The sequence below is a fragment of the Argiope bruennichi genome, chromosome X1 (assembly GCF_947563725.1).
Source record: "Argiope bruennichi chromosome X1, qqArgBrue1.1, whole genome shotgun sequence".
In the NCBI taxonomy this organism is placed as follows: Eukaryota; Metazoa; Arthropoda; class Arachnida; order Araneae; family Araneidae; genus Argiope; species Argiope bruennichi.
This window is the reverse complement of record NC_079162.1, coordinates 106483043-106627221: the sequence shown is the minus strand read 5'-3', so window position 1 is coordinate 106627221 and position 144179 is coordinate 106483043. Positions and strand designations below refer to the sequence as shown.

General features: G+C 28.9%; 1 protein-coding gene across 1 annotated transcript; it reads right to left on the bottom strand.

The window, feature by feature from the left end:
* Positions 1–35614: 35614 nt before the first annotated feature.
* Positions 35615–124538, bottom strand: LOC129958868 (homeotic protein proboscipedia-like). The gene is made up of 2 exons (XM_056071590.1): positions 122715–124538; positions 35615–39481 (listed from the first exon to the last, which is right to left on the bottom strand). Exons 1-2 carry the CDS (start codon positions 123022–123024, stop codon positions 37410–37412), a joined length of 2382 nt encoding a protein of 793 aa, XP_055927565.1. The 5' UTR covers positions 123025–124538; the 3' UTR covers positions 35615–37409.
* Positions 124539–144179: the final 19641 nt, after the last annotated feature.

Here is a 144179-nt window from a genome sequence, read left to right as displayed (position 1 = left end):
TATCTAGCAGGCTGTCGGCCCAGGTGCAATCATCGTCGTTTGAATACTACTTGAAAATGTTGTATCTGTCCAGTTGATCTCGTGTCACTTCAAAATAGAATATTTATTCACTTAACAAAGATAGTAAAAAAACTAATTTAAAACTGGAATTTTATGATACCAACTACCCAAAGGATTTTTGATTAAAATATATAAAAAAATCATTTCACATTAAAGTGAGAAATACTTTGTCATGGCAACAATGTGACGAATTTTCTGTTTCATTTTATGCATCTCAGTCTTTTGACCGAACTGTAAACTACAGTCTATGTTAAAATATTAGAATATCCTGCTGACATAGAAAATATACCCCAAAAGTCAAACTAAAGTTCTTGTTTTGAAAAACCGCTTTGAAATACTAACCATTAAGTCTGTGTATATACATATTGTTTGACCGCAGTTCGTTTGAAAAGTTTGGAATCCTCGCGACAAATTTTTGATTCGCATCCCGGAATAATTACTAGTCCGAGTCAAATAAACAAGCATTCGGGCCCAAAACGATTGTTAAAATTCGGAAACAACAACTCCTCGCCCTGCTCCCATGTAATTAGAGAAATATCAATCGTTAACTTTGAGACTGGCTATAGCAATGTGACAGTTTGCATAATTATCAGCCGAGATAGCAGGGGATGCGATGTATATTTGTGTCTGTTGCGGATAGTTTACGTGTATGGTCGGAAGTTTCGATAATTGCAGAGTGTCAAGTTTCGAATAGCTGGAGTCAGATAAAGCCGATACGAACAGTCTTACGGAAAATGTTCGACCAAATCTTCCACTTCAAATCGTTGCGTAATTATGGGTTTCAGAGTTGTCCGGAGCGGTATCACAATTAGTTTGGAATTAACACGTCCCCGGCGCAATATTGACAGATCTCAACTCTCCGAAATGACTGGTTGCATTAGCACCCCTTTCTCAACTTTGTTCGCATTTTGCTTTGCTTGATGCCTATGCGTGCGGCTCCGCTAGATTTACGGAGGATTTAAAAGTTGCTTTTCCACTGCTCTTCTGCGTAGAGGGAGAGAAATAAAATACTGCAAACTTGCTGATCTATGCTAATCAACGATGAGACGCGGACCAGGTGGTGCAATGCGAATTTTATCCTGGCTAATTTATCTTTAATCGGTCCACGATCCACGATTTGCGACTACTCGGTCATATTTCAAACTGCGAAATCTCTACTTAGTCGACTTTTCCATACAGGATGATAAAAGTATCTCGGCTCGAGTTTTACACTTTCCATTCGCGCCAGCGATGTGTTTTAAATCGGGGAAACTCACCTTTTTAATGGTGTTACAAAGACCTGCAACAACAACGTTTAAAAAGGCATCAATGAAGGCTCACGCTGCCCGCTTTTTCTACTAGTTGCCTTTGAAATCGACGAATAAATGTTTTGGATTAATTTAGAACCTTTAATTTTGTGCTTCCGATTTTGACAACCACGCTTTGTTAGGATTAAAATATGACTGATCCTGATTTAGAGAAGGGTCTGTCTTTTTTTTACTGCCTCCCTCGTTCTCTTTCCATACGTACTGACAAGGTCTCAAGCAATTTCGCTAATGATTTATGGAAATTGAAATGAAAAGAGAATGATGCATCGAGTAATGAAGGTGCACGGGATAGAGTTTCTTAATTAAATTCGTGCTTCAAAAGAGAATTAAGTGAGTAAAGTAGTGGGTTCATTTTAATAGTTTTTCCTTTCACTTTGCAGTGGGTTACGCGGTGATAAATTTGTTTTTCCGGTGATTATTTTTCTTCCTCGAGTGTTTGCGTTTTTCTACCAACTTTAATTGACTTTCCAGTCTGGATTACGGTTTCGCGATCCAAGCTGTTAAAAAAAAGGATCTGTCGAAGACTAGAAACGTTTTATAAGTGTTGCTCTTTTTCTGGGATTTCGTTGCTGCTCTCTTCTAAGAGGCTGCGAGAGATTGCAATGAAACATTATTTTCTCTCCCTATGATAGAGGCATGAAACAGAACATTTTATGTCACTGACCATTATAATTTCCCAAATAAAAGCAAAATCATATTTCTCATTGCTTTCAAATCATCTAATCATAAATCTTTAAAATAAAAAAAGTTAATTCGGAAATAAAAACTTTATTTTTCGTTAGTGTTTCCATTCTGACTAGCAGCAATAATATAGCAAAAAAAAAAAAAAAAAAAAAACTAAGGGCTCAGATTTTTTTTTACCTTTTTGCTATATTTAACTTTAAAAGGGGAAATATATACAATGAGAGGGGTTCGAGGACACTACAAGACAATCGGGCATTATATCTCTTGACCCTGCAGTCTCTACAACATTGGTAAACAACTTATTAAAATCGTTGCTTTAAATACGTTTTTCAAGTCGAATTGCAAGATTTAAAAATTCAATCTGAAAGAAATTTATGATTTTCATCTATAGAACAGTCTAGTTTGTCGGTGTTAGCTCACATTATTTGTAAATGAAACTTGAGAAATTGAAATAATCATTACAATATATATTTAAAAAAATATGCATAAGTTTTCATATAATTCTCTTCATGCGAATTTGATAATTAACAAGATAGAAAATTTTCATTTTGATGTATGAGCATTCATTAAAATAAGATGATACTGTATGAAGATGTCAAACGTCAAGGTCAGTAGTCAACAAGTCAAACGTAAAGGGTTTTTTTCAGCAGACAAGATTATTGCAATTAAGAATTCTGTTTTCTCTTATCAGAAGAAAGAACCGGGGCTTTTAGGTATTTATCTACTGTGCCTGGTTAATAATCCGCCCCTGGACTGCTCACTGGATTTCGCCGATGTGCATGCGTTTAATGGAAAATTCAAATAATGCCACAACACTATTTATGAAACATTTGGTAAATCTAAACGTTAGAAAAGATTCGCCCATTTGGGATGAAAGGGCTTATTCCGAAATCCTTGGGGAGCATATTTATCATCAAATTGATTAATTTTTAGATAACCAAGGTGAAAGTTATTTTAGCACTTCTGATTAAAGTTGATTTGTCTTAATAATTTCAGAAACCTCAACAAATGTTAATGAATGCTTTGATTAAATAATATTGATTTATTGATGAAGCAAATTAATGATTATTATTTACTAGTAATTATTTTGATATAGTAATTTGCCAACACCTAACGTAAAAAAAATAAGACCGGTGTAAGTTCTTCCCAAATTTTCGGATGAATCAAAAGTTAAAAATTTTATGTCTCAAACTATAACGAGGTGTATCAATTAATTAATTAATTAATTATTAATTAACAAGTATGATTAATTTTTATCTGATAAGCTAAAAGAATTTACTTTCTTAAACCTATTTCAATTCCAAAAATATTTTAATATACCATTACTAGAAAAAATAATCTTTTAAAGATTTAAACGAGATATATGTCACATTTTGATGGTTTATGACTAACTTCTTCACTGTATAGTTTTCACTGCTATTTAATTTGATTACACCTTCATGTTCTGGAAAAATACTGTCGTATTGATTCAACAAAATCAATGGAAGAGTAGAGATCTTTGTGGATTCCGCATAATTTATATATTGAAATATAATGTCGGTGAATGATTTAATTTTAGCTTCTTAGTTGAAAAATATAGTTATACGAAACACGAAACATGACAGAGAACCCCAGTTAAGGGGTTAAAACTCTTTTAAGCGTTTTCTCATTTTGATTTAGAAAATGCTATCTCGCAGTAAGTATATCATATTTATTGGATTTAAAAACTTTAAAGATTGAATAATTTTTCATGATGCAAGCAAGCTGAAGTTTTCTTACAGCTCAAAACTTACTCTCTTATTATGAATTTAGCTAACCATTTTTTATTTCATCTCTTAATTATGATAACCCCTGTCATTTTAACTTATTAGATTGGCACATTTGAATCATACGATTAGATAATAAAAAAGTCCTTTTATCATCATTCGTATGATCACAGAACATTAAAATTTCTAAAATAGTTTTATTTAGATAAAAAAAAATTAAGAAAGGTATTCTCAAATTATTGTTGTCTAGTGACTAGCCCTCGTACCCGCGGCTCTATCCGTGTTTACTTGACCCTCCCCCTCTTTCTTTCTCTCTCTCTTTCTCTTTGTGTGGGGGTGGCCTGATGGTAAGGTCTCGGCTTCGGAACCGGAGGGTTTCAGATTCGAGACCCGATTCCACGGAAGAACCGTCGTGTAAGGGGGTCTGTTGCACGTTAAATCCGTCATGACCAAACGTCCTCCCGCTGGTGTGGTGTGGAGAGGGGGGTGCCAGCTCAGGTGTCGTCCTCGTCATCTGACCGCGGTTCAAAATTACAAGGTCCGTCCCAAAATAGCCCTAGTGTTGCTTCAAACGGGACGTTAATATCACCAAACCAAACCAAACCAAACTTCTCTTTGTGTGTGTGATTTATAAGAATCCTCAACTCTAATTTAAATAGTATCAATGCACAAATTAAAAAAAATAAATATTTAAAATGAGAAAAATTGTTTTAAAATTTTATATTAGTGTAAAAATAATTTTTGAGCTATGATACGTTCTAAAATTATGACAGAAAAACGTAAAATTATTCTACCATCGTTTCATCCATCTTAAGGGGCCGTAGATATTTTTAATTTTCTAGGCGCTGAGAAACATGTATGCCAGATTTGGTTCGATTGTGCAGTGACGTTGAATTGTATAGGGATAAAACAAACGAACATTCAGTTATATGTACATATAAACAAGAATTTTGTTAGGATCTAGAAAATCAATTCATAAGAATTAAATGCGTGTGATAATTGTTACCTTGGAAATTTACTATAAAATATTCATCTATCTCATGCAAGATCTATATCATACTACTGAAATCCAATTCTATGATCAGAAATCCAATTCTATGACCTTCGTGTAAAAGGTCAAATTATTGCTTCTATTACATTCATGCTCTAAATCGTTTGCATCTCCCATAAATTGCCATTAAATCAAGCAATACCTAAGTGATATCATCATTATTCTATCAAAATGTCATATATCAAATCTGTCGAAACATTTCATTGATGCAAAACATTTGTATAGGTTAGCTACATTTGCTCTGAAATTATTATATTTATTATTTGACTGTTGTATGTTCGCACAAAATGGCATTTGTCGCTTTTGGTTTCAGCTGTTACATCAAAGTTTTGGTTGTTTATTTGCTTTGTGTGGTTCTTGACTTTTGACGTTTCGATATAACAGCAATGATATATATCAGGTACCTAAGCGTAAGTTCAGATACCTTAGATACCTAATCTAATTGTAAATAGATCCTATTTCGTCGATAAATAATAACTATTTCCTATGATGGAGTGGATTTTTTTTTTTTTTTTTTTTTGAACATTCTAATATTTGATTTCAAAAACTGTTCATGCTTAGTAGCGATAAAAAAAAGAAAGAAAAGTAAGTGCAATATGAGTTCTAAATCACAGATCAGAATACAAGCATGTGTGAAAGGTATTCACTGAAGCGCTACTACCAAGATTTTTTTTTTGGCTGTACAAGTAGCGTAACTAGGAAGATGTATCGAATTCGCATTTCCGGTTGCTCAAAATGTAATTTTAGTGATCAAGAGGTTCACGCTTGTTTGATCATAATTCACTGATTCGAATCCGTTCAGACTGATTTGCAGTAGGAAGTTGAGGCATTCTAGCGTACCAGTCGAGCATCTCTTCTATAGACATCTGTTTGAAGCATAATAGTCTCTAAGTATACTATATGGCCTCTTATTTAGTATGATGTTCTTCCTTGAAAAATAAAATTTATTTTGATAAATATTTTTGCCAAGTAATATGATAGGATAAAGCAATAAACATAAATTTCTCACTTTCTTTGTATTTTAGTTCCGAGTCTAACTCAACCTTCTCATTGGTGCTTCATTTTAATATTTTTGATATTTATTGATATATTCAAAAATCATGAAATTGAAAAAGTCACATTAGTTCCTAAGCAGTAAATAAATCAAAAGTCATATTTTTTCAAACTTAGAGCAATACCACATGGAAAACGTTCACTTGACATTGGGATCATTTGAGGAATGTAAATGTAGATGTAACTTCCTTTTTCCTCCAGCAAGACTCCCATTTAATTCTAAGGTTAAAGCGGAATAATGCATATGATGTGCAAAAAGTCAGATCTTCAAATGGATTCATATCAGATGATTACGCATCTAATCAATGATCGAAGGGCAAAAAGTTGATATTTTGATTCTTCATAGTCGTATACAGTCATCTTAATTTCAATTGATGTATCAATCTGAATTACAGTTTTCTTTCTTTTTTTAAGTTTAAAATTTAAAATTCAAAAATTTCGAAAAGTGTTCACAAATTTATTTTCCAGTATATGCAAAAAAGGCCATATAAATTTGATCTAATGCTTTGCAAATTTAACAATCCAAAATAAGCAAATGATTATCAAATAATCAAGCTCAAAATCGTGTAATTAATAGAGCGAGTGATAAAAAAATTACTTTCAAAATGCCACTAACCCATTGTCCTAGGAATTTATATAACCTTCTAATTAAATGGCACATCCCAGCCATAACGTTTATTGCTATACCTTCCACATAAGAACGTAAAAGGCACTTGTGATATTTAAACGCATCCAAGTGGGGTTTTTTTTCACTAATTAATGACTTAAATTGTAAGATTTAAACACCAAAATTTCAGTAATTCAATGCACGGATCAGAAACACCATTGAATATGAAGGGTTTAGCAACTCGGGAATAGCAGAAAATGTAATTAACATTTTTCATTAATCGCATTTACATTACGTTTTCATAGGCTGCTAAATTATAATATCTACAATGTGAAATGCTTCGAGATATGAAAAACTTTTTTTTTTATTTTGATAATCGTTGGGTCATTAATATCTCAATTGCGATTGTCAAAAGACAGTAGTTCATAGCAGAAGTAATTTTATTTGACTGAAGACAGATTACATTTCAAAGCAAATAGAAAGCATTTAAATTTTAGAGGAGATATCAAAAGCAAATAAAAAAACATTTAAAATTTAGAGGAGATAGCAAAAGCAAATAGAAAGCATTTAAAATTTAGAGGATATAGCATTACTGATAAACATAAAAAGATAATTAAAAAAATTTCAAAAAATTTCTCGAAAGCCTCTTGATTTTTGTAATATCCTAAATCATAGCATGGTTTATTAAAATTTACTTTGAATTTGCAAGAAAAAATTTAGAAATGGGTAAGAATCATTTTGTAATTTCATTTTTTAAAAGATCTTTAGGTTTGCAACTATAAATCGCTGTAGTTGTGTAGCAGAATTCTAGAACCACATTAAACAACTTTATCTTGAATTCGTTAAAATTCATATAAACAAATTATTAACAAATGCCGGCATCCTGGCCTAAGGATAGCGCGTCTTCCCCATGACCTGCGCGTCCCGGTTCGAGTCCTGGTTTGGGCATGGTTGCTGTCCACCCTGTGTTCTATCTGTGATGTGTGTGAAAGAGCCCCCCGCCCCTATAAAAAGGGGTTGTGCAACCGAATGTGTGTGTCATCCTCTCTGGATGAGTGAATGAAATGCATGAATGAAGTCCGACCCATAAAAAGGGCTGTGACGTATGAGTAGCTAAGACGTACTCTTCGCCCTCGATGGCGCTACCGAAAGACAAGAGACGCTCTCTCGGCTTAAAATCGCTGACCTCGTCAGCAGGCTTGTCTGCGACAAGTGCTGTAAGAAACAACAACAATTGTTAGCAAAGCCATTTCAGAGTAAAATCATTTAATCTTTTTATTTGGTAAATATAATTAAATTTTTATTTATCTTTCATTTTTTTTTCCATTAGAGTATTTTATTTTTCACAGTTATTAAGATTTAATATGCGGGTACAGAAGAAATTCTGATATTAAACAGTCGGTCTCTACATTTTTTTAGAAATTATGAATAAAAAAATTCTGTTCTACCAATGAAATAATCAGAATTTCTTGATTTTCAACTTCATTAAATCATTATACTCTTAAGAGGAAAAGGACAGAATTATTAGACAGGGTATATGATGTTGCATGTAAAGCATGTAAAGTCAATGCATTATTTAAAATTAAATTGTTAGCAATTTATCTCGGCTGGAAATAGTAAAATGAATGCGTCACATATGTAGTTTAGAAATGAATTTAATTTTCAGTATTTTGATTCTTTGGAAGCTTATAAAATAAATGCGTTACGTGTATAATTTTGCAAATTAATTAAATTGTAAGTATTTTCATTTGTTGATAAATGTTACACTTCTAGAACCAATGTTTCCTTATTTTTCACTCCAAAGAATATTTGTCTTTAAGCAATAAGAAAGTCGGTTCATTTGATGGAGGAGGGTACTGCCATTAATTATTTTAATTAATCATTGAAGATCTATATTATGGTTGGATAAATTTTGTTTAAAGTCAAAAATTGCATTGTAAATTGATCACAATCCTTTCATAATAAGGAAACATTTCTGTTAATTTTGAAATGTTTCTAGTAATCAATTTTATGAGGGCCAATCACTTCGTTAATGTATTGTTAAGTAATTGGCTTCATTTCTTTTGCATTTTTAGCTGCTATCTTTCTTATTAATCAGTGGAACTTCCTATAATTAATTACATTTCTTTATGAGTTACCGGTATAATTTATTAAAAAAATACGACAGTAATTAGTTAAAAATTGTTCTGTGATTGTTATTTACAATAACATACAAGAATCGCTAACTTTTTGTTGACCAGGTTTTCAAAATGCTTAAAATACATTAGAAAGTTTGAGGGACAAAATATTAATCACATAAATCATCGAATGAATCCCTTTTAAGACTAATTTTTATTTAAATCTAGAAAGGAAGGGTCATTGTTTAAAAATAAATAATAAATGAAAGAAGTATTTACAAGAGTACAATTGCTATGTAAAGCTTACATTATAAGATTACTCTATAAAGCTATGACTTTATGGGTAATTAATTGTAAAAATATGGCAATTTCAATTAATGCTAAAAATAAATGTTTTTTTTTTTTTTTACATTTGTAGGGAGTCTATTGGACGGAAGTATCATAATGAAAGCCTCATTGAAATTTTTCTGAAATTTGTTTCGTAAGATACGAATATTTGTTCAAAGATGGGGAGTGCATAGGCTCTTAGCATATTAGAAGGCCATAATGAAATATTTATAATTAATATTTTTTTTAGAAAAAACTGTTTGAAACTGTGGAAAAAATGTTTGTTAATAGTCCTTTGGGAAAAGCTTTTCATATCACCTTGCCCAATATTGAAAATTCTATTGATTTAATGTTCAAATATTGTTCAGGACAAATTATATTTGGCACGAAAAATTAACACAACGAAGACATTGAAAAAAGAACATTAAATTGCCTCACAAGCAACTACAGTACACCATTTACATAATTTCTTTCTAAATTCTATTTTCAATTTTTATATTTACATATATATATTTTTTGTGATTTTTATTAGTACACCAAAAGGATATTATTTAACCTACCTCATATCAGCAGGTCGGCACCCTGCAGGTTGAATATTAATAATAGTAATGATTTAATTTTTAAAATGTTGATTAATAATTCTAATAAAAATATTGCTCAGAATAAATTATCTTTGACGTGAAGAATTAACATAACAAAGACATTGAAGAAAACATGAAATTGTCTCAGAAATTAGTTTTTTAGACTATTGGCAATTTGTCCCGCATGCAAGTAATAAACTAAATTAGTCTCGGATTATCCTCTAATCTTAGAGAATAATCAACCATTCTAGATTTCGTAGAGAAAAGTAGGGAAAATTAACTTATATCTCATTCTGAATAAAAAATTTTATAACCTTTGTGCCTTACCAAAAGAAAAAGAAAAAAAAAAAATGTTTCTTTTTCATTTCACTGTTTCTTCTGAAACCAAACAATAACAGCTGTCCCGCTGGGAAAATATTTCCTTGAATGAGACATACGTAGAATTCCTCGTAATGCAGTGACGAAAATCTGCATATCAATTCCATCAAGATACGGAGGAAGAAAAGCATTCGTAATGATAAGATTCGTGTCTTGAAAATGCTGTCTAGTCGTATATGATATTTGAAAGAGCCCGTTGCGACAATATCACGACCTAGCATAGAATTTCGTCAATAAAAGTAGGGAAGGGTGTTTCCTAGATATTTTTCTTTTTTTTTCCTTTGAAAAGGCGATAAAAACGCAGTGGATAACAATAAAAAGAAAGCGTAAAAGAAAAAAAAATATTCCTCAGGAAAAAAAAAGCCTCACACATCTGTTTAGAGATTAGAGAAAAAATAAAGATGGTACGTACTACATACTTATTTTTCTTAGAACCAAATGTGAAAGGGATCTATGCGGCTATGATTGTATGTCTGCAGTCTGATCTGTTACTGATGTAATTACAGACTGTGGGCTCGCAACTTGCTTCATTATCAGCCACATTAAAGCTGATACAACTGTAGAATTGAGGGGTAGCCAAAATATTACAAAACTGTTGCTTGGTGGTTCATTTTTATCTTATTGACAAGTTCAGAATGGCCTAATTTCTATTATGGAACAATTATTTCTTTTTTAAAAAATTTCTTCAGCAGAGTTATTTTATCTGTTAAGTGACGTTAGACAACAGATGAACAAGAAAATAATTAAAATGATGGTACAAAATTCTGTGTTTAGTTGAAAAAAAAATTTATTCTCAATATTTTAGATTTTTAACGTTTCCTTCCTCTTTCTGTGGATTTTAAACGCTATTTATTATCTTGAAATAATTTTCTATCTTAAATTGTAAATTATTTTACTTCTAGCTTAAGCTTTTGTATTAACTAATTTGTTCCATTTAATACAGCAACACCACAGTGAAATAAAGATTGGTGCGTAATGGAGTCGATTCTTTGACGTCAGAGTTATAAGACAGATGTAATTGCGCATGTTATTTGACCTCTCACTGCACTTTGTCTTTCCCTATGCAGTGATGTAACGTCTTTTTTACTCATGCAATATGTGCAGTTGACGAGATGCATTTGACGCGTAACAAAAATGAGCTGACTCTATTGACGGTGAACTTAGAGAGGTCCTTGCTCGATAAAATTGGGATCAAAAGTAATTTATTCTTTTAAGTTCTAATATAACGATTCTATTCTCTTTTATAAAGTACTTTCTTGAATTTTAATTGAGAAATATCAAAAATTTGAGTAAGAACATCAATTATATGCTGTTCTTACTCAAATGCTTAGACTTGCTTACAATATGCTGATTAAATTTGTAAATACTATGCAATCCCCCCCCTCAAATATGAGAACTACTGAGGAAATGGTTTTATCAAACCTTAGTTGAATTAGCTTTACAAAATTTCTTGCACTATTTTCAAAATAAGTTGTTAATATGAAATATGCATGCTTTAGAATGTATAAATGAACACTGAAACCAATATATCCGACAATAAATTTCCTTGAGAAATCTAAACACAACATATTATCTACATCTACACTCATAATCTTAAATTCGAAAATTTCAGGGGGGGGGGGTGGACACATTTGAAGAAAATTTTTTGGTGGAATAAAAAAATTCATATCTTGTTGAACAATATTTTTTGGTTTCAAGCTGAAATAAGCTACCTGATTGCGCTGAAAACAGTTGGTGGAATGTATAAAAAGAAATGCTGCTATGGGCTAATGTGGGACAAAACAAGAGTGCAAACCTGAGACTGTCAGACTATTTGCTATGACTAAATTGAGCCACAAAGACGATATGAAAGAGAAAATCCCACATGGAAGAATGACTGAGCTATAGATTATTAGAATACATACAGCCAGACAAAGATGGAAGTATCCCAGGAACTAGGAATCACACTGAATGTCACGTTTAGGCAAGGATCAAGAGGATAGAAACGTTAGGAAGAAGCTTGAGTACAGGTCGTTTCTTGGCTAAAAAACTGCAAGGCATCAAGTATGTTGCAGTAATTGTAGAGAGAGAAAGTCAAAATCCTGCAGCAGACCTGTCCGACAGCAATCAGCATCCACGGGTAACACAACTTCGAGGCAAACATGAAGATTAGGAGAGTATGATCTATACAGCCGCTGAGTTGTTCTTTGTATTGTTTCATTCGCGTAGCTTAATGCTGAGGCCTTTGAATGAGGAAAAATGCCTTTATACTTAATTTATGGAAATGGGTGTAAATGATATTGGAATTAATGGTACATTGTTGCACTACAAATTTCTGGAAAAATTTCCTAACAAATTTGAAATTATTTCAGAAATGTAATTTTATTCTAAGATAATATGATGCAGAAGAAACTTTCTGGCATATTTTACGCCATTTATCCTATTATTGCTTGAAATAGCTGTCATTTAGAGGAGCATTCTGCTGAGATTTTTTTCTGATTTTTTTTTCCTTTCATAGCAATTGCGTATTATTTATGTGAAAACTTCATGACCATTCATTCTCATATACTGTTTAAGCAATGACTGAATCACTTAAAATATTACAACAGCGCATTTTTACTTCCTGGTAAAAGAAGTAGAGAAAATAATGTAATCGTCGAAGAAAAAAATTCAAGCAAAAGATTTTTAACGAATCTTTCGGCCTTCTCCGAATTTGAAAACACATTTTTTGGTATTATATTTGTCTGTCTGTTTGTCTATGAACACGATAACTCAAAAAATGTTTTAGTTAGACAGATGATGCTTAGTATGTGGACTTCAGCTCAAATTTAAAGATTTATATCAAATTTTGAATGAATCCATTCAGAGGAAGTCTATCCGTTTAGCCATTCCAGTAAAAGCAAATTTTGTATCGTCAAAACATAAAGAGTTAGACAGATAAAATTAGAACAGAAGTTTAGCATGTAAAATACAGATTTTTAGCAACTTATGGGCCATATCTGTCAATAAGGTTGACCATTTTTCAATTTGTATTCTCGCATGCATGAAATTCGGTATGTAATCTTGTGATTACATCAGTAGTTAAGTGTAAAATTTTGATTTCAATCGGAAGAAAAAGGATGTCTAAAACATATATTTACATAATAGATTCAATAAAAATGATGGATTCTAAATTTATTAACTATGGTTCACCAATGTTACCAAGTTCCAAATTACCCAAAGTTCAATGGTAATTTTTACTCTGGGGAAGGGGGATAACACTTTTATTAGAAAGAATGTGATGAAGTATTTGGAAACCATTCCGGCTGGTTATTAATATAGCTAAAATGTTAAAAAATGTATGGAGGAAATAAAAATAAAATTATATTAACGTAATTCACAAGATTAAACTGATATAAAGAAAAGATAGAAAAAAAATCTTATATTTGTTCAAATTAGTTCAGCCATTACAAAACCAAATCCACCAGTGCAAAATCGTTCTCAGAAACAAAAGAAATTAACACTACTTCTAATATGACATTGTACACAGAAAAAAGGCAAGAATTTTGATTTAGCTTGAATGCATATTTGTAAACAAACGCTTCATCAAAGGATATCACTGATCATAAAATTTGGATTATCTGAATCTCATTAGAATTATCTGAAGGAAAAAAAAATACGCTTATCCACTCAGAGAAAATCTAAAAATTTATAGACTGCCAGATATAAGAATATGTGAACTATATACTAAATCACATTAATGAAGAAATCAGCTAGCTTAAAATCAATGCTTTCCCCTTCTTATTTTAAATTTTCCATGCTTAACTTTCTGTTGTAGTGTGGAAATTTGGAGAGGGGGCAGCTCAGGTGTCGTCCTCATCATAATTACGAGATTCGTCATAAAATATTACTCATGTTGCTTTAAAAATAGATGTTAATATAACTAAACCAATAATTAACTCATTAGGATTCATTGGAGTTCCTCTGACTAGGGTATAAAGGCGTCTATAGTCAAATGGTGTTGTCATGAGAATTTAATAACAAATTCCAATTTAGCAGAAGTTTTGTAAAAAGCATAGATTAAAAGCTTCTTGGATAAGAATTAACTCTGAAATTGTTTTCCTTTAAATGATTCAAAATCTTTCCTGAAATTGTAAGTGCATTAATTAAGAGGACGACACCTTGTCGGAGAATTACTTTAAAACATAAAAAGTAATTACAAATGTTGTGCACTAATGCGAATGGCATGCGCACATGAAGTAGTTAATATTAGCTTCTCATCCTAAAATCTTAATTAAGTGAATCTTGATCAGCATTTAAGGCACGAAAATTTATTAACAACATTAGTTATTATTAATTTAAAAATAACTACTTTCATTTATAAAATGTTAACTTAATTATAAATAGTATTACTGAATAAGAGATAGTTTTTATTTGAAAAAATAACATAAATATCCTTGATTACCTGCAGTAGCATACAGTTACAAATGCAAGATTTTATAAATGCAGAAAAAAAATCTTACAACATTTTTCTAAATACAAACACATAAGCTTAAAATTTAAGTTGTCTTAGGATGCTGTGCGTAAAAACTTATTAATGTGAAAAAGAGAAGACAATATCATAATCAGCATTCTTGCACTTGGAAACAATATAAGAACATAACTATTTTCTGCCACCCCCTTGAATCTTATTCATCTCTCTCTCTCTCTCTTTTTTTATTGGCAAAAAGAAACACGAATCCAGTAATTTGTCGACGTCCCCACAAGTCAGATGCTCAATTGATTGACACCGTCCAGCTTGAAAGAGAAAAGCACTGCTTGCGAGTTCCTTTGGACCCTTTAGGAAAACCTTTGGTCTCTTAATGGCACTTGATTACTGCACTATTCCCACCCTTCGAGGAAAGAGCAAGAAATACTAATATGTTACCGAGGAAGGGTGATAGAAGGCGGGAATCTAGAAGAAAACCGCTGAAATTCTGTACAAAACAAACGCTTCTTTTTTGTATGCACAGATACATATGTGGTTGTGACGGTTAGATAGATATATGTGGCAAAAATGATACGTTCCCAAGCCGAAACTGACTATAGTTAATGGTTGCATTCGTACAAGTCTTTTCTTCATTTGGAGTAAAGAAATATTGAGCTTCCCTTGAAAGAAATGCGCGATGGGATCTTTGAATGTGTTTTGTGAGGTTTATTTCCATTTGTTTTCCTGAGCATTAGTCTTCCGTTCTTTTGTTGGGGAATTATGACACCTATGCAAAAGGAACGGTTTTCTGGATGCCGTTCGGAAGGATCATAAATGTGTTTTTGGATCAGCTGCTGTATAAACAGATAGCGAGAGAGAATTTTTCCCTTGTCATTTATTTCGCAGAATGAAGACAAAAGCGGGCATTTTATGCAAATGTAATGAATTTCGTTCCATCAAACATTCGGTGAGATAGAAATCAAGAATATGATTTTTTCTTTCTTTTCAGACAAATTGACCTTTTTTGACCTTTAAAACGAGAAAAGTGCAGTGAATGACAAATTTCTTTTAACAAAATCGTTGATTCTTTTTCAAAGAAAAATTGTGGTCACTTTTATTTCATCTCATTAAACTGAGAGAGGAGGGTAAAGAGGGGTAAATATTTTACTGCATCTTCTTTGCTTACCAATTAATTTCGAATCAACAGTGGAATGTTGATTTAACGGTAAAATTTTCTGCTTTATATTTCGATATCTAAATGACTTGCAAAATCAAAATATTTTTCTATGTGAAGCGAAATAACACATTTTAATAATTTAGTTACGAAGAGAAAAGATATCTTATAAGGCTGGGCAAAAATAAAAACTCTTTTAATTTGTAGTAAGGGCTTAATTTTTTAATCATCTTTGTTTCCGGAAAGAAAACTGAAGAAATTATGCAACAGCACCATTAACAAAAAAAATTAATAGCATTAATTTTAAAGTTTCACGAATTAATCAGCGTAACGAACTTTAAGAATAGAGTTTTTAAATTTTTAAATCGTTTGAAAATAAGAGTTCATTTATAAACAACATTATTTTAAATAATTTCACTTTGAAGCAAAACTTCGTACATTTTTTTTTCTATTCCAAACATTCTACTAGTTGATACATTTCTTCGATTCTGTTTTCGACTAAAAAAAAATTTATCGCGAACATAAAATTGAGGGGAAAGGATGAGACGAAACAGTTATTATAAATGAATAAGAATAAATTCATGGTTATATTATTGAAATATTTTGAATCAAGGTAATTCTTTTAATCGTTTTCGACATACATATTGAAATATTTGAAATAATCAGTCGTAATGAAATTTTGGGAGTCGAAACTGTAATTACTTCATTCGGCATCGTAGCTCATAAGTTGAAGGGCACTTCTTTAAAGAAATATAATTTTTTCCTTTTTAAGAAATTTATTATAATCATTCAAAAATTTCAAATTAAAGGATTAAAATTCTTTAAGATTTTAGATTAATGGATTAAAATGCAGCATTCATAAAATTTAAACCATATTTTCGTTTGGAAAATGTGAACATTACACCTTAAAAATCTTGCCGGATGAATTTATATCTAGGCTGGAAAGTTTCTTTAAATAAAATTGTGAACTTTTAAATGAATAATTATACAAAAAAAGAATAAAATTTTTGAAGAAGAAAATATGTACTATAATGATATAAATTTTTATACAAAGCAAAGAAAAAAAAACAACACTGCAATCAAGTTTTCTACATATTTCTCAGAATCAATTATTTCTCAAATGCTTATGAGGAATGATTTTAAAGCAAGAATTTTTGCATTGTACCCCTAAAATAGGCTAATTTGCTTGATTATTCTAATTAACAGATAAAGATATTCTGTGCTAAATTCTAGTTAAAGATTTAACTTGTAAATTGAAATACTTATTTCCAACATTTCGCAGTATATTTATACCTGCTTAAAAAATTTGAATTTGCCGCTTTTAAAATGTCCTAAGAATCTGTTTGAAATTTTAAGGGCATATTTATTCCAATATATCAATTTAGCATCGATAACATCCAATTTTCGCATTTTTTTCTTTTCTTTTTCATTGACATTCGACACGTTATCTCTGTACAGGAAATAACCGGGTCAGTTAAAAGAGAATCCTCTCATACATCGAAAGACAAAACATGAAAAGGACCTGTTTAATCTTGTCATGATTATTGACATCTTCATATTTTTGAATTTCCCCCCAATATTTATAATACAATGAAATTAACTGCCAGCATATTTGCTCAATATTTCTTCAATTAAATATGAAATGAAAAAGTTAATGAAATACTCTGGACTGTACGTTGCAGAAATAGAAACATTCTCAAATCCTTTCATCAAGAATTGTGTTTCTTTCTCAGATAACGAACTGTTATACTTGAAATTCGTTGCTTCCATTACTTGCTTCAGTCGTAGACTTTGTCTCAGAGATACGTTAAAAACAATCAGAGTGGCGACAGATTCTCAAGAAAAGCCTCAACAATACATGTGAAAGAGAGAGAACAGAAAGAAATTAAAAAGGAAACAATAGAAAAAGAAAGAAATAGAAAGCAGATGATAGAAAAGAAGGAAAATAGAAAGGAGAAGATAGAAAAGAAAGAAATAGAAAAGAGGGAATAGAAAAGAAGGAAATAGAAAAGAGGGATAAAAAAGAAGGAAATAGAAAAGAGCAGATAGAAAAGAAGGAAATAGAAAAGAGCAGATAGAAAAGAAGGAAATAGAAAAGAGGGGATAGAAAAGAAGGAAATAGAAAAGAGGGGATAGAAAAGAAGGAAATAGAAAAGAAGGAAATAGAAAAGAGGGGATAGAAAAGAAGGAAATAGAAAAGAGGGGATAGAAAAGAAGGAAATAGAAAAGAGGGGATAGAAAAGAAGGAAATAGAAAAGAGGGGATAGGAAAGAAGGAAATAGAAAAGAGGGGATAGGAAAGAAGGAAATAGAAAAGAAGGAAATAGAAAAGACGGGATAGAAAAGAAGGAAATAGAAAAGAGGGGATAGAAAAGAAGGAAATAGAAAAGAGGGGATAGGAAAGAAGGAAATAGAAAAGAGGGGATAGGAAAGAAGGAAATAGAAAAGAAGGAAATAGAAAAGAGGGGATAGAAAAGAAGGAAATAGAAAAGAGGGGATAAGATAGAAGGAAATAGAAAAGAGGGGATAGGAAAGAAGGAAATAGAAAAGAAGAGACAGAAAAGAAAGAAATAGAAAAGAAGAGACAGAAAAGAAAGAAATAGAAAAGAGGAGATAGAAAAGAAAAGATAGAAAAGAGGATATATAAAAGAAAAAAATAGAAAAGAGGATATAGAAAAGAAAAATTAGAAAAGAGAAGATATAAAGAAAAAATAGAAAAGAGAAGATATAAAAGAAAAAATAGAAAAGAGGAGATATAAAAGAAAAAATAGAAAAGAGGAGATATAAAAGAAAAAATAGAAAAGAGGAGATATAAAAGAAAAAATAGAAAATAGAAAAGAAAGAAATAGAAAGGAGAAACTAGAAAAAAAAATAGAAAGGAGAAGCTAGAAAAGAAAGAAAGAAATAGAAAGGATAAGATAGAAAAGAAAGGAAGAAATAGATCGGAGATGATAGAAAAGAAAGGAAGAAATAGATCGGAGATGATAGAAAAGAAAAAAAAGATAAGAGAAGACAGAAAAAAAAAGAAAACGGGAAAGAGAAAATAGAGAAGAAAGGAAACAGAAAGAATATAATGGAGAAGAAAGATATTACAAAGAAGACAAAGAAGAAAGAAAATAGAATGGAGGAAATAAAAAAAAAAGAGAATAAAAGGTAGATGACAGAAAAGAAAGAAAAACAGAATTTGGACCTGATCTACTGGGTATTTTGGGATCATGATGCGTGCTACACTTAAGTAAGATGCTTATGTGAGGGTGGTAAAAAAGTAGAAAGTTCATTCGCAGTAACTCTCATGTAATTTCATAAAATGTAATGTGCTTTTTAATTTAACGAAGCATTTAAATTGTATTAAAAGGGGCAGTATTTGTGAATAATATTTGTTAATTTACATCTTAAGCTTCAATAATTCATTTAGTATATTTCATAATACATTTATAAACGCAATTAAAAACATATTGCAATTCAACATTTATTTTCAGGAATGGGTGTTAGATGAACAAATAATAGTTACATTTGATGGATAAGGGCCATAATGTTGTGACGCACCTAGATGATATCCTAGAGCCTTAAAACTGATCTTGCAGATAGTTAGTAAAACACTTCATTCCACGACTTTTATAAGATTAATGATGATGATGATGTCGTGTCCGCGTTACCACGGAAAGGGGGTGCAGTAGCTTCTGAGGGTAAAGACTCCTGAGCACCCAAGGGCAGAAGTCTGACTTCTAGCTCATATGAAGATGAATCTCACGCATTCGCTTGCACAACCCCTTTTTACAGGGGGGCACATTCACACACCTCACAAATAGATGAAGAACAACCATGCCCGAACCGGGATTCGAACCCTGGACGCCCAGATCACGGGGAAGACGCGCTACCCCTATGCAAGGACGCCGGATATAAGATCAATAGTTTAAAAAAAAGTTTGATAAAATATTTATATATATATATAAATGAGAAAATTTTAAGATAAATTGCCTTGATATTCGGGAGAAATGGTTACTTTGGAATATAGGGTAAAATTCACAAATATAAGTTTTGTTTTCGTTGAAATTTTTCGTAAAGTATGATATCTTCCTACTGTTGAGTAAACTGTCTTAGGATTCTTATTTATTCACAGTTACGGGCCTTGTACTCTTCTGTTTCAAACATTTGTTTACAGCTCTAGTACGACTTCTTGTCGATACAATATTTTATGAGTCAATAAACCCAACATGAAAATGTTTGTCTGAGATACTGGTGTCACTTGTAGGAATGCCATTTTGAGAAAAGCTGAAAGTGTGAAGTAAAGTTGTATGAAATTTTTGTGTGTGTTAAGAATTTTATAAATGTTGACCTCTTCGTACATTTCTTACTCTACTGAAATCAAATGTTTTTTGAAGGAACACAGAAGCGTTAATTTCGTTGCTTCATAATCTTGTGTCTAGTTTGATTCTTTGGAATAGGAAACGGACTTGTATCACTTTGGAAACATCCTCTAAATGCTTGATGCGTATTCATCCTTTAGACGGTGTGCTCAAACATCTGCACTATTTGAGTGATAAGAAGAAAAAAATGATAATAAAAAATTAGTTCGTAACTACTGTATACATTTCAGTTTCCTCAAGCTGAAAACAGAGTTTCTTCTTACAGAAAAAGAATTCTCTTTGCAAACTTTAGATGAAAATAGAGTATTTCACTTCAGTCATCTTTAACACCTTAACAGCGAAAAAGCAGTTATCATAGATACTTCAAACCATATGATTGCCTGAATCCGACCTATTCGTCACTATGAACTTAAGGTAGAAAATGATTATCTGGGTTGTACTTCTTATCACGAGTCATTTCAAATTCTTCAAAGCCCATTCAATGCTTTACATTGAATCCATCAATGAAGCAAATCACATGCTGCATTATTTGTAATGGAAAGACTTCTCTAACCGGTCTATTATTTAACATTCATTCTGCCAAAGCATTCATAAAATTTCTACCTTTGTTGTACGCATCATGTTTGAACTCATTTTTCACAAAAAGATTCAGGAAAACGTGGAAATCCAAAAGTCAGCGACTTCCACTGATTTGTCTAAATTGGATGCTGATATCATTTGAATTACATCCCTGAGAGGAATTTCAAGAGAGCATTTTGAACAGAATAATAACCAAGTGTCTGGATGCAGCGGAAGCCCGAATCAGCGGATGTCGGAAATTAATTCGGGTAAGTATGTTTCACTTATAACTATGAAACAAAAGTTCATTGTTTTGGCAGTGTGGCAGGGCGAAATACGAACTTTAAAACCTTCATATAAATTTGTAAATAAAAGAATATTCCTAATTTTATTTATTCAACATATTTCTTAAAAATGGTTGTTTTAAGCTTTTTACTAAGAAATATTTATTTATTTGCATATTTTTTTAACATTGATCATGAACTATTTTAAGCAGAAGGAATTTCATTTCGGTTAATATTTGTGTGTAAATGAACTTGTTTTTAATTAAAAATCTTTAAGAACTGAAGCAAAAAAAAATGTTGATGTTTGTTCCTGTAGATTTTAGTAGACAATTGCATAAAGATTTTTAACAATCGATGTATATAATTCGAGCAATCTCTCCAAGCAAATAACCTTCAGAAGGAAGTAGGACACTTCATAGGTTATGAAACACCCAATACTACTATTAATGGCCATCATGGAAAATGAGAATCTGCGGGCCGAATCCGACAACTTCTCATCTTCGTTTTCGACGAGTTCTACCGGAAGGCGTTCTGCATATATGAAATCGATTTTATGTAATAAATTCACAGGATTCTTTTAATCTTTTCTGTAAAATTCTAGCCGCTCTTAAAAGTTATCTCCTCAATTAAAAAATTATCCATTCAATTTTTTTTAGGTTATATACTTGTTTGTAATTATAAGTTTGTTGTATTTACAAGTTTTTATCTTGAATTTTATTCATTCATTCATAATACATGACATAAAAAATGGCACGGCAGAAGGGAGCTATTTTAATATTGCGTATAAAATTAAATGGTAGTATTATTCTTTCCTATTTCAAATCAACCAAGTATATCTATAGACGATATAAATGATAAATAATTATTATTATAAATCCAAGGTCATAAAACCATTCTGAGCATTTTTTTTCCTGCTATCTGAAATTCTCAATACGAGAAAGATGGTTTTTACTTTACTATCCCATTGATCGTTTTATGTAATATAGCTTTTATTAGACTGTGTTAACCTAAAAAGTAACCAGATTTCATTACTTTAAGGAATAGAATTTCTTGATAGTTCCATATTTTGTTTTATAACAATATCACCTTAATGTAAGCGTATATTTTTACTATAATTTCTTCTTCCGGCGAAATGGAAAATTTTTTTTAACCTATCTCTGACAGTATATCAGAATCATTTCAAGAGTTTATAAGATTTTGCTCAATGCATCTCTCAGATAATAAGAATTACTTATTATATTATTTATTCGACTTGGTATGTTCTTGTTGCCAATCTTGGTATGTTATGATTAGTGAAATTTGATTTGAAGGTATATTGTGTTCATATTTTTTTTCTGATGTGTTGCAAATCCTTTTTTCAATATAAACTGAACACTAAAGATGTTGTCCATTAGAACTTATTCCCAAATTTAATAGAAAATTAGTTTTAAAAACCATAAATATGAAGCATGGTATGTAAAACATTGTAATATTTTTAACCCTTTGCACTCGAAAAAGTAATTCGATGTATAATTATTCACCTAATACAAAGACTTGTTTATTGCTCTGAAAAATAAATATACATAATTGTTTTAAGTCGAATTTCTTTGAAAAATTAATCTACATCTTTTTATTATTCTGTATTCGTTTTTAACAATGAAAAATAAACAAAACGTCCAAATGATGCACCGTCTTGAATGGTGAATGAGAAGCACCATCCGAGTGCAAAGGGTTAAAGTTAAGCCATCCTTTAAAATTTTCGTAACGCATTTCTGATGTATGACATATAATCGTTTGAAATCGATGAATTTTCGATTCACTAGTATCCGTCTATATTTGCATCCAAATTTCCTAGTAACTGGATTTTATGTGTGCGAATGTCTGATGCTGGATCGGTAACCTTCTATAAGTTACTCATCTCTTTTACTATAACTAAAAAACGAAAAATATCCTTAATCAGTTAAGTGCGCTCGACGTGTATATACGCCGATTCAAATATTTATTTTGGATCGGTCGTTATATAATTTTTTTATCTAATAAAAAGGAAATTTTATTCACTTTATTGATTTTTCGTATATTTCACTATGCAAACATTTGTATTACTTTTGACGTGTATATGCGTCATCGCTTGACTTTAAAAAGGGTGACTTGAGGGACTTCAAAAAAATAAATTCCGCAGTTGACTGGTTAAATGTTTCTCAGAGTAAGGTAACTGAAGCATTTGATGCATACTAAAACATTTTTAGTAACCTCTGATATTTGAAATCAATTCAAATTCGGCGCCATTTCCCATTTCGCGGCACCTACAAGCGACTAAGTGTTTCTGCTCTCCCTGTGTGGAGTAAAGAAAATTCTGGAAAAATATTAGTCTGGGACAGATTCTATTTCAGAGTGTGTGTTCAAACCATTTGTAACATCTTTGTTCTTTCTCGATTGAATATCCACTGTTCAATCTTGTTTTAAGAATACATTTTTATTCTCTCCTCACCCCAGTTTTTCATTAAGTTTGTACTTGGAGAAGAATTATAAACAATAACAGTTTCTGAAGAACTAGAATATGTGAATAGGTCTTTCTAATCAAGCATCCAACTGCGTCAGCATTCATAGTTTCAATCGGTAGCAATCGTCTAGTTTTCTTGTTTTGTTCATAAACAAGTTAAAAATTTTCCAGAAGTGGTGAATCGAGATGACGCTGAATCTAATTCTCTAAGCAATTTCTTTTCTTACATAAATTTACTACTTTAAAAAAAATGGATTACAAATTTTCTGTCTCTCAATTATTTTGAGTAGTAATTATCTTGTTTTTTTATTATTAGGTAAAACAAAAGATGGAATTTTAAAATATTCATGATGTAATCACATAATGCTTTTGAAAGATTATCGTACAACGTAATAAAATATTTGTATTCTTTTCTTAATAACCATTTAATTTACTTGCTGTATACTTGATATGAAAATAACCGTTCTAGAAAATATGTCTGTTCTTGAAATGTTTCTTGTACACTGAGATTTATCTGAAAAGAAATAGTCAAAGCAAGAAAATGAAAGGATTGCTTTCAGAAGTGGTTTTACAATCTCCTTCCTCTTAAAAAAAGTAGGGCTTTTTTCAATTAAATTATATGCTATAAATTAATTTTTAAATAAGTTCTTTTTTCCAGGCTTTTAAATACAATATTGAGTATAATTAAGGTGCTCAGCATAAGATTTTTAATGATTCTGAGATGAATTTCGAATCTTTAGTTGCATCTTAAGCAAACTTCAATTTATCCATGAAAGAGCTGAGAGCAAATGTAATTACTGCAGTGAAAAAAAAAAAAAAAAAAAAAAAAAAAAACTAAAATCCATTACTCTGAACATTCAGTGTTTTGAAATAGTACTGAGCAAATGTTAGTTCCTTAGTAAGGAAACTGTCTGAGGCCTAAAACATATCGAAATTAATAATGACTAATCATGGTAATCTTTAAGAGAATTTACATTCATCTGACATTTATCCATAGAAAAAAGTCTAAGATAAAATTTAATTTTAAACTCTTATTTAGTATATTTAAAAGAAAACTTTGTTGAAATATCATTAAAATTTCTTGATTGTTTTTGCCAGCTAGAAATGAAGAATTCCACGTAGTATTCGCTATTTTATCTTAATTCACCTCATATTTCGTCTATATTGTGAGAATATGCGTTGCTTAAAAAATGTTGTTCTAACAAATATAACAAGATTTGCATTCTATATTTTCGAATAATGGAATCAAATTTTCAATCCTTATATACCCTGAATTTTGTTTTTCACAAAATGTGATCTTATTGTTGAAAAACTTTTTCAATTTGAATTCTGATGCGATATGTGGTTAATATATGAATACAAAAATATAAAATACTTCGAAATAGTTTTGTTCTGTGAAAGACAAAAGTATGTTTTTTTTTTAATAAAACTTGTGTTCTAAAATTTAAAGGTTGGTAAATAAATAGTAATTTCTTGCATGACAAAATATTTAAATATTTAAAATATTTAAAAAATTTCCTTAACCATATTCTTTAAAGTTGTTGATAAAATCTGTCGTTTATTGCACAATTTATTAACATTCTAAAATTATTATTACTGCGAATGTGAATTTTGCCTATCTCGGTGGCTCATTTAGGAGAAATTTGTCATTATTGATTTTTGCTGAAATATGATCTTATGATAGTGCTTTTTACTGAATAGATACAATCCAAATATCAGCAAACCATCGATTTGTACTTCATTTATTAGTCGCTTATTGAGAAAATTCTTTATTATTATTATTATTATTATTATTTTCTGAACCTTGAATGCAATTCCACAGTGCTGTCTAAACAGGAAAAGTATGAAAAATCATATCCACTATCTGATATATAGAACAATACTTGTTTTAAGCACTAAATGCAAAGATCCTGCATGCCTGTTTTTCTTATTATATCAATGATATTCCTTTCCATAAAACATGAGATGTCTTTTGCAAGCTAATTCTTTTACAAATTACTAATTTCTGAAGATCACATAACAAAGGTTTTGCTTTCTTTATTGACTTTTATATTTCAATAATCTTATTCGTTGGGGATTTAGTTTTATGTAGCAATTGGCCATTTAGGAACAAACTTATCACAATTAACACCATTATTGTTTTCCTGAATGTGTTACTATGTCTTATCTATAAAGTCTATACTAAGTCTTTGTCTTATCTATAAAGCAAATTCCGTGTTTAATAGAATGACAGTTGGTCAATGAATCAAACATGATGTGCAAACCATAAATTAATTTTAATAAACAAGTGATAAACGGCTCTAGAATAACTAATAGCTAGACAAGCGAATAAAGGCTAAATTCAACATAAGATTTTATTTTTACAAATGAACACAGGTACATGAATTGATGATGAGTGATGGAGAATGAGTATGTACATCTACTGCCAAAATTTGATGAAAGGACTGCCCATTTGCCTGAGATATACTGTACACTTTTATACACTCCATCAATTAATAACATATTTACAAATTGAAAAATACATTCCTAAGATATTTCACTCTGCTCAACATATCCTACACCGAAAACACACTTTTCGGTTATTTTATTTGATAAATAGTTTTATTTTCAATATTGCTCTTGAATTGAATCTTTGAGGATGAATGTTGTTAATGAATGTTTTGTAGCATTTTAATATCCTAATGATATTTTATTTTCAATTTCATGAGGTTAACAGTCATAGTGTTATTAAAATGATATAAAACAGTAATTTTCACTAATATTGTTAAATTTTATTGCTTATTACACGCAAAATGAGAATGATTTTCAAAAAAAAAAAAACTTTTGATATTTATTTTGTATTTGAAACTACTTAGAAAAATACAAAATTTATTTTTCATTGAAAGACCAGTTCCCTTAATGAAATTTATATTGCAATGAATGATGCTTTAAGTTAAGCAGTTAATTCTTTGTGGTTATTTTAATACAATAAAGTGAAAATAATTAAAAAATAATTGAATAATAGTCTGAATATTACTAAGTTTTCAACCGATAAGAGAAATGAAATACTAGTTTGTAAATTAAAAATATAGAAAGCGATGAAGAATTTTATTGTTTTGAATTAATAGTATCAATGTAATCAGGTAATTCTTTCTACTAATCAATATTAGAGTAGATATTCTTGAAAATAATAGTAAATACTTACTTCGAAACGAAATCAGTCACAGAACAACATATATTTTTTAATATTATTTGCTTCACATAAACTTTTTCAGGAAAATTTATGAAATTATTGTCGATAATTTAGTTGTATTGCGATGGCATCACAGAAATCCTATAGTTAATAGTGAAAATTATTCATCCATCTTAGCGCCACTTTTTCAACTAGAAAGCCAGCTTTTACAGCAAGTTCTACGTTTAAAGCTTTTGAATATGGAATTATTTGTTGTTCAACTTATACAGAATTGCAATCTTTTATGATATTACTAAATTTAAGCTTGGAGACAGTTTTATGAAAATGAAAAGAAGGAAAAATTGAATTTATTAGCATCGTTGACGAAAAGAAAAATGTGAATTTTAAATTTAATTAAAAATTTCTTTCTTCTTACCTGTGCGAGCTACATTAATGAGATAAAAGAATATTCAGTCTAAAGCGGTTAAACTTTAACGGTTGAAAAATCTTACCATTTTTTTTTTTTTTTTTTAATGAAATCACATAACAGAATTCGATTTAGCGAAACTCGGAAACAACTTTTGAGCAAGAACTTCCTACAACTCAAGGTTATTATATTCTCTTAAAATAAAGTTTTTGTAGAAAATTATTTGTTGTAGATGGCAATAATTTGAGATTTTCAATCATCTTTTATAATTTTTTACTTTTTAAATAACGTTTACTTTCTTCATGGCACAAGGCTCTTTAAAAAACAGCTTTAATGAAATGTAATAAAATTAAATGTTAAGAAGGAAAAGTGTGTAATACTCAAGGTTTCAAAAATTTCCATGAATCTATTGAAAATTTAAATGTAAAAATTGAATAATGACCTTTTTGCATAATATTCTGAATTTTGTGTTTAATTAAGAATATTTTTATGCTAAAGATTTGGCACAATTCCTTTAATAATTTTAATTGAGGAAGGTACAAAATATTTTGCAATATAACCTCTTGAACAGTCCTGTTTTTTATACTCTTTTATTTAATTTTACTTATGTTTGTAATGATGGAATTTTGAAAACGATTTTTCACTTACTTCCTGATGTGATATAATTGTGAAGTTTTCTACACTTTGGCGTTTTCGATGACAATACATTATTTTAATATTTTGAGACTTGATCAGCAGCTGATAGACTGATTTAATTAAATTTGTTTCCATATATATTTGCATTTGAATTTGAAAATCAATGGTTTTTAAGATTCCATAATGTCTATAATAATGAATAATAAATTAAAGATTATGAAGTGGAATATAAAATAAATTTTGCATCCTGGTGCACTTATAAAAAGTGTTTTAAGACTGTTTTTAATAAATTTTATTTACAACACAGCAAAGTCCGTCTAATCTTTTAATTAGTAGCATAGGAAATGAAAATATCTGTCTGCCAAGTACGTGCTTGCATTGTTTCTGTTGTTTTTAGAAAGAAATGACACCCGTTTACAGATTATGCATTTTTCCCGATTAGTGTCATGTACAGCGCAATTTTTAATTATGAATAATTTGGAACAGTCTTTGTTAATTTATTAGATAGCCACATATCACAGAGTAATTATTCGAAATAAAATTTTAATCTTAATATTTCCTAATTTTTTTCCCCTTAGCTAATATTTCGTAACTTTTTTTCGAGAGAATTTTTAAAAAAAGGCATTAATTAATGATAAGTAAAAAGAGATATTGAATTTATAATAGTTGTTCACTTTATTTAAATTGATTAATATCAAAATGAATTTCTGAACTACATTTTCTTAGAATCCTTCAAAATTCTTGAAGATAGTGGTTTGATGAATCTCAAGTATTAGTAATTAATGCCATCTCATATAGAATGCATAGAAGCCTCATAGAAGTTCACGAGAACGATTTTAGAAACTGTGTGATAAACTATATTAATATTTATATGTTGCAACTCAAATTAACCTTAAATGTTTAAAATACTTAAATTCGACGAAAACTGAAAGATAATTTAATAAAGATTTGGTAGTAAACTTGATATAAGAGAAAGCTTAACATTTCAATCGCGACACCGTAAAGATCCGTTTGAAACACTACTGAATTACGAAAATTTTACCTATTCTATTTTTTTTTATTTTTCAATAAATAAAAGCAAAAGTTGTACAGAGAATAATTTTGACTCCAATTTTTTTTTTTAAGTTATTGAGTAAGTTTTTAATTGAATCCCTTTTAGGTTAATTAGCCTCTCATTTTTTTTTTTTTTAAATTCCTTACTTTTCAGATTAGAACAAAACATTTTGGAGGAAAGCAGAATTGAGAATAAAAAAGCGTTAATAGTCGTATTGTGAATTAATGTTAATCCTGAAGCATTTTGGTCTCCGTATATATAATTTCAATCACCTAACTTTTGTTTTTGTTCCCTAATAATTTCCTTTCCCTAAACTTGTAGAAAACTCTCTCGCCATTACTGCCTCCCTGGAAATTGAGTGGAAAGACATTTTTCTGCAGTCTGCATCGCAATTAATTATGGCACATGCAACTTCGCAAATATCTCATAATGAATGAGCTTCAACCACTCCTTTCGACGCTTGCCACTCGACGGTTATCTTCATCATGGACTCATCGAGTGCATCAACTTAATTCAAAGCTCGTGAGTTTTCTAATTTTTCCTTCCATTTCTAAGCGAGTGCTAATGATTTTATGTTGTTGGGCTTTGATGTCCTTATAGCTAAATCGCATGTCTTAATCCGTATCGAAAAGGGGAAGGTTTATAGTACAGGGGAAGTGATTGAAGACTTCTCTGAGGACACAGGGAACGGGTCCTCCCCGTTCGAGTCGCAAAAGGGCGGGTTAATTTTCATCTAGCGTTTTCCTTCAAATGGCACTTCTTATTCGGACCTTACTCATCAGCTTGCCCTTTGCATTTACCCTCTTTCTGCTTATTCCCTGCCAATTCGGAAGCACTAAGGGATTGTCGCTTAATTGCAGCAGCCGAAACTGGAAGGAAAGGTTTTCGATTTGGCGAAAATAAAAAGCCTTATGAAGCTAATGCTTTCTAATAAGACATTATTTTATATGCTGAGAAAAAATAAGCAAAGGACAATCATATTAAAATGTAAAATTTTATTCTGAAAAGTCACTGAAATTTTCTGGCTTCTTTTATTTGCTTATTTATCGCTGTTTTACATCAATATATATACTGAAGAAAAAAATTTGGATTTGTTGATGTGCTGTATTCTTAAGGGCCAAATAAAGACAACGGTCTAGACTGCACTAACTGGATGCTGATGGATTTCTTTCTAATTTTTTATGTGTTAAAATAACTTTTAACACTGTCTTTAGCTAAGATTTAACTATCAACGCATCATATGTTTTTTTATGAAAGCTAATCAAATGAGCGGTTAAAATTATGCATATACTAAAGAAATAATCTGTGGAGAGAAATTAAAATCAATGAATCAATGAATCAATTTAATCATACTTATATATGTTCTAAAAAAAATTCACGTCACTTGATTGTATTTAAAAATTTAAATGTTTGGGTATTTTTCCCACTTAAAAGTGCCAAGCAAATTCTTTAAGTAAAATAATGTAGTAAGTAAAGATTTTGCCCCCTCATTTTCCAACTTCTTAATTTCATCAATACTCGAGTCTTTAATTGGCGCACTTTAGAAAATACTCGCCCCCCTAACGGGCAGCGTGTTAGGAAAATGCAGCCAGGATTGAGTTGAGATTTTCAGACATTACGTAGGAGGAACTGAAAACTTGTGTCTAAGGTTCTTGATTGAAACAATTGGTCTCTTTAATGCGATTCCTAGCTTCAGAAATGAAACACCTTTGCTCTTAGCAATTTTCCTGTTCTTGCTGATTAAAATGTCTGCTTTCGGTTGGGTATAATCCATTTCGCTTAATGGTTTTGGTTGATGCCAAAACACTTAGCACATTAAATCTGTATATTTCAATGACCAAGAAGAATTTGAAATATATAAAATTGCATTGTTTGTCGGTTCAAAAGATATGAATCGTTGAAGTTAGAAAATTTATTTCGTATCAGTATCATGAAAACGGACGTCTTCATTTTTTTTTTTTTAACATGAAAGTGTTCATTAATACATCACTGATAAGAGCTCTTAGAATGATTGCATATAAAAATTAACTCTCAGCAGGTAGCAAAGAATAAAAGGTTGCAAAGAATAAAAGCAGGTAGCAACTGATGGAATAAAAGGTTCATTCGTATATAAATTCTTTGCGCTTTACTGAAATATTCCGAATAAGTGATTTACTTTGAAGACTTTTTAGATGTGTTATGTTTTAAGCTATATATTAATATAGAATTTTAAAAAATTGAAAAGTAAAATTCAGGAAAAATTAAGAGATAGTTAAAAAAAAAAATCTTTTTTTTTTTTTTTTTTTTTTTTAGCACGCAAAAAATAAAAAGTATTTACAAAATAGATCCGAAAAAAAAAAGTGAAGTATTTCTTGTGGAGCACTTGCCCTTCTAACAAATAAAGAAAATACTTGAATTTCTTAATTTCTTCCTCAGTTTCAGCTGCAGCATTGTTTTTTATTTAATCTTTGTTTTAATCAGCTTAAAAGTAATAGAAATATATCAAAAAAATGACCGAAGGGTAATTTTAAATATGCATCAAATAAATTTTTGTGTTCCGAGTTAATCATGGATTTTCAATAGAATATTTCTGCAGTTTAGAACTTCATTAAAATGAAGTTTCCCATTTCGCATAGTAGAAAAATAAAAGCTATTGCATTCATTATTTAGATGCTAACTTAACGACCGTATTGCATAAAATTATTAGAAATAAATTAAACAAATTTTATAGCATGTATATTACAACTTTAAAACAGTCATAATCTCTTGATCATGACTCCAAGCTGAATAGTTTACATGAATTTTGGAATTGTGAAAATATTCATAGTGCATATATGCCTCAGTAATTAAATCAAATATTTAAATTGAACTATCCGGAATTCAAACACTTTTTTAGATTTTTTAAAGAAGTATATTTTTTATGTTTGCTTATTATTAAATAATCCCCAATTCTATTTAAGTACATTACTTGGGTATAGAAAGCATTTTTGAGTTAAATTGTGATTGCGAAACTCCGCGATCAAAATAGGATCGTATATACAAAAGGTTTTAAAAACACTCATTTGGATTTACATGAAGCTTTTCTAAAACCGTTTTTAATCATTAAAGTATTACATATCTTTCGACGCATAAATTCCTATTAAAAAGGAAGGTTGAAAAATTTGAATGTTTCCTTGAAATTAACTTATATTCAAAATGTCAACAGTACTCTGTTTGAAACATACGTAAAATTGCAGCAGTAGAAAAATAACGTCTAGCAAATAAAATAAATAAATAAATAAATAAACCTCATTTTGATAATTATATTAACTACTATAGTTAATGAATTAGCTAACAGAGTTCATTGGTAATATTCGTAGCCTGTATCAAAATGCAAGGATGTTATTTTAATTATGCACGTCCATATGGTAATAATCAAACATTTGATCAAAGCATTATGAGGTATTTTTTCTTCATATGAAGATATTATTAAGCGACACTGTTTCCTTTGCTTGGCAATATTTATAACAATTTCATTAGTGTCACATTTTCATTATAATTAATGCCATTATAGTTATACGATACACACGGAAAATATCAATAACCTTTTTTTTTTATAATTTATATAAAATTCCATCATTCTTTCGTTTCTGAAATTCTCTTTTTTTTCTGAACAATTATGTAAATATCACAATTTACTTAATCTTTGATACGGATCAAATTATATTGCTATTTTTAAGCGCAAGAATATTAAAATAGGATTACAATATTATATAAGTTTATACGTTAACTTTTCAAAATAATAATTTTAAAAATAAATACTAGCAATTTTCTAAATCCAAAATATGGCTACGCTAAAATATTTTGAATTAACATTAATTTAATAAAGGGTTACTTTCGTATTTTACAAGAATAGAAAATAATATGGCATTTTTTGATATCTTTCGTGTCGAAATGGTTGCAACAATGTCCAATTTTGTACAGGATTATGAAAATTGAATATTTTTTTTCTATTCTCTTTGTGGGTTTAGCAGTAATTTTTTTCTACTCAATATATATCATTTTTTTTCATTTTTGCTGTGCTGCAACATATTTATAATTCAAATGTAAGTATGCTTTAATATCTAACAAATATGTATAGATATTTTCTTAATTACTTTTTACCGCTAAGTACTTAATATTTAAGAAGCATTCTAAAATGAAGACTACTTTTCGAGCACAACAGAGACTCTGTAGTAGAATATTTGATTATTTTCTGCACTCTGAAAAACCGCATAATTTCTGATGATTGAAACATTCATAATTTTGCTTTTAGAATTGGGTCAAAAGATTTATTTCGGAAGAAAATATCCTTAATAATAAAAATGAAGTCTTCATTAACTTCAAATTAAAATTAACCTACTATCGCGTTGTTTTATTGAGCTTCAAGAGCATAAGCTTTAGCCTCTTTATAAATATTCTTTCAACAAAGTGACTAATATGACTCAATATTAGGAAAGTTTTCCATATTTTTAATGTAATTCTAAAACTGAAAAACTTTAATCATTTTTAATATCGTAACCAGAGTAATCATTTTTTGATAGGAGAAAGAAATTTAATTTTTTGTTGAAAGGTATAATTTGTATGGTTACAGAAAGAGTAAATGCTGATTCAATGACAAAAAAGATAATTTTTTATATTTGTGAAGCTTTTGCATATCAGTATAATATATAATTATCCAAGCAATGAAAAATTGATTAAAATCTCTTTTTCTAATCATAGAAAATTTCAAAGTAAAAACTGAAGTTTGAAGGAATTGAATTCAAAATTTGCTATGAAAATGTTTCTCAATAGTTAAAAAAGTAACAATACACGGAACTTTTTTCCAAATAACGCAATTCATTTGCAGCATTAATAAAATTCGGTATTTTTATTTCCGGTGATACTTGAAATCCTATTCCAATTCGACAAGTATTTGAAAATTTTTGCTTTATATATAAAAATGGATGAAATTTATACAACGTGACATACCTTTACACACCTATATTTATTCTAAATGTAAACCCTCCCTGAAATTTGTCTGTACACTTTGCAGAATTAAAATTAATTAATATTTGATTTTATTGGTTTTGAAATAAGCTAGAAACTTTCATTTTTAAAATATGTAATCTTCTTTCATCTATTTATTTCCTTAATATGTGAGATTTCTTTAGGATTTGTTTCGTATTTTTTTAAATATATTTTTAAATTAGATTTTTGTGAAAGCTTACAGATTCCGACTACGACTTGAAGTCAAATAAAGTCCGTAACATGTTTGGAGTATATTTCTGTTTTTGTACATATTTATTTTACATCGGAGCTTCATTATGACATGAGGAATTTAGACTTTTACATATTTTACACTTTGTTCCTTTTGTGCACTGTTATTAACAGTGAAAACAAGGCATTTGCTTTAAATAAATTCAAATGCTGTCGTTTCGAGGAATAATTTCTTTTACACTAATTTCAAAACGAATTTAAAATATGTTCTTTATAAGACTTGACGCTAATTAAAAGCTGTATGAACAAATCCTCAAATTCATACAAGAACTTTAATTGGAAAAAAATTGAGTAATGTAGTTAGGATTAAACAAAATGAATTTGAATTGATAATGATTAGTTTGAAATGATAGAAATTTCAAAAACTTGAGTAAATAAAAATAAAAAATAAAAAAATTGAAAGTTCAGTTTTTAAAAAATCAAAGTTTTATGAGCTTTGAATTATTCTATAATATTAACATGGCAAAAACTTTTATTAAGTACAACGAAGCTCTAATTTTAGTATAAATTTAGTAAAACTTACTTCTTGCTGGAATCCACGAGAAGCTTAGTGAGGAACTTACCTTTCCATTGGAAAATACTTTTCTATTTTACTAACTTCATGATAAAAATATTTTGCGTGTTCGCAAACAGAAAGGAATTATAATTTTTTTTTTTTTTGCATTAATTAATTGTGAGTATTCCTGAAGTTGTGGATGATGAGAAGTGAAAGTTTAACGAATTTTAGTTCCCGAAATTAATATTTTAAGCTCGTTAATGTCCGAAAAAAGACCCAAATAGTTTATATACAGAGAATCACTGTCCAAACGATAATTTTTTAACCATTAGTAACAGGCATTTACTTTCAATTGGAAAAATACTTTAAATGATGTAAAGAATTATATTTTATTTGTTGTGTTATTAAATATACTACTGAAAAAAATTATAAAATTTAAATTTTTATAGAATTACTTGATCCTATTAGTCATTATATTTGTTAGACATTTTTGACACACTTTTAAAACAAAAAAGTTTCATTCACAAACAAAATTAGCCGAATTATGAAACTTTGAATATCAGTATTTAAAACTTATTCAGAGACTCTCTCGAGGAATATAAACCAATCAAAGGGGGCCTTTTGCTCTGGACCACCGTTGACTGGTTTATAATAATGAAATCCAAAGTTTCATAATTCAGTTGGTTTTAATTGTAGAAGAATTGAGCTATTTTGCTTAAAATTTTAGTTTCAAATATATTTTACTAAATATGACTGATGCTACCGAGGGGCTGTATCAAAATTCAGATTTCATAACATTTTTAGCAGCACGTTAATGAACCCAAGTAGTATATAATTCTTTATGTCATTTTAAGTACTTTTCACTTGGAAGTATAAGCCTATAACGAACGATTAAAAAAATTATCGTTCGTTATACGTCATTTTAAGTTGCATATTTAATATACGTCATCTTTACGTCATTTTAAGTTGCAGCTAACTGCTTGGCTGCAATTAAGGGGGACACTTTGTTTATAAGCATATTTAAGATGAACGTTTGGGCGATATTCTTAACATTTCTTTGAAAAATATTTAAATCGATTAAATATATTGAGGAACTGGAGAATATTTACTTTAAATTGAAATCTTGTTGATTGTTTTCTCATATGTATTTTTTAGCATTAAAATGATTTTTATGAAGTCCTGAGTAAATATTTAGAAAAAGAAAAAAAGAAAAGACATGTTTGCTTAATTTAAAATGTTTGATAAGTGCTTAAGGTGTAATTAGTTTCTTAAGAGAGGTCGACTATTTAGAAGCTTTAAATATAGAAATAATATTCTTTCTAATTGGTACTTGATTGTCGAAGGAATGGTTCTTAATTTCAAATCAGCATGTAAGAAAAGACTCATTTCTTGACACAGAAGCCTTTAATAGGTGTAATGACTACATATTTTCATTGAACTATAACTTCTGATAAACAGGGTATTTTTGAATATCTTACATAGTTGTATTCACATACACATGGAAAAATAACAAAACAAGAAAGCAAAGAGTAGTTAATTCTATTACACATAGACTTAAGCTTCTACGAAACATGCGGATTACCTTTTACCATAAACAAATATACATTATGCTGAATATCTGATTAAGGTTAATCTCAGATATTTAGACTAAAACACTATAAAACAAAAGTAAAATACCTATCTTTCACCAGGATATAAAATCACTCTTTGGATGGTTTCCTTTGTCCAGAAGAAGGAAGAAATCACTCATACTTACAAATAATTGAACTTTCTGTCGAGTGAATATCATGATCTGCGCATTCATCAGTTATGGGCTTAGAAAGAAAAAAAAAGTTCGTCCACACATTTTATAGACAAGTTTAATAATTTACATTTTTAAGGAAATAAATTCGTCACAAAGATGTCTGTGGACGAGGAAAATACATACAAGGGAACTGGTTTTGTTCAAAAAAATGTATTTGTGTTAATTATTCATTCTGGATAATATTTCGTTCAAAAATAGGAATTAATTATATTGCATTTCTTCCCTGATTAGAAATGAACATTACAGAACATTTGAACTCGTGTGCATTTCAATGTTCAAAGAAATTGTGTGTTATTCGTGCACGACTCATCTGACATTTCAATTTTTGCTGATAATTCTGAGGTATTTCGATCTATATGAGGTATTTACTATGGACTATTCAGAGAATAAGTCATTATATTCATAACTCATATCTGAAAACAAGAGGCATTTCTCAACTATCATAAGTAGTAAAGAAATGCTGGCTAATTTATTTTTTTCACACATCATTGTTAAAATGGGATGGTTATTGAGTTCAAATAAAAAATATTTATTTCGTGTAATCTATTATAGAGGTTCATAATAATGAACTATCAACAAATGAATAAATGTATGCATAAAATGTGTGTTGAATTTCCACAAATTAGTACAGATTAAATTATATCTCTCTATACAATTACACACACTATCTACACAACCATAGCATCGTAAACTTATTGCATTGCACAGTTAAAATTGTTTATAAAATATAATCAAATAGAACAAATGAAGAAATCGGTAACATTAAAACAGAGATTGCTCTATAACTTTTTCATCACCATTCAACCCTAAATCTCGCTCAGTTTATAAACAAATATCACATTTTGAAGAGTATTGCACATTTGTAATCCTTCCTTGTTTCAAAACGAAGCATCATTGTAAATAAGAAAAAAAAAATACTTTGAATTTTAAAATCTGGTATAAATTTTTCATCGTAATCAACATGAACAAATAACGAAATAAATAAAATATAATGATAAAAATTTATAATAAAATTATAGATCAAATTATTATCATTAGAACTGAGAACTAAATTGTTCTTTTCTTATGCTTTAATTAACAAAACTTGTAAACAGATCTGAGAATAATCATTTAAAACATAATTTATTCCCAGAATATTTTAGAGATATTGAGGTTGAATAGTGAGCAAAATTAATAAAATGTACAATTTTTTTCAGAATGCTTATTTATAGCTTTAAATCAAGAAGAGATAATTTTCTTTTTGTATGTGTAGTTCACTAAAATTACTCCGGTCGCTTTTCATTCGAGCAATCCAGTTTTATTGCCAGAGGCTGTTTTTTGCTGTTTGTTTTATAACATGGTGCCTCTTTGTTCTTTAGAACGCAGCACCTGCAAGTGTATTAGTGAAGTCAGCTTAACTGATAATATTCTGGTGAAGAAAATTCACTAGCTAGAGTAAGAAAATTGAAGTCGGTCGTACCACATGAATTGTTATTGGCTGCTCCATTATTGTTATTATTAGACGAGTAACTATCAGACGAGTCGTAATAATTGAAAGATAGATCACCTTCCGTTGGACACTGTCCCCTGTAATTTTCACCGGATTGATTATACGTGGGAATGCTGGCAGTGTCTCCAACGGTGTGACTAACTTCGTACAGGCTACTTGTTTGAGGGAAATTTTGTTTTGGAGCAGTAGCACTGTAATCTGGAACTCGGTTGTTGTTTCCTGTACTGTTGCTTAAGTCGTAGTAAATTGTTTGTGATCCATTCTCATCAAACGAATCAGATCGATATCCACTGTTAGCATTGTTGTGGTGAGGATAACAATAAGACACAGAGCCATCTGGATTAATACTGTTTGGTACATATTGTTCACTAGAGGATCCAACACTTGAATCATATCCATTATTTGAATGAAGATTGTTGTAGTTTCTGTTAAAACTGTAACCGGTATTAATGTCTCCCCGGTAATCGGACATATAGACATTATGGGAGTGAGGTTCGTGCGACTGATTTTGCGCAGGTAATGAATCCACCGAATATGGATATGGTGACCTGGAGACTGGTGGATTGTGGGAAGAGTTACGTTGGGAAGTTGCGTGAACAGAATGAGAACCAAGACTCACTCCTGTACCCATTGGAGTCGCTTGACTATGAGTTAATGACCCATGCTGCTGAGGGGGTTGGCAAGATCTCTCATTTGTATAGTATAATGGAGACTGAACCTGACTTCCATAAGAGTTTTGCTGCGTTATCCAGTCATTATCCATACGTTGCGGTGAAGGGTGCTGGTAAGACTGTTGTTGGGTTGGTGTTGATGGTGGTGTACGGTAACAGTAATTTCCTTGCCCTACGCTCGGCGAGAGACCTCTGTGATTATTTTGACCATACGTCATCATTCCGTTAGGATCCGTAGAATAAGGGACTGTTGATGAATATGTTCTCGATCTACTATGGTAGGATGAATTGGTAGACATATGATTTGGAGGGCAGTGCTGAGCGGTCAGTTGATACATACCACCACCTGGACTAGTGCAATGGGTTGTGCTAGCAACAGGGGCACAATTGAGATTGCACGGTGAATTGCAGAAGGGTATTGTAGAATCCATTGGACAGGATTGAGGAAGTTTCCTGTGACTGGTGCTCCTTCCACTGGTTGTGTTCATGTGTCCATTTGTCATTCCAGGACACATCGCGTTGCGACTGCTTTTAGCTTCACCCGCGGCCAAAACTTGAGATCTTTCAGATCCAAGACTACTCAGATTGTGCATGATGGGTTCAGTGGGTGGTGTCGACGAAAGAGAATTCGTATCCGGCGATTTTAAATCGCCTAGGACCACCGGGCTACCCTTACGCGATGTAGCTGATAGTGCATCATTTGGATTGATTTGTACAGAGCCGGGGGAATGGATACGATTCTTCTGCTGATGTGTGAAATCCGAATCTAGATTGAGAAGGCGTTCAGAGGAGGAGCACGGAGACAGAGCTTCACTGATGCCGTCGCTGGTCGCAACTCCGGCGGCGGAGGAAGGAGATCGGTCCGCAACGGTTCTGTCCGAAGAGATCTCCCGCTGTTTCTTAGTTACTCTCGGCGGTCTTTCCGGGCTTCCTACAGAAGATGAAGTTTCGGTAGCCGACCGGTCATCAGCAGAATCAGTTTTATTGGTGTCGGCCTCGTTTCCTGAGAGGGTAGAACCTGCTCCCGTTGGAGTAGAAGAAGATGTTGGCGTCTCGCCTCCTTCGAGATCGTTTTTTTCGTCACCATTTTTTGTCATCAAGCTTTGCCGCTTGTGCTTCATCCGTCGGTTCTGAAACCACACTTTGACTTGTCGCTCCGTGAGGTCCAAAGAAGCCGCTATTTCGATGCGCCTCGGCCGACACAGGTATTTGTTGAAGTGGAATTCCTTCTCCAGTTCCAACAGCTGCGTGTTTGTGTACGCGGTCCTCAGCCGACGAGGCATCCCGTTTTCATTGTTCTCTGAAAAAGGAAACACATCAGTTAGACAAACAACATCTCAAAGCAAATCCCAATAATATCAAGAAAACATAAATGAATATAATACGAATCATTCATATTCCATAAAAGATCATCTTTACACAGTATTTAAGTTTTTTCATACATTTCATACAAATAACATTCTTTGAACTGATTTACATAATAGTAAATAGTAATAGTTAAATTGCTGCTCTTTTTCCTTGAGAGAAAATACAATAATACAATAGTTCTATCGTATTAAATTATCTCTTTTTATTTTCATCTTTCGAAATGAAAATGAAAACTTGAACTCGTTCCTTTTAAAGAATAAAATAAATTCTCAACTTTATTCTTAATAACTGAAATTAGGCTGAACTGAAATAACTGAGTAACTGAAATAACTGAAGTTCTCATAAATAATTTTTGGCATGAAACAAAATTTCTTTTAAAAGATGGGCAAATAATTTGAACAACATTTTCAGATTACATGTTCAACTTAATCAAAAAAACTTAGTTAAATCTATAAAAGTTAATTCTATAAATATCAATTAAAAATTCGATTCAATATGCAAATTTGAAAACTCCTTTTTATTAAAGTAGTGAAATATTTTGTGAAGATAAGATCTTCGTTATAGATGTTCTGAAAAGCAATTCAGCTACTTCCATTACTATAATGTAAAGTACTTCTGTTTATCAGTCTTCATTAAATTTCATCAATTCATTCCATTTGATAGTCGAGTTACTTCTCTTCCCCCCCCCTATTATTTCATTGCTTGTTTCATAATTGTGTGACTTGAATTCAGACAAAAACATTAGTTAATTACCTTTTGTAGAGTTTTTTTAGTGTTTCTCTAAATAATAAAAATGTGAAATCGATTTAAGATAAAAACATGACTTTATTTAAAAATATAATATTAGGCATATTATTTTAAAAGAAAGACTATTTAAATACCGGTAATATTTTTAATCTGCCAATCCGAAATCTAAATATTTTAAGTGAAATCAATTAACGGGGAAGTAGATATTTTTTTAACATATAAGTTAACGTAATTATATTTTTATTTTCGAAACTGAGTTAATTATGGTTAATTCAAACAGTCATATAATTCTCAGAGAAAGCAAAACAAATTGGGCTTCTCATCAGCAGATTTCCTCTTTGAGATTTAAAAAGCACCTAAGCGTTAAATCAACAAGTAACCAAACAAAAATAAACTGTAAAGAGTGGGGGAAATTCCTTGTCATTTTTAATCCACAAGAAATATCCATTAATTAATCCTATTGGTAAAATGCCCCACACAGAGGTGTAATTAAATAACTGAGTAGTTGGATGGACAGCAAATCGCGGAAGTGGTTTTAACCCTCTTCCATCATCGCAACTAACGAGGTGTTCCTCCATAGGCAAAACGTAAAGCGTCAAACACACACTTCTAATGAAACAACGCCTTGTCTGACACGCTTTTGATTTATGAGATGTGATGGTGTGTCCTGGGAGTTGAAACCACGGGAACCACTATAGACTTTTCAGCAAAACTGTCACTCATTTTTATACTTTATCTCACTACTTAACAGCACTTATTTTCGGCAGATGGAATATGAAGGATTTTAGCAATCTTGCCTCCTGTAGTTTGTGGACACCAAGTGATGGAAGGAAGATGTAACCACGGAACGAAATTTGATGAGCTATTAATAGATTTTATTTCACTTTTACAAGTCCAATGAGGGTAAAAAGGGTTGATCCAAGTTTTATACACTATTTTTTAAATCTGATATTGTTGACTACTACAATTTTTGCAAAGGTTTTTTATCATTAATGATGTTTGAGAAAACTCCATAGTTTCTAAGTTTTCCTGCCTTTATAAGTAAAGCTTACTTTGCAACATATTTCATCAGATTCAGGCAAGGGATTGATATTCTTTCTTGAATTTTACCTGTACATTAAATTTTCAATATATTTCAAAGTATAAAAGTTATTGAAAATAAGAAACGAATAAAGCAATTATAAATAACAAAGATAATTCATGAAACACTTTTCAGAACTAATTGACATTCAGTATTAAATCAATAAGTCTACGTGTTACTAATTTTAATTTTTATGTATCTTTCATGTCTAGTCTTTTGAATTTAAATAATGTTTGATAAAAAGAATTTAAAATTTTGAAAAAATTGTTAAATGTATAATAAAGAACATCGTTAATGCTATTTAAAAAAAAAATGTCTTCCTTAAAGCCGAATTCATGGAATAAGAAAAAGTGGAATCCAAATATTCATTTCACTTTTATGAAACACGTATACATCCTCGAATCCTCCTTTTATATGAATACATCCTCTTTAGCTTTATATTGGTACTTAGGTTTTTACTCATAATTCGACAAAAGAACTCTAAAACTCTTTGAAAGATGTAACTTTTTGCCTGACAGTAAAGAAGCGAATTAAAGCTGTAATTTAAAAGACCTATATATTTGCGTATTTGGAAGTTTTTTCAAAGAATTCAATTTAATGAATACGCATGACTTTACTGGCAGTTGGCACTTGACTATGTATATCTAGCTATGTAAAATAGATACTACAAAATATGTACGATCTATCTTGCATCATGCAATTACGCAATATTTATTGTTACGAATATAAGAATAGCAATGGATTCGAAAATTCATTTGGCCCGAATTATCACGCAAGCGTGGTTTGATTCAATATTTTTAAGAATATATTTTTTTTAAAAAGTGATTTCAACTGACTTATGTCATTCAAACACATATTAATTATTTTTTAATACAAAGATAATGTAATAGTTAATAAAAAGTTAAAATATTAATCTTATTGAACTTAAAAGTCAGTTTATAATTCTTAACCAATAATATCACATAATCTCTCTTTGCATATTAATTGCTTCATGTCACAATAAATGAAATGGAATTTTTTTTATTTTCATTTAGCAATAATCATTTATTTTATTATATATTTCTAATATTATATATGAGGAAATAAATCAAAAGAGAAATAGGGAAGAAAAATAACATAATAATGATAATAAATGCAAAGAAAACTAAAGCATGGCATTATCTTCGCATTGGTTCAGATATCATACTGTAGTTGAGAGATTACTTACACCACTTTTTCTTCAAGGACAATAAAAGCCTTAACGACTTCATCTTCCTTGTTTCGAAACCGAAGGTCAAAGTAAATAAAAACAATATCGAAGTGTGGCGATGAGCATTTTTTACTCCGTACAAATGAGAATATTGCTCAAACAGAATGCTCACGTTTTCTAAATTAGAAAACAATTATTATAATCTTTTGATGGAGATAACTTTATATTCAAGGGGGAGGGGGGGGGGGGGTTAACTGATCTAGGTATTTTGAAACTTTGATAGAAAGAATCATGATATAAAGTCCTAAACAAAATTTTCCCTCAAAATATTAATTAATTGCAGTTAGTCTGAAAAAAAAATCACTTTTCTAATTTTGCACAAAAAGTAATTAAAAAGGCAGAAATCGAAAATGAAATCACTGAACATTTATCATGTAGATTAAATAACAGTAATTCAACTTAGTGACATAAAAATTTCGAAATTTTAATTCTTTAAACTTATTCATTACGCTCTTCCCTCCAAAAAAAAAAAATTGGGTGAAGTCGATTTTGAGTTTGCGAACTTAAAATACTTAACATTTAGCTATAAAATTTATACTATTTGAAAATAATTTTTATTAACAAAATCGTTTCCAAGAAATATTGAATTAGAAAAACTGCATGTTTCGATCTAAAATGATTGGCAAAATAGATAATAACATAAAAAGAAAAAGATTAAAATTTCTGTGTATTAAAATTTTTATTTGAATCGTAAAAACTAGTTTCAATTTTTCGAACCGATACTTTTTTCTTTTACAACGTAGAAAAGAAATTGAAAAGCAATGGCTACGATTTGCAGTTCATTGATTCGATTGCTCAAAAAAAAGGTATAAATAGAATATACAACACAGTATGGATGTTTCTCCTTTTTTTTACAATTACATTCCTTTCTTATTTCTTATCATAAACAAAATTTAAAATAATGAGTTTTTTTCTCTTCCTTAAAAACTTAATTTTTATAACAGTTAAATTTACGAGAACAGAACATATTTAGAGATATTTATGAAAACAGAACAGAACAGAACAAATTTTATTAGAAAACATAAGGTGAATGAAACGAACCACTTCTTCACTATTTCTTAAAAATGGTAAAAAGTAAGTAAAAAATTTTCTTAGTATTTCTTCTGATGCATAACTGAACATTGTCTAAAATACAACAATAGAAATACAAACAAACTAATCGTTGAATATTATTTAAAATGCGCTTTTAATCTATATTGAACAATTCTAATACCATCATTCTATCAAAATAATAAAATAAAATAAATTTTTAAAAAATGGTGGTTGTTTGCTTAGAAAGAATTGTTCGAAGCTTATATTCGATATTCAAATGCAATTTAATCATAACAAATGGAAATCCAATTTTGGGGGCAGATTTGATAAATTAGGAATCCCTCACGGGAGGACGAATTTCGTGTTTTTTGGATTTTGAAGTTATCGAAGACGTAATTCTTACTTTTTGTTCTCGTATTAAATTTTTCCTGCCTTATTAAATAGTATAGACATATACAAACAGGATGCTCGCCTGCCCACGAAAATAATTTCTCATTTTGTAAGTACAATTTTTAAATAGTACTTATAAAATAAGGCATCTTACATGATAAGACATATGCTACTGAATTTTGCACGAAACAAATACAATTTAGATGCTGTGTTAATTGTAAGGATTTGAATCAACTTGTTCACAAAATAAACCAATGTTCCTAACCGCATTCTTAAACGATATACTAAATTTTAAATTTTTTAAAAAAAGTTAATATAAATAAAATATTAACTTTTTTGAAAAATAAACTTTGATTCATATCACTGAGGAAAATTACAACGAGTATCGTTATTTTCATTCATTATATTTTCAATTGAAATATCACTTCATCGTCAAATAATGAAATAAAATGGGGTTAATCGTAAAAAAATTCCTGTTGATATTTCAACTCTAAAGATAAATTTTTGAAATAGTTTTTAAGAGATCATAGAAAAAATGAGTTTTTCCCTTAGATTTTTTACACACACACAGAGACTTTTTTTTTAAAGTCAGTCATCATTTAACCCCTTAACTCTTTTATTTTCTTTACTCTAATAAGGTGACACCTTCTATTTTGGGAATATTTTCTTATTTTGATTCAAATGAAAATCCACTGAATACTTGACTTATCTATGCATTCGAAGTAATTTTAATATTGAATTATAATCGTTTTGAATGGATTATTTTTTACATACAACTATCAAAATTCGATAAATCAATGGGCACTCCTGGCAAAACAGTTAAGCGGTTAATGAATAATTACTTAATGGATTTTATATATCAGTTTTCCTCTATATATTTGTTTTGATATCTTTATAAAAATAAACGCTCTTTTATAACTAAGATAATACTTAAAATTGATGACTTTTGATCTTTTCCAAAAGTGGCATTAAATACATAAATAAGTAAAGGTCAAGTATTTATCACGTCAGATTTTGGAAGTTCAAATACGCTTCTGAAAGACAGTGCATTTTTCCTTTTTTTTCAGTTTCGCTTTTATTTTACTTTCAAAAATTGTTTAGTTAGTAATAATGTGAGTAAAATATGCAGTTTTACGATTTGACTGCCGAAAAATTTTTATAACAATCTTGTATTCTCCATAGTTTTATCAGATTTGCCTTTCACAGTAAATATTTTATTTTTCATTTTAGCTCCATATTTCTCGTATATATTAAGTAAATTCTTTTTGATATAATATAGAAGTATATTATATCAAGTGAATACTTTGCATATTTTAATATACAAAGTTTTTCATTAAATTAGCCCAATTTGTAACAATGTGTTTGTTTATAATAATACACTCTATAAAATTCCTTGCTTTTAAAGTCTTATCCCAAATCTGTGTCAAATAGTGTTCTACTAATTTTTTATATAGAAATTTGAAAATATAATATTTAATTTATGAATATTAGCTATGTAGATAATTGTAATAATAAGAATCACGAGTGAAGCTTTAGATCGATTGCTTTCGTCAAATTTTTATATAGACTCTATTGAAGAGTCGTACAACTGTTTTATCGACGTTTATAAAATAAATTATAATATTCATTAATTTATATGATACTTAAGCATAGCTCTGAACATTCATCGAGACAGTTACAATAATGCAAAATATTCTGTATATTTAATTTGATAAAAAGGACCAAAATGTTTAGTCGATATCTAGTTAGTTTAGTTTGTGGAATCAACAAAATGACGAGAATTTTATTGCTTGAGTATAAAATTTGTTCAAAATAAAAAATAAAAAAAAACTTCATAAATTATTTTTATATCACGGGCTTTACAGCAAGTAAATCCTTACCAAAACTGTTTTTTGAGAGATTAACTAAGAATATGAATTTCGAATGGTTTAGCGAAATATAAATTGGAGGTTGAGAATTTTGACAGATTTTTTGGCAAAATTTGTAATTATTTATCATAAATTTATGAAAAACATTTTAATTAAAGCATTTCATTAAATTACACCTACCACTGCATTTTATTTATTTTTCGTTCATCATTAGCCTTTGCTGCATTACTCGTTTTTTCTCTAATGACAATTTATGCATATGATCGATAAGAATTTTTCATCTAAGAACGGAAGTGTTAAAATTATTCTTCAGAAGAGAGAAGTCACGAATAAAAAGTCTTGTTCTTCACTCAAAATTAGAGAAAATTTAATTTGTTAGATTTGTGAAAACGATTATAAAAAAAAGTATTTGTATATCATTTGGCAACATACATGAAAAACAATATTGTCTAGGGGCTTCATTTACTAAAATAATGAAATTCTTCAGTTACCGAGCAAGTTTAATTCTAATAAACAAAGATTGTTAGATAAACGGCATTATTTTTCTGCTTATTCCTTATTTTTAATCAATTTCTTTTTTTAAAGATTCAAATATAAAATATTTTTTACATTAAGACAAACATTTTTTTTTTTTTTTTTATCTCCTTGAGCGAAGAAATTCTTGACAGTAAAACCTCCAACATTTTAATACATCTCAATATTCTTGGCTTTGTGTTTCAAAAATCTACGCGGGTGGCCGCCGAAATGATTAAAACGAACCCATTTACAAGTCTTGTGTGTAGTTTTTTAATGTCATCTTGTCATTGGTAGCATTCAGCAGAAGCTTGCGTGACTACTGATGGGCGTCAAGTGATCACTTCCTCTTCAATTATTTTCAGCCTTCATCGCAATGAAAAATGAAACGTGAAAACATGAATAAAGTTACTCGTCTGAAGGATAAAAGAACGACGTAGAACCCTCCGCTTATTTTGATGGGTTCCAATTTGTTAGAATTCCAAAGATTCTTATTTTGCTATGGAAGTAAAAAAGAAAATGATTACTATTCCTCTTTATATATGAAACACGCGCATTCAGAAGTTGCTTCATTTAATCGAGATATATTTGAGAGTATTTTAACAATCATTTTTTAAAAATAAGGATTAGTTTTTCAGTATTTCTTGGTCTGATTTTCTATTTCAGTCTTAGGAATCTCGCATCCGTTTAGAATGCTAATGTATATACATTACGAGTTAAATTATGACTTTAAAAGAGATAAAATCAAAAACTGTATAAAGCGAATTTTATTTCCAAGTCAAAATTATTTCATTCAAAACAATATTATTAAATACAGTTATTATTCAAATTGCCCTTGCAAACAAACTTATATTTTAAATATTTTGTTAAACGTAATCCAAGGGAAATTTTATTTTTAAAAATGTGAAGGATCTTAGAGATAGTCTTATATTATAATTGTAAAGGAAAGAAAGAAGGTTATTTAGATCACTTTCTTTTGTAAAAAAGTTTCTAAATAAGTTAAAGCTATGCTTTAATTAAGTTAACACTGTACTTAATAAAAGGCCTAAAAACAAATCAATATCCTTTCTTTAAATTAATATAAATAAAATTATTTTTTAAAATATGGGAGAACCACGGCGGCTTTTTGTCACAATTTGAGCATGGAGAATGAAGATTCGACTAGTTGTGAATCTAGGGTCTTCCAGTCCGCCATGAGTCTGATATTTTTATGGTGTGGAGATTACCGATTAAGGGGTTTCCTTGTCACCTAAGTATAGTTAGGAATTCTACACACAAAAACTATGGCAGTTTCAAAACGAAACATTTATCAAATCAAACCAGATTTCAAAATTACATAATTTTATTCTAAGATGTGCAAATTCAGTGAACGAATACATGAACTTCGCTGTAAAACATAAATTAGTTAATTTACAGAATGATTGTAAATTGAAAACAATTAACGAATTCAGACGAAGCAATAAGCATTAAAATATAATTTAACATTATCTGAACTATATTTTTTAAATGTTTAATTAATTGAATTATTTTAGAATTGAAAAGGTATTAATTTTTGAAATTTAGATGCATTAATATGCTTCGCATATTGAAAAAGGGGCGTTTGTGTGGGAATAAACACATAATTTTAAATGAGAATGATTTTTGAATGAATATGTCATCTGAATATGAGATAATGATAATTATGGTAAATTCATTAGCACTTTTCTTTGAAGATCCTCAATAAAAATCTGACATAGAATTATAAATTGTTTATCCAAATTACATATTCGTTTTTCTAGTACTTGTATATTAGCACTTCCGTCGTCGAAGATTCTCACGCTTTTACAGTCTTCTTCACAACTTTCACTCTTCATCAACTAGCAGGCTGTTAATAATACACAAGTATCTGTTTTTTAGGAAGCACATAGCTCTAACATCTTTACTTTTTACGCCTGTGTGTTGGCGCTCTACAGGCCAAGCTGTTTAATCTAGAGCTACCTAGCACATAGAGGGTAGAAATATGCACCTCAGAGAATTTTTTAAAACTGATTAAAATTTAAATCAAAACTCAAACAAAACTTTTCCACGATAACTTCCAAAACTATAACAGTACGAAAATGATTTTTACAACTCAAAATTCAAAAAGATATCATTCCAATTTTATCAAATATTTTACCACATAATTTTCTTTCTATTTTTGATTATTTAAAAATATTTTAAGTGTATTTACAACAAGATATTTCATTTTTGAAGTGAAATTATAGCAATTCGCATTGTTGATAGTAATATTTCATCCTGCTTTTTTTTATTCAACTGTCGCGATTAAGATATGATAATTTGGATTATTTTTGCATGCTTTTAATAAATTTTTGATTTTTGTTGTACTTAAAATCAAGCTTTCTGTTCAGAATCAATCAATGGTTGGAAAAAAGGGCCTCAAGTTTAAAATACTGATGCTTTTTCCTGTGATATAACTGGATGCATAGGTTTATGGACAAAAAAATTAGGGAAATGCGAAGCACAATGAACTGAAATGTGCCAGGGTTCTTTAATAATATAAGTTATATGTCTATCAAATGTTAAAGTTTAAAAATATTTTGCTGAGGAAACAATTGAAATTTTCAGCAGTTATTAATCCCAGCGAACCAACTGGTCTCCAGAGGTGCTAGTTGAAAATAAAAATCTGAGCTCTGGGGCTTTCATAGACTTGCTAAATGCCCACAATTTTAAACAACATTGCGGAGAAGAATAAAATTTTTGTTAGGGAGACACGAGTTTCGGGTAGACCATAACGGCTGGTTTTTCAAAGCAAATATTTGCAAAAAGATATTCACTGCCGAAAAAACAAGATTTCTAGTCTGCTACCAGCTCAAAGATATATCAGGAAGAATTTCCACTTTTACTTTCGAGTGTAAGTGAATTTAATGGCAGCTGTACAAATGGTCGTCTGCATTTAATAGAGTCGGTTCGTCCTTGGTCACTTCCACTACGTGCATTGCCCTGCATTTAGTACTCCAGGCATAACGGAAACGGTGATTATACCGTTCTAGATAATTAGGCACCCCCACAGAGGAACGAGATCTGGATTGTGGAGGGAGGAGAAGCAGTAAATGCAAAGCACCGACAGTTGCAAAATAAATAGAATTACGGATTTTGAAAGTGGACCACTTTTTTTTTCACTTCTTTGTCACTGTTCTTGTTGGGCAATGATGCAAATGAAGTAAAAAAGATAAAATTGAATACACTTTTGTCTCCGTTGCTTTAGTATTAATACAGTTTTATTCTCGGAAAACTGTCCATCGTATTCATAAAACTGGTCATTTCTGGCACAGTTTTTTAATCTATCAACTTTAAAAAATTTATTGATTGAGTACGATATAACTGGATAAATTGTAATCTATGTCTTAAGGGAACTTAAGGAAACGAATAATTAAGAGAATTTAACTTTTTATCTGCGATTTTCGGAAACGTCTGCAGTTAGAGGATAAAAAAAGCAAAAATATAATGCTTGGAAGCACCATTCCTTCCTAGGAACTTAAATACATTGATATCTAGTCATTCGTTTAATAATAGGAAATCTTAGATGTTCTTTCAATATGTTATTTAGGGAGATTTAGAAAGTAAGCTATTTTTCAGAAACTCTCGAATGAACAAGCAAGTTCCATGTCTGATGTACGACGAACTGGTTCATACCATTTTAGTGCAAGTAATAAGCAGGATGTTGAATCTTCTATAATTATTCGATCATAATAAAAATGAAAGAAGCTTTTAATTTATATTAGACAGCTGTATATTAACTGTATTAGACTGCTGTATATGTATATATTCTACATATTCGACAGCTGGAACAACTTAGTTTTTTGTAAACAGAAACAAGTTATTTTTTTCAGTAATAATTTGATATTTTCTCGTAATTTCTTTTTATTCTTATATTTCTTTGATTTTATTTTTCACCACATTTTTAATACTTTAACTTTGAAGCATCCTCCAGTTAAAAAATGTTGTATATGCTTTGATGTCTTGTATAAATATCTAAGGTGTATGTTTATGGGTTTTTTCCCCTTTTTAACTACCATAATAAAATACTAAGAATTTTATCAAAATCAAATACAATATCTGTTTTTGATACCTAGTTTAATAATTTATTTGAATCCAAAAATTTAAACATTCATTAATATTTAAAAAAATACACCTTCACTTACTGAAGTTTATTCTGCAAATATTAATATATTTTGTGATTATTACATAAATGCTCATAATTATTTCACAAAGTTAAAGAAAAATACGAATAAGGCCGAAAAGTGATTTTTATTTATCGTAGAAGCAAAGCTCTGTAACAAAATTTATTCATATTTCCCTCGTTTATAACCCCCTCCCCTTTTTTAAATTCTTTTTATACTCAAGACAAAGACTCCTAGCATATAACACAAGGTTTATACATGTAAGAAAACACTCAAAGATGGAAATAAGTTTGCGAGAACAGATATATGCACGTATATAAATCATATAAAATGTACAAAACAAAATACAATAATTACTCGCATGCATATATACATATTCCGTAAGTGGAATTATACAATGTGGGAAGTGAATAAATATGATGAAAAAAAAATCATAAATTAAATATATAAAAGAGTATAAATTTTGAAAAAGAAACAAAATAAAAAAAAAAGGATTGAAATATATATAATCGTCAAACTCAAAATTTTAACAAGGAAGCTCACACAGATATTATCTTCTAAAAAGTCCTGTCAATGTAGATAATAGCGCAACAAAATAGCGCAAAGAGTTCTGTACAAAACTTTCAAAAGAACCAGTACTCCTGGACAAAAGTAAAAAGAGGAGGTGACCATGTTATATTGTTCTTTTGCAAACTATTAATGAGGAAAGTCTTTCATGAGAGAATTGACTGCATTTCGTATACTTGACATCCTGGACTTCGTCATTAGAATAGGAACACAAGTCAGTAAGTGACAAATTAAAACATTCCAGATAGTTAAACGGTTGAATATTATTATGGTAGGCATTTACACCATTATCGTGAATTATTGGCATTTTCACCCTTTATCTTGAATGAAATGGATAGAAAAGAGATTCGATAATACAGTAAAACTTATGGCAAAGTTTATCTTCCATTATCAGAATTAACTCAAATCTTTTGAAAATTTTTATAAATCTCTATCAAAATACTTAATAAATGGGCATTAGAAATATGTTTTTCTCTGCTATTCTCAAACATATTGATAACAGAAGATTATTAACGCATACTCAATAAAAAAAAAATTCTCCTTTACTTTCAATTCATTCTTAAATTCACCCTTTCCATTTTGGCATTATTCAAGCTGAAGAATCATTTTGTTTATTTATTTTTTTTATTTTTTGATTATTAAAAATACCTATAGAGTGAATTAATTTTTCGGAGAAATTCAATTTAAAACTATTATACATGTTTTTCGAATCAATGAACAAGCCCTTGTATTAGGTGAATAATTATGCATCGAATTACTTTTCCGAGTGCGAAGGGTTAATATTCTGTACAATGAGTCTAAAAATATACATACTCCTAACTGTAATATTTTACAATCATTTAATTAGTTGGCGAAATGGTATATATTTTCTTATTAAAATTTTAAATGCCCTCTTTGTAGTGAAAGTTCATTTTCTCGGTGCTTTTTCAGTTAAGAAAAGCAGCAAAGATCAAACAATAATTAAAATAACAAAACAATTTAAACGTTGTTATAAATGCACCATATTAACACGCATGGCTTTACTTTCATTCTATAAATCAATCAGAATGCTCAATCAGTAATGAACCTGTTGAAGAACACTGTGAAAAAAAATTAATTTCAGTTGCTAAAGCAGAAAGAAAAAAGAAAACCATGAATTAAGACCCATTAAACAAAATCTTAAAAATGTTTCTCTTAAATGGGTGCAATGGAATGAGTTTTTATCTTCTCCCAGTTACCATGCATTAGCGGTCTCGGATGCAATTATATAAATTTGCGGATGAAAGAGAAATAAACTTACTGCATTTATTTCAATCTTATAATAAGTTCACGTGCAGATTTAACTATTTCGATTGATTAAAACTAATCACTTTAAAATCAAGATATTAAATTTCGTTTTGGTGGGTTAAAATGGATTTGTTTGGTAAGCACTAAATCTACAAAAAATGGAATGGAGTAAGCAAATAATTTCTATTAAATTAGAACGGTTTGTTATAACATACTTTGTTGCATTGTAGTCTTCTTAAAAATGAAGTTCCGCCGAGATCAACGTTTATAAAGCAAGACCGACTGCAGTTCAACTTATTTGTGTAACCAGCAATGCTTTTAAAAAAAGTCATTGGTTTTCTTTTTCTTTCTTTTTTTCATTTAAACGTTGATTTTGGTGAAGTTCCAAAGCAAATCTTTTTTGTAACTCTTTATCGTAACAGTATTGTTCTTTTCATTGTAGACATTTCCCTGTTGACTGTCTCTTTCTTACAAGACAGCTTTTTGTTTGACAGAGAGAATACCTCTACTATGATAGGCTATTGTATCCTTTTGCCCCATGCTTCAACCGGTAGAGCAACTTTGACACAGAAAAAGTAGCAGTAAAATCTTCACCAGCATGACTGAGTAAATATTTGATATCATCTGCACTTTATAAATACCTTTAGTAATTTAGATTCGATGATTTTCATTTTCTGAAATGCGTTATATAGTCATCTCCATATAAGAAATTTTTGAATTCGTAAAAATCGTATTTGATACTGTATGTTTTCGCAATAAACAGGGCTGCGTTATTATTTTTTCTTATTATGTTACTAAAATTTAAAATAATTTAATTATTGATGAGAATTAACACGTTTGTTGCCACAAATCAAAGTTGCCTTAATGATTTTTCTCATTATGTTATTCAAATTTAAAATAATTTAATTATTGACGAAGGTCAACATTTTTGTTGCAACAAATCAAAACTTGTGATTTTGTTCACTCTCGGTAAACTCTCTACCAGCAAGACTGAGTAAATATTTGATATCGTGTAAACTTTATAAATACCTTTAGTAATTTAGATTCGATGATTTTCATATTATTAAATGCGTTATATAGTCATTTCCGTATAAGAAATCTTTGAATTCGAAAGAAACGTGTTTGGTATAGCAGGTTTTCGTAATAAACGGGGGGCTGCATTAATTTTTTTTACTTATTACGTTAATTACTTATTAAGTTTAAAATGATTTAATTATTGATATATTTTAACACGTTGCCACAAATTAAAGCTTGTGATTCAGATAATATAATTAGATGACCCCTTTGCTATCTCTCAGCTGGAGTAGAGAATTCATCCAATTCGAAAGATAGCGTGAATCATAAGAGATTCATGTCAGCCAATGTGTATTTTTATATATATAGACAAAAAAAATCTATACTGTAGACTCCCAATTATCCGCGGGCGGGTTATCCGCGCCTGCCGCACAAAGTTTTTTTTCTTTTTTTTTCGACTGATTTCTTCAAAAAGGTGCAGTTTTACAGTTATGCTTTTGTAATTACATAATACATTACAGTATTAAAACAGTACATAGGTATTAATTTTTCTGTGTATCCTTGACGCCTCTCGTAAGTACAAAGCTCTTTTCTGTTTTCATTAACAAAATGCATTTTAGGTTAGTTTTGAGTGATATACTAAAATATTAAGAGTTAGTTAAACATTTCCTGCTGTTTATTTTACGTTTTATTGTACATAAAACGATTTTTCAAAGTTGGAATGACTGTTTTCTCTTTTGCTATACCCGTTTTTGGCTTTTTTCGGATTATCCGCGGCGGCCGCGCCACCCAATTCCGCTGATAATCGGGAATGTACTGTATGTGTATATACATTTATTGTATGTATATTTGTATGTAATGGACAAAAAAGAGCGACTCTTTTACAATCCATTATAGGGGTATATATAACTAATTTTAAAATTATACCGGTGAATCATGTGGTAATGATTCCTAAAGCTTAGCAAATATATTAACTTAATTTTTATTAATCATGTAAAATAACATGCTTAAAAATGTTTAATATGATTCAAATAGCGATGCATGTATTTTGTTTAGTTTGGGGTTATCAATCATTTAAAAAATTCAACGTTATATTTCGAAAAAAATTTTAATCTTTACTCCAAACTTAAAATATCACCTTCTTCTGACTATTTAACAGTTGATTAAATGTACTTTACTTTTTGTAGAATATTTCATTTTAGAATCCATTAACAATCTCGACCGTGGAATATTTACAAAATCATGGGAATATGACTTTTTGATATTGAACTGCAGATAAACTTCAGGTGATTGAACTGCTTGTAAATTTCGATATGGTTCGCTTCACTTTATGGTCGAAGAAAGTTTTTCAGATGTTTTAGAAATGTATTCTCACACAGTATCATGCAGTACATTTCTCGTTCGCGTAGATTACAGATATAGTCACTCGGTCTATTACAGATACAGACGATTTTTAACTTTAAAGCGAAATAATTTGTCAATTTTGCAACATTTAAGTATCCGAGGTATAGCAAATCACAGTGAGGCAGGCAGTTTAAGTTAAATTTATGAAAGATATTCATTTTTCGAGATTGATGTAGAACTAGAAACCTGAACAGATATTTGAATTTTCTGCTGAACTTGACCTGAAACTTCTTCCTAACGCAGAAAAGGAAACGTCATAATTGAACAAAACTTGTAAAAAACGAAAAACATCCTAAAATTAGCATATTAAAATTTTCCGCTGAAGTGTAAGAAAAAAAAAGTTTAGACAAGTGGATATCGGTGATTCGATTATTTGTTTCTTATCAGGGAACCCAAAAGGCTTATTTTGATATAGAAATGATATGGTGCAATAAGGCTTATGCAGAAGCCTTATCGATCACTGAACATCCTTCTTATTCTGTGGTTTAAAGTTCGATATTATTCGTTTAAATAGGATGAGATGCTATGACACAAGGCTTAATAACTATTATATTAATAAATTCTTACAATTATGTGATCGAAGTATGAAAAGAATGCACTCAAATAAGGGTGACATAAAATATCCATATCTTCCATTCAGTAATGCTTCTTACCATTCAATTACTGAACTAAGAGAAAAAAAATATTTATATGATTTCTTTCTTTATATGTTCGTGAAATATTTAGCATTTTAATCAGAACTATGGTATTTTACATTGAGGTTGATTTTAATAATAAATAAACATTTAAAAAGTTATTCATACTAATACAGAATTTGAAATTAGATACTGAAAATAACTGCTAAATATATTTACAAATGTATACCATACGAAATGTGTAACTCAAAATTATATGAAAATTATACTTGCGAACTGTTTGCTTGCAAAGGTTTTTAAAAACTAACCGAAAATATTTGAAAGATTTGATTAATTTAGTATTGAAGTATCATATACATTTATATCGGAGTAGATGCGGGCATAAGTGAGATGTATTAAATGGAAATAAAATTTAAATCTTGTTCAAACTGATTTCATTAAAAATTCAAAACGAAGATTTTTTCCTCTTGTAATATAATAGGAGGAACTAAAACGAAAACTGAGAATAACTTATAATGGTTTCGTTATAAAGTAATCAAGAATGCTTGATATAGCTGTTGTTAAAATAAAATTATACTAATAAATTAAATAATTATAAGGAATAACAATAAAACATACTATAATGTATGTGAATGAAGCTGACCGCCATATCCCCTATTATAATGTAGGCAGCTAAATGTAGATATTGCTGGCAAATGAAAATATAATGTAGATATTGCTGGCAGAATGAAAATATAATGTAGATATTGCTGGCAGAATGAAAATATAATGTAGATATTGCTGGCAGAATGAAAATATAATGTAGATATTGCTGGCAGAATGAAAATATAATGTAGATATTGCTGGCAGAATGAAAATATAATGTAGATATTGCTGGCAGAATGAAAATATAATGTAGATATTGCTGGCAAATGAAAATATAATGTAGATATTGCTGGCAAATGAAATTGCTTGTGCTTAAGGCGCAACTGAGATTAATCTTCCTCTTTAAATCTTTTCTCGGTTGTGATCTGACTTCCACTAGCAGAATATTAAAAAGAGAAAAGTCGAAAGGTATTTCTCTAACTGATTTAAAACAGGTATTCATTAAGCAGCATTCTTGTAGGATTTTTGTTTATTACAGGTTCATTCAAAACCTGGAAATTACAAGGAGTTTCCAATTTAATAATGCCCATAAGAAATATATTTTTTATAAATTTTAATTGTTTCGTAAGAATTGATCAAGCAGGATATTTCTCTTTTGTTATAAACAAATTTTAATTCATTCTGATTAAAAAATTTTAATTTCCCTTTCCCGTCAATTTTTTAAATCAAAATTTCTTTATCAATTTTTTAGCTTTATTTTAAGTTTATCAGTACTTTTTTAAAGACATATATTTTACTCTTAAATAAGTTTTCTTTTGTTTAGTACTTTAAAAGATCTTTAAATAATAGCTATATAATATGTATGTTATATAAAGGCAAAAATTATTTATCTGTAATATTCATTCTTTTCTTATTTGAAGTATTTTTAATTTTTCAACAATTTTGATTTTGCATGTTTGCAATTTGATTCATTGCTTGAAAAACAAAATTGTAATTTATTTATTTACTTAATAAATGATCACAAAAGCAATATTTGCTTCCTTATATGTCACCGATTAATTTACTTGAAGGGGAAAAAATTGATAAATTCTAACAGTAAACCACAAGACATGTGTTTATTAATGATTTCACATCAAATATTTATACCAATTCTTACATTACTATAATATGTAACGTTTTAATTTTATGCATTTATAATTATAGACCAGTAGAACTGAAGTCCCATTCCTAAAAAATTAAATAAAGCAAAACGTTAAAAACTTTTAGCTTTCTATTTATTCTTGCGATTTTTCTTTCTAGAGTGGTAAAATCATATATAAAATATCTCTTGATTTGATATCCATAAGGAAAACAAGAATATCATCTTCCACATGTTACAACAGAATGCTTAACCAGATGTTGTATAATCCGTGCTGGCGACATTTTGCTTGGCGATAAGAGCAGTCGCCAAGACTGTTGGTTTGTTTTTTTAAGTTAGGAAAAACAACTTAGCAAATCAAATTGCCAAAAAAAAAAAAAAAAAAAAAGAGGGGCGGGCACCAGGGAGTGCCAATATATTATTATATTTAAGATTAAATACTGTGTATATTGTGATATTTGATAAATTGTGAGATAATATTTAGTTGCTTTGAAAATCAATTTCTTTTCCATATTTTAATACACCTACCGATTCTACTAGTGTTTTTTCTTACGGTTTTTTTTCCGCCTTCTGTTCTTAATTGTAAACCGAAGAGCCTAAATAGGGTTCAGTACCGTTAGTATGCAATAATAAGAGATTGTTTGTACGATGATTCTTTTCCAATGATTTTATACATTTTTTCTAAATTTTGTAATAATCTAAAAAGGAATAAATCATAATCTACCCCCCTTCAGCTTTATATTAATTCTCAGTATTTATGTTGAAATCCATAAAAATAGCACAAAGGAAACCCACTGTTGCTCTCTGCAAGAGAAGGGGCGAAAATTATTAACTTTTTGATAAGAATGTATGAATATTAATTTGTCTAAATAATTGTAAAAAAAGCCACTTGTCTCAAATAATTTCGTCAACAAATGAAGAATAAACATATTTATGGCTTTAATTACATATTAATGACTTTAATTACAAAAAAAATATTTGGAAGGTGCATCTTTACCGTTTATTCTAATGATTCATTTCGAATATGGCTAATAAGTTAAAAGCTTTAAAAGAATAAAACAAACACTAGCAGATTTTAAACAATTTTTAATGACTATACGGAACGATAATACAGAGATTTGTACTTTTATTCAAAACATGAAACCTGTTTTGTGTAATTAACTATTGCTTAAGTATATATAATTCGTATTAAAGTTTGCATGAAAAGTAATTAAATTTTTAAAAAAAATTATTTGCTTTTATAATTTTAAACAATCTTTGCTGAAATTATTTTCGAAATTATTTTTACATTAAATTTTGTTGACGAATTCCTTCGATATATAATTACTGAGTTCTGCAGATATATTTTCATGTTATTTTCTTTGAACTTTAAGATCACGTTACACGCAAAATAATGAATATTTCTATTTTAATACTTGAAATTTAATTTTTTATATATTTAAAGTGTATTACATTAAAAGACGGTGATTTATAAAGTTGTTTGATATTTTTACATTAAATTATCTTTTTTCACATAATTAATAAATTACTGCATGCTTGTTATATTGTATCATTGTATAAATTACTGTTATTTTTTTTACTGTATATAGAAAGTATCAACATACAATAACAAAGAAAGAGTAATTATGACGCATTATTATCAAAATGTTTCAAAGTAGCATTTGTTTTGCTTCTGGTACGAATTTTTTCTCCAATTGAATTAACATATTTTTTAAAGCATCAGTTGAAGCATTGGATTTTGTACGTGATGACGTTTAAAAAAGCAAAACGAGAAACTTTTTCATAAATATATTTGTGGATCATCCCTTTTGTTTTCGGGAAGCGTGTAAGATGTGGAAGTGTCACAGCTCTGATGACGTCATACATCCTGGCTCTCTGCGTCTATTTTCAACATCACCAATAAGCTATGTTTCACTCAGGGTGACACCTAGCCATCCATCCAACAGCCGAGGATTACCACTTTCCATTCGTTACTGCTACTTTGGCTATAATACTTTCGAAATGCTGATGACTTACGGCATGACAAATCATAAATTAACATAAAAACTAAGAAGAAATAGGTTGCATCTTTCGAATATCGCTAAACTTGTAAGATAGTTTTTGAAAAATATTATCCCCATTCCCATTTTATAAAAAGTAACACTTTTTGTAAAAGAATAATAATAATAATTAAAAAAAAATGAATGAAAAAAATGTCAAACTTTTGAACTTTTATCAGTAATATAAATATACTGGATTGTGTCTGTCATTAATTATGAAACAGAAAAATGCAATTAAAATACAGTAATTTGCAAGGTAAAATTTGTATCGTGAGACATTCGAAATTTTCCCTTTAAACTTTTTCGAAAACTTTTGGGTTTATTTTACCTTAAAAATCTTATTCTACTGAACAAAAATGTATTAAAATCAAGTTCCCGGTGCAATTTAAGACTACATTTATTACCTACCCTTTTTTTAAATCTTAATTAGTCGTTATTTATTCCGTAATATTATTAATGTTTAATGTTACTGAATGAATATTTTAAAAGTTTACTATTGTAAATAAATTATAATTGTCTCTATCATAATTACAAAAAAACATAATTTATACTGCATAATTACAACATAATAATTTACAGATATTCATCATGGAATTTATTTTATTAAGCTTTTGAAACTTCATGGGTTTATTTAGGTTTATTCATAGGATTTAGGTTCATTAACGTTGTAATATGAGCAAATAAAAAAAAAAAAAGTAACGAAAGGAAGTGGATTCCTATTCGCAATGTAGTACAACTAGATACAAATAGTTGTAAAAATCAATTTTTCTTCGTACTCTAATTTTTCTTCTTTTTTTAAAAAAAAAAATGAAACTTTATTACAAATTCCACTCCTAACTTTTTTTTTATAGAAAAACTCCTTAAAATCTTTATTGATATACAAATGACCAATGCTATTCACAAACCATTTTATTAATCGTATTTCGACGTGATATATAATATTAAATGTTAAATTCGAGACAAATAAGAGATTTTCAAAAATATTAAATTTTTGAGTTTATTAATTCTAAAAGGTCTTAACAGAATTGAAAATGACATGAAGTCGAAAATTGCTGATTGGATTTTATGTTACATGAAGTATATTCTCTTAATTTATTTATAAATGGAAGGACATTGTAGTAATTAAAGATGGCTCCTATAAACCTGATTACATTCAGTCATAAAAATGGCATTTGATGTCACAATAACAAACTCATCCTAATATAAAATCAATAGATGGATTTTATGACAGCTACAAGTTTATAAAATGTGATTGAAATAATGAGCAAACTTAAATTCTTTCTCAATATTTAAATAAATTTTTAACATGTGAAAAGAACATTTTGTAACTAAGCAGAAAGAATTAAATTTTTACCAATAAAACAAAACAAAAAAACAACGAATAATTATTTTTTTAGACCATTTTGTCCTATTTTAAAATACGGAAATAATATCATTGGATTATGTGCGAACTTCTCTATTTTTCTTTGTTTTTGTTAGAAGCTCTTGAAAAGCTCTTCTTTAGTTCTTTATATATATATTTATTTATAAGCATTGCATATTTCTCCACTTTTTCTCTTAATTTTATGAGATATTTTTTTTTTCTATTGAAAGAATTTCATCAATTCTTAAAATGAATCATGTTCATTACTTCTCAATCGATGGCTATCATCCTTACCAGAAAATCAAAATTTAAAACCAATCTTTGATAGTATTCCCTATTCTCGTCTCATGATGTTCAGTGAAATAAAATAGCAGGTAAACAAGCAACTACCATACTTTAAATTTCTGTTTTATTTAGTGTAACTCATGAGTTTTGCAGAATTCCTCGGTATTCAGCTCCAAATTGAATCAATTTTTATTGAATTTGCAAATAGATTTATAAATCATTTATGCAATCATGTCTAAAGAAAAATTTGAACTTTCATATTATGCAGACATCCTCAATTTGTATCATCATTTATGAAAAGCTAGTGCTTTAGTCATTTTTACCAAAATCCCCAGAAAAGGATTAAAAATTATTATTAAAAATGTTTGCCATTGCTTATAATAAAATTTCGCGATTAAATGAATATATAAATTCGATAAGACACTCAATAATATAAAAGTCCGTAGGTGCAAGTTATATCAGATATTTCTCAACTCTTTTTTGTAAAAACTCCTTGTAAAAATATCAATACACATGAATTAATTTAAATTTAACGAGTATATTACATTAAGAAATGGAGAAAAAAGGACCGATAACAAAATGATGAGTCTGAATAAGTCATTTTCGATTCCATAGTTCATAAGTTAAAAATATGAAATAAAGAAAAATTAAAAATGTAAGTAAAAATCAACAATAAATCGTTCAGAGCAAAAAAAAAAAGTATCTTTTGTCGCACATTAATTGATCAGATTTAGGGCAGGGGACAAATGAGTTCATAAGTAAAATAAAACTTGTATTAAATGGGTTGGTTCTACAAAGAAAGAAAACGATAGAAAAAAATTCCTCATAGTTTCGAGTGATGGAACAAATATTAATTATATGCTGTGGGATGGCAAAGTTTATCAGTTGGCGGCGTCTTTTTCTGCTCCGATTGCCAATCAGAAGTGTTGGCGGCGATCTGTCGGCAGCAGAACGTTTCTTCTGGTAACCTGGACGACGGGTTTCCGTCAAGATTCTGCCAACGTTCCCTGACGAGAAAGAAGAGAAGGGAGTGAAGGAGGTGTGTGTGTGTGATGATAAGAACAAAATTTCATCAGTGAGCAAAAGTTTTCCAGAATTTTATCTTTGGAACATTAGGAACAAAGTATCTAGTATCTGCAAGCGTGGAAAGTATGTGTGAACTGCCGTCAGTCATTTCACGGAAAATTTTGCCCTGGAACGAACTCATCAGAGAAAGTGGAATAAAAAAGAAGTCTCAGTGGAAAAAAAAAAAAAAAAAAAAAAAAAAATCAGGAGTTCTGAGATAATTTATTTCCATTTTAAGCAAAGCTCTCTATGTTAAGGTAGCAGACGAGTTTTCTCGTCCTTTTCAAAATTTGAACCACAATACATTTGCAGAATGCAAAAACTAAAATTGCTCGTTTCGTTAATAGCCCAAAACGAGCAAGGATTTTCCATTCTTGGAAATGATTAACTTAATCAAAAATTAATCTTAGAATTACATAATTGTTTCTTTGGTAGATTAATTGGCCGAGCGATGATTGATGGAGATGATATCGATAAATCATTACACCACTAAGTCACATTTTTTCTTTCATTATCTGACGGCCAATTTTCAGCGTATTGATGGCGGTTACTTTATTGAATCACTTCTTATCATGATGATTTTCATTTTTTTTTTTAAAGAACTAAAATTTTTCATCTATCTTTTACTCCTCATTATCTTGCTTGAAATAAATTATACACACCACGTTTTAGGAATTAATAACAAAAATTACAGTTTGTTAATTTTAAATTTTTAAAACTATTTGCTTTGTTTTATATAATTGCTTTGAAATCGAAGAGATTAAAATATATATATTTTTTATTCCTAGTTTTCTTCCTTTAAATAAAATTTTGGCTGATATATATAGAACAAAGAGTATATCTAATCAGCGTAGTTACTATCAAACATTAAAAAATTTTCAACAGAAATTTGCGTACCATAGCGAAGACATTTCTCATCTCAAATTTAAATAGGATTTTCTAAAACTGGGCGCTTTTTTTCTCCTACCTTCTTAAATCTTCTTAATTGATTTTAATTTTAATCGCTATATAAGCAAATTCATGTACCAAAACTCAAAACATTAAAATTTAAAAAAAAAATTCAATTTCAGATAACTTTCAGAAATATGTTATAAAATTATGTAAAATGAGTCAATTTGGTCTATGTCCTTAAAAGATTTTTAAAAAATGATAAAACTTTATTCACACAATTCAAATGCTATTTAATTATAAGATCGGATTTATTAAAATCGTAGATCTACCCATCTTTTATGAATTACAAAACGGAAGAAAAATTTGCAAAATGTAATTACTTAAATGACACTTCAAAATGTAAACGAAATTTGATTTTATTTGAAAAATCTCGAATTCACGATCTTTATAAATGAAATGCAAGCACAAAATTAAATTATTTTGACAGCAATACAAAGAAAAAAATCTTGGGGGGGGGGAATTGGGGGGACATTCAATTACCTACTTTGACTGTTCATTAACCCGGCCATGTATTTCATTTTACTTTCTGTGGAGATGAGAGACCATTCTACTATGTATTTCAACAAGGGGTTAAAGAACACTTCAATCTACTGTTCTTTAAGCAATGTTTAACCGAGGAGGCAGTGGTGGTGAGACAGAAGGCATATACCACAGCCATTGGAGAAGGGGGGCACAGCTAGGGCAAAGATATGTTTTTACTTTTAGTAGATAAGTTTAACGAAGGGAAGGAGCATGCCCTTAATTTTTGACTGTCTGTATGTGTTTTACAAATCAAACCAAGACTGGTTAATTTCTTATAATTAACTTTCGGTTATTTACAAATGGGGGTTATGGATTATTGCAAATTTTCATTGAGTGATGAGGGAAAGTGGGGAGTTCAACAACGGGTATTGCATGAAAAACAAGCCATCTTAAAACACTTCAGTTTATTTTTAACCAGTTTCATTACTTTTTAAAGAGGGAAACTCTTTAGAGAGACTAAATATGCCTTTGAGAAAAGAAAATAGGTGATGTATAAAATAACTTAGAGAAAAAAACAATAATTCGTGAAAAAGACAAACCACGTTATATTTCTAAATTTACACGCGCGCGCATATACTACATAGTATTTGCTGAGAATTGGGAAAATACAGTTGAAAAGTCAATCTGTTTGCAGGAACAGAACTTAACTGTCAATGTTATTTTATGTTAAGAATATCACTTTATTATTGGAAAATAAAATTGTGATGAGATTTAAATCTATCTTATTTTTTATCATTCTTACAATAATTTTTTTTTTTTTTGTATCTCTATCATTGGGACTGTAGGTAATAAAGCAGTAAATGTTGGAGATTTGCTTTCGAATATATGTATAAATACTATGCGGCTTTATTTCTTGACACGAATCAATGATTGTCAAATGGGTAAAGTTCTGAAGAGTTGTTATCAGTACTACATTCCCATGACTGCTTAGATTGGCTATAAACGCCTTTCATAATTTTTCTAGCAAAGCAAACTATGACAAAGCTCATTAAATTTGCTTGATTTGAAACCAATGGCATATATGAATTTTTATTAAGTAATTTTGAGTCAGTCAATCAAGTCAGTTTCATTAACTTCCGTTGGAATACAGAGTAAAGTAGCAGTTTCATTGTGTAAAGGTGCCGTTGAAATAATGATAAAAGAGGATGAAATAATATGAATAGAAAATTCACACCTTCTAATCTGGTTCATCAGTATATTATCAGTCTTTGAAGTTATAAAAGGTTCTACTAACGGAATCTCACAAAAATAAATGATACAGAAATAACATGAGCCAAGACTCCTTTTCAAGGCTTTCATATCATGCATGGAATATCCTGTCGGATTTAAAGCTAAGTAAGTGCAGAAAGTAGGTTCTTGAAGGAAACTGGTGTCGAACCCGCAACATATCCAGACTTAACTGCCTCTGAACATGACTTTAGAGATGAATACTGGTTTTACCTTTTAATTATTCATTTCGTGATTTTCGAAGATACAGTGCTGAAATCATTAAAAACTGGATGTCATTGTAAGCGGATGATTTTGTTGTGGCCTTCTTAAAACCGGTTAAACTCGTTCTCTCACACCATATACATATTTCATATACCTATTCGATATTAAATATTATTTTAAATAAAAATTGAAACATTAGCAAAAGAAAATTTGTATAATCTTAAACCAACTTGAAGTTATGATATTTTTACCGAAATCTTCAGATACGAAAAATCAGCATTTATAAATATTCCAAAATAAGGAATTGTTTTTTATTTAACTTATTTCTACAATTTCTTCCTGCGAGAAACCGCAAAGTTTCTCCCCTCCCCCCTAAAAAACTTCATATGGAAATTTACCTATCATTATACCAGTCTCGAATCTTCTAATAAATGCTATTTGTTAAACTGAAATAACCCAAAAGTGTTAGCTAAAAAATTTCTTATAACTGAAAAACAATGAATTATTTTTGACAAAGGATTTTGTTTTTAAATAAATTGTAAACTTAACTATACGCATCGGATTTTTTTAGATGAGAAAAAAAAAAGATTAATTGGTGCGTTTTAACATTCGCGATATGTTTGAGAAATTACTTTTACTAAGCGAGATTTATCAGAAAGTATTTCAATTTTCGCGCACCTTCTAAAAAAATCTTAATTAGGGTTTATAATTTTGGTTAATTTATTCTTATAAGTTATGCTGTGTTAAATCCATGCATTAAATTAAATCATTTAGTCTCATAACTACGAAAAAACTTCCTCTAAAAATTAAAGAAATACTAAACGTTTTGCTTCATTGCCATAAATTTAACTCTCTCCAGAAGCTACAAAAAATAAGAAGAAAAAAAAGACGAATAAATAAAATAAACACGAGAAAGGTTTACTTTTACTTGGGAAAAAGTAAGGGAAAAAATGAGACAGAACAATTCCCTTTATACAGTAAGAAAAGGAGGGAAAAAAAAAACTTTTAAAACCATTTCCTTTGTTGTTTCCTTTAATAAAGACTTTTTCGGGAAATCACGAAATATTTTCAAGCAACTGTTGAAAGCAGAGAAGAGAGGATTTCCCCCCTTTTTTACTTATATATCACGTTAAATTTTTAATGAAAAATGCGGTGCGAATACCTTGTTTGTGTGTTCCAACTTTTTTTTATCTTCATTGAAAGTATGTTTTTTTTAACGTCTCACAAAAAAAGGCCTTCCGTGGTTGGTCTCCATTTTGCAATATAATCAACTCTACCCCCTCCCAATCCGTACTTTTTAAAGGTTTCAGGACTTCATGATGCACGCATCATTTCGTGCCTTTAACAGATTTGAAAAACTCACTCAAGTAACTAAAAACGTCTTCATCAAGACTCCCATATTCTTCCCTTTGTATACGACTGCATAGAGAGAAGAAAAAAAAAAATCTAGGGAAGAAAATCAGGCGAAAGCAGAAACTACAAAATTCTGCTGTGGCTTTCATCTAACAAAAGATGAAACTGCTTGATAAACTGATAGCTTTTTATTGGTAACAGATTACTTCTGTGAGTTTTGAAGAAAAAAAGTATTTTTACTTAAAAGAAAAATTTGTGAACTACGAACATTGCAAAGAAATACGAAGTTCAAAATTTTCATATATCTTCACAAGGTTTGATTCTCCATGCTTTTACCTGATCCTTTTATACTAAGTTTTGAAAATAATTAAAGCTAAATTTCATTTATAATGTTTCATTCAAATAAAAACAATGTAATAGAAGATTACTCAATTTTTCTACTTGAGGTTTTTAAGCGACCGAAGAAAATTTATTTGAATATTTTCGCCTAAAATGCTTTTTTATATTCCAAAATGTCATATGCACAGCAAAACAAAATAAGCAAATGATGAATTGTTGTTCCTTAAACATGAGCATTATAATCTTCTTTAATATATTTTTGAATTTTAACATAAAAAAAATTTGGCAGCTTTCAGGTTTTTGATTAAATGTTAAAATTTCTGAAATACCAAAATTATTCTCTACAATTTCATGTAGTAAACTAATGAATATTTAATATCTATCCACTTTCATTTCGGAGCTTTTATTTATTGCACTGCTGTTTATCCAAATAATATGGGCCAAAATTTCAAAAAAAAAAAAAAAAAAAAAAAAAAAAGCTTTTGTGAAGCTTTAGAACGCGTTTCCAGCCCAAAAATATCGGGATTAATCTCCCCGAAACTTTCTTATGTATTATCCAATTAAAGTCTTTTTTTCCCCTCCCATTCCCACATAAAATTGTGGATTTTGAGTAAGGTCGTGAATGCCAAAACTTTCTTATGTATTATCCAATTAGTCTTTTTTTTCCCTCCTATTCTCACATAAAATTGTGGATTTTGAGTAAAGTCGTGAATGCCAAAACTTTCTTATGTATTATCCAATTAAAGTCTTTTTTTTTTTTTTCCCTCCTATTCTCACATAAAATTGTGGATTTTGAGTAAGGTCGTAGATGCCTTTCATGATATTGGTGAGCAATAGTTACGAAATATAAATGTTTGGTGTGAATCAAGCTTTTTAACAGAATCTTTTATGTGAATATGTATGATGCCTTTTCCCCAACTTTACTGGAACGAACTTTTGACACTTACAGCCATAAGACCACACACCGAATTTCATTGATTTTAGTTATTGCATTTATGGATAATATTGTTTACATGCATGCGAAAGCACAGATCGATTTCTCTGACAGATTTGGTTCAAGATTTGAGATGGAATCTATATTTTAGATGCTGAACTTGTGTACCAAATTTTATCTACTTTTTGGTTTATGTTTTGTAATGATGGAGCTCACTTGTACTCGAACAACCAGGTAGATAGATTTCTGAATTGATTTAGTTCAGAATTTGATAGAAATTTGATCTAAAATCCATATGCCAAATTTCATCCTTCTAGCTCAAAACGTTATTGAGTAATCGCAATCAAAGACGGACAAACAGACATAATGCCAAAAATGTATTTTTCGAACTTGATGAAATTGAAATGCGGAGATTCGTCAAAATCTCGATTTCGAATTTTTTGACGATTGCAATATTTTAAAAAACAAACAATATCCTACTAATAATTTATGAAATATAATATAAATGGCGATTAAATGTTTAAAAATCTGGATGGAAATGCCTTGTATTCTATTGTGTAAAAGAAAGGTCCAATTTCACAACTAATGTACAAATAAATACAAATCCTGATGTTTGACAATTTATTTTTGTGAATGATTTTAGAAACCAAAACTTCTGTTTCACTGCCATTATGAGTTAAAAAAACAGCTTTGTCATTATTGTCATTATGCTATATTTATCTTAAATTTTCGAAATTAAGTCTTGTGACAGGAAAAGTTTTTCTTTAAAAAAAGTGTCCTAAAGACGAGATTTAAAAGCAATGTAAGCTTCAAGAATAATGTATATCAATTACATTTCCTCTTATCCGAAGGGTCACTGAGAGCAGCAGAAATAGAGAATTAAATTTTGCTTTCAAAACTTAATTTAGCAAAACAATTCATCAAATGTGTTCCATGAAATTAAATATTGATTCATAATGAGTTGGATCCGCTAGATTGTAAACAACAGGTGTATTTCTAGAAGGTTCCTAGACGAAGCGGATGTTGAACGCGAGATGATGAATTGCCAGTGATAATTTAATATTTCAGTTTCGAATCTACCCCCGTTTGTTTATTTCAGTCTTATGTCTCTAGACATAATAGAGTTTGATGTCTCTTGACATAATATCATTCGCTCACAAAATTCATATTTTCTAGTACAATTCAGTCTAAAATTGAAAATTGGTCCCATTACATCTTTCAAAAAGTGGCAAAAAAATTCAAAGTGAATCCTAATTAATGATGCAATTAAACGTGCTGAAATGAGCATAAGCACAAAAAACATTTTATTAAGATATTATTATACAGGGAAAAGGTTCGCTTTTGTGAAGGGGGGGGGGAGTCTAGGGAGCGTCAGTAAATGGAAACTAATCCCTGAAAAAATAAATTTTAAGGCACTGGAATATAAAATGAACGAATTCCTTAAACTATATTAATTATCAACATTCAGGAAAAATAAATCAATCCTAGCACTTAACGAATCAATTTTATTATTTATATTTGGCTAAGAAACAATTTCTGGGGGAAAAAATTACAAAATTTTTAATTTCTTAAGTTTTAAGAAAAATAATTTTTTCACTCTTCAAATACTTTTAAACGCAGTTGAAAGGGGTTGGGTGAACTTAAATGACTTCTGTGAAACATTAGTTTGAATTTAATTAATTTAAAATATTAATTTTTAATATTTCAATTTTGTGAAACATTAATTTGAATTTCATTAATTTAAAATATTAATTTTTAATATTTAAATTTTATGGAAAATTAATTTGAATTAATTTCATTTCTGTGAAACTTTAATTGAAATGCTATCTTTGTTTAGCTAAGTTTGATTATTCATATTGCTTATGAACAGGAAAAGTTTTAGTATTGCTAATGAAAATGTGCCAAATATGAAAAATCAAGTTCGCGAAAGTGAATCAAAGAAATGTTCCAAAGTAAAATGCTTTTGCTTTTAAAATGAATAAAATGTTTCATAAGATGCCTATTTCTAGTGCAATGTTTATGGAATAAACACTTATTAATATATTTGGGAATAAAAAGATGTAATTTTTCTGAAAATGGATGTAAGCATTTAAAATTTCTAAATTTCTATAGATATACGAAACAACATAAAATTGAAATCTGATCTCAGTCGATCAAAATATGCAAACCATTAGAAAATTTTGTTGTTGATAAAACTTTCAACTATTCGAAATTTGAACAATCTTTTAATTCTTATAATTAAAATCAAAACTGATAACACATTCACTTATGAAGAATTTATACACGTAAAGCATTCTTAGATGAAATATAAATTCGAAGTATAGATTTTTCTTATATAATTAAATACTCTTATCAATAAATAAATTTTTAGTTAAAGATTAATACAATTAATTTTCAAAAAGTTTTAATAAAGGTGCTGTAGAGGCTTTATTAAACAAAAAGTATATTTGTTAATACTCTACTAAGCTACCGTGAACTTCTTTCTCTTTCAATCGTTTATGATAATGTATTGTACGTGAAAACATGTTATAAAGTTAGAATATACTCTTAATGCATATGAAAATATTAATGAAGTGTACATTTATTTAACTATTTATGCCATTATTATATAGTAAGAAGTATATAGTTATTATTGATAAAAGTAATTTACCGAATACCTGACATTTATCTAAAGAAAATTAAGAACTATTCTGGTCGGATAGATAAGTGATGGAATTCTCTATAGCTCACTTTTGCTTTCTCCTCATTCGAATAGAAAATCACCTAAGTCAAGTGTGAAAGACACGAAATTAATCTATGAATATTTAAGTCCATTATCAGACTTAAATTGCGGAATTACTCTCTGAATTTGAAGTGCTTTAAGTACTACCATAACGGATACGAAGTAAAGGAAGATCATCGTAAACGGTCAGATGAAAGTATGAAAGAAAACAATTGCTGTGAGAGAAAAGAACTGATTTTTGAAATTTTTTTAAAGTATCCCATGGATGCGACAAGAGGAGAAATTAAGTGAAAAAAGGGGAAGGAAAAAAAACCCGACTCCCTCCTACTTCATTTCAACGTACTTATAAGAAAAGCTCATCATTGAAATTACACCATGATTTATTGTCATTAAGTGGAAAAGGTTTCTGCTCGTTAGCAAAGGCGAATTCAGCTAGGAACCTTTAAACGGAGCAAGAAAGGGAGAGGGGGGTTCTACATTTTTTTTTTATCTAAACGATAATAAGGCTTCTCTGTAAATGAGACAGTGGCTAATAAGTAATAAAAATTTATTAGCTCCATAATAAAGGCCATTTCAACCAAGCATTGTCAATCACCATAGTGGCAGCAGTCTGAAAACCAGTACGACCTGATTAAAGAGATAATAAAGTTACTTTTTTATATCTCTTTGTTGCAGCAATAAAAAGTGCTTCGAAAGAAAATTGGTCTGTTATAGCAATGACACTTTAAACGATAGCGTCTTCAATAAATTTCCCGATTAAACGGAAGGGAAAGGATTTGTTTTCCTAACTGTTGCAGTAGGAGAATTCTGTTGGATCCTTCGGAGGAACGATTGATTAAGTTTTTTTGTAATAAATCATGCGTGTTTGTTACAGATTAAAACTGAAAAGTCAGTGGAGTCATATTTAACACTAAAACTACCAAGACCGTCATTTTAACGGTTTTCAAATTGCCTGCTTAAAACTTTTGATAAAATTTATGTATTGTTCTACAATTTTATGTCAACTTTTATTGAAATATTAGAATAATTACATATCCCTATTCAACTTCCACTCAGTCATTTTAACTTCCATAATCAGTATGATCTATACCTATTTATACCAAGACCTGTCAAAATGACGCTTTAGCAATTTCAAAGTTTATAATATTTTATGGATCATCTATGCAATACTGGACATCAATACGTATTTACATTCATTTATACATCGCTTTCAGAGATTCCCTGGGAAAATGTGAATTTTCATATGAATTTACATTGATTGATCCTAAGAGTTCGGCAGCCGTTGTAATGGAATCTATTTTATTCCGATTATGATTCAGTTTAGAACTAAAAACTCTAAATGGATATCCTACAAATGCAAATACAAACTGTTTTTCTTGGTTTTTATTAATTAATGAATTATTACATTAATTGTGGTTTTTGTAAAATTATATTCTTGCATTTACATGAACTAAGCCAAAAGTTACAATGAAAGCCATGATGATCAAAAGTCAATTTGACGGGTGTTGTAAAACTAGGTATATATTCAGCATCGGTAGTTCTAGGGTTAAGAATGTATCGATTTTCTTAGCCATGGTTCAAATGTGTATTTCCCCTGTTATTTGATTTTATATTAAGAAAACCTGATACAGAGGAAGCGCGGGCCATCGAACAGTATAGGCTTACTTATAGCTTAATATAATTCTATTTATATGACTTTAGTGCAGCCTTAGTATTAGCCCTCCATGTGCAAATAGTTGGTAGTCGTAATTCCTTAGCATCATTCTCCAGTTCCTTGAATCTACAAGTGGTTGCTTCGTAAATCTTCTTACAATTCCTGTCTGCTACAGGTGAGAATAAAATTAAATTAACGCAATTGTTTATCTTAGTTTATTGAGATTAAGTTGTGAAAGTTTAATACTGCGTTCTTCGATTGGTTTTAATCATTACCATGTTTTCATTTTCTTTGTTGGTCGGATAATATGTGCCATACCAAAAAAAAAGTAGTATGGGAAATTAAAACCTAAGTTTAAATTTTGAAAACGATGCCAAGATTAGGAAGAATCCTGAAATGAAAACGAGTAGCAATATAAGATATCTAAGGATGCCATGAAGCTTGTAGGCTGTAAATGTTTTGGAAAACAAAATGTTCGGCGATTATCGTGAGAGTTGCTTCCGGTCATTACTGTGTGCCTAGAAGTGTATTATGAAAAAGGATAAAAGCGATTTCGAATAATCCTCTGTATAATATGAAACTTTAAGGAGATATATCAAGAAAATTTTCGAAGATTGACATGATGATAAATTACTATAAAGTTTGAGAGATATGAATTCGACATTATCTCTCTATCCAAAGAATTTCTTAAGTATGCATAAAATTTTACAAAACATTTAAGTTTATTAAATAAATTTAATAAATGAACAAGAATCACTGGTAAAAAATTTTATGCAGAATTTGCATCCAGAATTAAATTTTATTGAACATCAATCAACAAGTATACTATACTATGCAACATTTGATAAAACACAGATTGAAAGTTTTAATCACTGATTAAGTTTTAACTATTTCATTTATTATAAATTAAATAAATAATAACTAGGAATGAAATAAATTTATTTTTAGTGTTGTAATGTGGCTACGGAGCCAAAATATATCCATCCCCTCCCTCCACCAAATTATTTAGTTTTATTTCAACTTTGTGAACTTTGCGTGTCTTTTTAGTGAAGCCCATATTACCAGACATGTTTATATTTTTGTAAAATATTTACTTATATATTACTTGTCATATAATACGTAATATTTAGGTAAATTTGTTTTATGTAATCTACATGAAGAATGGATGCTATTAAATGAATTTCGATCGGTTGTAGCCAATTCAAATAAATGTAAATTTCATATAAATCTTTCTTAAACTGCCTATAGTATATAATTTTCTTCCCCTAACGTAAAAAAAAAAAAGCATTCAAGCAAAACTGCAACGTTTTGAAGAATATTTTTTTTCCAAAATTTTAAACTATGTTTATTTTTGTAAATTGAACATTTTTTTCTTTGATTTATTTCCCAAACAAATCAAATTTTTAAGACTAATTTCGTGAGAAGAATTCAGTGGTATCATGTTGAAAAAAGTGAGCGCTTACTCGGATTAATCATTACAACTAATTAAATTATTCACTCTCGATAGCTTTATTTGCTCTGCGACGAACGGTGGAAAAAATCTAGCGAGTTGTGAAATAAATTTCTGACTTATTTCGTTCTATCCATCTTTCTCTTTTATTAAAGTTTTCCATCAAAATTAATTTAAATGTTTAAAAAAATCATTTGTTTAATAAATAATAATAATCTACAAATTTGTAGATTATTATTATTAAAAACAAAATTATTACTATTTGCAACAAAAAAATATAAGGGCACATTATCAACCCCTCCCTCTTACTGTCTTTCGTTTAGTTATGTATTTATTCTAGTTAATGAAAGACACAATTAGGATTTGTTTTATTCATTTACCTTTTCTAAAAAACTTGTAATTTTATGTTAAAGGAATTCCATTTAATTCCCCAAATGAATAAAAAATAATTACAAAACATCCATTTTTTTAATACTCAATACTTTGAAATCGTTGTCACAAGCCATTAAAATTTCAAGAATTTAAATTCGAATATTTAAATCTAAAGAGAATAACTCCATGCAGACTATTCCAAATTATCTTTCGATCAGATAAATAATTGTCTGATGTAGAATCTATTTTAGAAAATGAAATACATTCAGTTTATTTGATCTACAATTTGCACAGAAAACATAGTCAATATATTAAAATAATCGATAAAAATCGGAACCAATAAAAGAGCATGAATTCATTTCAATTCTTTCTCTGATGCATCCGCGTTGTAAAAATGCATTAATGCATTTATATGTTTTATGTGATAAAAATGCTATAAAAGTTAATGACTTACTGAGTTAATTCTATGATAGTAAAATTTAACATTTTGCTATTTACTATCAAAACATTTTTAAACCTTTTTTTTTCCCTTTTAGGATTTTTTTTTTTTTTTTTTTTGCAAGAAAAGGGAATAATGACAGTAACAGTTGCAATATAATTAAAATTGATTTAATCATTTTTCTTAATTAGTCTCTTTTCTTTTAATCTTTCCCCTTCTTTTTTTAGTTTTTTTTTTTTTTTAAATTCATCTTTAAAATGCACACTCAACCCCGTGCAGCTTACAATTTCAGTAACCTTAGGCTACTTTTAAACTCTTCCGTGAAATACAAATTACGAAACGCTAGTCAAATTCAATTTCTGAGTATTAGCAACCTTGCCAAGCATTTTTCAATAGAAGCGCTTAACGCTCAACTTCTCCGCGGTTAGCAATCTCACAGCCCAGCGGACATCATCATCGCAATACTCAGCAACCATGAAGTCCTCAAGAATCAGATACGATTTAGTTTTAATCCAACTACCATGCGCATGCATGTATTGATGCATTATACGTCCGGAAAAGCGAAAATGTATGTATCTATATTCACGGATGTATATTCTCTTGTATTCAAATTAATTCAGCGTCGTACTAATCACAATAGCGACGAGGGAGTCACGGAATCTAGATTTCACTTATCTTGACCACGGTCCAGTGAATGCTGGCCACAACAGATGCTTTATCACAATCATGCTCTTCAAGTGTGTGAGATCCCGCACCCCTTCTCTCTTCGCAGAACCTTAGAACCACGGTTTCACATCCATTAGCTAAAGATTAATGACCCCCCCAGAAATCTCTCTTGCTGAGTCACGTGACAAGGGTGTCCCATTCCAGATCACGTGGTTTATCCCCGAGGCACCACCCTGGATCTAATTCCTAAGTTTTCCCCCCCTTTAGTATCACGCTTTACCTGGTTTTCCCACTTTAATTAACCTTCTGCTATTTCCTCCGAATACTTTTCGCAAGTTTTCCCATTTTCCTCAAGTCCCGAAAATTAGCGGGCACTCATTGGTCCGAAGTCTCTGGCTTGTTCTATTAGGCTTATAAATTCATTTGCTGTGTTATGTTTACGGCTGTATTTATCTCGTAAATACTATTGCTTATGAGGATAGAAAGGACGGAACCACGCGCATTTGTTAACTGAAATATAAAGCATAGTGCTGCTTTAAATAATGAAAGGCTTTAATACAAACAGCTCTTTGATGAAATCTAGGTTTGTGTACACGAACATAGTATAATACATTCCTGAAATTCATTGAATTACCATTGATTAACAAAACTTTTGAATATATCATGCTGTCATGTCAAAGTAGCTTTGAAGCATATTCTAAAACCAACATTTCATCAATACATTGCTTTGAAATAAAAATACGTGTATATTATGTTTAACGTTGAATGTATTGCCATAGTTCGGTTTTTTATTTCAATAAACAAGTAAGCACCTGAAGTGTAAGATAAATAATAACACTAATTTTAATTCAGTTTTGAAGTTTCAGGTTATATTGAAACGAAATTTATTTTTACATCTCCCACGGTTTTTTAAGATTTTTGTTAAAGTAGTTTCATTTTTCTTCATATCTTCATATAACGTTAAAGTAGTTTCATTTTTCTTCATATCTTCATATAACGTTAAAGTAGTTTCATTTTTCTTTATCATCTTTCTTCGTAAATTTTGTTCGTAAAATCTAACCAACACTGAGTAAATATTATATATTCTTCATTGCTTCAAGATAATTGTAGCCGTAATAAATATGAAGTTTATTAAACGGTTGTTAAATATATATGTGTATTTGTAATAAATGAGTATATTATTATATATATGTGATGAATTGCTGTTCTTAATTTTTTTTCTACCGCCCATTTTTATTTTCATAAATTATTTTGACTAGAAACATTCCACTGGGTCACAATATATTTCGATCCTTTCTAAAAATGCCTAATCAGTTAACTACAATACAATCCCGCTTTAATTTCTTTATCAGCATGTAACTAACTTTTATATGTGTTTACTTTGAACAAACTACATTTTTTCTCTGCAGAGGAAGAATATGAAATTGAACTACTGTTTAGTAGAATAGCTTTGCCGAATTTCAACTTCTCTTCTTACATAACAATCGCTCCCATATACAGACAAAAAAATGTTAGAAAAACATGAATAAACAAAAAAAATTTAAAAATTGTGTTCAAAATTTCATTATTTTTACTATCTAAAATTGTGTTCACTATTTTCTTAAAGTATTGAGAGATTATTTATAAAGAAAAAACAAAAGAATTATTTGCGACGAAACATAACCCCCCCCCTTCTTCCTCCATATACTGTCTACATTAAATAGTTTCTGAAGGAATTTTGAAAAATTATGTAATTATATTAAATACATTCTTCTGAAAACATTATAGGGGAAGCGATGTATTTAAATCATTTAGAAGTTTACAAATAAGCCTCTATAATTATTTGTGTACATTTTTATCATAGCAATTTTTTTCCATTATAAAGATATTGTATAAAAGATTCAATCTTTTGTTTTTATTTCATAAACAGATGAGAAATTGAACAATTTTTTTATATTTGCTTCAGATACAATCTCTTCATAGGAAACCATAGATATTTTACAATTAATTGGACAAGATAATAATTATGCATTATCTTCTAAAAAGGTAGCTTGATTTATTATATTACATATGATGGATTTAGGAAATTACTATCGGAAACTTATAGCACATTAAAAAATGTAAAAAAATTTTATGTATAAATTGTACTTGTTAGTGACTACTGAAATTGTGTTCCATTTACTTTTACAAGAGATACTAAAAATATATTTAATGTACTTATAAAACTATTTTGAAATATTCACCAAGAAAGTTTTTTGATGTAACTTTTTAAATGTACAATGTTTTTATTGCTATTGCATTCTTAGGTCATAAAATCTAGAAATTTTGCTAAAATGTAGAATATTTAAGATACCGAACACAGATAAACATAACAAATTTTATATAACGCAGATATAAAACAATGGATAAACCTGTTGCCAATAACTTGCGATTTAAGTTTCAAAATAATAAAAAGCATTTCATTTCAATAGAAGGAAAATTTTTCAAAAGAAAAAGGTAGTTTGGAACTATTTGTTTCGTTCGCTGTTTTTCGAAAATCTCTATATCATGTAAATCGGATGTAATATAATATTTACTAAGATATTTCATTTTTAAAATTAAAAAAAAACTATTAATTTAATAACTTACAATGAAAATAATTTATTTGAAATTCATAAAAAAAAGATTTCAGTGTCCGAAACGTATATAAACTGCTTTAGTATATTAAATTACACTATCAACTATATTTTCTTACAGGAGTAGTTAAACAAAGATTGAAATGGGAATTTGTGTGGTTTGTCATCGTCAAATTATTTGATGAAGATAAGATTAGATTTGATTTTAACTAGTTAAAGTGTCCTTGTCGAAACTTATCTTCATGAATACTCTGAAAAAGATCAGTAGTAAGCAACACATCGTAAAAGTGAAAAAGAAAAGTTGTTATTGTTATCTTTCCACATGTTGAATCATTTCATGACTGACTGATTAATCAAATTCTTAAGATGAATTATAATTATTGTATTTAATCCCTTTTCCCGTTTTTTTCTCGGATGCATTTCGTGAAAATTTTACAATTCCATAGTCGTATCTTTCACTCTGTCACCTGATCACAGGGCAATGTCCTTATTGATGAGATCTCGTAAGACAACTCGCAGAATATAGTATGGAGCAGAAGGCCATAGACTAATCTCCGAGATCTGGTGATCCAGATTTAGTTGCGGAGGTTTATTCCCGTCGACGTTGTTGGCAGAAACCTGTTCTAAATATGCAGGTGACGGAGCCGTAGACGTAGTCTTAGTTAATCCACGCTCGCATCTTGATGGATGAAACATCCTTGCCAAAAGCACGAGAATTACAATGATAAGCCTTGTTCTGGATGTTAAGTGGTTTTGAAAGATGTTCCATGGAAGAGATCTTCTATTCCGAAGAAATGGCTTCTGTCCGCAGATATATACATTTTCTCAGTCTTAACCACGAGCTGATAAATGACGTCGTAACGGAAGTTTTTCTTTAATTAAACACCTTCTGAGCGTTAACAACATAGCAAATTTATTATGTTATTTGGTGTCGACTTTCTGTTGCCCCATTTAGGATCCATAACAGATGAAACGAGTTTGGTGATGAGATTTTTACAGCAGCTGAGCTGCCGCTTACAGGCGCCTTTCATTCCTTCTTCACTGTATTTTTAATAAATTTCATTCGGAACTCAACAATATCTAAACAAAATGAATTGTTTCTTAAATCTCTGTTTCCGGTGTATGATGACACAGAGCTCTAGAATAAATATATAAACTTATGAATTTTGTTGGGTTTTTTAAAATTTCAAACGTGCAAACTTTTTTGTGCTTATGAGATGTTTTTTAAAGGAGAAAAGATTTCGTCTGTAAAATTCTTCCATGGCTCAAAGCATACATATACTTAAAATTTTATGAATTTAAAAAAAAATCTTAAAAAAAATCATAAAATAAATAAATTTAGTAAAAATTTAAAAAAAATTAGTAATGAGTAAATATAATATTGTTTTGTACAGTTAACTGATACATTTCAGTAAATTATTTTAAGGGAAATCAATTTGTAAATACTCTAATTTTTCTCTACTTTTTCTGAATTATCAATCGTACAGCATGAAAAGTCAATATTTCATACCAGGGTAACGTAATTCGATTTTAACTCCATCAATTGAAAATGTGATCTTGAATTTTTTTATTTTAAATGAAGAAATTTTTTGCGGAACTTCATTTGTTGTATACATAATGATCACAGCACTTTTTCTAGGACCTTAAAGAATGGCATAATATCTTAAAAATTGATTCAGGAAGTTGCATTGCATAATTCGTTATAAGAAATTAATCAAAAGCAAATAATATTGAACAAATGTTTAATAAAGCAATTTACACATCTGAAAACTAATTCATGATTTTATTGCACGAATTCCAATTGGATAGATAGATCGATGCGAAGTGAAAACGATTAACATACGCAAATTAAATTTTATCATACGAAGTTAATTTGATAAATTTCGTTCATAACGTATTTTTAAACACGCACTAAGTCTTTTAAAAAATAGTATTTATATGGAGTCTTCTTAAACTATGGGTTTTGAAAACACATTCAGCGCGTCGTTTTATCAGTTTCTTTAATTTAATTGAAATAAAAGATTCAGAATGTTACCTTGTAACAATTCATTAAGTTTCCATAAATAAAAATATTCAACTAAAATTCTTTTCTGCTTGTTATAATACTTCATTGCCCTTTTTCCTTACTTATTTTTACAGTTACTTATTTAGGTTATGAAAAATTTTGAGCTAATGGATGATATTGAGAATAAAGACATCTAAAGAAGTCTGTATTTGGATAACTGGGGCTAAGTTTAAAAGTGATTATATTACTAACAACTTACCATAATCTATTTAGTCTTGCTTAGTTAGATTTTGAAACTACATGTGGGCTATTAAAAAAACTCATTGTTTTGCACTGTGGCATGTGAATAATGACATGCTAACCAGCTTCTTCTTTTCAAACTTCCACACCAAACTAACATAAAGACATTTGACTTACTGGACTTCACGAGTATCAAGGCTTATTTACGATGGGTCTTTAGTAGAATTGGATCTCCCCACAAAGCTTCGCTCCTGAAGCCCAGATTGAAGCAAGGTCATGACTCACAAGGTCACGGCGAAGGAAGTAAACATTGATTGTTTTATGTTTCCAGTCGTCTTTCAAAAACAAATCAATTCCTTCTTGTTATGATTTAATATAAAATATTATACAGAGGACACGAAGTTATGTTCAAATTTCAATTTTTGAACTCATGTTTCTTTAAAAACAGAAAGAATTATAACAATTTTTTAAAAATAAAAACTAACTGCATTGAATAATCGATTGAGAATTTTTATCAAGCCTCAAAATTTGTTTTAATCAGCCTCTAAGAAATTGTCTCCAAATTGCTCTCTAAAATAGAACCATTGTTAGAAAAATAATTCAGGTAATTTTTAAACCAGGCATTGAAGTTAAGTTTAAAATTATGTCTAGGGCTATATATATTAGAATATTTATATGTTTTAAAATAGTAACTCATATCAGCTGCAGTCAACTGGTTAAGAAAAGTTTTCTAAAATTTATATCTGGATTTAATTTAGCTTAACTGTAAAGAGGAAGGAAGGCCAAATTTCAGAATTAGCACACACCCAAGAAATACCTTAAACCTCTCTATAAATATGACTTTCTCTTCATCATTTTTATATCTCCAAAATGTCATTTATTTTCAAAAACAATAAAAATCCTTAAACATATAAAAAGTAGATAAACTTAAATGAAGTTAAGATAATTATTTGTTAGCTACACAAGTTCTTGCATTATTATGAGTCAATAAAAATTAGTTGGTGTGGGAAATACTTTCAGCTTAATAATTAACTTTATTTGCTACTAAAGAAATTTAGTAACACAGTATTACTATGTGGTATTTTATTTAAATTTTAGAAGAGACTGAAAAGAAAAACTCGGCATGAATTAAAAGAATCAGATTAGAGAAATTTGTGTAATAGATATGAACTTTTTTAATGGAAAACATGGTTTATTGAATTTATAAATGTTATTTTATCGAATTTATAAATGTTGAAAAAAATACTAGTTCTATTTAAAGTTCGCTATTACGCAGGGTTAGGTAATTCTCCTCGAGACACTGCTTTAAGTTACTCTTTTAATTCTGTTTTTTTTTTTTTTTTCGAATAATTTGATTATTCCTGGATAACTTGCAAGCATGTTTAGGATACTTTACCGATAAACCTGTTTATGTCTATATGATTATGTTTTTGTTAGAATCTGAATAATTATTAACAAGAGCAAATTTAAATTGCAATGAAATCTTGTAATTATTGTAAAGCAATATTTAAAATAAAGCACCCAAGACAAAAAAATAATTATATAAAAAAATCTCCAATGTTTTAGACTTCCTGAAAAATATATGTATTTTTCAATAATTATTGAGCTTTAATTTAAATTCAATTTGAAACATATAACTGCCTCTGTTGTATAGCTTTGTGTTTGAATATCATTATCGGATTTTTTTTTTTTTTTTTTCAATTATGCATATATAGATTTGTTAACATTTGTGACATCTTGCTGATTTTTTTTAATCTGTTTTCTCATAGTTATAACCACTAAGTGTATCTTTAAGGAGAATTCCCTAAATGTAAACATATTTTGCCTGGAAAGAAAAAAAACGTACTATGCTTATTTAAACTTGCTCACGTTTTTAATATTTTATACTGATATCAAATCATTTTTGCGTTTTGATATTCATAAGAATAAAAAAACTCAACTGATTTGGAGCAAAAGATGATAACAGTAATTAACGATTATTTGACCATTGTATAATTTAGAAATTTATTTCAAAATTTTCTGCGAAGTAGTAAAAATGCAAATATAGCAATTTTCTATGGATAATTAAAGCAAAAATAAGCTTTATAAACTAATGTACAATGCATTGTACATGCATTGTTGCATGCATTTCCAAGGCATTTAATTACAAACTATCTTTAACAAAAAAATTTTTACAGCTTTTTTTACATGTTTGAATTTTAAAATGAATATATTTTTTTTATTAAATACAAGTATCTAACCATTTTAAAATTGTTAATCCTTTAGTTACTACTTTTAGTTGCTTTTTCTTTAAAACTTTAACGCCTTTTTCCTATAAAATGTGTGATTGTACATTGGTTATTTGCAAATATTAATCTATATAACAATACAAAAATGCTCTTAATTTCTAGAAAATATCAGCTGCTTGATTGATTCATAAATTTAAACTAATTTAATAATTTTTGCCTTTAAAAAAATAGAATGAAACAAACTCCCTCGCACAATCTTTCAACCCCTTATACATTGTTTCTTGACAATTATGCTTTTTATATACAAGTGTTCTTATATTTTAAATTAAAAATATAAAATAAAGGGCTTTAGTCGTGGTTAGTCTTTAGTTGTTCAAAATTTGATTCTGTTATCAAATTCCCATTAATCTGTTGAAATATTTGTCAATATGAAAAATTAAATGAGTTTATTGGAAACACATTTATATTGCAAGTTCTTTTATTTGTATAACAAAATAATAATAACAACTAATTTTAGTTAATTATAATTAAATAGTTTGCGTTTTTAATAATTAGACAAGTAAAACAATTTTATGATTAGTATACCATTGGAAAGCTTTCTGACTCAGTTTCCTTTTGAATAACAGTAGCCAAAAGTGTTTACAATTCGTCAAAAGATACCTATCTTACCTTCATTTATTTCAATATTTCCTAAAAAATTCATTGTTTGATAAGAGATAATTGAATATCCATTGCTTGATATTCATAGATAGCAAATATTTGTCATACTCGGAAATATTATGCTTCAGATACATAAACAGGTAAAGCATTTTTTTTTTTTTTTTTTTTTTTTTGAATTTTGCATAGACACGGGATCACTCTTTCCAAAAGAAATTTTAAATAAAAAATATTTACATTTTTGTAATGTGCATGTATGTAGAAAGTGAAACAATATACTGTCCCACTTTGGAAAAAAAAATGTTTGCATAAAAAGCTTTTCATATCTTCTTGGAGAAATGTTTTCTCACTTGCATTAATAATCTAATTTAAATACATGTTTATCTATTACAAATGCCTTTGTTAAATATTTATTATGATTTTTAAATTTATTTGTTAATAGAACCATAAGCATATGAGGGAAAATTTTTAAAAAGTAGCATAACATGATATAAACTCATTCAAATTTCAGATGCACTATCAATTATAAGCAAAGCAATTCTCTGATTATCGGAGCAATTTACTTCCATATTTTTTATAGTCTAAATACGCATATAGTTTTGAGTTTTGGGATGAAAACAAACTAATATAGCTATAGCAATTTCTCAATTTTACTTCAAAAGTTTCAATAATAAGAACCGTTACTTTTTTCTTCTATATTGATTAAAATTAAATATATTTATAAAAATGATGTTAAAACTCAATAAGAGTGGTAAGCTTAATGCAAAAGGTTAAATATAATGATGGATAGTTCAAAAGACAGAGGCAAAATGAAGATATATACTTTTTCTCAAATTATTTGTTACCATCACATTCCACTCACTAAATTGAAAACACACAGAACAAATACTTATTGTACATTGTAGAGAACGGTGGCACCATTTATTTCAATGCCATTTTTTTGTTGTTGTTTAGCTGACACAATTATTTACAGTGACATTATTTCTTATTTACCTACAGGAAACTCTCTTGTATGACTGCTATAAAGCAGTGTTTCATTTACAATTGAGATCGTATGAAAAGAATTGCGGTCATTTGCACACCAGTGCAAATAAAAAGTACAAAATGATTCAGCAGAATTATTATTTGTCTGTATTCAGCATAACGGACTTGAAAAGAAATAATACGATTCTTGATTTTATTTTTCTTTGATTAAAAAAAATGTGTCGGATAATGTTTCGGAATTCGACAAATCTGGAATCAGTTTATTAAATATACTGCTTCAGTCGAACTGTTAAGGAAAATGGCAGCTTGTTAGAAAACAATTAACAGTCTTCACGAAAAATCTGAAATCGAACTTTACTTGATTTTAATGCATGAAATTTTTTATGTATTAAAATTAGATATGCATTAGATATTTTATGCATTATACTTATTAGACAAATTAAAAAATAATAATGTCACAAGATTCAGATTATTGTCTACCACTATGAAAATGAATAATAATAGAGCAATCACATTCGCGAACGTATTAACAGATGGATATGAGTGCAATGCTTGAGCAAAATCTAATTTCAGGGATGAAACTTAGAAAATATTAGAAAAACCCGCTTTTGAATTCGAATTTTTAGATAAAAGTAAATAAATAAGTTCTTTAAGAAATTTAAGTCACAAAATACAAAATATTATGCACGGCACAATATTCTCTAGATCAGTTTTATCACCTTTAAATAAATACTTTTTTGCTTTCTGTCCAATTAAAAATGATAAATTAAAATAGTTGAGATTAAAATGTTGAGCATGTAGCATCAAAACCATTTACTAAAATCGATATGTCGGATTATTAAATAATCTCTAGGAACATTCAAAGTCGCTAATCATTATTTAGAAAATACGCATCAGTAATCCTGGAGTTACTGATCTATGCAATAAGATTGGAATTGCAACACAATGGCGATTCAAGGAGGGTCATGGGAGGATGAAATATTTTGCAGTATGCAATAAGTCTGTTGGTCGCAATGGCATTGTCTGTTATGGAAAAATAATTTAAAAACAAAAAAAAAGAATAGACTATCTTTGTGAGAGCAATTTTTTCCCACAATATGTAGTATATTCTAGGGACATTCTAGTAATTTAAAATTATGTTATTAATGGATTTAAAACGCCCAGAAACGCCAAAATTATGATAAATTAATGCAAAGAATGCAAAAATATCCGAAATTAATGGGATCAAATTTTTGTTTGACAGGAAGTTTTAAATAGTCAAATTCAGTAGTTTTGAATTCAAGAATTTATTCAAGGAAGAAAACAAAGTTTGTTTTTGGAAAAAGCGGTGAAATATAGAAATATAAGGCGAAAGAATGAGAAAAAAAAAGTTCATGTTGATTGAAACAAAAATCTAAACTTCCTGCTTAAATTAAAGAAAGTGTTAGGTTCTTTTTATTTAAAATTTCATAAAGATAATTATTCTCCATTTTTAATCTTAATCTTATTCCAACACTGCAATGTTAATTATAAAATATGCTATGTAAGGACTGACGTTATCTTCGGTGGTCCACATTAGTAACGTTACGTGCTCTAAAACGTCAGTCAAGCATACTTCTTGCTCCATTTATTAAAAATGTAATATTCGTGATCCATTCATATCGTTATTATTAAGTATTTTTTTAAATAAAGTTATGAAATTAATTTACTCATTATAAAATAAATTACATCATTTAATCAGGTCATCTAATCATTATAAGCATTAGAAACCCTAATTATTGCTCAGTATTTGATTAAAAAGAAAATTGGGACAATCATTTAAACGATTTAGAGTTACCTATAAGTAAATGTATTTTTATAAAAATTAATTCTCGCTTATATTATACTTTTCATTTGTAAATAGAAACTGCATGTGTCTTAGTATTCCTTTTAGTTAAACAAATTAATGCTCGCATCTTTCTTCTTCTTTTTATTATTACTTTCCCTAAGTGTTTTAAAAACAAATAAGACCGGAAATAAAAAAAATATTGAAAATCCCAACATTAGCGTTGACAAGCTACTGAAAATTTCAATGCGTACTAGATTGAAAACTGTCGTAATGTATGTCAGCACGCCCAAAGGTTTTCCGCAAAATCTGCACTTAGTCATTGCAAAAAGACTATCTCCGAGCTCTGTAGGCTATAAACCATTAATCTCTTTTCTACCACTGAAGATACACTGTGTCCTGGAAAGGTTAAGACTACATAGCCGACAAGTATGACACCCTGTCGTTTCTTTCCGGATCTTTTTTTTTTCCCTCTTGTCGCCCGCGTCTTAATTCTCGAAGTCATTTTTATTTTATTTTTTTCCCCCTTCCAGTTTTTGTTGGCTTTTTTTTCTTCTTTTTAATTTTTTTTCACTGGCTCTGGGTGTATTTCGGGTCCAGTAACGAACTCCGTTTTAGCCGTTGCTGCACACTACCGAGAAAGCACTAGTAGTCTATAAATAACGATCCCGAATTTGGCGCGCGGTATTTGTGACGGATGGTTTCGGAGACCTAAAGACTCCTTGTTGTGGAATGTTGCTGGGTTATATCGCAAAAGAAAAGTTGCACAAACAGTTTTGAAAGAGAAACAGAAAATTTCAACCACACGATACTTGAAGAAGTAAACATTTCGATTTTATTGTTTGATATAAGCACGCATGTACACAATAAAGAAAAAAAAAAGGGGGGAGGACTAATAGTGACAGTTTTAATTAAACATAACAGAGGCATTGTTTTCATGCAGAAATATTTAGTTCAGGTTTCCTTTAATCCTGATAATTCAAGATCCCGTTTCCGACAGAGCAAATTTATTGGTTCCAAAAAGTTAAAAATAAATAAATAACACTTCATTTTTTTTTTTTGTTGATAATAACTATGAAGTAAAAAATGAATGATTTTGAAAGTGAAAGAAAGAAAAACCAGTGAAAAATATGAATGAATATGTAAATGAATGAATGAAATAACCGTGAGAAATTGAATGAATATGTAAATGAATGAATGAAATAACCGTGAGAAATTGAATGAATATGAAAATGAATGAATGAATGAAACAAATAACAGTGAAAAAATGAATGAATGAATAAATCATCTTGTTACATTCGAGCAACATATTTACTGCCGATTTATTCAAAATTCTAGTCATTCTGTTGATTAGTATCCTGAAAAATGTGAATAAGTTACTTATTTTAATTACATAAACTAATTGTGCTGAATAAAACTAATTGAATCACAAAATTTAAAAAAAATATCCATTGCAAGAATTATTCTTAACATAGAAAATATTTCATAGGCGGTTAAATCCCAAAATGATTCCATACTGCATTCCTATTCTTTAAAGTTTTGATTTAGTAAAGATATAATGCAAATGAAAATTCTGACTGACGCATATAATTAGTGGATGTCTTTCCTTGTGTTTTAATATATTGTTTTGAAACATATTCACGAAATTGGAGAAATAATGAGATAAATTTCATAAGAGTTTTTAAAATATCTTTAATAAGGTACAATATTGTAGATTTTTTTCTAATTTAATTTTTTTCTATTTTTCAATCTTTAATTTAAAATTCTTGATTACAAATGTTATATATCTTGAAACATTTCTTTCAAATTCTCTACCAGGCGGTGTTCCCGTTAAGGATTTTCTATAGTTAATCAATTTAATTTAATTAATGTATTTGATTAACTGATAATGGAGTTCATATTCTGTCATGGTGAGTACACAAGAGTACAAAATTTTGAAAACTTAGAGTATTAGGAAGTGAGTGATTCGATTATGAAGACCATCTTACAGAAATGAAACAAATCAATTTAAATAAAAATGTTAAAACGCAAACCAAACCAATGGGAGTAGTCCCCTTGGAACTCTCACATTTTCAATAATAAAGACACTCATGCTTTATTATTAGCATGCCACTGATGAATAATAGTTATGGAAAGAGCTTATTAGCGTACAAGTGTTGGCGATTTCTTTTGCGTTTAATCGTTGGGATGCGATTAACACACAAACACCTAAACACCGAATGTTTGTTTTGGACGCTTTTTCACGATAGACTGAAAAACCAAAATTTGACACAGAAGTCACATTGTAGTTACAAATGTACACATATTGTAGTCACAAATCACATATGTTTAAGTCGATGATTTTTTGAGTTGTAACATTTACATACTCATGAAAATACAAACCGACAGATTATGAGCTCCTTTAAGGATTTGGTTCCAAATTTGATTTGGGTTTAAATTACAGATGCTAAACCTGTGTTCCAAATATTACCTTCCTGTCCCTTTACCTTTTAGTATTTATCGGGTTTCCTTATAATTAGAAAGTAGAACAGACAGACTTTATCGGCATGGAATTCATTCAAAATTTGAAAGAATTCTACAAATATGGGGTAACAACCATATGCCAATTTCATCCATCGAGTTGAATTCTTGAGTTATTTTATTCATAGACGGACATACCACCGCTTCATGCCCCTGCAACTAAAATCTACTGGTTATTTAAACTCATAGACAGACAGAAAGACATAATTCCAAAAATGGGTTTTCCGGATTTAGAGAAGTCTAAAACGTGTATATTCGTGAGAATCTAGAGTTCTAATTTTTTTATGGTTACAATACTTTTTCTTTGTATTCTTCATATATCAGAATTTAAAAAAAAAAGATAACTTCATACATATTCAATTCGTTATTAAATATGAAAAGATTTCCTATTGCTTCTTTTCAACAACAAAAAAAAAAATTCTAAGCATGCATGGAATATAGAGAATATAAATATCTCATTTTCGAGCAAAAGATTGAAATTTAACTATAAAAAAAAGATCATAATAAAGAAGAACATAGAAGTAATTTAAGAATAAGCTACCATTCACATTTGCAACAATCGCAGATTTCGCAAAAGTAAAATCCACTTTAGAAACGCTCCTTCCATTGTCGCAGATTTTCAGATTTTTAAACATGAAATTGTGTTAATCCAAAAGAAACCAAGGTCAGTAACTGTGTATATTGTTTACATCCTCAAACATATATGCATATTTCGATTTGTCATCGCTTTAGGTAATTTAACCAACCAAGAAATTGTCAATGCGACATACAATTTAAAACATTTTATCACTTCTAGATTTCCACCAAATTTAAATTACAAAATCTGTAATCTTTCTTAGACATGAATCAAAAATTACAGAACAATGAAACAATTTTACGCCTGGTTCAATTTATTTAACTACTTCTGCTTATGTGCCGCCAATCTTCTATTTCCTCGGTATTAAACTTGAAAAAATATTTGTTCAATTTAGTTTCAGCTTTTATTTTTCATTTTAAAGAAGGCTTCAGTTTAAATTTCCGTGATATATTTCACACATTTCCGTGATGTAATAACACATCTTGGAAGTATAGATTTCAAACAAGTGCCAACAATTGTTTTAAATTATCTTCAATAAAATCATGTGATTAATCATTTTTCATGGAATCATGTGATTAATCATTTTTCATGGAATCATGTGATTAATCATTTTTTGAGAGTCTTCTCTTAGCTTGAAAGAAATGCCATTCTGAACGATACAAGTTAAAAACTTTGCCTTGTGTCTTTATATTGACTTAACTATTTATTAAAATTTAATTCTGAGAATTGTTTTATCACATTTCATTATTTTTAAAAGTTTGACATGATACAAAAATTAAAAAAAAAAATTTCGAGATTGTGTTGAATAGAATAAATAATATCCTCTTAACGAAAAAAAAAAGAAAAAAAAAGCTAGAAATAAAAAAAAAAGCGTTCAAATGATATTAAAAAAGAACGTTTCTTAATAAATGAATGGCGATCGAAATAAAATGGAAGAACGCTGGTTTAGTTCATAAAAGGTTTTCTCACGGAAAGGGTTAACCTTAATGACATTTTTTTTTCTTTCTTATCTATTATTTCTCTTTTTATTTTTTGTCTGTGATCATTTAAAGCTGATAAAAACAGCTCCCCTTTCTCTTGAAAATGCTGAGAAATTAATAACCACAGCATTTCTTCGTGTTTAATCAGACTTCAGTAGTCTTTTGAAAGATTTAATTTTTTTGTACTTATATAGATGTAAGAATGACTACAAAGACGACTTTTTGTGCTCTGTTATATGTATAAATAAAGATACGTCTTCGAAGAAGGTTAATCACAATCACATGTTTACATTAAATATGTAATAAAACTGACATAAGCCCTCTCATAATAATAATCGTTAAGTCAGTTGTTTGAAATTACAGCTTTCTCAAGGACAGTAAAACCTCTATAAAGTCATTTAGAAGGTTCTCTGAACCTATTTATCTCCGATTTTAAGATGAACTTGTAGTTCGGCGGTTGTCTTAATAAAGCCATTAAATTGATTCATGATGTAATTGCTTGACATCGGAAAAAGACCAAAGCGAAAAAAAGAAGAAAGTTATAATTTCCTTTTTGAACATTTAAATTTAGAAGAACTAAAGATAAATATGCATGTCACAGTCTTTATCAAAATAAAGACGCAGAAAAATATAATAATTACGAAACAATTAAGTGATTAAATATTTTTTTCTGTTAAGCACTTGGTGCTTTAGTTATTTCACTATAATGCAGTCATAAAACGGTTATTCTCAAGTCAATATAAAGCTGGATGCATATTAAAATACTATTCTGTTTGATTATAACATCCTTGCATTTGAACCTCTCTTTATTCCAGGAATTACTTTTTGTACGCATTCATGTACGTTTGATTAGCTTGCGTGTGTCCAGGTTTTGATTATTTTCCCCAGTCGTCTGTATGTATAGACAGATGTGAAAATTGAAAAAGCCGTCTGAAGTTATAATCAAAGTTATATAACATGTGGGATTTTTTAATTCATATCAGAATTTTTTTTTTTTTTTGAAGTTTTGCAAAAATCTAATAAACTAGAAAAAAAATTCTTAAATTTCTACCACTGACGACTGGTGTTTTGATGAGTTATTGCTTTTATTTTGATACATTTTTTAAAGTAAAATCACGTTTTAAGAGCTTTTTTTTTTTCTCATTTCTGCATCTGAATCGGAATTCTTATTAAATTTATCATAATGAACAAAAAGAACCAGCTTTTGTAAGTTCAAAAGCTGGTTCTGCTTTTAATTCTTATTCTTCTGGTTTTTGTTTTTAATTCTTATTGCATGACTTAGTTCTCACAAATCAATACAGATAGCATTCCCTTAAAAAATGGTAAGGAAAGTAAGGGTTAATTATCTTACGTGCAAGGGGTCTCAAAGAATGCATATGGTTAGGTGCCTTTCAGATATCATATTTTTTATATCTTTAAGCAATCAATCAGGAAAAAAAATTTGCATTTACAAGTCCCGATTTTTAGAACGAGAAATTCTTAAAACACGCTTTTGAATATACCAAAGGAATACAGTTAAATTCTATAAGTTATGAAACAGCTAAAAGCTATTTGGAAAAATTACATTGAAGTTTCATTTATTTTTCATAATAATCACCTAAAATATTACAATTGAAGACGATTTAAAGGGTTTCTGTTGAATTTAATAGTGATAAATAATTGTTTAAAAGAGATTTTTTTGTAATTTTTTTATATTTTAAAACTTATTGACTATAAAAAAGACAACGTCTGAGGACGGAAAAAAGACACAAAGAAATCAAGATCAGAATCTATGCAGTACGAATCGGTGATTTTATCAAGTGAGCTACGGAACATACATCGCTGTTTTTGAAATGATTTTCTAGATAATTATTAGAAGCAAAAGAGCATATATTAAATGATTTTATTGCGTAAAAGTAAGGAATGTCTTAAGTTGATATTTTTATTCATAGATGTAAAAAATCCTATGAAATTTTAATTTTGTTGATACGCGTTCAAATGTGCGTTTTATTTGTTCTTACAGTTTCGTTAACATTATATCACTAAAAAAGTTCATTTCTTTAAAAATATGATTAGTGTTTTTAGAAGGATATTTTGAAAGGTTAATAGAAAATATCAAAAATATGTTAGCGTGATAATATTGTGTTATGATTTTTTTAAAGTAAGTTGATATGTGGGGAAAACAGTCAGAAATTTTAGGGAATATAACATTTAATTTGATTTTCATAGAATCAAGGAAGTAGGGTTCAAAACTGATCAATAAGTGCCGAATAAATGAATGTTTATTATTATTTTTTTAAATCTTACGACATACTATTATAGCACCAGAAAAAATATTTTAAATGGTGAATTTAGCATGCTTGTTGTCAGTTAATGCCTCTAAAGGAGGTTGTTGACTTTTGAAATTAATAATAAATAAGAACACGTTGTTTTACTAATTTGACTTTTTTCAGATATATATATAAACTAGATGAAAAACTATTTTTTATTATTCTTTGCTTATTAAAATATGGAGAAGCAGACAACTATACTTATTTTTTGTAGTCGCTTTGAAACAGTGCAGTTAATATCTGGGATATTATTGCTGTCACAAGAAAAATAATTATCATATTTTGAATGCTTTTAATCCTTTATGGAAAAAAAAACCCTTACAATTTTGCAGAGGAGCCAAGCATTTATATGAAGACACAATCTCCAGTAGGTTATGTAATAGTGGAGTTTAATTAGAAGATTTGCAGGTAATTAATTCGAAGGATGAAATGAATATCTGCAAAACAGGTGCTGAAATTAAAGAACAAACAAATGAGTTACTCGCCGTAATTTATAAATAGAATAAATGGATCATACGTCATTTAAAAGTCATTTTCCAACAAGCGATTACCTAAATGCACATATAACCAATCCTCTTTCTTATGCTTTGAATAAAATAAAGTAAGAAGATGGCTACCAGCTGACGAGCATTTTCATTCTTGCTCTGCTTGCTTACATCTAAACTTAATTTTTAAAAGAGCAAAATACCCAACCATAGACTTAAAAAAAGTTTCCGTATGAAAGAATTAATTACTACAGGCTGATAAATAATTATCAAAATCAAAAACGCGATTTTCATTTAATAATGTTTATTCCATTGCGTTTAAAAATAAAAACGATCTTGCATGCTCATTAAATGATTTCTAAATCACTACACTAACTGAACTCTATTGTGTACATAAATATTAAAATGTGTCAAAAACTGCAATTTCCTGAAATATCTAATCAAAATATAATTTCAAGGCCAAGATGTTGTGACTCCGATTGTTTATTGATGGCTGATAATGACCTAAGTACTACAAACTGATAAATAACTATCAAAATCAAAAACGCGATTTTCATTTAATGCTGTTTATTCCATTGCGTTTAAAAATAAAAACGATTTTACATTCTAATTACATGATTTCTAAAACACTACATTAATTGATCTCTATTGTGTACATGCATGTTGAAATGTGTCAAAAATTTGAATTTCCTGAAATATCTATTCAAAAGTATAAATACAAGGCCAAGATGTTGCGACTTCGATTGTTTACTGATGGCTGATAATGATCATGTTGATGAAATTGTGTTGAAAACAAATGAGAACTCAATCCAGCACCTGCCGTTATGTTTATTTCAAAATAAATTAGCAAATAAATGATGTTCATTAAAATGGAATAAAAATTTTGCTTAATTTTGAGTAATAAAATTTGCATTAACTGCTTTGTGCACTAATTTCTTTCAATTCTTAATTTTGTGATATTATCTGTATTAAGAATTTATTTTATCTCTTTTCATGTAATAATCAAAATATACCTCATATAATAAAGTGTGTAGTTGAAAATGTTTTTAAACTTATATAAACGTCCTTACCTTAACCTATCTGTGAGTTAATTACAATACTAAATATAACAAATTGCTTCAGTGAATGCACAAATGAAACATGTTTTATAATTAGCGAAGTAATTAAAAATGAAAATCTCGTTAGACCAATTTAACCAATACATTGAATATCTAATTTCAAGGCTAATATTCTTACTAATAAGCATTTCTCGGTTAGTTTTAATTCTAACTGAATTTTTGATTTTGCATAAAGTTGTTATACATTTTATAATCATCGCCTAATTAAATTAAAGAGAAATTTAATAAATAAATATATAATATTTATTTAATTTAGGGAATAATAATATGAAAATGTATATTATCATTCCCTTGAATTTATTTATATTTAGTAAAAGCAAAAGAAGCAAAGATTGTTTTGCAAAACATTAAAATTTTGTTTTAACTATTTTTATCGGAATTTTTACCAAAATTATCAAATTTTGCAGATATTTTTTATTCAAAAATCTCTTCTAACAAGTAACTAGATAAAAAAAAAATCCGCCATGTGACAAATAAGCTTTAAAGACAAAACAGATCGATTTCAGTCTCTACTATCTGATAACCCATCAATTTTGATTTTTTAAAAATTCCGTGTTCAAAGTTAATACACGATAAACGCAACGTTAAAAGTTTAAAAAATGAATGACGACTTTGAGAAACGTAAGTTTTTATAATTAATGCGATATAGAGATACAATATAATAGCAAAAATAATGTAAATATCTAGTGAAACAGATATAGAAATAAGTATGTGTTGAAAGATTAAAACGACGAATAATACAACGAATTTTTTTTTAAACATCATTAGATTGAGGATTAATATTTGTAAGTGCATATAATATTTTTTTCTAGCCAAACGTATGGTTTTCTTCCTATTTTCATGCTAATGAAAGTGTTTCAATTGAACATTAATTTTAGACTGCTATGATAAAAACTAAATCTTCGTGATTTCCAAGTAATTAAATTAGTTCAAGTTAACGATTTTGCATATTTTGTATGTAACCTATTAACTTGTAAAACTGCTCCTTAGAGAGGACAAACCAAATGAAATGTGAAATTTAAATATGCGAAAAATTCGTTACAAAACGTAAAATCATGGAATGGAAATACAGATAATAACGATAAAAATGACTCCAGGTTGAAGTAATTCAAACATAAAAAAAAGACGATGCTTTGTTCCTGATCGCAATGATCTTGTGCTGCTGACCTTCATTGATGTGGTTGGACTTGATTGTATTTGGGGATAATTGGTTTCGCAATTATTTAATTAGTCAGCAGTAATTCAACTGACTTTCTCAAAAGGTTTCAATCAATAATAAGGTTATTTTTCAAGTATTTGGCAACGATCACTTAATTTTTTTTTAATCCATGCCTTTATTATTATATAAATTTTTATCTGTGAAATCTATGAGGGTTGAATCAAAAATATAGTTAAAACAAAATATCCTTACATACAAAATTGCTACTTTTGTATTGCTTTTTTGAAGATATTGAAGCCAAACTGTAATCATTATGTAATTATTTTTATTGAGCCTTTTACTACTGAATTATAGATATTGATTCCCCTTATTCGCCGTTAATTTTTAAAAAATCTTTCCTTGAATCTCAAGAAATTTATATATATTCCTGCATTGCATGTCATGTCAAACTTAAAGTTTTAATTCTTTGGTTTTTTTAAGTTCCTGAAATTTTAAATCTCAAATCTTGTTTTTTTTAATTAGTTACTTATGTTGACGCTATTATCTTTTCAACTAGCTACTCAGCTGAAGAGCTAGAACTATTTCAGTTTGTGTTGCTGAGTTAAAAATTTAATCTGAGAAGAACATTTCATTTTAGAAAAGTGCATGCTTATGGGGATTTTTCGTCGATTTTAGAAAAGATTGGGGAACATTCAAAATAATGCAAAACACTTATATGAACATTTCACAGTCATCTAAATTTTTATGGCAGAGTCAAAGCCGGATTATAAAATAAGCAAAGTAGGCGAATGTGTCTTCACAACTATAGGGGGCCACGAGCCTTCAAGATGTTTTTGCGGTATTTAGAAAGTTATTCAATTATGCTCTTTCATTTAACTATAAAGGCCGTGCAATCGAACTTATTCAAATTAAAATCAATTATTGTTTAAGTAAATTCAAGAACATTGTTCCTGTAAAATTCATAATTAATCACCACGTGTAAATTTTATGTCATGTTATTTTATATTCTAAAAAAATATGGTGCCTTATAATATAAAAAATGCCATTTTTTTTTTATTTAATTTTTAGACTGAATACAGAAAGGTTTTGTAATTTTTTATTACTTTGTTTACTTTTAATTATTAGTCTTTTATAAGCGATATACGGAAACCAACTCTTTCAGTTTGTCAACATTTACTACTTAAAACCACTTACATAAAGATTAAATTAAAATTGATGCAAATACTTGGTTTTTAAAGTTTGCTTTACATTGCTTTAAGGATTGCTTTAGGAATAGTGATAGTACAGGAAATGTTTTTAATTTGTAAAATAAAATTTTAATTTGTAAAAATTGGGATAACGCTCAATTTCCTATTATTAGCTATTAATCAATTAAATTCATACTTTTACCTCTGTATGGCTTTTATGGATTTTTTTAGGCGAACAAAAATCAACATAACCTATCAAGTTTTAATTGTGTTTCTTTGATTCATGTTGCATGTAAAGTACACGAAAAAGAAAAATATACATATATACACATTGACTTAATAGCTACCGAGCTTCATGTAATACTTCTGCGTCACCATAAAGTTCTTAGACGAAGTTAAAATGAAACCAAAACCAATTCTACATTTTCTGCGTTAACTTGAAAACCAAGTAAATACTTCCTAGTAGAAAGTCTTTAGGTTTTAATTATGCTCTGCTAGTCTATAACATTCCCCATCGGCTTTACCATCATTAATCGTTTTACACCTTTGTTTTCAAAACTGTCCATCCAAACGAGAGAACATTTTTAATGGCGAGCACAGCCTAAAACCGCTTTTTCTCCAGTGGCTGATGAGAAGATTAATAGGAAACAAAAAGATGCCTTCAGCGAGATGCCTATCAGGGGATGCAGGAAAGTAGGTGATGAAGAGAAGGGATTCAAACAAAAAGTGGGTCTGAATTTCGATAGTCTGTGTCTGGGCAATAAAAGGGCCATAAAATATCTGCTCTTGTCAGTAGAGAAGATAAAGCAGGTGAGATTCCTGCTTGGAAGCTACCGTGACAGATTGGTTTTTGTGATGAAGAGAGTGGAGTAATTAAGAGTGACGAAGTGAATGTCAAGTAAGAAGCTTCCACTAAGTACTGTATCCATCATTTTACTCACTTGATAGTGTTGGCTCGGAACATTTGTTGGAAACGTTGTTACCTGTCGCTCTTAAATTCATCGAATTCGGTAGTCCTCGAAGATGGACGCGCCTTCCAATCTCGTTAATAATTCGTGCCACGGATGGCGACGGACTGCCTTTTGTCTGATTGATTTTTCATTCACTCTCGGAATTGTTTCATTTTCATGCCGCATTTCACCCCGAGCTCATAAGTCAGCCCCCTAACTTGTTGCGTGCCAAATATTACTTGAAGACCATTAAAAATGCTTCAGGTGAGACCAATTTAGATTCATCTCGAAAATAAGCATATGAAGTAAGCTGAAAGAGGCTTACGTGCATTGCTTCATTCTACATAATTTATCAATTGCACGGCAATACCTTATGTTTGAATCATATTGCAGAAATAAAAGTTTTTCTTTCTGTTATTTTCCAACTTTGTTATACGAGTTGTTATTTCCCAATAATAACTCAACAGGTAAATATCTTCCTCAAAAACTTGTTTCATGACGAATATCATTTGAAGATTACTATTCTATAGGAAACTTTTTTTGTATTAAATAGAATCTGTTTAAAATTAAACAATAAACCTAACCTATAAAAGGGAAAGATATTTATATAGAAATGTTTATCTTTATTCATATGAAAGACCATTTATTTAAGGTATACCTGTTACACTTTTGAATCATTTCGCCCTCCTGAATGTGTTCTCTTTGAATTACCCATATTAATATTTCATTCTTCAAATGGAAAATGCTGTATTGCAGCTAAATACTTTCTACCGAAAACATTGAAAAAATCCTTATGAGATTTTTTTGCATCAATTAGGAATGGCTGAATAATAAGCATTCTTCTAAATGGCTGAGAAGTTATCTGCGCGAGAAGTTCTGATTCACTTAATATGATCAAGCATTTAGTATTTGAATTCTTATAACAATTGAATGTTTTTTTAATATTTTCTATTCTATGGCTGAAAATAACTGCCATTTGGAAAACTTGACTTCCAAACTTCTTTGGTAAATTTTATTTCTGCATGCTATTTGAAATTAACTGCATTAGGAATAATTTTCTTAGATTTTAATTATCCTCAAGAATCATATAGAAATATAAGATAACCAATAAAGAATTTTGTATTCTATTTAATGATGGGTATAGTGTATATAAGATTTGAATATACTTTTCTAAAAATCTTTTCATATGGTTAATATAACATCTGCTCAAATCAATGCATTATTTTTAATACCACAATAATTCCTATTTTTCGTAATGCAATGAAACACTACTAACAGTATATACCATATATTCAGGAAAAATAATTATAACATCCACGGCATAAAAAATAATCATAATATCCACCATTCATTTTCTATATTGTTGTTGTTTCTTATGGCACTTGCCACGGACATGCCCACTGTTACGAAGACAGCGATTTAAGCCGGAGGGGGAGCGTCTCTTGTTTTTTTAGTAGCTCCAACTAGGGCCAATAGTACGACTTTGCTACTCACGCATCTCTTATTCGCTTGCACAACCCCTTTTTACAGGAGGGCACATTCGCACATCTCACAGATAGAACAACGGAAGAACAACCATTCCCAAACCGGGACTCGAACCCGGGACGCCCAGATCACGGGGAAGACGCGCTACCCCTATGCCAGGACGCCGGCTATTTTTCTGTATTACATTGTGGGATTACTTATCTTGATTTCTGACCAAAAATGCTGTTCTCAAAGCGATATTTATTCCAAGATATTTGTTCCGACCTGTCAGTGTGCTGCCCTCTTGCGGCAAAGGGAAAAACACTTCAGTGTATCGTGTAGCGTTAGCGAGTGTGTGTGCGTTAGCAAGGCTGCGCCTGCTATGCAATGATGACCAGAATAAAAGGAAAAAGAGTCCAAATTTATTCTTGTGTTGTGATTATTTAATAATGTGAGAGCTATCGACATAAATTTAGTGCTTGTGTAATCAATATTGTATTATTGTTTAGATGGTATTGATTTCGTCACATAAAAAGCAGTATTTCTGAAATATATAATCCATACCTCAGCTGGGAGGCTGAATAACCTCTCAGATTTTTATATCAATGCACGAAATCTATATCGATACAAATGTGTCATTTTCAGTATTTGACCTCAGATCTTTGTTATTAAAATAATTTCCATTTTCAGTATTTGACCTCAGATCTTTGTTATTAAAATAATTTCCATTTTCAGTATTTGACCTCAGATCTTTGTTATTAAAATAATTTCCTTGAAATATTATAAATGATATAAAAATATTATAAATAAATAAATATATCCATATTCCTTCAAAAAAAATTCGTGTATGAAATGCTTGTATTTTCGTGTTTTTCTTTACATAAAATTTTAAACATTTTGAAAGCATTCAAATACAAGTGCAGAAATCAATAGTCAGTAATTAATTTAGTGTAAGTGTGCGAGCTAGAAAAATGCTATGTTGTAGAACACTAATTTTGTTATAGAAACTTATTATGCTCTTAGTTTGAAAATATCTGCGTGGTGTCTTTAATACATCGAACGAAATTATTTAGTTTGACATTTTTCTTTTATAATGTACAGGGTGTCCACTAAAATCATGTTAAAAAGCTAGTTTCTAAGCCTTTAAAGACAGACATATAATTTCAAATGTATGAAATAATTTTAATTAAAATATTTTTAATGTCAAAAATGCTTAAAATTACCTAAAAAAATTACATATATTGTACAATAAAATTACATATACTGCATTAATGAAATTTAATTTTTATACAATCCCTCCGTCCTATTAGTCATATTTAATTAATTCATTTTTTTACATGCTAAGATTTTAAATAAAAAGTTTTTGCACTATCGCAATCAAAATTTAATGAATTATGAAACTGATTATTTAGAACCATTATTTTAGAACACCAGCGACCTCCTCAAGGAAACTGATTCTCTTTCAGGTAGCAATAGAAAGAGTCTAAAATCGCTAATGATATTCAAAATTTCATAAATCAATCAGTTCTGGCTGCAAAAGAAGTAAATTATTTATTTAATTATTGAAATGTTCGATTATCATTATTTTATTCACTATGTCTAATAGGATTAGGGTATCGTATATAGATTGAACAATAGGCCTATCTCCAACGGTTTAGATGCTTTTCGTCCTCGATCGGAATAAACATCCCGTGTAACTATTAGAAGATACACCCATCAGGTGAAATGGAGATTAGAGGCGAAGCGAAGCCATCTGTGTGAAACTGAATTCTTGACTCATATGCACACAGTATGCCAAATTAATTTATGAAATTTTCAGTAAAACCTTTTTAAAGGGTTGGCAAGTATAAGTAATATTATAAACTTTCACCGTACTTTATAACTTTCAGTTTTTCTCTCTCTTATCACATGTCTTTGAATAATGAAAATTAAATAAAATGGCATTTCTATTTCAATATTTTTCAATCGCTAAATTGAAAGTTAATTCTCTGAGAGCATTATAATGGAAGGAAGAGAAAAACATTTTTTTTATATGTAAAAAGAAAATAAAAATCATAGAACCTTGAATGTTGAATAGGAACGTACTTAAAATATATTCCTTATAAAAAAAATATTGTTTTATTTTGAAATTATCCTCATCGTGCTTCAATAGTGCGCCTCTTCAAAGATTTTGATATTTGAAGAGGCGCACTATTGAAATATTATGATGCCATCAGTGTTGGTTATACGACTAGTCAGCTGCTTTGGGCCGCAGGGAGGTCAGTTAAGGGGCTTTATTTCCCTTGTTGCCAAATATAAATAGTTTGTAAAAAAATACGAATTCTATGAATTATGAAACATTAGGATGATATCAAAACTTTATCAAGTATAATTGGTCCGATTTTTACGTTTCATTACGATCACATAGTTATTTGAATATTTAGAAATATCGAATGTCAAACGTGGATGTCAGGAAATCTGAAGCCATAATAATTACCTAAAAACCAAGATTTGCTTTCAAATTTAACAAAACAAAAAAATTTAACCTGAATTTAAGCATTTACATATTAAAAATCTGTTGAAGTGTAAAATTATAATAACCAGTTTATTAAAAGTGGGCCTCATAATGCGCACTACTGAGGGTCACAAAATATATAAATCTACCACTGATTGCCATCTTCATGAAAAGTCATGTACCCAGGATCTTTTTACTAAAGAACTTTTTTAAATTAATTCAGTAGAAAACATTTCACAGAAGTATGAAATTCTATAATAAGAATGTCTTAGAAGATAATGTAAAGGGTGTTAAATAAGGGGTGTGTTAATGCTAAGGGGTGAATTAAATTTATAAGCGACTGCTCCTTCAGAAGAACAAGTTTTTTTCCTTCTAAACTGTTGTACGAATTCTCTTGACTTTTCGTTGTAGCTTTCCTTTTCGCATTTTTGCATACATTTTTATGAGTTTCTATTTTACTTAATTAGCTTCGTATTTTAAAAGATAGAATTTCGTATTCGATTTTCCTCTCTTTTCATGATGTGGTTAGCTTCCGAAGTTTTCTAAGTTGTTTATTTCTAATGACAATGTAATATTTTAATATTTTTAGAAGTGAATTATCAGTTAAACTTTTTATTGTTTTGAAGTTTTGTTCAAGGGAAATTGGCTTTTCAGGAGTTGTTCTTCTAAATGCAGTTGAAATCTGTTTTAACAAAATGAAAACATTCCATCTGCCGATTTGTGGATTTTTGAGTTAAAACCTTGAGTTCAAAAATTCAAATTTTAACTTCAGGCAATTATAGTTGAATGCAGAAATAATATTAATTAGTAAGGCAAAAAAAAGAAAAAAACTTTCGAAAAAGATGATAGATTCCAATTGTAACTGAGCAAATCTTATTTTTGAAAGAGTGCATTACGAACAATAGGTGAATAAAAAATAATTATAAGGAATAAAATTAGAAAGACAGAATCAGAGTATTTCTTAGAAATTAAAAACGCAAGAATTAAAGTATTTGATTTTAGAATAAGAGTTACCACACGAATATACGAACTGAAATATTCAGTATTTAAATATATACAAGCAATTGATAAAAAAAATTCACTACAAAATTCAATAGCAATTATAATACTGAAATGTGATTAATATTAAAGAGTTAAAACTAGAGGAAATAAATATTTAAAAACTTAGTAAAATGTTGCTTTTATCAGGCTATTATAAAGTGCAGTTTTTTTTCCAGAATCTGATACTAAATCAAAAATAGTGTGTCAGCCACCAAAAGTTATGCGAAAAAAAATGGAATTATAATGAATGATACCTGCGAAATTATAAATATATACAATAGAAGAATTAAATATGTTATAAATGTGATTAAATTACAATTACAGTTTATTTACAGTATTTTTATCTGCACATCGTACTTTTTAATTTTTGTATTAACGTACAATTTTCGACAAAAATTTAATTTCTGCTTTTTAATGCACTGATAAGAGTATTTCATTACAAAAACAGCTTTTTATATCTGTTATTCAGTTACATTTCGTTTAAAATTCAATCTCATACGTAACGGAATCTAACCAACCAAAAATAACTAAAATATTTAGCATTACTAATTACTTTAATTACTATTAATAAGTAACTTGTTTATTTTTTTTATCAGACTCCATATACAAAACTCGTTATATTTGTTTTAATAAAAACTTTTATCTGAACAGCATAATGCATACATTTATACAAGGATAACAGCAATGCAAAGAAACGCTTTGTTTTATGAAATAAATCCAACTATTTCAACTTTTCTGCTATTTGCTTTGTTTTAACAATTTAAATGCAATAAAAAATTGTTGCTTTTATTTCCATTACATAAATAATGTAAAAGAAAGGGAAATAATAGAGTTATTAGGGGCAATCGAAAGCAATTTTAATACGGTTAATATTTCAAAACATGCAATTTGTTTTTAAATCAGAGAATAGAAATAATCAGATGTATTCATTAAACTTTGGTAGAAACAACTACGCAAAAGGTCTTTCCCACACATTTTATAATCCCACTGCGCTAGTATTGCTGTGAATTTTAGTTCCACATCAACCAATAAGGTGTGAATTTTACGCTCTGTGGACTCGAGTAATGTTTACTTGGATCTTGAATATTTGAGTAAATTCGGGAACAATGGAATGTACAAATTTTGTCGTAAGCATTTCTTTTTAGTTTCGAAACTTTTCAATGCAATTTTTTTTTTAATTTTATTTTAGTTACTTTTTTTCCTCAGACCATCTACACCAAACTGAAGTGAGAATAAGTTATCTGAATTAATCTTTTTTTTTTTTTTTTTTTGTCTATTTCAATTTTCTTTACCATTTGAAACTCAGTCAGGCGTTCAGCTATCGGCAGGTTATATTCATTGCTTTTGGTTTACCGACTCTTGTCTAAAATTGTGCTTGTGTGAACATTCTTGTCTTTTTTTTTTTTTTTTTTTTTTTTGAGGGGGGGGGGCGTAAATGAAATGAAAAAGCTCACACAAATAAAATCTAAAACAATGAAGACGAACTAATTGAAATTCTCTATACCTTCTTTTATTTATTTATTTAAAAGTGCGGTGAATAAAAGGACGCGTCTTTTTACTTAATTAAGAAATCCAATAGACCAGATACACCGAAGTATATTACAGAGTAAAATGTAATCTCGTATATAAGTACATTCACACACAATCTCTTAATTGTGAGAATATACAATCAATACGCCCAGTGCATACAATATATTAATGTCCTCAAGGATTAAAAATTTTGGAAATAAAAGTATTACCTTCAAACTAAGTAATTTGAATTGTTAGTTAAATTTAGCTTTGTCTATAAATGTGCATGTACTTTACCTATTAAAACAAAAATAAACTTATTAGAATATATAAACTTTTTAGTTTTTCCTGAAAATTGAGATATTATGTTCTCGGATAATTTCTTGTGAGATAATATGCCTACAACTGCATATGAAACTTTGTTATCCTTAAGAATTCAATTTAATGACTTGAAGAATGATACTTTCTGTTGCATAGAAATTGACTTTCGGGGGATTAGGAAGGAATTTGCGAGCGAAAGTGAAATTGTATTTTTTATTCCAAATTATCTAATCTTCTATTAAATCTTCCTGAAACGTAAATTTCAATGATTTTGACATTAGCCCTCATTCGTAAACATAATTTTAAAAGTCGTTTCAGATTTTGAGAATGGTTTTTCTAAAGATTTTTTTGATTCTCAAAACTTTTTTAAAAGACTTAGAAGAATGGTTTTCTGTGTTTCATAAGCAATTAAAGAAGTGGAAAGTTGTTGTTTTTTAAATAAAAGTTTGAAAATGTCCAAACTTTAGTTCAAATAGACATTGATTATTTCTAATACTATGATATAAATTTTCAGTTTAATTTCCCCATTTCATTTTCCCAAAGATTCCTGATTGTGAAAAGCTTAAAGCTTTGATAATATAAAAAGGAAAAGTAACAGTTTTTAAATGCTTTCTGCTGCATTGTGTTTAACTATATATTCTATTAAAAGTTATTTTAATAAAATTAGTAGTTGAAGGGGCGCAACTATAAATTATGTAACCGTATACAAAATTATGTTTAAGCTAGTAAAATTTTCAAAATGTATATTTCTTATAAATTTTTGATAACATACTTTTAGTGATCCACACGAAGTTGAAGCGCATGGACTTTAGTTCTCTTATATCGAATAAACTTAGTAGAATATTTAATAGAAACTCTTACAAAATCAGCAAACAAATGGTTTTCTCACGTTTGACAGATGCAACTTTTTGCGCTTTCTTTTTCACTAAGCCACTCACTTACCGCCGTCTGCGAAGCGTTGACATATTATGCACCAATCACTGTTAAATCGCCCGTAATGATAGGTAGCAATGTCAAAATATGTATGTAACCATTAACTTCAAAGTTGTAAACATGAGTATTGCGGGTGAGATATGTATCTCAGATATTTACCTTTGATAAAATCTGATTGTAAAAGTACAAACTAGAAATTGAATTAACTGCGTGATACATAGCACGTAGTTCCGCTTGGTATCCTACTGTCTACTTGGCTGAGCGCTGTAAACAATGTATTAGTAACACAACGATTCTCTGTTCTATTGCAGGACGGAAAAAAAACCGACATCGACACTCGACCTTGAACATTAAAAAAAAAAAAAAATGGTCTCACTGAAACCCTACTATTACTCATGAGCAGTGGTGCAAAGCTAGCACCAACCAATCACGTTGTCTATTTTTTTTACTTCGGTCTTTTGGACTTTTTTCCCCTTTTCGGGGCCGCATTTCCCACCTGATGGCAACTAAGCGGGCAAATGTCCAAAAGCAACCAATCAGAAATCCAAGAAGGTGGTCAGGTCAGGAAAAACACGGTGATCAGCGACCATGACGGCAAGGATGGGGGTGGCCCATGGGTAATCGACCGTGAAGTATACTTAGTCGTTTTTCTTTGCCTTTGTTTTACTGACTACGGACACAAATAACTGTCCTAACAGCCACGACATCTTATTTTAACATGCAACCGCTCGCATTCAGGGTTGAAAAGAGGTACATAATAAAATGAAATGATACGCATGCTTTTCAAGCAAATGTTTGATAACCGTTTCATAGAAATCTGTGTTGAGTATTTTGAGAAATCTGGTTTCTCTTTTCTGCCTCTAAGTTAGTGGAAGGTGCAAAAAATAAAATAAATCAAATGAACTTGTGAAAATTTTGAAATTTATAATTGAGGAAGTATTCTGTGTTGATTCAGCGCATTAACCTTCACTGGGGCCACCAATTGCGTGTCTTGACAAATAAGAGCTTGAGAAAAAAAAAAAAAAAAAAACACGCAAAGAGAAAGAGAGGGCAGTTACTGACTATCTCTCTAGCTGAAATAATGCTAAGATTTTGAAATGCTACAAAAGAAAAATTTTCAAGACTTTTTCTTTACAGAAAATTATAGAACTGAATAATCATATTTCACAAAAACCATAAAATTATTTTATTAGTTTCAGAATTATAAATTGGAAGGATCAAGTTTTTTTCTCTGAATTATAATTTCTTATAAATTTTATACATATGCATCTTCTTTTCCAACTGGTGGTCGAATGAACGTATATATTTTTTTTCAAAAAAAAGTGTTAAATTGTTTCAGAAATTTTAAATATTATTATTTACAATTCTAGGTTTTGCTTTAAATCGCATGTAATGGAACGATGCATTTTGAAACTTGAATAAGAAATTAAGGAAAATATATTTCTGAATGTGGATGCTTTAGAAACATACATGATCAAAAAAGAAAGAAAGAACTGAAAGTCGGAGGATTTATAGACTATTTAATTATAGATTTATGGACGATTCTCGAATGATTCCATAAGGTGCTTTAAAACTCATTAAAATTGCTATTACTAAATTTAGCTCAACACATCTATAGAGCATTTATCTTCATTGGCTAAATATTACAAATCTTCGTCAATACATTATAATACTGCTCGGGTATCGTAAGCACTGCCATTGGGTGCAATTATTTGATTTTTTGTATAACAGATTTCATTAGTAAATTTTCCATGGGATATATTTCTTTCTTCACTCCAAATAAATCAGAATTATTTTTAATAAACGCTGTTCATTTCATAGCATTCAAATCCCGACATATCAGTAAGGAAAGCTTTTATTTTTTGAATTATATTGCCTGAAAGTGAAAAAAAAATTTGCATCTTAATCTTTTCAATAGTTACCGCAGAAGTATACCACATTAATAGATTATTTATTTAGCCATTTGGCTCTTTCCAGATATGCAAATTTTGCCTATAAATAGACAGCTGACTTGTTCTATTCATAGATATAAGAAGGTTTCATAAAAGAGCGGTTAATGAACTTCTATTCAGAGCAGAAATTTCAGCTGAATTCTTAAAAAGTATGAACACAAATTGAAAGGATATTTTCTTTTGAACTATGCGATGAAATAGAGAGACAATGATTGTTGTCTGATCCATAGCGGTTCGATGGCCTATGTTGTAGAAAGCAAGCTCTGTTTTCTTATGAATAATGTATGGTCTTTTTTCTACCTAACTGAGCGCAAAACTGAGGCAATGTGAGCTCTTGCGTCAATGCTGAAGACATGGTTAAATTTAAAGTTTAGAATATTTTATTTAGATATATGGCACAATTATTTACTTTTAGTTTCAATTCTGGTTACTCGTTCTCAGTTTCTTTGAGAAAAATGATCAGCAAGTAATTAGAATAACACTCTTAATTAAAAAAAAAATAATAAGGAAAATCCTAAAGCATTTTTTAAGATAATAAACACCAAAAATAAACTATTTAATCTAAATATACTATTATTATATAACTCATTATTTATTAAATGGATAATAATCGGTAAATGTTAGATTTCTACAGAAAAAAATTAATATAAGTTAGTATACAGTATGTGATCACATTTTTTAAAACGATTTTTTTTTTAATGTCAATTTGTTCGTTCTTGCATTATTTCATTATCATTTACACTTTAAATGACTCAACAGGCAAAGGTAATGAAGCGTAAAATTATTTTCTCAAAATTTTTTCAGCAATCGGTAAAGTTATCTTCTTTCAGAAAAAATTTAATGTATTCACATTCTCTAAAATACGAGACAAGGAAAGAAAAAAGAAATCTTAACATTTAAGAAAAACTTTAAAATACCATGAAAATATAATCAAATATTCATTTTAAATTTTCTCAAAAACTGAAAGCTAATTTTTTTTAAAAAAAAATCTAGATGTTGCCACAGTTATAGCTGAAAATAAAATCACAGAAGTTTATATTATTGACTTTAAATTCTATATTCTTAAATTACGTTTTAATGATACATAAGAAAATAAGATAATTAATGAGAGTGTAACATTTCTTTATATGTAATTCTTTATTACTAAAAACATTTAAATCTCACTCAGTTTTCCAAGTTGTTAGCTCTTTTCTCTTATGTATATATCTTCCTCTTCTTTTCGACACACATCTAAACTTTAAGGTTAGCTGAATTTTAGAATATTTATTTTTGAGAATGAAAATGTAGCATTTTAATTAGAATTTTGAATAATTGATCATTATTAATATAGGTTTGAAGATTTAATCCCTAATGAGATTGTACGAATCATTTAAATATTCATATAAAAACAATTGTTGCCACATCAAATGGACTTTTCTCTTTTTTTTTCAACATATTGTTATGAAAAATCGTTCTCCAAATAGCACAAGTTATTAGATTTAATTTTGAAATTTATTAAAAGAACCTTTTGTAAAAAAAAAAAAAAAAAAAAAATACTGTCGAGTGATTAACAGATTTTAAAGCATGTGACAAAAAGTTTGGATCTAATTTTATTTGAATTTATTCTTGGTGAGATCATTTACTTTCGTAAAGACATGTTAGATAGATTACGTCTCATGTAACATGACGCTTAGTAACTCATCGAAGTCCTGTTATTCATTTTAATAGATTTTTTTACTCTTGTTTGAGCAGTATTTTCAATCTTTTCCCTGTTAATCTTGACATTGCATTCAAAGGGTACTTCAAAAATTTCTCGTAACATTTTAACGTTGCTAACGTTGTGTGTGTTTGGGTGTTTGAAAAAAAGTTTAAAATCAAAATTTAAATTAGCAAACCCTTAAATAAGAATTTCGCATCAATTTTAACAATCTCGTAAAATTATTAGATACAATCAATATTCAAATCACAACTTCTGAGGTTAAGGTTAATTAATGTCTGTGAATAAATTTACAAGTTAAGAATTAAAATATCCAAAGTGACAGCGATTAATAATTGTTTTTGGCAATGGTAATAGAAAAGAATTGGGAGGATTCGAACTTAGCCTGAGTATTTCATGCATTTTACCGAATGTTTCACTAAACAGTAAAATTAAATTAACATTGTTTGTTTAAAATGGAAAAACTTATATTTTTCAAATTACTCAAAGCTCATAATTAATATTTGTACTTTGGCATATAATTTTATTTGAATGAAAAATTAACATATTAATACTTGATTATATATAATACATTTTTACCTGTTGCATTTCTGAGGAATAATTTAATACTGAGAATACTAGTTATCTAACTATTATTATGAACGTATTATTATTACACATTCTTTTTATGCATTACATAAAAGAATTAAGCAAGAATCTAGGAATTATCGAAATCTGATTTGATCATAGAAGTATAGATTATTATAACCCCACTGAATTTTCTTTTCGATAACCGCGTTGATTAAAGGATATTTGAACTTACATTTTGCTTAATTTTCTCTGGTTTAAAAGCATTGCTTTTACTTCTGATACGTATAAAAATAATTCAAGTCTCATTTAAAGTGACCAGAGATCAAGTATCAAATATAAATAACTGATTAAAAAATATATTGTTTTTTTTCTGATATTTTTAATGTCTTGGACAAATCAATCATATTTCTTAACTAAACATCGTATTTAAAAAATTATACTAAAGTAATGGAAAAGTCTATCAGTATCTATTATCGGTATCCAATATTCACATTCAAAATCTATGATTTGAAAAGAAGGGGGGAGGGGAAGTGACGGCAAATCAGGTGCTAAATAAATTGTTTTAAAAATTATCCGGCAAGGTTTTTAAAGCGACCCAAGGAATCTATCAAATTTATTAACACACCATCTCAGAGGCAGAAAAAAAAATATCCCTGGCTAAGTTGGGGGAGAATTCTATTCTGGATATTATCTACCCCCCCCCCATTATGAACAGACCTTACTGCTCTTTCAAAGAAGTCCTGTGATCTATAGAGCCGATTCCCCGTAGCTTTAAAGATGACGGCAAATCAAGTGTTAAATAACTGCTGGCCAACATCTTCCGTAAATTAATCGTCCAAGATCATGATCCCACAGAGAGAAAAAAAAAAAATTGTATCTCTAAAGCGCGAAAAGATCGAAAGGTATTTAAAGAGTATCAGGCGTGCATTTACTAGCTGTTGATGGGGAACCCTGGAGTCCTGAGGTCACGAGGAGCTGATTGATGGGCAGCCACTCGCCGTGATTGATTCTTTTCCCGACCGCCAACGTTGTTGCTTCGTCGACCCTAGGAGGCCACTGCCCATGGTTGCCGCAACACGAGGAGGGCCCGCCAAAATCACCGGATGTTCGGACGGGGGTTTGACCATTTGACGTCCTGGGGATTTAATCGCCAGGAGCACGCGGAAATTAACTGCTCTCGACCTAAATCTTCCAGAAAAGAACTAGTTTAATAAAGAAGATAGAATATCACTGGATTTGAAAAATATTGAGCTTAAATTCCCCTCATTACGCGAGTGTTTTTGTAGTTTCATCATGAACATTTGTTTTTATCTTTAAATTTGGAGGAAGGGAAGTGAGGATAATTTTTCGATAACTTATTTTCCGAATTTGCATAATCACTTGCCAACAATTTATTTTATAATATGTACCGTTTTATATTATATTAAACACTTACTACCAATTTTCCTTTTACTATCTTCAATATCATTTTACTATTCAATCATAAAAGGTTAGGGGGGGGGGGTTAAAATGTATCTTTTCAAATTAAGTTGAAATAGGCAAATTAGCCGTCAATACTTCTTTTTCTACTTCATACCGAACGAAGAGATTTACAAAATATACAACAATCAAATTTACTAAATAGTCTAAAAACGATTCCGTAATAAAATCAATTTCGATTTGTGAGTGTATGATTGTAGAAGTGTTGTACATGAGGTAAAACTTTTTAAAAAAGGATTTATATTTTTAAAATAAAAAGTTTAAAAAATATAGTAAAAAATAAAAGGGACTGTAACATTATTTTTAAAAAAATATATAACGGAAAAAAAAAAATCATCAGCTTTTCTATTTCCTTAGCGAGGACCTTAGTGTATTTTATTTGCATTATATTCTATATTTCTTTTTGAGATTTCATTTAAATACCAGTAGGTATTTTTGTATCGTTATTATGACAAATGTTTAACTATCTCAGTAAAGAAATACATTTGTATTATATTTTAAAGTTTTAATTAAAAACATCTAAACAACGATAAGCATTTTATATTTGAAGAAATATTGCAACATTGAAGAAATATATATATAATTTTCAATAATAGTGTAACACTTTAACGGAAAATGAGTTATGAACTGTAAATCTTTAAGAAATATTATCATAGTCGATATAAAAATAAATAAACATTCAAATATTTCTTTCTGAAACATGTTATATCCCCCCCCCTACCTTTTTTTGTCCCAAACAGAACAGTTTGCTGTCGCAATTATAATACAACAGTTCAGGAGTTTTGATGTGTTTTTAATTCCAAGAAATACATGACAAATACATTTTCTGTATTCTTTCTACTCTCACAATTTGCTAACAGAGTTAGCATCAATCATTTAAAATCTAGTATACAAAACATTGATTTTTTCTAAAATTTCATGAAAATATTTAAATTATGTATTCTGCTGCAGTAAAGAAAATATTGCACCAAAAACATATTATCATTTCCAAATGTATAAACTAAATAGAACAGAAGCGGTTTCGGATCTCTAATTTTTATCATTTCTTATCCTTTTCTCTCAGAAATATTTTAAAAAAATACCAAATACAAATAATTATACAGCGTTTCATATTCTATGATGACTCCAAATGATAGATGAAATGATTTTGTGTCAAAAAGTGATAAAATGACTTTTACAAAATCATATAATGCATAATCAAGTAATAGTGAATTACACTAATATAACCAATTTCCTAATGAAATTTTTCAGCTGCTCCGTTACATTTTTGCGGTGGGTTTCAGATGTAATTCTTTACCTGTGTAAACATTCTACAGTATTTTAACGGCCTCAAAATCTGCTTCTTGATCAACAAAGGGAGTTCAAAATAGCATACCTTGATCAACAAATACAAATATGTTTTGAAAGAAATCGAATTAAAATATCCATTCGTAGGTTCGTGCATTGAGGAAGGATCGCGTGAAAAGACCTTTCCTTTCATTCAAAGCAGGATGACGTGTAAAAGCGAGAATTTGCCAAATCTGGTAACCTTTGCGATGAAGTAGTCTACTCCTGCTTCTTATTTATTCCAGCTCCGACATCTTTCTCCCTTCCCCTAGTTCAAATAAAACTTACAAATTGCCTTTGCACCTTCGCTCCTCTATCTTTCGAGCGGTCTGAATAAAACATGACAGTGGTTAACACGATTTGACACGTAACAGTGGAGAAGAATGTCATCACTTGGGCTCAAATTCATCGGGATTTTTTTCCTCGCCACTTTTCTTTACTTTGTCTCGCACGATTTTGTTTTCGTTTCCACTTATCCCCCCCCCCCTTTATAATTTAATAAACAAGAATCTGATTGTTTTTGCTCCCGGCGTATGGAATCGAATTCATTAGCAATTCGGTGAGAATTTAGAAATGTTACAGATATTAAATGTATATAATTTATTTCATTACTAAAAGATATAAGAGCTATTTAATTATATTAATTCGAATATGCACCCTTTGTATCGTGCACCTCCCCGGCCCCTTTAATGGGCATGTAATGCATGAGGTTGTGGTGCTTAAATATAATTCAGAACACGAGTAACTATTTTATAAATGAGAAATTTTATGCAATGTAAAAAAAATAAAATTATTTGATGCTGCGTATAAAGTTACATATACATTTTTACAGCGAAAATCGTTTGCTATTAATTTTTCTAATTTTTAATTTCAGTGTATATATATATATATATATATATATATATATATATATATATATATATATATATATATATATTGAATAAACTGTAAGAATAAATATTATGAAAATACAGAGATTTACAAATGCTTATTACCTGAGAAATTATATTTGCGTTATATGGATTTACAAAGAGTTTATTTATTTTATTTATTTTTCCTGTTTTTCCTTCAAAACAAATGAAGGTTTTCAATGAATTTTCTGTGGTTTTGTTAATATAAATACGTTACGACTTTTTAAAATATTCATCGAAAATTGTGATTTAAATACTTTTAAATTTGCTTATCTAATATCTTCACTAATAAATAAGCTCATCTAGGAAGTATAAATAACACTAACTTAGCATAAATAACAAAAATTCATCTAAAAAAATTATCATATTCAAGAATCGGCCAGTTTATATAAGAAAACATTTTTTATTGAAGTGTGCCCTATCAGTAGCGAATGTTTTAATGCTGAAAAATTCTTATTATTAATACAAAAAATTAATCCTGCCCTTATGAAAGCAATTGATTCATTTATGATCGTAATTATTTTTACATTGTCACTTTTAATTTGTACTGAGCAAATTTAAATCGATATTCTTTTTATTAATATGTTTTTCATTTATTAAGGAGCCATTTGGTTTTTATTCTTGCAATATATGAGGAAAAAATGTTATAATTGCTCTAATTTTGTAAATTTAAGTTTTTAAATTTGGTTTTTGATCTTCAAAGAAACTTTCTTATTTTAACCTTACAGTATGTGAGAAAAAGATTATCTCATCACAACTTTAACATTGTATACTTATAAAAGCTCTTTTCTTAAATTATCTGTCCTTAAAGCAACCAGATTTGAAACAAAAACTGTTATATTGCATGACTAGCAGTTAGCGCTATAATAACTGTAGATATTAAATAATAAAATTATATAATTAATTAAAAGACGTGATAATGCTTAATGTGAGTCACTTCAGGATACTTCATCTACAAATATAAACGAAATAAATATATTTTATTTTGACCATTCCGTTTAATTGTATTTTTGCAGTTGTATACAAAATAAATTACATAATATTTTAAACTGCGCACATATTTCTTAATTATTTCAATTTGTTTTACACAAAGAAGATATTAAGAACAAATTATTTTATTTGTTTAGAAAGTGAAAGCTGCTTTATATTTTCTTAAAATGAATTTTGTCTTATCTTGACTATCGGAATCGTAGAATAACCGTGTACTTTTAAACTTTTTTTGTATTTTGTAAGAATACAGATTTTTCATATATACTATAAAGATAGTAATTTTAGAAAATGATGTAGTCATTTCTGAATATGAGTAATTTCAAGAAAAATTCATGATTACTATGTAAAAATATAATGCAAATATATAAATTAGCTAATTATAAATGATTAACATAAATATGAATAACAAAATCATCCTGGCAAAGGACAAATCTCGAAACTGGAACCCTGCTGAATTCGTTAAAGACATCATCTGAAATATTGTTTTCCAGTTCCCAAATTTAAAAAAAAATATGTAATTCATATTGATTAAAAATAATAGACAGCAATTTAAACAAAAATATTTTAGGTTTTCATGAGTACCTGCTTATAACTTCCTTAAATGATTCATTTCTAATAATCTAAGTGGGTTCAGTGGATTTTAAAAAGGTCGAATTCGAATAGTTAAAATGCCTCCTTTTTTTCCCTTACGAATGTGCCAATGAATATTTTCAAGCAAAATAAAAAAGTGTATTGTAAATTTCTTAAATTGTGTGTGATTCCCCCCCCCCCCTTTTGAGTTGCAATTTCGATTTTCAAAGTCTTATTAAATCACAGATTTCAAACAACTCACTTTTAACATTTTATTGTTATTTAAATTAAAAACTAGTTATGAATTAGTTATTTTACTAAACAGAAATTAGTTATTAAACAGATTGAGTTAATATATTTTTCTGTATTACTTAACAAATTAACGATTCGCAAGAAACGCCCGCAAATCTATTGCACGCTATTTTTATATTCAGAATCTCAAAATGGAGTTTTAATCTTACTAAACTAATCATTTATGAATTTAGTTTATCAAAAGTAATAAAATATAAAGTAATGGCATAAGTTTATTACATAATACACACATATATATTTATTCGAAAGCTTATTTCAGAATGCTGAATATGTTTCATAATAAGCACACTTTTCTTAATCATTTCTAGATTTGATCTATAATAATAAAGAGAGGAAATGGCTGATCTAAATAAATAAATAAATTTTATCTACTTTATTTATTTTTCTCATCTACGTTTTATTAAGTAGATAGAAGTGGGAAGTCGATAAGAAGAAAGAATGTTAACTTTTCTTATCAAGATGTCATTTATCTTGCAGCGTAAATATTTTTTTAGAAAACTTCATCAAGTATATAATTGTTCGCAATTTATTTAAATCTGTCATCTCTTTTGATTTCATTGGCTTCTTCCTTTGAATCATCTTAAAATAAAATTTAAAAAATATCTTAGATTTTGATGAATCTTTTAACACGAATTTACAAATATTTCTTGGCTAGAAAAATATAATCAGGAAAATCTGATATCATTTTTTCCAAGCAGTACAAAATAAACTATGTAGTTTGCTTGCTTAAAATATTTTGCCCTTAAATGAGTTAATCTTATTTTGAAACTTTTTTTCGCATTCCAAAGAACTATACTAAACTCGTTTTGATAAGTTTCATTTTTTATGAATTGTTTTATATTCTTTTCTTTCAACAAACTAAAATATTAAAAATGTTTAAATTTTGAGGAAGATTTTGAAATTTCGCTAAAGAATTCACATTTGAGTGCGATTTCTTAGTTCTAATATTTATTTTTAAGTTAAATTAATTTTTCATTAAAAAATCCCGTTATTTTTCTTTTAATTTCTTGAGATCTAGCTTTAAAAACGTAAAAAATAGTGGCATTTTGAGAAAGAGATGAAGGGACCCTACAGTGAGAAAAGAATAAATTGTTCATTGAATCTTTAAACTTTTAGGAAATTATAAAAACAATTCTCATTTATTTCTTTATTTTTATACTAATTAAAGGACATTAATTCATATTTTACAAATTAAAGGTCCTAAACCATTTTTACTAATAAATAAGAACAAATATTCTTTTTTCTTTTTTGGAAATACAGTAGCTGTTAAATTAATAAAATATTTAATTAATCAATACATTACTTCTGCGACTTCCTCATTAATATCTAATAAAAAAAATTATGGATTCACTTGCTGCATAGAATTATTTGATTCTATGCAGAGTATTTCGTTAATTCGTCGTACATCAACCTTAAAACATAGACATATATAGAATATTATACATTGCATGTAGTTATTCCTTTTTAAAATTTAAAAACAGGCGTTAAATTATAATTTTAAATAAATAGATATAATAAAATAAAAACGTTTACTTCTTGGAGCTACTGTACTTTTTCGTCAACAAATTTCTTTGCAGAATGCTATGCAAATTGATTATCACAAGTCTATTTGTGTAAGCAAAAAAATTAAATTAAAAGGGCTAAATAATTATTTCCATAAATAACTATTTCTACTTTTAATATAAGAATTAGGTAAAATTATCATTGATTGCTTATCATTTTCCTATGGCTTTGGATAGATAAGTAGAACAGAATCCCTCCGCAATAATAATGGATACTAAATTAGACTAAGCATATAATCGTTACAATGCGTAATATCTATACTTTTTCCAGTCCGGCATTTAGTTCAGCTATAGAAATAGTTCAGAAATAGTAATAGTAGATATTTTATTAAGCTTTTTACATATTTAGTTTGCTACCAATAAAATGATAGGAAATATTTTAATACGGGAATCAATTTTATTTCAGAATTCTTACTTAATTTCAGTAAATAACAGATTTTATTTGTTTCTTTATGCCTGTTTGATTGCATTCAATCGCGTCAAATGCAAGTTACGTAAAAAGCTGTGAATATGCTGCAATAATACGGAAAAATAGAAGTACTGCATTAGAAGTTGTACAAAGAACCAAGACAAACTGTCAGATATGAACTGCAATCTCAACCATCATCACCCAAAGGAAATGAATCCCCCCTAGAGCAGTAGGGGAGAGGGGGGAGTTGAATCAGGGTAGCAACTGAATGGGTAGAGGGGTGTAAAAAAAGCGATTCTATTACTTGGCTTTCATATAAAACTGTCGTTGCTATTTCTTCTCTTACAGTTTTCATCATCGCTCTCAAATTAAAGTTAAAAATATATATAGTATAAACTAAATCTTTTTGAGACATTTATTTCCGATTTGTGTAAATTTATTTATAGTATGGAGCAGCGGATCACCTTCTCTAAGATCAAACAATTACTTCAGAAACTGAAATAGGGATGTAGATAAGCATATATGAAAATTCCAGATTTTTAAACTTTACATTTATAAATTAAAATTGAAACATTTGCTCATTCTTATTTAATATTTTTCAAATATGAAAAAGGTAGGGATTTAAATTTTTTTACATGAAATGAGTAATTTAAATTCTTTATTAAACTATCGTATCTATCTCATCACATATACGAACATTAAAATTCAGTTGTTGACGTCTGAGATCTGAAATTGAGTACATAAAGTGAATAATGCGATCATATTCTAATGTCCAATTTTATCAAAATTTTAAAATAAAAATTTCTTTGAATGTGACAAATTATCGTTTAATCAATATTTTAATATTAGTATTTTTATTTAACAATAAATTAGAGAATGTGGTCTTCAGCAGCACTATTCCGAAAATAAAGTCACACCGTCTGTTGTAAGAAATTGAGCTGAAACAGAGAAAGATTTCTGCTAAATGCATTATTTTTTACAAATAATTTGAATTAAAATGGCCTGCTTAGTGAATTACTATTATTTATTTGTAGAAACTTCCGTAAAAGATTAAAGAATATTCAGGACAGAATTTTTAATTTATTGAATATTTTTCTTATTTCGATCCTTTGAAATCTTCCTTAATCCTTCCTCTGTTTTTAAAAATTGTTGAAATAAGTATTTTTAAATTTTTAAGTTTTTCCCAAATTTTCAATTTTATTTTGTTAAAATAAAAGAGAGAACCATTACTCAGATCTTGTATTAAAGATATTATTCTAGCAATAATTTAATTTTAAGAAATTTGGCTAAAGTTCAAAATCTTAGGAAAATTGAAGTAATTTTTTTACAGATTTAAAGTAGTAGTCTAAGTCGAGTAGTCAAATCATCATTTAACGAATACGTAAAAGTGAGTTTCAAATTTAACTTTGTGAGATAATGAAATGATTTCGTTCCTGTGAAAACTTTTGGGAAAATGTGTTCTACAAATTTGGAAATTATAAAAATGTACTTTTTTTTTTTTTTCTAGTAGCATTCTTTTATCCCGATACGTTTTTTTTTTTTTTTTTTGAATGAACACTAACTAATAAATTACAAAATAAGATTTTAAATTATCTGTTAAATGATAAAAAGATGCTTGTTGTTTTTATATAAAAAAAATTAATATTTAAGAAACTTTACAATTTCGAGCATTGAGTCTTAATTCTCATATTTGTTTTCCATTTAAAAATCGAATGTAACTGCATAAACGAATTCATCACAAATTTTCGAAAGATTTTTTTAATTTCATATTACGCAAAAAGAAAGAAAGCTATTGGGTTTTCTTTTTTATACCAAAAATATGATTTTGAGAGCAATATTTCAGAATAGTGTCTATAAGCGGTTGCTAAAAATTTCATCTTCTGTAAAAATATTGGAATATGTTTTTTCTTCTTTTGAATTTCAATAAATTTATTAATCCGAATAAAGCATTCTTTTAGAACTTTTATCTATGCTCCTAGTTGAGCAAAGTCATTTTTTAATTCGGATAATCATACGAGATTATATTTTTAAGAATTCAAAGAAAGTTAAAGTATGAGCAATTAAAAGTATCTAATATGATCAATGAAATATTTTTTTTCACTAAAGAGGTAATGTTATAATGAAATATTGGCTTCATATTTGAAGGATTAAAATCGTAATAACTATCTGTAACATGAAATTTTATACATTTTTAGAGAATAAAATACAACAGATTTTATCAATTTCCATTTAAGGTAAACTTTTCTTTCAAAAAAATTTCAAAAACTTTCGTACATTTAGATTTGAAATATAACTAGATTCTCTTAAAACAAAACAAAAAATAATAAGCCAGTTTCTTTTTAGTTTTAAACTTTAAATATAAATTTTATCCAAATGAAAAAAATGAGGTTATAATTATGGCTTCTAAAAATAATAGAATTGATTAAGAAAATTGATGAAGTAATTGATTTAAGAAGGTTTATATCAATTTTTGAATTTTTATTTCACTTTTTGTTATTTAAAATATTTTCTTGTCATTAGAAAGAAATAAACATTTTAGATCAATTTCCATAAAGGAATAAAAATGGACATATTTGGATTTTTTACATTTTTATAATATACCATTACACAAAAAGTGTTAAATAACGTTCTAATGATTTCGCATACTATTTCACTGCGCGAAACGACAATAAAAATCGTTTGAATAATAGAAGAAATTTGGAAATAATAATAATAAAACAGTGATGCCTTTAAAATCGTATCTAATATTCAAGTTGAACAGTTAATTACATTATAATGAAGCGTTTACATTATAATGATGCGTTTACATTATAATGATACGTTGAACATTTCATCACTTATGATGCGCAATTAGAAGCTGTTTTTTCCTCTTGTTTCAAGAAACTCAAAGATTTTGTAAGAAATTATTGGTTTCTCTTAACTTATTAACGCATTCATTGTTAGAAGATTTATGAGGGAAAAATTTTTTTGTTTTTCTATTACCCAATTTTTTCATACATAGATTCTGAAATACTTCTTCCGCAGTTAACTGAATGTGAATTCGGACCTATTAAATTATTGGATACAAATTTTCTAATTAAAAACGAAATTGAAAAAAACAAAGTGAATGTTTTTCAGAGTAGTTTGTAAACAGACATGCTTCATTGCCGGTCAAATCGAAGTAAGTGTTTGCCTAATTCTCATATTTAAAGAATTTTAAAAGTGTAACTATTGTGACATTCATCTATTTTAATTAACAATTTGAAGAATATTAAAAAATGCATTAATTTGAGCTAGAAAACTTTCTTAGATTCTGAAAATATGTTTTATTAAAAAAAATTGTTATATTTGAATCTACGAAATAATTATACAAAATATTGAATGGCACAAATATTTTTAACCGCGACCCATTTTTTTTAGCAACTATACTAGTTTGGAATGACAATTTTTATTTTAATATCCAGTTTTTTTTTAAATATCTAATATCTGCTTCTTTTACTTGCAACACGAAATATTAGTCAAAGAAGGATAGAATAAAGCAGGAAGGAGAGGTTCTAAAGAGGTATGAAATTTTGAAAGTGTATTATTTAAACAACGCGAAATTGGTACTAATTATTGGATATAAATAATATGCATGAAAAGTTGAGGATTTTAGTTGGTATGTCAATTTCAATTTTCATCTTTTGCTAAGAATATTGAATTTTCGGAGGTAATTTTCTAGAGAAACTTTATCAGGTAATATGAAGTGGAAGACTATGGCATCCCATTAGCTAAATATCTTTTCAGAATTGTATGTTTCTTAACAAACTTACTATTTCCCTATGCCCATTCATTTCAGTGCTATCACTCTGATTAGCAGTATGATAACAAAAATATATTTATAAGATATGAAATATTTGCCATACTGAGCAAATCTGAAATGATCAGTTGGACTAATTTTTGCGAGACGCAATTTAAGCTACAATGAAGAAGGAACTATAAATTATAAAATGATCACAACCTTGCTTCTTACATGCTCTGAAACCTTATACAAAATTTCAAAACCATGCGAACATAACTTATAAAACACTGTGGGCGGTATATGAAGAGAATGGATGAAAAAAAGTAGTAAACAAAATTCACTAATGTATAAAATTCTTAAACTTCTATAAATGAAAAATTTATGAAACAATATTTGAGGAGAACTTCTGTTTTCATAAAGAGTTTTCAAGCAAATTATTCAATCCTTTTTTCTTTTTTTTTTCCCCTTCTTCTTCTTCTTCTTTCATATTATTTTTACATTTTCTGCTTTTTTCTCGACATCGAACTTATATTTTTAATTTATAAAAGAAACACTTCACAATTCATATATCAATCTAAAGTTAATATCTTAATACGATGTGATTCGTTAGCAACATCAAGATATCGATAAATACTATACTATCGATATATATAATATACTAGATATCGATAAATACTATACTATCGATATATATAATATACTAGATATCGATAAATACTATACTATCGATATATATAATATACTAGATATCGATAAATACTATACTATCGATATATATAATATACTAGATATATCGATAGTATAGTATTTATCGATATATAATATACTAGATATCGATAAATACTATACTATCGATATATATAATATACTAGATATCGATAAATACTATCATATACTATAATTCGCCGTTTGTAACTGTCCTAAAACGAACACAGAAAAAAAATTATTTTAAGATTTTTTTTTTCTTTAAAGATTTATGACTGATTTTTATTTAAAAATTTAAAGCTATATAGCGGAAATAAATTTAACATCGAAACACAAGATTTTTAATGCTCAGCGCTTTAAAGAATAAAAATTCCACATCTTCTTTATTCATGTGATAGAAATAATATATCCATCCACCGTATATTAAATTAGTTGCTCTTCAAATTTACTTCGAAAATAATCGAACGATTTTTAAATTTTTTTTTTTTTATTCCCACAAGTCCATGAGAAAAATAGCACCATCTTCCAGAATAAAATACTGTCTCTGTCTACTCAACTAAGATTGTATCTTACCATAAATAAGTCACGATACTTATATAGAAAAAAAATTATACGCCAGAAATATTTTATCCTTGTGACGACATCAGTACTTGATCACGTAAAAAAAAAGTTTAAATACGCAGTTACAGAATAGTAACAGAAATATTACAAGAAATAGCACTCAAAATGGACCTTAAAAGTTCAGAGAATTTTTCTAAAGTACCAGTAAATAAAACCGCGTAATTCGCTCATTTAATATCATTGTTCAATAATTTCTTGATGTTGGTTTTTTTTAATTGTTATTATATCGCACAAAAAAAAATACAAAAAAGGGTTTTTTTCCCCCCTCTCTTCCTAGATTACTTTTCTAACCCGAAGCCACACCTGCTTTCTTTAAAATTCTCGATCTCAGAAGTATTGTCTTACCAGATTATTAATACTGCGCTCCGATCCTCAATACTAATTATCCCCGAAAGTCTTCTGGATAAGATGATTCATCCTTGAAATTTTCTGAAATACGGTTTTTGTAGCTCAATTAAAAAAAAAAAATCACTTTTAAGTCATTGTACAAGATAAGTGTTCAAAAAGTTATGAGTTATGAATGCCCATCATTTATATACAAAACGTCATTTATATACAGGAAAAAAAAATAGGTCCTTAGCATATAAGTTTGGATTATATGGTATAATTTTGCAGGAATGTTATTGCTATATGTATGCGAATTTTTTTTTCTGAATTTGGTAATCTCTATTCAATTAACAAGGAAATCAATATTCTTGATACATATAAAATGGTATTAATGTTTAATTCTCTACAACTAAATCATCTGTAGAATCACAAATTTAAGTTTCAGAGTTTGAAGATAAAAAAAATCTATAAATATATATTACAAAATTTAAATTAATAAGATCATTAAGCGGAGAAGTTTTAAAATACATAAAATATTAATAGAATAGTACTTAAAATATATTCAATATGCTTTACGGTAATATAAAACATTTTGTAGGAATTGAAGGAAAAACAATTATAAAAGCAAATATGGATCTCATGGTTTCAGCATCATGACGACTCTCATATTTTTTTAATGTCAAAGGGAATCTAGGGATCTAGGGCAAATCATTATAAAATAACTTAAGCAATTAAGAAGGACGCGAATGGAGACCCTTTTTCACTTCATTAAATAGCTGAGACTACTTTGATGACTTTTTGTTTTGCAAAAATAAGTAGCTTATTAAAGAACATCTAAAATATTTAACCTCTAACAGGAGACGAAACTAACCCACCAACTTAAGTTAACTATTAGGACTTTATAAGTCTTCCCCATTGCAGCACATTTTCTTATAAAATATCCCTGGACTTTCTACCAACTCAACAAAATGAAAGTCGGCACACCAGTTCGCTAAGATTAATAGTCTCTTCTATTTATTTTCTGAAGTGTCCATTGAAAAAAAATTACACTCGACACTTTTGCAAGTGTTTACTCGTAAGCTGAACCCCAGACATCTCAGAGACAGAACTATCTTATGATGAATAGGTCGACCCTAATAATAGCCCTTAATGGATTTCAATGACACAAATGAAGTAACTCACCTTGGTGCTGCTTCCTCGATGTTTTCTTTTCTTTCATCCAAGGGTACTCGGCTACATTGGAGTTGAGTCCTGACCCGGGATGCTGCTTGCTTGGTGGGCTTGGGGACGCATTCACGGGACCATGCAGCGAGCTTGGAGGCTGGGGCGAGACTTCCAGTTGACAAAGGGAAGGCGGAGGCTGCACTGAAGGCTGCAAAGCATTGATGGATGAGACTCGGTGAAACGTTTCATTGATGTGAGGTAGGGCAGTCATAAATTCGGCCATTGATGGCTGGCTATTGATGAAGCCGCTCTCGCACGTTACTTCCATGGTTTCCAAAGTCCTCAGACAGGTAAACACTTCACCGGGTCAAGTCAAGGGAGGAGAAAAGAAAGAGGTGACAAAGTGTTCACCGATGAAGACATCAAATTTGCTTGCTTTGAGATTATTAAAGAGATGATGGTCCAGTTAGTCGAGAACAACGGTTTTCAGTGATATACAACGGATTTCTTCAAACATCGATTGCACAGAAGAGAAAGTTCATAAAAATTTCCTAGTGATAAAAGTTCTTATTGCCCAATGTTTTGGGCAATTAAATAACTTGATTGCTTTTGCAACAAAGTTTATTATAATACTTATCACAGTTATAAAAATTTTAAAAAGCTAAGGAACAAACTTAAATTTTGATTATAATCTAAATAGGAACTTAACATAAATATGAAACAGAATTTCTTAAATAAATGACTAGGAATACGATTATTTGATTGCAACAATTTTTGATATTTAAACACACATCTGAAACTGTGGATTTCACTGTAAATAGTGTCAGGAATTTCTTCTTTTCAGGCAACAAAATGCTCTCACATTTGTTTAATAAATAACAGTTTTTGCTTTTAAAATACCATTTTACTTTATTTCTTGAAGTTTTATATGATAAAACGTCATATACTCAATTATTGCGTCAAATTTATTCTATAATTATCGATATTTCACTGTTAAGTTCTTTGAACTGTTATGTTTTTATATATTGCACAATCTTTTGATCGACCGGTTAAAAAGTTCCAAAAGAGATTTAAATGTCCATCAGATTATTTTGTTCGTAAGACTTTTTACTTTGAGCTGATGCAACATTTTGAAACAAATAGACAGTTTGACTTTCAGAAACATAGTGTCAAAACATACAGATAAATTTGTTCTTGTAGATGAAAATACTATATTAATGCAATAAATACCATGGCACTTTCTAAGATATTTCCTTAAAATTCAGTTTTTCTTGCTAAGAAATACCTGACGAACTTCATCACATTATAAAACTTCTGAAGTAATGTCATAGAAGTTTTTAACATAGCATTCAGTATCTGCTCAAGTTTGTTGAAATCGGCTTTGAATTTAAATTCTACACTTAGTGATATTGCCAATACGATGAACAATTTTTTAATGCAAATCTAACTACTTTTCAAATGAAATCTCTTTAAAATAACAAAGATTTCGACGCTTTCCTAGCTAAGTGAGAATCACCGGTACCCGAGCGAACTCCATGCCGCTGATTGCATGCGAGAGCGCGGGGAAAAAGAAACGAACTCACCGTCAAAGTTTCCACGGAACTCTTCCCTAAAGTTTCATTTGTTGACTCCTACATTCTGCAACGTGCCGGGAAAGAACTTATTTTAATCGAGGTTTCCAAACTTTGAAAGGAAAAAAATAATTTTTTGCCGCTTCTTCCTTGAGTTTTCTTTTGGTTTATTTACGCCGTAGGGTTACAACGGGCTGTTTTGCACTAGCTTCCTTCGCTTGTGTTTCTAGATTGATAAAACGAACTTGGAGGATTTCAGTTTCCGAGATCACGTGACAGCCAGCCAATGATAGGGCGCGCTCGGGCTGTGAATAGAAGTGAAGCTGCTCGGGCCGCTCGGGTACAGGGCGGCTATGCGCGCCGCCCCAGGGTTGCCAATAGCCTACCATATCTAGCCTTTTATCGCTAGATCTCTCTGTGGAAAAAAAAGCGAGAGATTCGCGCCAGAATTTTCCAAAGGCACTGAATGCTGCCAAAGCTTAATTCGCAACCGAGGTAGGAAAAAATAGCACGTGGCAAAGAGTTACTATTGCAACTTACTTTTCTTCGTTTCGTTTCCTTGAGTTTCCCGAATAATTTCAACTAGGGACCATCAGTTTTCTGAAATAAATGTTTTCGCAGTTTTAAGAAATCTATTTAAAATTAGCTACTTTTAGCTGTTAATTCGTTTTCTGAAAGTTTAAATGCTGAATATATATTTAAAAATAAATCTGAAAATTAACTGCAGGATAAAAATAATTTGAATCAATATAGCCATTTTTTGTGTGTGTGTGTGTGTGTGTGTGTGTTTGTGGTTATGATTGTTGGTATTGAAGCAAATCCTCTACTTTTTCCTAAATGGAAGTAAACAATGAGATGATTTTTTTTAAAGATGATTTTGAAGTTGCGGCGACTTTATACATTTTCCTAATGAACATATATATATATATATATATATATATATATATATATATATATAATATGTTTGTTACACACACACACACACGCAGAGAGAGAGAGAGATGATGGATATTAAATTCATTAATCGATTTTACAATTTAATATTCTAAGCCATTTTAGGTTTAAAAATTTTTCTTTATAACTGTTTCGTTTATAAACTTTATAATTTTATTACATCATCCAACATTTTAAGACCTTTATATTACTAGTACTATTATATTTTGTTTATTTAATTTGGGAGCTTTTCTTTCATGATTTTCACTTAGAAATAGATTTGGAAATCTGTTTCTGCGTCTTAATTTTGTTTAAAAACTTACAATTCATTTAAAAATATTTTGTACTTTTAAAACGAGGAGACATTTTTATCTCTTAGTAAGGACAGAAAAATACAGAAAATTTAGCTTCCACTTATGAATAACATAATTTTAATAGTAAATTAGGGTGTTTTCTTATTTATTTATGTAATCTTTTTTCGGTCTTTTAATAGTACAGTTTTTTTTATTTCTTAAAGACATTAAAATTGAAATGACTTATCACAAAGAAAAATGTTTTAAATTAATTAATTAAAGAAAACTAAAACAGAATAATTAAAGATCAAGAGTTCATTCCCCATTTTAAGATTTTCTTGATGAATGGCTGAATTATTTTTAATGAATAATCTTTTTTTAATTTTGATTAAATTTTTAAAAATTGAAAAAATAATTTGTCTAAATTAGGTGCTTTTTACAAAATAATTTATAATTATCTGAAAAGTTTTACTGAGAAATCAAACGTTTTTATTTCATATTTTTTTCTTAGAATTTCTAACAAAGTCGTTATGACAGAATAAGTTAGAGATGAACTTGGAGAATAGTTAACAACGTTAAGGATTAGATAACAGCGTTAACAGTAGTTAATGATTATAATTTTTTTTTAAATTTAACTTCACACATTTTTTAGGAGGTGTTTGCTTTCAAGTTTTTAAAGTCCGTTTCATTCCTTTTTCCCTTTTTCTTACAATATAAAAAAGTTAATTCAACTGCATATAAAAATAAGAAATAAATTATGCACATTTTTAACAGATGAAATTTTTTACTTAGCTGATTATGTCTGGCATTTTCTTTTCTTCTCTTTAAATTTGAATTAATTTTTGAACTGTTATTGATGTAGAAAAATTGCCAAGTTCCCAGAACAAAGTTAAAATACACTATAATATATATATATATATATATATTGTTGCAATATCCAGCAATGTAAACAATTTGTATTACAAAATAAGCAAATAAAATTTATCTCGGGAGAAATTACATACGCATTATTACATTTTCATGAAAATTGTTTACACTTACACTTCTCGGTTCAAAATTATTTTAGCTAACATATATTTTCTACCAGAAAGGAATTTCCTTTCAGTTTTTAATTACCTATAAAAGTAAATTTCTTACTAGAAATTATTCCAGAGAAGTTGATTAAAAAATTTTGTGATTCAAAGCATTTCATTGGAAGTATTTAACATTGTAAAAACAACAACATTTAATTAGAAGTTTTCAGATTTATAATTCCTGTCAGATAGTAATAAATAATGATGGATATCATTATTTATTAATTTCTAATCGTAAGCAAAGATAACTTCATTGTACTAAGTTACGGTTGAGTATTTTACAACGCAATTAGAAAATAATTCTTTCCTAATGAAAGTGAATTTTAATAAACTTTCATTCTCTAAGAATGAATTTCTTATATTCTGACAGTAATTCTTTAGAAAACCATTAAAAATCGAAACTCAACATAGGAAAATACTGCAGGCTGTTGATAAGAAACAATCTTTTATTGATATTTATCGACGAAAGTACTTCTCAATAATTTATCGGCTTAAATATTGTTCTGAAGACCGAAATTTATTTCAAATCAAAATTGCTTCAAACATTCATGATCTTAAGATTATACTTGTAAAACCGCTTATATCATTTAGAATTTCTGATAAAATAACAGTTAAACTATTTGGAAATAATTAATTCCCTTTGAAATTTAATTTTAAATTTCTTTTATAAAATCATTGTTTCTTTTATTTGTATTGCTTGAGAAAACGGCCCTCTATATGTTTAACAGGTTTCGTATCGAATTTAAATATTCCGTTTGCATTTAATGAAAGTAATTTTTAATTTGAGTTTTCGTGTCTTTTTTCTTCGAATGATAAATATTTTGGAAAGAAGCAAGCAGAAACAGAAGGAAGTATTCAGAATTATCAAGCGTGAAGACATTCTGAATGCAAGGTTTGTTGAAAAGTTTTGAAGCAGAACGAAATTACAAACAGTAAATGTATTCGCACAGTTGAAATGATGTTCCCTTCACATGTGCAATGGTTTTAGAAGAATGCCACAACAGAATATACGTCATAAGCAGATACACATATGTTCTAAACTTATAATAAAATATGCCTAAATCTAAATTACCAGGCAGCAGTATATTTCTAAGTAGGCAAACTAGGCATCTGCCTAGGGCAGCTATTCTAAGAGAAGAGCCACAAGAAGTTTGATTTAAAAACTTTATTTTTTAATTGCAAATAAATAAATTGGTAATAATACAAATTTTATGAATAAAATATTCGGATAATATTTATATTTTATTAACTATAATTGGACAGGTTCTTATATGTTTCATTGCGTTTAGTTAGTTATTAGAATATTTAAAAAAAAAAAAAAAAAAAACGAGTATCGGTTTCACCAATATTGTATATAAACGTGTGCGTCAGGAATCATATAAGATAAATAAAAACTCTTACATTTTCACAAAGTTAATAGGATAAAAAATATTAACATAAAATAAATCAATAACAGGTTAAAAATGTGAAACTAAATTAACTCTCTTATTAAAAGAAGGACTTCATGATGTGGGCTGCTTAGGTATGCAAAATACCTAAATCCAAGACTGCATAACATTATCTTGTCGTTACATACGTAGATTTATTCAATATTGTAAAGCTGTATATGCTTCAAAATCAGGATTGATATCTATTGATGCTCTGATTCCCGACAGGCAAAAATCAAAACTTTCTTTACTTTTCTGCCATTAAAATTAAATTTATATTCCTACGCATTTCGCCTTTGTATTAACACTCTAACTTATCCTTGTTATTGCTTTGATTATTACATTTTTCTGACTGTAGCATACGAAACTTTGACCTCTTCAGGTAAATTTCTATAATTTCATTTATACGTTAAAGGTTCAAAGTATATCTGTTGTTCCTTTCTGTGCAATCTGTTTATGCTATCGAATACAGACTTTGAACATCGCTTTTATAAGGACTTAAGTTCCCTTATAATCGCTTATAATCCCTTTATAATATCCAGGGCATCAGATGACATTTTTAACAGATTGTTTTAATTTTTTTCTTCATTTTGAAAAATTTACTGTCATTGCAAATATGTAATTAAACATTAATCGTTATATATACTGTTTCGATGGAATAATGATTGAATAAGAAAAAAAAATTAATTTGGTAATTTAGAAAAAAATTCAGTCTCTAGATCAGGAACAAACAATAACTTTTAACACTAGACAATTAGTTTTCACTGATAATTTGATGGAATTTAGTTAAAAGTAATAACGCGCATATAGACCGACCAAGAACTTTTGGAATTTATCTTTAAAAAGTATTAAAAATAGTGGTTATTATGAGAAAAATAATTCTTTATGAATAAGGATAGTATGAAAATACTATAAGAATAGTATAATTAACATTTCAAAATAGCACAAACACTTGATGGAATCAAAAATATCAGATTTTTAAGATGAAAGCATTTTACCAATGGCTGAATTTCTTTTAATTAATGTATGGTTTTCATTAAATAAGTTATGAACGTTTTCTAGGGCAAAGAAAAATCGATTCTGTAAAAGGGATCTGAAAACGTAAATCAGCTAGCTAGTTCACTGTTAGTAAAATTAACACCACAGTTTAGATGCCATAAATCAAAAAAAATCGTCTCTACTGTAAATGGAAATAATTAGTAACTCTTTTTCTAAAGAATAAAGAATTAAACGAGAGACATATAACACTAATATTTCATTGATAATGTGACTTCATTTGAAAAAAGTCGTTTGATTAGTCACGAAATATTTAACGATAGTGATCAATTGAGACAGATTATAAAAACTTGACCTTAAATAAGACCTTAAATATTCAATAAGATCGAATATAGAAAAATTAATACTTAATTATGAGCCGTTGGCTTCCTTTGTGGATTTTTAGGGTGTTTTTTGTATTAAATCAAAGAAAAAGAGTGAGATGCGAAAAATATTTGCAACATTTAATATGTGATACAGTCAATAAAATTTTAACACATACCCGATGACGGTTCACAGATAATGAAGAATTGTCATCAGAATGTGCATCTCTTTACAATGCAATTGTATGCCAGACAAAATTTAGTATTCTAATATTTATTTCATTTCACTTCAAAGTGGCCGAAGCTATTATGACGATGTTAGGCATGATTTCAAATATGATATAGAATTCATATGTGGAAAAGGTGAAGTAACTAAAAAGAAAAAAGAATCGATATCGACATTTTAAAGCTATATATGAAAATATATGATGAAATATTTACTAGGAGGATATATAATTTTTGTCTTTTTATTCTGTACAAAAATGCTTATCGAAATAGCAAACACGTTTTGCGAAAAGCCTGTGATAATAAGAGTTATACGAAGGAGAAAAAAAATAATGGTTTTGGAGTGAACTTTTATAATATATCTCATAAATTTTCAGAATTAATGAACACTATGTGAGAACTGGATTTTTTTTTAAAGTCAAATATTGGAAAATGACTTATTATGAGATAATTATGTGCGTTTTTCAGATACAGTTTTTCATTTATTTAATCTCTTTCTGCATGTGTTTTCCTCTTTGCATTTAAGTGGCATTTAATCGGTACTTACATCAGCATTTTGTTCATAAAAGAGAAGATTAATATATTTCAGCTACTTTGTTCCTCATTTTACCACTGAGTCGCATTAAGGTTGTTTTTTCCCCCGTTCCTTGGCTTCTAAAAAATTAAATTATCTCAACGAATCCCGCACTCATTATGTTTATAAAAAAAATCTACAAAGAACTTTTGTACAGGATTTAATTTTTCATTAATTTATGACCAACATAACTGGAATCTGTTTCTTTTCAACCTCGAACAATCAACCAAAACATTTAACATCCGTTTAGTACACTCAAAGAATCTAATGAGGGAAAAAAAAAAAGATTCGCCGTTAAAAAATAATGTGGGCGACAAAAAAATATCACTTATCTCATCAGCTATAATATAATTTAATCGTCATAAGCACAACAAGTTACTTTCTATAATAGCTCGCCAACTCTGAATTAAATTACACTCTTATTAATTAAAAAAATAATAACCTTCCCTTTCATTCCCTTATCACAGTTGTAGAACGAGGGGAGAATTAAAAAAAAAGGTTTTAAAAAAATGGCCGAGAGGTTAAAAAAATCAACTGTGTACCCTGAACTTATCATTTTTTCTCATCTTCGTTCGTTTTTAATTCCAGGACATCATTTTGTGAAGTTGTCTGTGGAAAGGAGTATGTTACGTAATCTTTTGGAGCTCCCTCCCTGCAGTGTCGGAGGCGAGCAGTTGATAAAACACATTGGGATTTATAGCCGCGGGCCCTTTTTCTCGCCCTGAAATGAGAGTTGGGGGAAATGAAGAGCGTTATTTGTAGGTTCGTCTTTCAATTGAAGCCCACAAGTATGAAAAATATGTGGTATGCGGCGACTACAGAAAATGGCAGCTTTTAAATTAAATCCAGAATCAAATTTATGCCATATGGGATAGTCGACTTATTCTTGTTTATAGATTCTCCCATATTTCCTCACTTTGGGTTTCTAAGAATTAAAATAAATTGATGGGTTTTCCTGTTTTATTGTTACCGAAGGAAACAAGTTTTCACCACGAATGACTTTATGCGATCTTTTTTTTTTTTAAATAAAGCCTGGAATCATAATAGGAAGGGAAGCATTTTAAAGTTTTTTCGATGTTATTAATAAAAATGCGGAAGATTTTGTGTTTGAATCAAATTTCGATTACGATGAAGAGAAATTGTAAAATGTCCTCGCAAATTTTTTTTTTCCAAGCAAAGGTTTGCAAAACATTGATGGAGAATTTCATTAATAGTTTTGAATTTTTTCAAAAGAACTTTTTAAAATTTAATTTGAGCTTCCGTATTTTTTTCCTTCGATTTATTAATTTATAATCTAGTTTCAGCGTGAAATGCACATGGAACTGAATATATTTAAAGATGAAATATCTTTCCTAATTAGTAGAGGGATTCTCAAAGGAATCAAGAATTTAAAAATATAGGCGAGAAAATTCACTATAATTCAAGACATGATATGTCAAAATGAGAGAATCATTGGCTGTTTTAAATCTATAAATAATATGCAAGTATTGACACATTGGTTACCATGTGTGTGTGTGTGGGGGGGGAGTCAACAGTGACCGACAACTGGTTCTTTCAATAGCTCTGTGAGAGGTCATAAGTCACTAGTAAAATAGAGTAATCTTTGAGATATCGGTCAGCGCTGCCGGTCCAACTCTGGGTGTATTTCACTATGCAAAATGACTAAATTGGCTCTTCTGTATATTGTTGCTGTTTGACCTGAGAATATTACTTTAAAGAAGCATAATAAATGCTCATTTGTAGTAAAATTATTCCATTAGCGCCGAAACAGATATGGTGACCGCGCATCACAAAAATGCTAAACAATGATAAATAATAAAATACTAATTATGTTTATATATTCTCACATAGTCAGCATGATAAACAATATACATTTTCAACTAATTAATATAAAATTCTACGGTGATCAATGTGTCAAAACAGTAGTTTCAAGAGGAAAAAAATTGCCAGCTCTTAGCAAATGGCATCATGGTTCAAAGTAAATGTTGAGCTGTCAGTAATAGAAATCACTAATAATAATCGTTAACTTATTAAGAAACTTGAAAGGTAATTAGTTGGATCAGAAAGAAAGAAAACAAAAAATTAAAATGTGCATTTTTCTTTTAACTATATTTTGGTGGTAAAAAAATATGAAGAATCCATTAAATTCGATGAATCAAAACTGAAGCGTGGTCCGAAAGATTGGGTGGAATTTGAAATGAACTTTGTTCAAACATTAATTTTAGTCTCAATTTATTTTTAAATTTAGCATGACTTTCGAACGATGGACGATTTTTAAATAAAAACTTTCAATGCTATAGACTCCATGAAAAGTTAAATATCAATTCTTCCTGGCTGTTGACATTTTTTATACAAAAAAAAAGTAAAGGTATTCTTCAGATATTGATTAGAAAGTTCAACTTATCTAAACTGGTATAAAAGACAACTTTTAGCCCACAGAAACCTGTAATTGGAAATATTTGAAAGACGAGATATCTCGTCGGTAGCGTTGAAAGTATTAAATGAAATTAATTCCCAGGCTTTTGATAAAAGCTTTTAAGATTTTAGAAATGTTTTTAAATTACTAGAGTAGGATGCTGCAACATTAAATACAAAGCCGCTGTTGAAAAATAAGAACTAATTATTAATTCGTTACCGAATACGTTGTTTCTATTTGATTCTAATTCTTTTGAAAGATTACTATTAATTATTTTATTTTTAGCAAATATAAATATTATTACGAATAGTAGAATTAGAAAGAAGAATTGAAGGAATAATAACTAAGAAATTGGGAAAACGTCTTTAAGTAATTAAGTAGAGCAGAAATTAAAAAAAAAAAATCTTTTGATTTAAAACTACAAATTCACCCCTCCACGTCTATAAATAAATTTTGATTTTACAAATAATATATATCAAGCTACAATGTATTATATGCTGAAATCTAGAAGAATCGCATTAATTGCCTTCCACTTGCATAAACAAGATACTAATAAATATACAATAAACGCTATCGTGAGCTTTTTCTTTGATGAAAATGAAAAGTAGCTTTGATAGTTTGATGTAAGAATATGCAATTGATAATTATTAAAACTGATTGCTAAGAAATAAAACATTAGTGCAGTCGTAACTCGAGCAGTACAAGAACGTTTTGACCTGAGTAGTATTGTTAGAGGTATGGTCAGAATATGAAGCACGTGATAAAATGAGTAAGCAAGGGATCAAACATTTCACAATAATTTGTTTTCTATTTATCTATATTTTATGTAGTCTATCTTATATCTTTATTTTGTGTCTTTATTTTATGTAGTCTATCTTATATCTATCAATATTTTATGTAGACTTTGAAATCATGAAATAATAAAATGTCAACAATGAAATATTGCTAGATTATAAAAATATTGATTTATTTTATTTTTAATCAAACATTAACATTTTGCTTAGCACAGTTCAACACAGGAAAATGTCACAGAATACATTTTTTTTAACATTTCTGGTAATTTAAAACTATGCTAAAATTAACTAATTACAACGTTAATTCATATTCAGGGGTAAATCTAGCGTGTATCTTACGAGTTAGCTGCTGACCTTCTACTTCAGTTAGACGAGTGCATTTACACAGAGGGAGATGAGATAACTCAGATGTGTATGAACGGAAAGAGAGTCGCGGATAAATAATTATATTGTAATATATGCGATTGTGTTGGGCTCCAGGCATTTTTTTTTTTTTTTTTTACTTCCACACAGAGCACTTGTCGAATTTGGTATTAGAAAATGAGGAAATTTTGATTCACGCCCTTCTCTTCACTTACCAAAGAAACTAAACTGATTGGTTTTCATAATTAAAACATAAAATGCAGTTGAATATTTGTAGTTTTAAAGTTTTTAACACCATCCCGTTATCACTTATTTATAGTTTATTACTTTTATTAATTTTATTTTCAAAGTAAATAATAAAACAAAGATTTCTCATTTTGAATGAGGTACATTAAATTTTTCATTATTTATTTCTAATAAAAAAATCAGCTGTATATATATGGATGGTGTAAAGTTCTGATTTAAATCTATAGACGGAAACCAAGCAAAATATTAAAAAAAATTCCTGAAATCGCTTTTTGATAAATATTATCAGAAAAAATGATGATTAGCCACAGTACAATTTACAATTCATGTCTAGTTTTCAAGAACATCAGATAGTTCTTAGTTTTTCTTTTCCAATCAACATACCTGGAAATGTAACAATATTGCTAAAATAAAGATGTTTTTAGAATTTCAGTTAATTACATTTAGCCAGTTATTTTTAGCAATAATGTTTAATCATCTTAACTGTATTATATTAAAAAGCACAAAATAATCGATGTATTAACAAGAAGAATGAATAAATCTAAATTTTTTCTCCAAGAATGCACTAAAAAGTATCGTAATTGTATAATGTATTGATTTACAGATTGATTTGTCATTCTGAAAAAAATATGATATATAAGTTAACAAGTTAATAGCTTTAGTGATATTAACGATTGTTTTAACATTTAAATCATGTGAATTTCAAATGTTATTTGTTAAGTATGAAAGGTGAACAGCATCTAATATTTATTTAAGAATTCATAAATGTTAACTTCACGAATGATTTAAAACATAATTTGTAGTTTTCTGAGAACTACACGGCGAGGAAAATAATAAATAAACCTATTGGTTTGTTTATAGTTTTTCTTTTGTTATGCTAGTTTTGAAATACATACAAGTTATCATATCTTTAAAGAAAGTCAAAGTTAGACGACTGTTTAATAATACTTTGATTCATCATTATCTTTTAAACCAAAGCAATTTTTTTCCTTTAAAAAAAAATAATTCATATATTTATCTGAAAAGAAATATCTCAAGCAATTGATAAACCGCACTTGCGTCATTAAATATGTTATTTTATACGAAGAACAGAAATGAGTGGTAAAAAAATTCATTATACGAAAGAAATCATTAATAGCAATCGCATAAAATTTTATAAAAATATTATAGATTCTACTTTTTTGTATATAAATGCACAAAGACTACAAAATTATTAATTTTATATATTAAATTAATTAAATAATTTTATATATTCCAATTGTAAAGGATTTTAAAAAAATTCTTTAAAAAATGAATGGCTAATGAAATGAACTGAATGAAGGAATGAATACATTTTCTGCATTATTGCTATATTCATTTTACGAGATTAAATTTTTTGAAAGATTGTTTTTCTAGAGGGCAATATTTTTTTGTTACTCGAACTGTGTATTCATGAATGCAGATTTATTAGTAAGGTTATTACACTGCAGCAACCTTAAGTTTTTGATAGCAGGTAACCAACACATGAAAGGCTATTGATGAAATAGGATCCAGATTTCCATTCAGCTGCTTCAGGATGGGAAAGTCGCAAGTTCGAAATTTCATTTCATAAAGAATTCACCACCACCACAGTCTGACTTACGTTAACATGCTTAAGCTCCGATGTCCTTCTTGTTGTGTGTAGTGGTGGGGAGGTCTGGAGAAAAGATTCCGTTTTAGGTACAGTCCTCGTCGTCTAAGCTTGATTCGAATTTTCTATATCCCTTCATAAATGGCCTAAATGTAATTTCAGCACTGGAGCTTAAATGGGACAGATTAATTTCACTTTAATTTTTCTTTTTATTGAAAAAGAGTCCCAGTTGACTTGCTCAATGGTAATAGACAAATATCAAAATTTATGATCAGTGTCCATGATTGTGATGATAGTAGAATATTAACAACATTAAGCTACTGAAAATACCAAAAGTGCACCATTGTGGTGGGTACACGAAAAGGTGCTGGTCTAGCTCCTCCCATTAATGACGGGACGTACTTCCTTAAGGAAGGGTTGTGCCGTGGCCGGTGATGACCCTTATTACTCAACCACAGTTCCCACCAGTGTTGCTGTTGTGGCGGTCCAGTCATTCAGTATTATTTATCCATGTGCCTTCGAGTGGGTCGGAGAGTCAGTGATATGATATCATATTATATGGTTACCTGAAGATTACCTGATAAGAATTTCTACAATGAGCAGGCAAGATTTTCTGAGTAGCAAGAAATTGCCAAGTTAAAACGAATAATTATTTCTACAAGGGAGGGGGGCGATGATTGAAGAAAATAAGGAATAAATACAGATGTAATAATTCTTAAACACACATTTTTTAATCCTTTTCAGTTTTATTCAAGAGTTCTAGTGTTTAAAAATGTAAAAGAAATGCATTTACCATGTTTCTTTGAAAGGAAACTTAGAAAACCCTGAGTATTTTAATAAAATGCTAAAAGAAAAAAAAAATACTAAATATCATAAAATGTTAATTTTGCTTTTAAACTTTATTAATCAGATATTATTTGAGATACAAATTAAATTCATTGTTTGTTCCTGTGAATGTCTCCGATTGTTCTAGATTAGATTTAGAATGGTAAATATGGAATCAAAGAAAAAGCAAATTACTGGAACGAGATAAAAAGATAAAAGATGAAAAAATAAAGCTAAAAGCAAGAAGATTTGTCTGATAAAAACTTTAAAAACAACAATGAATCAAAAACGATTGAATAAAAATGTGAAAATTAAATGCAAAATACACTTTAGAAGTGAATAATTGATTTAACAAAATACTGTGAAAGCGCACAAGACAATTCAGACAAGGAAACCAACTTATGCAAAGTTGTTACACTTTCTTGGACTTTTTTTTTTCTCTTTGAAAGTGAGTGCTGTAGAAAAATATGTGTTAAACATTCTACTCGCCGCTAACTCTACAACTATAGCTATTGAATAATCACAGTCGAAATCGATGAAGATAACACTTGAAAGCTCTTGACCCATTTAAAAAGTGAGTAATTTTGAAGTTCGTAAAGAAGTAATTATTTTTAAGTGTTTCCCATAGAAGTAGGAAAGGGAGAACCGTTTTGTAACACACGCATTTGATTACATTCTAGAGACCAATCACTTTGTTTTTAAACACATTTTTAAAGTGAGATTCTAGGGTGTTTACAAGAATAATTATACTTCTTTTAGTAACTTGCACTTTGATCAGTCAGCCTTTTCATTGTAACGAAAGGGAAGAATTCTCTAATACCCGTTGCCTAGAATTTCTGATGTCATAAATTTAGGTGAAGAAATGGGAAGCTTTTTCATTTGAATCGGTGTTTGAAATGTAAGAACATCAAAATGGGGTCTAGAAACTAAAAGAAGAAAGTTTCACAGATTTTTTCAAAGAATGAATAAAGTATTTCCTTAGATTTTCTACTTTTTGAAATCTTGCGTAGCCATTCATCCTTGAGTTACCATTCTTCACTTGAAGTTTATCATAGAAATCCATCCAAGTCACTTTCCAAAGTCTTAGGTTAAAGGTTTTTAAAATTATTCTTTACTTTTCTTTATTGTAAGCTTTCATAAAAGAAATCAATACCCCCCCTTTTTTTATGCAGTTTTTTGCTTAAATTCGAATCGATATGAGCATAGCTACCGATATGTCTATAAAAATCTTCCATATACCAGAATTTTTTTTTCAGAATCTGGTAATATACCATTGTGATTAAGAAGTACTCGGAACTGTCGCTTAAAAGGTATCAATTTACAGTTCAAAATTTATTACATATCTTTCAAAGAAATATTCAGCTGCAATGCACTCCTGCTTTGTTTATTTCAATCATTTAAATGCGCGATGAAGTCTTGCGCGCATCAGCTTCAAAGTTTGCAACGAATTTTCTTTTATCTAATTAATGGTTTCAAAATGGTGACCAGGAAGAGGAAATTTCAACCTTGAAAAAAGAAATAATCACACAATGCCGTATCAAGTGAATACGGTAAGAAATTCACGAATAATAATGGCATTGTGAAAACACGCATTATCGTTTTGCATAGCTAATGAGTTGTTCTCCGCCTCTTTTGTTATCGATGTTCCCCACATAAGAACATATTCAGTAATGCCTTAATTAAAAAATGACAATCACTAAGAGCCAATTCTCTGATCTGATAACGATGTAGATAAGGCATTTTCCAAAAGCGTGATTCGTCTGTGACAGATTCTCTACCTGCTTTTAACATTTTATTCCACTGGCATACTCTTGTTTTTGATAAGAAGTTGACTCCAAAATTTTTTTCACAAAATGTGTTGGTCAAATAAATTGACATTCTTTACTCAATCACATTTGCCATTTTGTAAGAGATAAAGTTAAAATTCAAATCTTTTTAAAAACAAATTTATTTTCAGACGATAAAATGAAATGAATTCCTGGTTGTTGCCAGTTGTTTAAAGAAGCCTTAAAATGCTTGATAAAAGATTACTTTATATACTATAGTTGTATTTTAAATGAAACATTCCGGTTACTATTTGACTATATTAGTATTATGTGAATAAGATATCTGCAACATAGATCAAGATTTTGCATAGCACTTAAATAGAATTCGATATGAATTATTTCCAAACTTAGATATGATTACATTTCTCAACGACATAATTAAATGCAATTAGGAAATAATTTCATAATTTCAAAAAGTATTTGTTATATAATATGTGATTGTTTGAATATATCAAGTATGAGAATCGCGTTTAAGAATTTTAGGACCGTAAAGCGATGAAAATTGAATAAATATCGCCCGACGATTAAATGAATTGAACTAAAGAGTGTAGACTCTTAATTAATTCATTTTTCCAACATTATAAGGACGTAAAATTCTCTGTAAATTCTTTTAGAATCTTTTATGTTAACATTATTTTTATTATATTGATAATTGTTAATTTTAAATTTGAAAAGTAGAAGCACTAAAGCGTCTTGATATGATTATTATTATTATTTTAATGTGAATGATAAAATTTGCAATAGTTTATAAGCGAGACAGTTGAAACTACAATTATCAATGAACAAACACAATACAGCTTAAACGTTGTTAGGAAACAAAAATCGAATAGTATGATAAGAATATTCACATTAATATGACTCTTTTCAAAATTGTGGTGTTCCATATTTGAAGCAAAGATATTCACACCAAGTTTTGGAATATCTTTTTGTTAAAGATTATATCTTGCTAAATGTAATATCATTTTAGAAGTATTATTTAAAAAAATAAGGATTTTATTTATAAATTTTCTGATTTAATAACGTTCATACACTTAAGAAGAGGCCGATAGCTTCAGACGACTAGTAATTAATAAAATAACGATCATAATAATTATTACATGCTAAACAACGTTACCGTCAGTATCAGTGCATACGAACTTCCGTCCCTCTCTTCTAAATTTATCTGGTGGCCGCGGTGGCCTGGTGGTAAGGTCTCGGCCTCGGAACCGGAGGGTTTCAGGTTCGAGACCCGATTCCACCGCAGAACCGTCGTGTAAGGGGGTCTGTTGCATGTTAAATCCGTCATGACGAACGTCCTCCCGCTGGTGTGGTGTGGTGGGGAGAGGGGTATGCCAGCTCAGGTGTCGTCCTCGTCATCTGACCGTGGTTCAAAATTACGAGGTCCGTCCCAAAATATCCCTAGTGTTGCTTCAAACGGGACGTTAATATAACTAAACCAAACACTTAAGAAGAAAAATAGCTTTTTTGATCAATAATACTAATGAAATATCCTTTCAAATCTATGGCTTTTTTTCTTGGAAAGATATGTAGTAATTACCTTCCTGTAAAAGCAATCTAACGCGGCTGATAATTCCGTTCGTTTCATCTCAATTGCAAATTTCATTCCACAGTGAATTAACTATTAATGTTGTCTTTAGTATCATCTAAATGGGTAATATTCAAACAAATATGAGTCATTAAAATGATAATAGTGTGTGACAATAAAAGATACGAGGCAATATCATCACAAACGAAACTCTATAAAAAAACTTACTTTAATAAAAAAAACACATTTTTAATTTAAAAACTACTTTCGCCCTCTTAGTTTTTTTAAAGACTATGAAATTAACTTACTAAATGATTTCTATATCATTTTTCAAGCACCAATTTATAATAGCTGTATTGTGACAAATAAATAAAAAATATCAAATGAAATATTTCTAAAATTGAAACTTATTTTCCAAATATTGAATAAAGAAATCACTTAGTCCTTGGTATTATTTGCAATGTGACTTCCACATTCACTCAGAAAGTTGATAAACTGTCGCTTTTTTTTTTTTTTTTTAACTAAGTAGAACTTTAGACTACTGTGAATTTTTTTGCATACTATAAACTACTGCAGGTATGTCTTAAAAGATAAAAGGAAGACTTTTAATTTGAAGTATACCTTCAAAGATCAGTTTATACGAGCTTAATTTCAAAAATAAATAAAACATATAAATATATATCTAAAATTATCATATTATTCATTTTCTTATAAGGAGATTTGGCTCCCGAATCATTACTTATTCACTCCCTCAGTTTTATAAATTCTAAAACTATTTTTGAAATATCCTTAATGCCAATTTTACTAGTTTTCTTTTCATTATTATTCAAAATAAAATATAAAAAAATTCATTTATCCAGGCAACTCAAGAAATCTATGAAAATGATTAACTGCACATTTTATATTAAAAAATGCGCGAAAAGATAAAAATAAAAAAATACATATATATTTAGCTGTCCACAAAATTTCAATGACAGTCCTTTTTCAAGTATGATGCTTTTTGAAAAAAATGATTAAACAAAATTGACCCCAGAAATAATTTTGTTTTCCGAGAGAATTCATTGATGATAAAATCGCTTAATCTCTCTTTCCATGTGAATGAAGCGTGGTCGCTGAACCACGTGGTCTTGTATCCAAACTCCCTCTCGACATTCCAAAGGGAGCAACAAAAGAGCAGAAAAGCGATGAAGCGACTAAATGCGCAATTCAGGCCGCGCAACGGTTCTTTCTCGCCTCCCTCAACCCACCTGCCTCTCCCCCGCAACCGTGAGGTCGCTCTCTACGCTAGAAAATGACCGCAATGACCGTGTGGTCATTTCCTGCCGGACAAAAGATGCAACAGTAATACTCTTGCATATTTAGAACCCTTCTTCTCCACGGACATTGAGGAGCATCTTCAGGAAGATGGAGAGCAATCCTGCTGCCTCTTACCGTCCACGGGTGACGTTCAGAGGGTGCATCGCCAGCATCTCCCTGCTCCGTTAGGCTTAACTCAGACATCGGAGGGTTAGTTTTATTATTGTTTTTTAAAACATTTTTTTTCTCCTGTTTATATAAGTTTTAAACTAAATGATTGTGAGAAACACAATGTCAATTCTTTACCAAAATATTTGCCGTCTTTCATCAGATTATGAAATATTCCAACATTTTTTCTGATTGTTTATGTATATACAGAGCTTTATTTTATATATCAATTATTCATTTATTTTTTATCATGATATTTTTTAACTATGGAATTTTCGGTAATCATACTTTGTCTACTTGAGATGACCATTTTATTCTTCATGTGACTTTACACTTCATCTAGCTGAATGCTCATGGCAATGAAATTCTGAATTTAGAAATTTTAAAAAGAATGCATTTTTAAAAATAGTAGCTTTCAAAATAAATTATAGTAGTGTTTAATAATAGTAGTCTTAAAAGTAGATTTCAAATATTTATAGTTTCAATGTAGTTCATATACTTAAAGAAAGAAAGATAATAGAGATATTGTTATCGTTTTAACAATTAAAGAGTGCCAATGTAAATAATAAAGCTTTCTGCCTTATGCTTTGTATGTTAGCTTTAATTTATATTAAGAATATTTTTAAATTGTAATTCCAAATAAGAAAAGCCTGATTATATGAGCTTTCTTTCCCGCCATAAAATAAGAGTCGTGTTTTCATTTTATAAAAAGAAGTAATTTCGCTCTTTATCACATATCATTCTTAATCGAATAAAATATGAAACAACATTGGATTAAAATTGCAGATATTGACAATCATTGTAATATTTGTACTGTAAGTTTTACTTATCTGTAAAGTCTTAAAATGAGTTTTAAAAAAAATTTAATGGATTGTTTTTGAAGTCACTTTGTGGTAAAAAAAATGAGAATAAATGCCTTTCTGTAAGAACTGAGAAGGAGTCATTATCTATTTTTAGTTGTTTACATGCAAATAAAAAACATTGAAGCATTTGAAACAAACATTTTTATTTCTATGGATTCAAAATTATTTTTCCAGACCTTATGTTTTCTTAATTCCTGTTATTACAGTAATAATATTATTAAATGCAAATGTTTGGGCATTTATAAAATATTAATTTTTTGCTTCTATTTACTCTGGAAGCAAATGTATATAATTCCGTTGCATAGATAATGTCATATTAATTATCATAACATCATTATCACTGAAAAATATAAAGAAAATATTATCCGTAGTTACTAAAATTTATAATAATAAAGGAACTAATAAAAATAATTATAAAATTAGTGGTTATTAATAATATTAGAATATTAATATCCATCATTTGGTTATTTCATTAGTTTTAATAATATAATTTCTAAGCTAAATTTTTCTCACGATGTTGAAACTTATTAAAACTTGAAAGAAAGACATTTTTATGATGTATATGTTTGTATGATGTTTCTATGATATTTATAATGTAATTATCAAAGAAGACTGAAAAATTATTATCACAAGAAATAATGACAAAAATATAATTCACCATGTTTGTTTTTTATAACAGGTATTCAAGTTCAATTATATTATCAGCTGCATAAATTTTAGGAATATATATTTTAAAACATGAATAGAAGATAATGTATCTAAAGTAATTATTATTATGGTAATAATAATGCTGAATTTGCAATCAGGCATCTTCAAAAATTTTCTAATCTGATAGGTAGCATAAAGTATCAAAACTCAAATTTTCAATAAATTTTGGTGTTAACATTTTTTTTTAATTAAATGATAAAGAATTAAAATTCTTCTGTCACGCAATAGCAAATGGTGGCTTAGATTTCCGACAGTATTTGATTATTATTTAAAAAGTGAATTAAAATAAAATATTATTCAGATATCGACCTGAAAGAATTTTAAAGTCTTTTGATATTCCAGTAATTAAAATAATTAACCATTCAAATGCCATGAAAGATGGTGGTGAAAAGTCTCTGAATTTTTATTCGAATCTAAATAAAAGTGTTTAAGTTTTCATTAGAAAAGTTATCTTTTTAGTCAGTTTGTTTCCGATTTTTATTTTTAATTTTAATGAATTTTTTTTTTGTTGTAAAGGTATTTTGTTCGTTTAGTTACCTCTCAGTTCGTATTTTCCTCTGATGCATAAAAAATTAAAGTATTTTCGTAATAAAGTTTAATTTACTTTTACTTTAATTTTAAGGGGGGGGGAGGGGGTTGGTAAAAGAGACGAAAAAAGAAACTTATTTTTCCTTCTAACTTAAAATGAAAGAACAGTAAAATTAAATTGAATTTTTATTAAATCGTTGAATTTTGGAGTGAAGAAGAAGTTTCTCATTATTTTTTATCTTTAAAATATTTTTGATATGTAGATTGAAATATACTTAAAATTTTACAAAAAATATGAAGATAATTAAGTAAAACAGAGTCATTTAATTTTTAATTTAATTTTTTTTAATGGAACTAATATAACTCATACTGCTCTAGTACGAGTTTCGTAATTTAACGAAAAATTAATAAGTTGAATGGCTATCTTTTAAAAACCAGACTGTATATTCAGAGCAATCAATTTCTTTGTTAGCGGTAAAATGCATTTCAGATATTTATTTTAAGGATTTTATGTTGACAGCCAAGATTTAATTTAGACACATTTGAAGTTGTAATAAAACGTCTCAACGTGAGGTGTTATGTGCCAAATATAACGACAATTCATTTCATTTCCTGTATGTTTATAATATCTGTTGTTATATCTGTGTCAAATATACGAAAAAATGTTATATTTGAGTTGCAGATGAAAGAAATTCGGAGCGCTTACAAATGAATAAAGTTTTTTGCTTTTCTGTCATAACATTTTCAATAACATTCTTATAATTACTATTTAAATTTATCGCAATGCATTTTATTTCCTTGTTGTACTTTCAAGTTGCCTAATAATTGCATGATTAATAAACACTAATTATTTTTAAGGCAC

Bases quoted from the DNA above. Each gene is read 5' to 3' on its own strand.
- LOC129958868 (XM_056071590.1), bottom strand. From the start codon at position 123,024: ATGGAAGTAACGTGCGAGAGCGGCTTCATCAATAGCCAGCCATCAATG. The intron at 39,482-122,714 runs GTGAGTTACTTC...TTCCTTTTTCAG, and splicing joins ATCGAGGAAGCAGCACCAAG to AGAACAATGAAAACGGGATG.